Raw genomic sequence first — 144,179 nt, 5'->3', positions numbered from 1 at the left:
CCTATTAGGAACCTATTGACCCACTGTATGTGTGTTTACGTGTGTATGTGTGTATCTCTGTCCCAGTTTGGCTGGAACAGGCCTCATTTACACCTACTTGGCATTTGTTCAGAACTTTTTATTTTTCTTAAAGTATTAGTATTTATATTAAAATAATCAGGGATGAGTTTGTTAGATCTACTCTTTGTGTTTCCAGGTCTGTCATTGCCTGTCAGGAACACGGTTATACCTGTAAAATAACTTTTAATAACCACCTACCTTTTCCTGAGTCTGTTCAGATTCAGTATAACAAGCCCCTCCCTTTCAAGAAGAGCATACAGTATGCACACTGATAAAACCAAGTACGCTTGGGCATGAAAGGCTAGGGGTAGTTAACTTTTCAGTTTCAGGTCCTGACAGGAGATGGTTTTGAAGTTGCAGCCTCTGCCAGACATTTGGTAAACTAGTCAACTGTTTGGTGGCACGTGTCACAGTCTGGCAGATCCATGAAGCCACCAGTCAATAGGGTCAATGGGAAATATGGAATATTAAAGGTTAGATGCATACAGTACTTCTGCAGTATAGTGTACTTTAAAATCTCTTAAGGTAGTAGTTTGGTCATTTATTAAATGCTGTAAATTACAAATATTTATTTTATTGTTTGGTAAAGCTTTTTAAATTTTGCAATAGACTCTGGGCAACAATGAACTCAAAATATGAAGAGCATGTTTAATGAAAACTTTAGTACTAAACATCTACTTTTCAAACAAGTAGATACAATGTGACCTTGCACAGAAAGCTTATCAATGGATACCATTCATCCCAGGAACCAGAGTAAATCTAATACTCACTACAAAGCAAGAAAACACAATCTCTGAAGAAACATCATCTATTTGAAAAGTTAATACTTATTTTAAGAAGAATGTTCCCAAAGACAACAATTTAATATGTACAGCTAATGCATTTCATTCTTGAGAAGCATGAGTTTTCATTTGGATCAAATGAGTATCCTTCTAAATAGCTGAATTTATTTTCAATCCCAATTCTTCTTGGACACATGTGTAAAGTGAAGCAGTAGCTCTGATGTCAGTTTCATATGTGTCATTATATGCTTCAAATACGAATCCATTTAAGTTAATTCCAATAATGCTTCAGATTTTTTCCACCAGCTCATGCAAGCAAAGGAAAAATCTTGGAGGTAAAACATCTGACATTTACAACATTACATAAAAGTTGTAAATTCAATTAAAAAGTTCATCATTTAAGATACAATTATTTATTTGTACAATGATAAAATGAATACAAATTTTGGTGGAGCAAGCATTGTGATAGAAACAATGTTGTGGCTAATTTAAGAAACCTATTTTATCAATTGGCTATTGCCACATTAATGCTGCTTAATAAATCATCCCAAAATTCAGTGGCTTAAAACAAAAATTATTTATTTGCATGGATATATGATTAACTGACTGTAAGAAGACCAGCTAATAGATGAATTCAGTAATCAAGAGTGAGATGATGGTGGCTCAGGCTAGGATGATAGGAGTGAGGACTTCGGGAGTGATAAGAAGTGACTGAATTTAAATACATGGGTCAGCTTTGCGTCAACTGATCTGGGCTATACTCAGCTGCCACTTTATTCTATGCCTGTCTCATCCTTCCTGTGGACCCAATGGAATAGACAAGGACCTGTTCTTCCCATGGTTATGGCAAAGGCCCTGGAGAGCAAGCAGAAATGCTGCAGACTTCTTAAAGCCAGAGGTCAGAACTAGCACACTATCAAATCTATCCACATGCCGCTGGCCAAAATAAGCCAAGGGGTGGGAAGTAGATTCTGCTCAGGATGATAAGGGTGTGGATACAAAAAAAGGATGCAAAGATTTGGGCCAGTCATTCAATCTACAAACCCTTTTGGAAGCAATAACTCTTAAACAGATAAGCTTGGAATTGGCTGTGCTCATACATAATTGACTGCATCCCATAAAGTACTGTGCTCTATAGTCAAAACAGGATGTAGATGTCAGAATTTACACCTTTTAATATGTTCGCAGAGTAAACTACAAAATTTGGAGGAATAAAGCTGATGTTAAATAAACAAACACACTTCGGCTTTGAAGTATGTGCTTTCTCTCTTTGCTGCTCATCATCAATTTGATTTTTAAAAGTATCTGAGACTTGGAAGACACAGTTTTGTAAAACAACCTAAAAGGCTTACAGTGGAATTGAACTTCTTAAAAAAAATGAGGCTTCTAAATTGTGGTTGCATTTTGTTGAAACAAATTTTTTTTTTAAATTTATGTATTTTAGGCTGTGTTGGGTCTTTGTTGCTGCACGCTGGCTTTCTCTAGTTGCGGTGAGCGGGGGCTATTCTTCGTTGCAGTGCGTGGGCTTCTCATTGTGGTGGCTTCTCTCGTGGAGCACAGGCTCTAGGCGCGCGGGCTTCAGTAGTTGTGGCTCACGGGCTCTAGAACGCACGCTCAGTAGTTGTGGCACATGGGCTTAGTTGCTCCGCGGCATGTGGGATCTTCCCAGACCAGGGAGCGAACCCATGTCCCCAGCATTAGCAGGCAGATTCTTAACCACAGTGCCACCAGGGAAGCCCTTGTTCAAAATTAAAGTTGAAAATGTTTAACCAAAATTTTCTGCAAATGAAACAATAAAAAACTTACTTTTAGAAAAGAAAAATTATTTAAAACAATGCTAAAATCAGGAAGGCATTAAAATGTATCTGTTTAAAAGCAAAGGAGAAATTGAATAAATTAAAGGATGAGAGCTCCAACGGGGTACACAATCTAATTTTTGAATTCTAAAATTGCACTTTGGAATATCGCAAGTTGTGGGATGAATCTTTTGACAGAGGCCTTATTTTTAATGGATAAATTTATAATTTCCACAAAAATTGAATAAAAGACCTACAATTATAAATACGGTAAAACATCAAAAAATAATAGAAAGATAACTGACAGGTTTTTTTCTTATAAAATATACATCAAAGAAAGGTTTCCTGGGGCCTCCCTGGTGGCGCAGTGGTTGAGAGTCCGCCTGCCGATGCAGGGGATACGGGTTCGTGCCCCGATCTGGGAGGATCCCATATGCCGCGGAGCGGCTGGGCCCGTGAGCCATGGCCGCTGGGCCTGCGCATCCGGAGCCTGTGCTCCGCAACGGGAGAGGCCACAACGGTGAGAGGCCCACATACCGCAAAAAGAAAAAAAAAAAAAAAAAAAAGAAAGGTTTCCTGAATGGAGGCAAAAAGAAAGCATGTCAAAATATTTAGGTGAAATATTTGCACAGCTGAATGGCAAAAAGAAGAACTGACAATATCATCCTTTTAGCAAAATTTGCTCAGATCTTACCAGACATCTTAACATCTATAGAGAGATTGTTTATTTAATTAAAAATACAGTGGTCCACAGAGAAATATTTATATAAATTGTCAACAATTTCAAATGTAGTAAACATAAAATACAACCTCAAAGAATATTGCAGGTAATTGTATGAAAACAAAATAATTAAGACATTTTTAAGAAAAAATGTTGAAAAAATACATTCTTAAGAAAAGCACCAGTGACCTTATGTAAAAAACCGATTAAAGAACATGAATAAGTGCCAAAATCAATTATTCTGCTTATATTTTTTAAAGTTTATATAATCAATATAAATAATTGTTAAAATTTTTGTTTTGATGAACATGGATATATGCTACTTTTATTTTTAGAAATCTTTGCATAGTTTCAGCATTATAATAAAATAATTTGAGGAGTAAAGAGAGAAACATTTCAAAAAACAATGTAATTTTTTTGTGTCTCTAGTTAAATTCTTTTTTTAAAATTTTATTGATGTATAGTTGATTTACAGTGTTACATAAGTTTCAGGTTTTTATAGCAAAGTGATTCAGTTATACATCTACATATATTCATTCTCTTTCAGATTTTTTTTTTCTCATATAAGTTATTATGGAGTATTGAGTAGTGTTCCCTGTGCTATACAGTAGGTCCTTGTTGGTTATCTATTTTATATATTGTAGTGTGTGTGTGTTAATCCCAAACTCCTGATTTCTCCCTCCCTGCCATGTTTCCCCTTTGTTAACCATAAGTTTGTTTTTGATATCTGTGAGTCTGTTTCTGTTTTGTAAATAAGTTCATTTTTATCATTTTGAAAAATTAGATTCCACATATGAGTGATATTATATGATATTTGTCTTTGACTTACTTCACTTAGTATGATCATCTCCAGGTCCATCCATATTGCTACAAATGGCATTATTTCATTCTTTTTTATGGCTGAGTAATATTCCATTGTATATATGTACCACATCTTCTTTATCCATTCTGGGGTTGATAGACATTTAGGTTGCTTCCATGTCTTGGCTACTGTAAATAGTGCTGCAAGGAATATTGGGGTCCATGTATCTTTTCGAATTATGGTTTTCTCCAGATATACGCCTAGGAGTAGGATTGCTGGATCAATCATATGGTAGCTCTATTCTTAGTTTTTTAAGGAACTTCCCTACTCTTCTCCATAGTGGCTGTTACCAACTTACATTCCCACCAACAGTGCAAGGGGGTTCCCTTTTCTCCACAGCCACTCCAGCATTTATTGTTTGTAGACTCTTTGATGGTGGCCATTCTGACCCTTGTAAGGTGATACCTCACTGTAGTCTTGATTTGCATTTCTCTGATAATTAGTGATGTTGAGCATCTTTTCATATGCTTTTTGGCCATCTGTATGTCTTCTTTGGAGAAATGTCTATTTAGACCTTCTGCCTGCTTTTTGATTGAGTTGTTTGTTTTTTTGACATAGCTGCATGAGCTCTTTGTATATTTTGGAGATTAATCCCTTGTCGGTCACTTCATTTGCAAATATTTTCTCCCATTCTATGGGTTGTCTTCTCATTTTAAAACTATGTAATGTAATTTGACTCTTTCATTCTCAAAATTATCCCAGACTGAACTTTAAAGCAAATAGTCAAAACTATATGTCAGTAGTATAGGCATGACATGATAGTAGTCTGAACTACGTAGATGGTAGTTGTCAGAGAGAAATGTGGATAGAGTTTAATTATATTTAATTAAAATTAATAGGAGCTGAAGTAGACACCTCTAGATTGTATATTGTGATTAGTGGAACTAGTTAGTATAGTTAGTTGGTTAGTGGAAGTCATCTGTTAATAGATGGTATTGACCTTCATGGGATTAAAAGAAAAGAAAAGAAAAAGATACAGTTTGGTAGGAGACTGTTTTCAAGTGGGGAGGATCAAGAGACATTGGGTCTCTTGATGGTGGGCTGAAGCCTCGGACATGAGGTTTTGATACAAACTGAAGGGCAATATCTTTCCTAATGACCATATCAAAGGCATGTCTCCTACCAAAGGTACTGAGTTTTGTTCATTTGAAGCCTCTGAATGTAGTTATTTTAGGTGTTTTAAAACAGTATTAGGATAAAAAAATACATTTTCTGTATTTATGTTGGTATGACAGACTACTAACAAGTTAATAAACATGAAAGAAAAAAATACTGTTGTTACATATTAATTTTGTGTGAGACCTAGTCAAATCAATTGAGTCCAGTAAGCTAATATAGAGAAAGGTAATTTTATATTTTCATTTACCCAGTAAACACAATGCACAATTCAATAAAAAATAAATCTATTGGAGTTCAGTGCACTAAGGAAATTAAAAATTAAAATATTTACATTCTCTATTGATTTATTTTACTACTCGTGAAAAAAATAGTTTTGCTATGTACAAATGTACATGCACATACATATACTGAATCACAGCTCACATACTACCCCAGTTGAAAATGTACAGATACATAAAAAGATGGGGCAATTTGGTGTTTTAAAGTGTTAAGAAAGACTATTTTAAATTTTAATCTGGTTAATTTGTCTGATTATTAAGATACTAGATATTGCTTTAGTTTGTATTCGATTTTTTATTTATGTAATCTTATTATGGTTACTAAAATCCATGTTTTTGTGATTTCTGTCCTTTAGTATCTCAGATTATTTTATAGTTTATCTTATTCATTTATTTGAATATTTTTAAAGGAATTTTCATGTGTGTGCATATGTATATATTTTAGAAAATCCTTGTGGAATATAGGATATAGAATTCTTCAATAATATAAAATATGATGTAGAATCCTTCAATAATACTACACTAAATGGTAGTTCTAAGACTTGTCATTACATCTCAGGGACTCTATTTAAACATCACTCTATTGAAGACAGACGTTTAGTCTGGTCAGGTGTCAGTAAATACAGATAATCAAGTGCTTCCCAGATCACTAAAAATGGAACAGAAAATAAGTCACCTAAATGGAAACAGAATTAATTGATTCTAACAAATATTAGAAAGCTAATGCTAAAATTTACATGGGACCTTATTTTCCTGAACCTTTAAAAACATGTCAGTCATATTACTTGATGCACTCACCCTTCATGTCTTGAAAAGTAACCCATTCATTATGACATTAAAACGCAACAGGGGCCTCCCTGGTGGCGCAGTGGTTAAGAGTCCGCCTGCTGATGCAGGGGATACGGGTTCGTGCCCCGGTCTGGGAGGATCCCATATGCCGCGGAGCGGCTGGGCCCATGAGCCATGGCCGCTGGGCCTGCGCATCCGGAGCCTGTGCTCCGCAACGGGAGAGGCCACAACAGTGAGAGGCCCGCATACCGCAAAAAAAAAAAAAAAAAAAAAAAACGCAACAGAAACATCCCCTCCTTAATGAGAATGCTGCCTCCTCACCCCACCCCCAGTTCACTGTTCCTCACGTTGTCCATTTCCTTGGTACTTGCCTTCCCTCTCCCACAGTCTTTAACTCTCAGCTGATGCACACCCCACCCCATCATTCACTGAGAAAAGTTACTGCAGGGGAACTCCCTCACGTTCCCAGCAGCAAATCTATTCATTTTCTCTGCACTCCTACTTAGAGTAGGAACGAGTGTCCTATCAAGTCTATTCTTGCATGCACTGGCCTCCATGCCCTCTTGCCTTATCAAGAACTTCACTCCTCAGCCATGCCTCCTCTCCCCTACCTCCTCAATCTGTTCATCTCTCCATCATCAGTCTCTTCCTCTGTATTGGCATAATTCTATCAGCATACAGATATTCTCTACTAGTTCTATTTTAAAATCCCTAACGTAACCCCTCATTTCCTCCTGTTACTGTTCTATTTTTCTACTCCTCTTCCCAGAAAACATTCTTTATTTAGCGGCTTTACTGACTCTCCCCGACTTCATTTCTCCAACTCATACATCAAACTACACATATATGACTTCATTCTCTTTTCAACTGACTCTATTCTTTTCAAGGTCACCAACTACTTCCGAGTTGCCAATTCCAAGAGGAATTTCTCTGTGTTTAACCTACTTGGCCTCTTGACGGTATTCACCATGTTGGAAATGCTGTTCCTCTAGAAACCGTCCCTTCTGGATTCTTTGACCTAATAGTTTCAGGCTTTTCCTCCTACCTCACAGTCTTCTCAAAGTCTGTTTCTGATTTAGATCTTCCTAAATGCCTTCCTAGTATGCCTCTTTCTCTTTATTATCCACATCTTCTTCCTAGGTTGCCTTTTCTTTCTCATAGCTTTAGATACTATTCCTGTTCTCCCACATTCCATGTCTATTTCTCCATGTCAGACCTAGCCTCTAGGTCTGAATCCTGGCTCATGAAGTCGAGACTCATGTATTCACCTGCCTATCTGACATCATCTCTCAGATACCTAATTGGTAAGAAATGTTCAAACATAGCTCATGATTCTCTCCACTAACCTATTTCTTTCCCTATTTTCCCATGTTATGCAATGGCTCTGCCAGTTACTCAAGACAAAAACAAACAAACAAATCTAAAAATCATGCTTGATTCCTTTCTGTTCTACACCATCATCCCTAAATCCAATTGATCATCAAGTCCTCCTGGTCTAATTAATTCTAAAATATGTCTTGACTTTACCTAAAAGATGTCAATTGTGATTCTGAACTGCACCAGCCCTGTTCTAAGTTATCTTCCCTGTGTTGCCTAAAATATTACAAAAACTTCTTAATTACAATCCCTGCTCTCATGAACAATTCTTCCATTCTCCAAACTATATTAAGAGTGATGTTCTAAAATAAATAAGATCATATCACTTATCTGTTTATTCTCCTCTAATTGTTCCCCATGGAGTCTTTCCATGATCAAGCTCCTATTTACCTCTGCAAATACAGGTCCTCTGTGTCACCTCTGGCTTACATTCCATTCTTCAGCCACCTGGTCTTCATACTGCCCTTCCTGTATCCACGTTGCCTTTCTCTGCTTGAAATGATCTTCCTCCCACTCCTACCTTCATCTGGCTCATTCTCATCCTTTATATTTCAGCTCAAATGTCTCCTTTTTGCAGAGTCCTCCTCTCTACCCAAACCATTTAAAGTAGCTTCTGCCTACGACTCTTTATCTTCTCACTCTGTTTACTTTGCCCTACACCTATCTAACACCACCTGAAAACATCCGACTTTTTGGCCGCCCTGTACAGCATGCGGGATCTTAGTTCCCTGACTAGGGATCAGATCTGCGCCCCCTGCATTGGGAGTGCGGAGTCTTAACCCCTGGACCACCAGGGAAGTCCCCTGATTTGGTTTCTTGCTCACTCTTTATCCATTTGAATGTTCACTTGAATGGAAGCTTCTGGAGAACAGGGACATTATCTCTCTGGATCAGTTTTTGTTTTTTTTTAAAGCCCAGGCCAACGTCTGCCCTGTATAGCATTTGATAGGTAATTGTTGAATAAATATATGACTAAATGAATAGATTATTTATAAAGTATGTTTATTATATGAAAAAGGTCAAGGAGTGTGAAATTGAATGACATCACAATCTAACCCAAACTAAGTGGTCAATACCCTCAGTTGTCTAGAAAATTCAGAAAATGTAAATAATCCAAGAACATATGGAGCAACAGTACAGCTGAGAGAACAAAAAATAAACATACTAAGTTTAAAGGGACACATTTTTCCTTTTTGAAAAGTTACAAAGAAATGTATATATAATTGCATAAATCTTAGAAAATATTATAAGGAAAAATAATCTAGGAATACCTGCTATCCTATCAACTGGTCAAAACCTCAATTAATGTTTTATTACATAATTTCCAGATTTTTCCCATGGAGATCTACATATGGTCATTGAGCACTTGAAACATGGCTAGTGCAAATGAGGAGCTGAATTTTTAGTTTACTTATTTACTTATTTATTTTCAATAAAACTAAAATTAAAATTGAGGCAGTATAAAATATTTTTTTTCCAAACACCACTTTATTATTTGGCATGACTACATTTTGCTTTATTGAAAATACAATGTCTGAATTGAGATGTGCTGTAAATGTGGAATATACACTGCATTTAAAAGACAATATAAAAACTCCAAAAATCTTAGTAATAACTCTTTTATGGATTACATGTTGAAATGTTAATATTTTGGATATAGAGGGTTAAGCAGAATTTTTTTTCTTTTTTTCGGTACGCGGGCCTCTCACTGCTGTGGCCTCTCCCGTTGCGGAGCACAGGCTCCGGACGCGCAGGCTCAGCGGCCATGGCTCACGGGCCTAGCCGCTCCGCGGCATGTGAGATCTTCCCGGACCGGGGCACGAACCCATGTCCCCTGCATCGGCAGGCGGACTCTCAACCACTGCGCCACCAGGGAAGCCCTAGTGCTAAATTTTAAAGCAATTAAAGAAGGGAAGGAGAAATTTTTCAATAATCATTGAAGTAATGAAAGTAGTGGAAAACAAAAGTAGTGGATTCCTATGCATAATTGTGAAAGAATGGATGGAGCATCGGTCACAGTGGGTTCCAGGAGGAACACAAGTGGTGGCAAGAAGAGTTTTCAACGGCAGTGGGAGCAGTAACAAGCAGAAGACAGAAGTGGCTAAAATCAAGGGCATCAAGGGTATCTGAAGACATTTGGTCCAAATGACCTTACCCAACTCCTACACATATTGTTCTAATAGAATCATGTCCCTACGAATAAAAAATAAGAGATTTTATATGTTTCATACCTTCTGCTTATTAAGACAGAAAGTAAATAACATGAAGATTTCTATCAACAACAGTTAAATTCTTTTTTTTAATTCTATTTAAGACAGTTCTAATTTTCGGGAAAAATATGTTATATGATGATTTCATCTCTCTGAGAACACTTTAAAAAATAATTTTAGATAAATGATATACTGCTATTTTTAAAAACAGAATACAAGCTCATGGATATAAGAGGCTGAATGCTCTGGCCGATATCTGTGATTTTTGCCTGACTCTAGAAGATGCTGTGAGTACAACGTCGGAAGACAAAGAGCCTGCATGGACAGGTACTCTGGTCCAGCCCTCCTGAGAACACATCAGAATTTACCCATCTAGGCCAACCTCAGGGGTTTGCCAAGGGATGTGGAATGGAATGGTTCTCAGACCAATTCAGGGAGGCCTTTATCCTTTGGGCTCCAAAATGTCAGATCGGCTCCAGGTGTCCAGAATAGGTAACAATATTGTCTCCAGAGAACTTCTAATACATTCCACATTAGGGGAGATAAACAGAGTAGGACTGTCTTGATTTTCCAAGAGGTTTGAGTCCAGTATATGCTCAGTGTTTCAGTATTGTGTGAGTTACAAATTCCAGTGTTGTCAGGCCACTGGTAGGTTCCTAGACAGAAAAGATTGAAATTTAATATAGAGAAAATTACAGATACAGAAGAAAAAATATTTTATGGTATTATATGGAAATAAAATATAATACCATATTTAGCATTGCTAGAAAAAGTCTCTTAAAATTTGAATCTGTTATGCTACTTAGCCCATAAATAAGATCATAGGACTTTCTTGGTTAAGAGCAGTACAATTGAGTCTTTTTCATCCATTTATTTCAGCAGTAAGGGTTTTGCCTCCTATGTCCCACATTTCACTCAAGTTAAATAGATAATAAGTAGGACCTAGACTTTGTTAAATTTCTAACAGTTACACCTTTTATATAAACACATTGTAATTCAGTTAGGAGCCACTCCTCTCTGCATCATTCCTATAGTGTCATAGAAGCACCAGAAAGAAGGTCTGTCCTCTATTTCTGGCTCTGCCAGTTACTGATTTTTAGCAAGGGTAGGTCAGTTAATCTCTGAAAGTTAATTTCCTCATATATAATATGGGGACAGTACATCTTGTGCTACCTACTTCACAGGGTTGTCATGAGAATCAAATGAGGTAAAACATAAATACATTTTGTAAACAAAAAGAGACATTATTCTTGGAAGCTTAGAAAAATTTCATTAGTAATAACAATGACAAGTCCTCATTTTGTAAGTATTTCTTTTATTAGGAATCTTCTGATTGCAAGCAAAAGAAATCAACTCAAAGAAGCTTAAGGGGGGCAAAACATGGAGAGAGGTTTGTAATATAAGGATGCAAAATCACCTCTTGGTATATGAAACCAGGAGCACATCAAGATCTTAGGAAAAAAACTGAAACCAGCTACTTCTCTCTTCTCTTCTATTTGCCTGAAGCTTTTTTTTTTAATCTAAAGATAGATTTCTTCTGCTTTTCCATGAATGAAAATGTGGGTACCCACAGATCCAGAGCATATATTTTACAGATCCAGCCACCTAAAGACACTGATCTCTTTCATTTCCAACTACAAATTCATGGGGAATCTGGTTATGCTTGGATGACGTGCCCATCCATGCCCTATATTGTGAGCAATGATCAAGGACAAGACAAACGAAATGGCTGTTCAGTGAATACTGCTATTCTCCAATAGACTGGAAAGATAGACCCTTTTTCCTTCCCTAGAAAAGGGGCTGTCAGACATCAAATCCCTTAGGTATCCACTATTCCCCTTTACTTTTGAAAGCATTTTTGCATGTGAGTGAGGTGAAAAAATGTCTTAATACACAACAGATAGAATTCTCTGAGGGATGAAACTATTTTTGTTGAGGAGAAAAAAATACTTTGGCAAGCTATTCGAAAGAAATGTGAGATCTTGAGGGTGTGGTTACCACCTGAGTCCCAAGAACAAAAGAGTGGTTGAGGGTTCTCTGTTCCAGAAAATGAAAGGCATCGGATTCAGCTCTTAAGGCAACTGGGGAGGAAAAAGAAGAAAGGAGACAGCGAGGCCAAGAGTCCAAGCAATGCTGTGCATCAAAGCAGCATGGAGTAAAGAAGTTGTAAAAATCTCCCTGGTGGTAGAATAAGCCTCAGCCTCCATCTAACCCCAAAAAGCCCTTTAAGGAGGAAAATAACTCAGTGTGGTTTTTAATTGATTCTGTGTAATTTGGGTTATATGTCTGCTCTGTAGACATTATGTAAATGAGGTAAGTGTGTGTGTGTGTGTGTGTGTGTGTGTGTGTGTGTGTGTGTGTGTGTGTGTAGCTTAAGTTCGTCTGGACCAAATCAGTAAGGAAGAGAAGAAATGTATGCAGAAACGAAAAGCCCCTTGCTTATGAGAGGCATAGCATACACCACCCAGGATCTCAAGGGCAGCGAGGCAACAGCTGAGTAAGGGCTATACATGTATTATTCCCTATGATCTGCCCAACAACATGTCAAGTAGTTAAAACACATCATTAGTGTTTGACAGATGAGGAAACTAAAACTCATTTACCCAGAGTCTTATGGCCAATTCGTCTTAGAGCAGGACCGAAGCCTCTATGTTTCCTCACTCCTGGGCTCATGTTACTGCACTCAATTTTCTTTATTTCCTTCAAATGTTACGACACTGATAGAACAGGGGTAGCATACCTTAGTGGCAAGAATCAAGACGACATTGCTTTTCACACAATGCTTTTACTGTTTTCTAAAGGCTTTTAATGAAACCACTAAGATTACCTCTTATTCATTCATCTACTCATTTAATATATATTTGTTGAATTCCTATTCTGTGACCAGCACTGTAGTAGGTGACAGCCCCTTGCTTCTGAGCAAGAATAGTTTGACCAAAGTGAATCTTAAAATTGTAAAACAAAAAGACTAAATAGTAATGGAGGACCATGCAGTTCACGGTGTTCCTGATTTTTTTTAAGTACTCTTTGAAATTGCAGTGTCACACAAAGCCTGATCCGGTTTCAGCAGCGGAACTGAATAGTTAAGATTCTGAAACTAACCTCATCAACCCTCATACATTGCTGGTGGGAATGTAATGGTGCAGACACTTTGGAAAACAGCTTGGCACATCCTCAAAAAATTAAACATAGAGTTACCATATGACCCGGCAATTCCGCTCCTAGTATATGCCCAAGATAAATGAAAACATGTATTCAAACAAATACTTATGCACAAATGTTCATATCAGCACTATTCACAATAGCCCCAAAGTGGAAACAACCCAAATGTCTACCAACTGATGAATGGAAAAACAAAATGTGGCATATCCATACAATGGACTAATATTATCAGCAATAAAAAGAAAGGAAGACTCATACAGGCTACACCATGGATGAAACTTAAAAACAATATGCTAAATAAAAGAAGCCAGACACAAAGGGCCATATATAGTATGATTCCATTTACATGAAATGTCTAGAATAGGCAAATCCATAGAGTCAAAAAGTAGATTAGTAGTTGCCAAGGGCCGGGGTGGGTAGGGAGTTGGGAATGATTGCTAAAGTGTATGAGATCTCTTTTTTGGAGTGATAAAAGTGTCTTGGAATTAGTGGTAATGGTTGCACAATCTTATAGATTTATTAAAAATCATTGAATTGTACACTTTAAAATGGTGAATTTTATACATGGATTATATCCCAATTTAAAAAAAACTAACAACATCACATTTCTAATTGTGTATAAATTCAGGATAATAAAATCATTCTGAAAATGAACACTAACTCCACTGCAATCGCTACTTCCATTGCTACATTTTCCTTTTCATTGTTTTCCTATGCTCGCCAAAATTCTCTCAACCACTATATGTTAAAAAGGAGTCTGAATAATCTGATGAACTTCTGAAAAAGAGCCAGTGTCCTTTTTTACCTTACCTTCTTCAATATTCTGGCTCTGTTTTGTGATTTTTAGATACTGTTCTCAGCATAAACTTCTTGTTGTTGAAAAAGCAATTGCTAGTGACTCAACATAGGATAGATCAGTTGTCTCTCTGCTTTGAGAATTTTAGAAGCTAAGGGTAAAGCTTTGATAATTATTTAAAATTTTACTTTCTAGGACCAAGAAGGGCCTGGAAGGTGCTCCACCAACGTGGACACTCTTGCTCACCCAGGTCTTCGAAAGGAGCTGTTTAGGAAAGGAACAGGAGCACATTGTGGATCAGAGCACCACTCTGTCGGCAGCTGTGCAGCACCAGGTGTCTGAAGCAGAGCTTTGGTAAAAGGATGAGGGTGAACTTGTGGCTGAAGCCTGAGGGCTAAGCAGCACTTCCCAGTCAACACATATGAAACATTTGTGGGCCAACACACTCAGCATACTTGTGAAAAACAGTGTACCCCAGGCAGGCCTTGCGCCCATGCACCTACCCAGAGCGCATCAAAGGGCAGAGAGAAGCTCCTCCGAGGCCAGGCCTCTGTCTGCTCACCCCACGGGAGTTAGAAGCAGGATATGCAAGGAGAGCATGGATCCCAGGCGGAAACCAATGTATGTACCAGCACCCATGCCATGTTCCTGAGTTATTGAATTGCTCTAACTGGGTGTTAAGGGTAGAGTACGAGTCAGCTGGGAATAGAGGGAGCAAGGATAGGCCAGGCCCAGGGCGGGGTGACCAGAGATTTTCTGCCAATACATACATTTTACCCCAGTCGCTATTCTCATAGAAGATTTAAGGTCTGCTCTTCAGCATTTGACTGATTGACTGTCTATTTTCCTGTGGTTGAGTAAAATAGTCAATTAGTGGTTTAGGACTGTGGTTCTTTTTCAAGGAAAACCTTGAAAATTTCATGCCTTGAAGTTCCTCATACGGGTTTTTTTTTTCCCCATTCAGTGACCCTGAACTCTTACAAAGAACTCATTTCTTAATAACTGAATATAAAACATAATTCTGTCCCTTTTAGCCCCTAATCCATACATAGACTAATAAGGTGTTGATAGTCAACAAATGCTTGCTAAACTCCTTACTACCATGATCTGGAATAATATTGCCAATACTGGTAATTAGGACAGAAAAGCAGAAAGTGCCTCCCTGAATTCCCTTGGCCTGAATCCTAATTCCAGTCCTTATCAGCCCTTCTGTTGCAGTTCCTGCTGAGCTGAACAAGAGACACACACGCCAGTTTCCCAGTTTAAAGAGAGAGCTACAGAAGAACAGCTGAGCCAGCAGGAAGCATAAACGGCGGGGAAGGTGTCAATATACCTATTTTTTTAAATCCAGTGTAGTAAATAAACACATAGACTTTAATAAAGCCAGGTAGCTCTTTCCCTGAGAAGTTAGCTTACGCTTCAAGCTCGGCCCAAGGTTTGCTTGATCCTTTTTTGGAACAGCGTTTTGAAATTTTGTCAAGGTCAAACAAATAAATGGGAGAAAAAAAAAAAAAGACATGACCTTATTCTTAGGCTTATTCCCTCACAAAGAGAAGCAGGATGTTTAAGAACCAGGAAAAGAGAAGGCAAATAGGAATCCCAAAAACATTCAAAATTTTTAGCGTTCTCCATCACGATACAAATAGATAGTATATCATCAATTTGACTCTTACGTAATTTCTCCTCTCTGGATCTTATCCAAACCCTTCATCTTGGCCCTCAGTGCCCTTAGTCGTCCTCTTCACCTTAATCTCTTCTCTCTCCTATTTTGCGTAAAAGTAACATACTTAAACTCTTGGATCTGACAAAGCAGAAAGAAAAAGTGCTATAATTAGGAGCACATGATGTGCCAGGAACTGTGTTACACTTGATGTTATTTAATCATGCAAACGCATCTGCTGAGATATCCAGTTTTGTAGAAGAAACTGAGGCTTACACCTTCCAATTTAGCATAAAGTTAGAATAAATTCTGAGTACCTGAGGATGGCCTGCCCGGCTCTACAGGGTCTGCCCCGCCTCCCTGGCAGCCCTCTCCTTTCTCATTCCCACCACCCTCCTCTTCACTATTACGCTTCAGCCAGACCAACCTGCGGGTTCCCTGATTAGGCCAACCTCAGTTCTATCCTGGGGACTTGGCACCGGCACTTTGCAATGAGAGAGATTGGAATCCTCTGCCCCCACATCTGGTTCCTTCTTCTCCTCCAATTCTCAGTTCAAAAGTGTCCCCTCCTCAGCCTGATCTCCCTGAATCCTCAGTTGAAAGCAATTCTTCCCTCAGAGTAACTCCCTGTTGTAGCCATGAAAGCGTTTCACTACGATCCCACTTTAGGGGAGTGTAGTTGGCTGACCACCTCCAACTGCCCCGTCTTTAGATCCACGGCAGTGTTCACATCTGAGGCTGCCCAGAGTCCACCACTGAGCATCATGGGGGTACTAGACCCAGGCCGTTTCTGCCCAAGGCAGGACCCGTCTAATGAGCAGTATTTCCTCAGGAGTCAGAGAAGGGAGCCCGATTGGCCTGGCCAAGACTTTCTCAGAGTCGTACCAGAGTCTGAGACTCTTCCTTAGCCAATTCTTCTTTCCTCCTCTCCTCCCCCAGGTGTCAGGGCTTCGTCCCCTTGGAAGGTCCTCCCCATCTCTCCCTGCTCTCATCTATCCTTCACAGGCATTTCCCCCAATAAACCTCTTGCACGTCTAATTCTGTCTTGGGGTTTGCTTCTCAGAAGACGTGAACTGGTACACTCTTTTTGTAAAACTCTTTATCTTCATAGCACTTACAACTATTTTTAATTGTATCCTGTTTAATGGATCCACTTACCTGCTTATTTAACATCTCTCTTCTACCACTGCAGCATCCCAACAAAGTAAGTCTTATTCACCCCCTCATTTCCAGTGCTAAGAACATGGCCTGACTCATGTCAGGTCTTTAATTAATATTGTTGAATGAATGAATGAATGGTATGGAAGACTAGATTTATATTCTAAATCCAGCTCCTTCCCTTTATTTATTTAATATGGGTATTGACTGTGCTAGCGATTGGAGATAAAACAGTAAACAAAAGAGACAAATTCTCCGCTCGTTTGAATTTATGTTCAAGCGAGCGAAGACAGGCAGTAAACAAATCACAAAAATAAGTGTGTGATATGATAAGAGTTATAAAGAAATGGCAGCGCATAGTAAGGGAATGAAGGGTGACATGTGGGTGGTTAAGCAATATACGTCCCTGATAAGGTGGCATTTAACTGAGATGTTGTAACAGAGTCAGCCAAGCAGCTATCTGGAGGAAGAGTGTTCCAGGCAGGGAGAACATAAGTACAAAGGTCCCATGACAAGCATGTCGGGCAAGTTCAAAGAAGAGCGTGCAGGTCAGTGAGGCTGAACCACTGAGAGCAAGGAGAATGGTAGGAAGTAATATTTAGGGTGAAAGAAGTGAACTTGGTAAACCAGGTAAATCCTTGTGTGTCATCGTAAGAACTTTAGGTGGGGTTTTTCTCTAAGTAAGATGGAAAGTAAATGGATATGTAGTTCTTAGTCAAGGGGTGACAATTCTAAAAGGATGACTCTGGTTGCCAGATAGAAAATAGGAGGGGATAATGGTGGAGACAGAGGGACAAGACAGCAGGCTATTGTGATATTCCATCAATATCTCAAACTAGGATATATCAATGGATGGTGATATTTGGCCAAATTCTGAATATATCTGAAGGCAGAGTGAACAGGATTTCCTCAAGGGGTTGAGGGAAAGGGAGGAATCAAAGAGGATGCCAGCTTTCTGGCCTGAGCAAATGGAAGGATAGAATTGCTGAGTACTGTGTTTTCCTCCGGTCAAGCTCAGTTGTACAGGTTCAGACACAGATAGGCCAAGAGTTGATTTAACCAAATTTGAGGTTTTTCTGTTGAATACAATGGTGGGGATGTTTTGAGGGTATCTGCAAAAGAATGATTATCCTGGTACAAGATGCATAAGTTGCTTAAGGAGAGAGATTATCACATGACAGGGCATGAGGGACAGGGAAAAGGCATATGGTCAATGGATGGAAGGTCTCTGTGGATTGAAGAATTGATGGTGATGAGGTTTCAGAGGGTGTGAGACGGAAAAATCAGAGGTAGAGGTCAGAGAGTGGGGCAGCCATGTTCTTTCCTTAGCATAATAACAATTTCCTTTTCTACCCCTGCCTAATACTTGGGAAGAAGAGTCATGGCTTAAATGAAACAACAACAAATCCCAAACCCACTTCTCCGTCTACCATCCCATGTGTCTACCACTTTCCATGGTTAAAAATTCTAGAAAATTTCCTCATTAATCTCTGCATGCTCAGCACTTACTTACTCCTTAATTTTACATGGTATGGCTTCCATTCACAGCAGTACATCAAAGTTCTTTGGTATATTTGCCAACCATCTACTTTTTTTTTCAAAGTTCTTAATAAATACATAGAGCAAAGTGGTTTTTAAACATTTTTTTATTTTAAACATTTTATCAAGAAGGCACTTTTTTTTTATACAGCAGGTTCTTATTAGTCATCAATTTTATACACATCAGTGTACACATGTCAATCCCAATCGCCCAATTCTTCACACACACACCCCCACCGCCCACGGCTTTCCCCCCTTGCTGTCCATACATTTGTTCTCTACATCTGTGTCTCAATTTCTGCCCTGCAAACCAGTTCATCTGTACCAACCATCTACCGTTGAAATGACAGACTCAAAGGAATTCAGAATTATTGGGATCTTGCCGATGATCTAATTCAACACACTTTTATAGGTAGGGATATTGCAGTTTATATAAGTTAAGGGACTTTCAAAGACAGATATGCAGTTGAAAATAGAGCTTTGAATTGCTCCAAGGTTATTTGATTACCTGCTTAGAGCTTCTTCTACCATAATACTATTTCCAATTCTCTTTTGTTTATACTTGTCCCTGGGAGTGTTTTTGATGCATTTGAAATAATATATTACCTTTTTTTTTCTTAAACATCTTCCTCCTTTACTTATGTCCTGTTATATTCCTCAATGCTCCCTGGCCTCATGGACAATGACTTCAAGATTTACCTGCTTCAGCAGGAAATTGGCATCATATTCACATGAGCTCGCAAACCAGTCTGATGGTTGAAGTCACTGCCTAATACTTTACATGTTTTTCCTCTTCTTTTCCAGTTCTCTTCTGTCATGGCTGCTGTCTGTGAAGCTAAATGAGGGAGACTGAGCATTGCCAGGGGTGCAGTGTCCATCAGGAGCATGTAAGTGTCCATACTCAAGGGCTGTCTCTGTATGCTTTCAGTCCACCAGCATGCTGGTACCTGGGTGGTGGTATGCTCCATGCAGAGACGATGGCCTTTATGTTATCTCTGCCCCACAGTGTTGTAACTTGCAAACTGAAGGGTGCTGCTTGTCTTTTAAAGTCTTTCAGTAATAATTCAATGAGCTTTTGTATTTCAACCTTTGCGCAGAATCTCACAACATCTCTAATAAAAATGGTTTTGGTTTGGGGCCTTTCTAACTATAGACAGGTATGGATGCCATGCTAGCCCCGCAATTCTCCAATTATTTATAGCCTCTACTCAAACCAGACTCTCTCCTTCTTACTTAGAGAGCAAAACCCTCAATGTAGACAATGGAAAGGTGTCCGCATGTTACGTCTGCTCCCAACTTAGCCAAAGACACACACTGCCCTTCGGTTGTCTCTGTGTGTGTGTGTGTGTACACGTCTGGTTGTCCTGACTCCCTCTTCTCTGGTTCGTCCTTATCCCCACACTAATCCATCAATACACCAAGCCAACATGTCTCACGTAAACTCTCCTTTCCCACTTCTGCTTGTATATCTCATAGCAGGATGAGTAAGAAAAGGGTTGAAGACCAGAAGGAGTTTTTGGATTTTAATATCATTTCTCACACTAATCCCATTTGGCTTCTGAATGATATATAATCTCAAGGTTGTAAGGGATCCCAAAAGTTCATCGATCTCTAGATCTTTCCCAATATATGACCATCCAGTCTAGAGTTTTACATCTTAGTCAAGAATAAACGAGTTTCTGAGGTTCCCTATTTCCTTCGGGGGAAATTGTACACTTTTTTATTTTCACTTCAAGGTAAAATTTGTTGGCTATAGCTTTCTTCCAATAGGACTTAAATCCACCACCTTGAATCCAGGCAGAAGATGTCTATTCCCTCTGATTTATGGTATCTCTTCAACCATTTATAAATAGCTATCATGTCACTTTGTATCTTCTCATTCCTGGATTAAATATCCCCAGTTTCTTCAATTATTCCTTATGACACGGTTTGGAGTTACTTTAAGACCTAGATGCTCTCAGCTGAATGTGTCTCAATTTGTCTTTTAACATATGTCTCTAACTTTCTTAACATATGATGCTCAGTATTATTCAGCAACAAAAAGAAACGAAGTACTATACGTGCCACAACATGGAGGAACCTTGAAAATTCTACGCTAAGTGAAAGAAGGCATAGACAAAAGACCACATACATGGTTCCTTTTATATAAAATGTCCAGAATGCGTAAATCTATAGAGACAGAAAGTAGGTTATTGGTTGCCTAGGACTGGGCATAGCAGGGAAGGTGGAAAGATTGGGGGAATAATGGCTATAGGGTATGGGGTTTCTTTTGCAGGTAATGATAACGTTCGAGAATTGATTGTTGTGATGGTCACACAACTCTGTGAATATACTAGAAACCATTGAATTTTAGACTTTCAATGGATAAATAATATGGTATGTGAATTATATCTCAATATAGTTGCTTAAAACATATGATGTCCAGAAGGGAAAACAGTACTCTGAGGTAGATTGCTTCAACATCTGTATATCAATTTCACTCTCTATAAAATAGATGAGTTAATACTATTTTTTCCACCTGCTTAACAAGGTTGTTGAATCATATCTTTCAACATCATAATTATGTAAATTGTTAATTATTTGAATGATTCTCACCACCTCATATCTGGACTATCAACACAATCCACTTGCTGGTAACACCACTTGTTCTGTTGGGTAAAAGCTTTTTTTTTACACCTATTACCCAGCTCAGGAGAATGTAGGGAACACTTAGTGCCTGTTGTAAAAAAGTCCACCGCTTCACCTTAACATTTAAAGCTCTCTTTCAACTTTGTGCCATACTTCCTATCATTCTTTACAACCAAACTACATTTTGATTATAAAACAACTGTTATTTCCATCATGTACTTTGCTTTTAACCCTTTTAGCTGGTTATTCCTCTTAAAATATACCGTTATGAAGTGAATGTTTGTGCCCCCCTCCCAACCCCATTCATTTGTTGAAGCCCTCACTCCAGTATGATGGAATTTGGAGGTGGGGCCTTTGGCAGGTAATTAGGTTTGGATGAGGTTATGACGGTGGGGCCCCCATGATGGGATTAGTGTCCTTATAAGAAGAGCGAGAGAGATTAGAGCTCTTTCTCTCCACACAGTGAGAGCACAGCGAGAAGGTAGCCGTCTGAAAGCCAGGAGGAGAGTCCTCACCGGGAAACTAAATTGGCTCATACTTTGATCTTGTACTTCTCAGCATCCAGAACTGTGAGAAATAAATTCCTATTGTTTAAGTCACCCAGCCTATGGTATTTTGTTATGGCAGCCTGAGTTGACCAACACAAAGTCCTGGAAACTCCCCATCAATCCCCACTCATGGCTTCCTTCTAAAGTTTTTTCAAAACCTTCTCCTCTTGGAATTTCCCCTCATACTGCTCACTCCATTATTCTGCATCCTCTCAGAAGTTTAGCTTCATAATAAAGCTAATTTTCAGTTCTTATTCATCCATATATTGTATTTTAACTCCTCACCTACTTGACAGATGAGAGGGGTAATGTGTTATCATTCTGTTCAGCTTTCTTTTCTCCAAAACACAAGTTTTGTAGTCATCTCCACTAGTACTCAGTCATGATTGCTTCCTCTTTTCTTGCAATTGGTGGTCCCATACTCCATATGGCGTGAAAGCCTATAGGAAAGACTCACAGATAATCCAAAGTGGTAATATGTAAACACTATGTTGAAAGCTCACTCTGTCAAGTTTAATTCCAGAGTTTCTGATGAACATCAGCATTTAGACTGCCAAGAAATACAAAGAGGGTAGGAGGTGATTAAATACAATTTAAAGCTTGTTCCTTTTTGTTGGTATATTACAAAAGGCCATAGGAAAAGTTGAGGCAGTTCTTGAAATTGCAGCTCTTGAGCCCAGCAGGTTTGACTATTGCAGGAGAACAGGAAAGGGCATGTCCAGTAAGGAGGAAACTGGCAACCTCTGCTAGCCCACAGGCCTTGCTTAGGAGACCCACTCTAAGGCTGTTCTTCCTGCAGCATCAGCTCAGCCTTACCTTCTTGGAAAACTCAAGCCCAGTTTTTACGAATGTTTTTTTAGAAAATAAGACTTCCAGGTGGTTGCTCTTTGGTTTCCATCAGAGCAATTTCCTAATTTTTGAACACATCAAAGAAGATGTTTTTCTTTGCTACCAACCCCATCTTATAATCAGTCAACATTTCCTGCGATGTCTATAAGGGAAAAGTGTAGTCGTACAAGTGACAGGGAGAGACCAGACCTTAAACCTATGCTCATTCATACTGTGCTGGGTGAAATGCCAACAAGGGCCACAGAAGTTATTTCCCCCAGACCAGGTAGAGCTGGAAGGATGGAGGATGGTCTGGATCAACTCCATCTCATTTCATGGGTGAGGAAGCCAAGGCCTGCAATAAGGAATGACATGCCCAGTGGCTTATGATTTACTAACATGGTCATAAATATTGGTTCAGAACTTGGCCTGGAAGCTTCCATGTCGCCCCAGAGGAGGTCAGTTAAGGTGTGGAGATCTGTTTGTGTGGGTGTGTTGTTTGGTCTTACTTAAAAATATGCTCTTTTTTAAAGCTTATCCATTCGAAAATATAATTACCCTGGTACTGTAGAGAAAATAAAACGTTTCTATTGTTTCAGTCCTTTAAGGGTTGATTTTGTTTAATGCAAGTAAGAAATAGCCGAGGGCAATCTAGCAGTAGACTTCGATGCCTCTGCGTTTCTGAATTCTCAGCCAATGAAAACATGTAAGCCAGGAATATGTCTGAATCTGTGGCAGGAGGGAATAGGTAGCAGCTGTGAAATGTGCGTAGTACGGAGAGGTTGGGCTAAGTGACGATTATGGTCTCTTCTAATGTTAAGTGGCGTTCTTTCAAATACTTTATCAACATATATCTGTTATTTAAGAAAAAAATTATCGTACTTTTCACACTGCTTTAAAAATTCTATTTCATTTAAAATATAAATATCTCTCCTCTATCATTAAATATTATTCTATAATATAACTTTTAATGCTGTAGAGTATCTCATCATTTTGGCAATCCTTGGACATTTTGTGGATAATTTTGAAAGTGGCATGAATGGACACAGTATGGAAAAGACTTTCTGAATAAAACTTATGGCACATAAAATTGCATGGATAGGAGAAAAAAATATGCTCTTTGATCCTTTATCTTACATTTTCTCAGGTTTGAGGAAATCCTTCAAAATGTTCTTTGCTTGTGGAAAGGGACGTGAGAGTGGATGGAAGGAGGGAGGAGAGAAGGGAAAAAGAAAAAAGCGGAAGAAAGTTGACCTCCTATCCTCCCCAGACTTTTCTGTTCCCCACTTTACCCTCACTGCTTTCTCCACGGTTCCATTCCCTGCCCCAGCTCCCTCTATTTCCCTCACCCTTGAAGGCCAGCTGACACGCGTTTACATTTGGAAAACCCTTGCGCGCCTGCCCGAGCTGGGCATGCTCAAACGCCCAGGACTGGCTTTTTTCGGTTTCCAACTTCGGCAGCTCTCCCACCCGCACCCCTAAGGGGCAGGTCCGAACACATCCCTGGGTGTGAGTAAACAGGAAGAAATTATCACACTCTCGCGGAGGAAGCAAGGTAGGGGGGGTCGCCGCGACGTTTGGCCTTCCGGGGGCGCTCCCCAAGGGCGCGCGCGGTGGCCGGCCCGCTGGGGCTGTGGGGCGCCGGTGTCCGCGGCAGCGTGGGCGCGCGCACCCATCCGAGGGGGTGATGTCCGAGGGCTCGTGCTCGGGCGCGCGCTCTGGGAGTGGTCGCCGGGCGGCGGGAGGGGCGAGCAGGGGCGGGGCCGCGGCGGCGCGCGGACGCCGAGCAGCGCCGGGCTTCTAGAGGTTGCGGCGCGGCCACCAGCAGGAGGCCACCGGTAGCTGTACCCAGAGCCTGGAAACGCAAGACTTCGGGGCCGCGGAGGGAGGCGAGGCGCGGAGCCCGGCTGTAGGCAAGAGCCGCGCGGTGCTGCTAGCTCGTTTGCAGACAGCGCTTCCCTAGGTCCGTTTCGGAAGTGGGTGTGGGTGGGGGTGGCGTGGCGGCGTCGGGAGGAATTCGAACGCCCGCATCCAGGAAGAAAGAATTCACCTGTGTTTCGAGGCAGTGCGCCGGACTTGAAGGGAGCGGCGGCCAGCTCTCGCTCCTGGCACAATGGGCTGTACGCTGAGCGCCGAGGACAAGGCGGCGGTGGAGCGGAGTAAGATGATCGACCGGAACCTCCGCGAGGATGGCGAGAAGGCGGCGCGCGAGGTCAAGCTGTTGCTGCTCGGTAAGGGCGGCCGGGCCGGGTTGGCGGGCGGGGGCCCCCGGCGGGTCTGGGGCCAGGGAGTCTGGCGGGTGTGCTGGCCGCGGGCTCCTCGGCATTGGGAAGCCCGGAGGGGACGTGCCGAAGCGCGGAGGGCGCGTCTTGTAGCGCCCGAGGATGCTTTCGGAGCGCGAGCTTGTGCGGCGCGGCGCAGAGCCGAGGCGGGTGCCCCTCTCCCCGGTCCCCTTCCTCTCTGTTCCCTTGGCCGGGGGGAACTCGCCCGCGGCGGGGCAGGGGCTTCACTCGCGTGCCTCGGTGTGGACCCCGCCAGGAGCCGAGGAGCGGGTCGCGAGGATTTTCTCTGAAGTTAGCTCAGCTTTGTGAAGATGAAAGGGCACTGGCTACAAGGAAATAAAAGCACATCCCACCCTCCACCCCTCCCCCGCGAGAAAACCCTTCCTACAAGGTGTCGTATCGCGGTTGTGGTTTCTTAATGTCACGAGTGCCACGTTTTGTGAAATCAGTGCACCTTTTGTGGGGTCTCCGTAGGGTTGAATTGTGTCTTTCCGTTGAACTTCCTGTGGCGACTCAGTAAGTGTTAGGGGAGCACTGATTATATTTATCTTGCGTAAGGAAGTAGGCAATGCTGGACGCTGGATTTTTATTACGGTGGGGACATGGAGACCATCAAAGTTAGGTAACACTGAATTCAGAAAGATACTCGAGCGGTGAAAACCGATGTGAAAGGTGTGAGTGGGTCACATTGGACAACAGGATTCTCTTCTCTGCTGCTACGGCTTCAGATGAATGAGATTTGCCAGGTACACGCAAGGCTCTTATTTGTTCTTAGTATTGTTCTCCTGGTGAAACGCTCTGTGGAGGTCTTTTGCAGTTGTTTGAAGGGAGGGAACGTAAAAAGAGTAAGCCAGGATTTTGATTAAGGGATGCATTAGGAAAATACTCGCAGCTTAAGATTTGTTGATGTGTGAGTTAGGGTTTTCTTTTGTTTGCATCCCCATACCCCCCAAACACACACCCTGTAGGCAGTGAAGTAGGTGAAAGATTTCTCAGAATCTTTATTTGCACTCCCAGCGACTGCTTTTATTTTTGTAACGGTTACAATAAAATAGAAATACTATCACACAAACCTGTTTTCGGTAAGCTTCTGTTTCATTGGTTTAATGACTGCAGGAAAAATGGTGGGTTTTTTCTCCATTACTAGTAGGCTTAGAAGCAGCAAACTTGGCATGACTAAAAGTAATAATGATCTGAGTCATTCTGCAAGTAACTGTGAAATAACTTTGCATTTTAAAGACCTGGTGGTTTTCTGCACCCCCGCGCCCCAACGTAAATCTTTCTCAGTTAATACTGTTTACTTAGGTTTTTACATTAATGAGAAATATTGTCTTTTGAGGAAGTCAGTGTATTTTAGTGTACTGAGCACAGAAGAGACACACCTTTGTATGGAAACGTGTAGGTCCTCCTCTTTTGAATTCAATGTGCTTGCGACAAAAATGGAAAATGGGTTGAAAAGTTCTTTTCCTGCAGTTTCGGCACTCCTGCTCTGTTATATTATTTCAGTGTATTGTGTGACTCTGAGTTTGAGTCAGCCATCCACCATGTTTAAAGCATTGGGAAATGAGTCCTCTGGTGTTGTTTTATGCTTTAAATAGATGTCTGTTAGAGAGAGATGGACTAGGATCAAGGTCCGACAAGTTGGCTTTTGCTTATATTCATAAGAGATCAGTGTTTCTCAACTTGAGCACTGTTGACGTTTTGGGTGGAATAATTGTTTGTTGTGCGGGCTGTCTTGTGCATTGTAGGATGTTGAGCAGAATCTTTGGCACCCACCTTTTAGATGCCAGGAGCAGCCCCCCTCCACTCGTGACCCAGAAGAGTCTCCAGATATCCCCCAAACGTCCCCTGGGAGCAAAATTTAATCTTGGCTGAGAATCACTGTTCTAGACTAACAATTAAATGTACTTCAATGTGTAACAATAGAACCCAAAGTTGCATCTCTACCACGAACTATAGTGAGAGCCGTGAGAAAGGTGTAGCAGAGTTGCGATTTTCACAAGTTAGGGAATTTTTGTTTCTCCATACCAATAACATTAGAAAACTTTCACAGTGATTTCAAAATCTTCAGGTAACTGAATTTCTTCAGCTCTCTTTTCTAGCTTTAGTCTCTTGCTGTTCCCTACACCTTTTCTCTGTAGAAATCCCCGTCACAGCATCCCTGTCTTGTTGGCCCAGCACTCCTCCTCTTTGTCTGTCTTACTCCCATTCTGCTCTACCCTTTTGCCCAGAATTCCAGCATTCTAGTTCCTATAAACAGAATGTTGGCTTATTCTTGGAATGTTTGAAAACATTTTTCTTTTTCGTAGTTTGACTTTAGCAGTGGAGGGTTGACCTTGGGTTCCTTTTTGGAGGTTTAAAGTTATACGTGTAAGGAGCTAAGTGAAATCAGTCCTTGTAAAACATGGCAGCTGAATCAGTTAGAAATGTGAAATGGTCTCTAGGTAACCTATAACCAATGTCAATTCTGTTTACATCAGATTTTCCTCCTCTTCACTTATTTTGTTTTTCTAATCAAATGATTTTTTTTTTCATTTAAGGTATACAGCACATTTAAGATGGTATAGTAAATAGTTCATTGTATTTCATTTTTCTTAAGGCATGTGTTGTCATTTTAGACATTTGGGTTGAGAGATTCGGGTATAAGACACATACAAAGATTTGGGCACTGGATGTCTATTTTATATATATATGTGTATATATACTATATATGTATATATATATTGTGTGTGTGTATATATATATATATATATATATATATTTTTTTTTAAACTCAGAGGTATTTCACTATCCTTATTAGGAGCAGTGAATTAGGCCTTCAAAAAAAAGAGAGGACCTAGTCTAATCCTTGACCTAAAGGAAATCAGGTCAGGGTTTGAGTGGTTCTAAAGATTTAGCTTTCAGGCTTTAGTATTAGAACAATAATCCTAAATAATGAAACTTATTTTAATAATTAAGGTTTTCTTTCCATTGTATATGGCTGATTGTCTCAAGGGAAAGCATCATTTATCGTTATATCTTTGAGGATGTTACAACTTATCCTTTTAAGGGTATAGAATTAGGCCTAGGTTGTTGTTTCAGTGAGACTACGTTGTACTGTACATATGGGTACTTATTAAATATCTTACGATAATTTTCAAAGATATATGAGGGTAGAGTGCATACAAGTAAAATTTTTATGAATTAATTGTTCTTAAATTATTTCACTCTGGAGTTTCTTTTTTTAGTTTTTGAAATTTATTTAATTAATTAATTTATTTATGGTTGCATTGGGTCTTCGTTGCTATGCGTGGGCTTTCTCCAGTTGCGGCAAACGGGGACTACTCTTCGTCGTGGTGCGCAGGCTTCTCACTGCAGTGGCTTCTCATTGCCGAGCACGGGCTCTAGGTATGCAGGCTTCAGTAGTTGTGGCAAGTGGGCTCAGTAGTTATGGCTCGCGGGCTCTAGACCGCAGGCTCAGTAGTTGTGGCGCAGGGGCTTAGGTGCTCCGCGGCATGTGGGATCCTCTACGGCATGTGGGATGGGGCTTGAACCCATGTCCCCTGCATTGGCAGGCGGATTCTTAACCACTGCGCCACCAGGGAAGTCCCTTCACTTTGAAGCTTTGAGCTTGTATTCTCCTTCACTCCTCGCATTATCCTTCCCTCCACTGCACTCATCCCAACAAACAAACAAACAAATACAAATCCATACCCTTTATCTCTTTAACTTCTTAAAATGAGGTGAGGGACTGGATCTCTTCTGCTTGGTGAATATTTTTACATTGCTACCACCCACCAGCTATTTGAGAAACTAAACCGTTCATCTTTTTGGCTTTCTTTAAACTTGCCCTGTGACTTCCCTAGTTGAGAAATTCTGGCATTGCAGAACTTTTGATTTTGCATAGCTTTAGCCGTTAACTTAGAGTTGGCTCAGGATCTTAGATGTCAGAAGGCCCCTTTCCTTAAGTGAGTGAATGGATATGGTATTTCTACAGGGGTTTTGTGCTTCTCTCTCCCTCACCTACTTTGTATTAGCATTACTTTACTAGAAGCCACAGGTGGTGTTAACATGTTTTGCAAGTGCTGATTTTTCTGTATCTTTTGTTTTTCCTTCTCACTTTTATAGTTCGAGTTCTCCTCTGCCTCTGGCAGCCTAGTTCCAGTAGACTTTCCTGCTTCTGGTCTTTGCCTCTAGCCTGCAGTAGGTATCATGCTAATGCCTTGCTCGGAAAACCATTCTTGACTTCTCCATTGCCTGCAGAATAAAAACTTTCTTCTAGACCTGGCTTCCCTCTAGCCTCATACTCTTTTCCTCAGGGCACCGTTCTTCTCCAAACAGGAGTAGTTGGCATATGGCAGAGCACATTTGCACTCTGGTTTCTAGTGTGATTTAGCTTTATGCCCCGCCTGCTTCCCGCACTAGTGTGAGACTTCAGGGGCAGGATCTTTGTAGGTCATCGTAACAACCCTTTCCTTTTGTCATGAGCACATTTAGTTCTTAATTATGTTAATATCTTGTGTAGGATTAGGGTTTACCTAGAATATAAACCTTATACTTTGCCATTTTCAGTATTGATGGGAATGTAAACAAAAAGGGAACAGTAAAAGTAAATGACAACCAAAGTAAGCGCACAGTATCTAAAAGTAAGTTGTTTGGTTTAAGAATTTTTTTCATATTTATAAGAACTTTTCACAGTCGTTATATTTATTTGACAGGTTAGATAAATTCAAGAAAATGACAGTGGATATTCATTGTCCATTGAGTGGGAGGAAGGTCTTCTGTGTTGTTATAGTGTTATGGTGCAGTGTTAGTCCTTAAAATCATTTCTTTTGGTAAGGATAGATCTCAGGTTTTTTTTTTTACTCTTTATTTTCGACCTCTTAGCTATAAAGAGCATGAATCTTGTTAACTTATCAATGATAGGAAATACAGTACCTACATTATAGGATTTAGTCGAAGATGTTATTTAAACCTGAAAAAGATCACTGTAATTTTTAAGACAGAAATTGAGTATACAACCACGATCTTAATTTGTATTTTCTTCTGCATTTCTCTCTGCCTTGGAAAATTCAAGATACCACAGATTCACATGGGAGGACCTGATGTATCTGTCACATTTCTAGGACACATAAATCTCTTGGTCACACGTTCTGGCACGCAGTTACCCAATGTCGGACTTCCCGGAGCGTGACATTGGTGAAGCTCAGATCCCGGATGGCATTTGAGCTGAATGAGCTAAAGGTCAACTGCACCTAATCCTGTAGCGCTTAGGCTGCTCTCTGTCATGATTTGTTAAATACTAATTAAAAACTTTAACAGAGGGCTTCCCTGGTGGCGCAGTGGTTGAGAATCTGCCTGCCGATGCAGGGGACACGGGTTCGAGCCCTGGTCTGGGAAGATCCCACATGCCGCGGAGCAGCTGGACCCGTGAGCCACAACTACTGAGCCTGTGCATCTAGAGCCTGTGCTCCGCAACGAGAGGGCGCGATAGTGAGAGGACCGTGCACCGCGATGAAGAGTGGCCCCCACTCGCCGCAACTAGAGAAAGCCCTTGCACAGAAACGAAGACCCAACACAGCTAAAAATAAATAAATAAATGTATTTAAAAAAAAAAAAAAAACTTTAACAGAAATAGGGTTAAAAATCTTAACAGAAATTGGGCAAAAATAATTTTAAAACGAATGTTCATTACCATAACTCAGTGGCTTAAAACGATGCACAATTTATTAACTTTACATTTCTGTAGGTCAGAAGGTTACACCAAGCTAAAATCAAGGTGTCAGCCGGGCCGCTTTTCTTTTGCAGGTTGTAGAAGAGAATCCGTATATTTGCTTTTTCCAACCTCTGTCTAGAGCAGCGGTCCCCAACCTCTTTGGAACCAGGGACCGGTTTTGTGGAAGACAGTTTTTCCACGGGCATTGCGGGGCGGCGGGGAGGTGATTCAGGCGGTAATGTGAGCGTTGGGGAGCGGCAGGTGGAGCTTCCCTCGCTTGCCTGCTGCTCATCTCCTGCTGTGTGGCCGGGTTCCTGACAGGCCTCAGACCGTTCTCTTGGTCTGTGGCCTGGGGGTTGGGGACCCCTGGTCTGGAGGCTACCTGCTTTCATTGGCTCCTGGCCTCTTCTTCATCTTCAAAGCTAGCAATGGCTAGTGGCGTCTTTCTCACGTAGCATTACTCTCCTGTCTCCCTCCTTCACTTCTAAGGGCCTTTGTCATTACGTTGGGCACACCCAGATAATCCAGGATAACAGACTCATCTCAGGATCCTTATCTGAATCACATCCGCAAAGTTCCTTTGCCATGTAGGATAACGTGCTCACAGGGATGGGGGGCATGGGCATCTTTGGGGGCTATTCTTCTGTCTACTTTAGTCTGCCCTCATGGAAAGTGCACTTATCCTGTCCCAACATCTCCCAACGTCTCATCCCCTTACAGCATCAACTCAACATCCACAATCTCATCCAGATCTCAGAATCTAACTCTGGTATGGGTGAGATTCTCCATATAATCCATACTGGGACCAAATTTCTTTCTCTCTGTGAACCTGTGAAGCTAGAAAACACATTACCTGCTCCTAGAATACAGTAGGAGGGCACAGTGATAGAGCAGGCATAGGATACCCGTTATAGTCACTCCCGTTCAGAAAGGGAGAAAGTGGAAAGAAAAAGGAGTGAGTATTCAGTCCCACGCGCGTGCCAAACTACTTTAGGTTTCAAGGCCTACAGATAACCTTGGTGACTCTGCTTGACTTTCTGGCCTCTGGACTTTTCCTTTTCAATCAAAGGTAGCACATGTTTGCAGCGGAGTAATGTTAACAGCCTGTTTCGTGCCTGTGTGATGGTGACCTGACAGCATTCTTTCATTTTGTACCTTTTTTTTTGAGTTTTACTTTTTAGACAGCAGGTTCTTATTAGTTATCTATTTTATACATATTAGTGTATACATGTCTATCCCACTCTCCCAATTCATCACACCACCACCACCGCATTATGTACTCTTTTAATTTATCTTTTCCTCTCCCATTTTACTATAACGGGTAAGAAAAAATCAGGCCACAAGAGAAGAATTTGCTTGGAAATCTCCTTGTCTAAATATTCAAATTTATAGTTTACAAGTTCTGCTTTCCACATAACTGCAGGACATAATTCACTTATGCTTTGCCACAAAATAACAAGGATCCTCTTTCCTCTAGTTTCTAATAATATGTTCCTCCTTTCCATCCAAGTCCTCACCAGCAGCACATGTAAAGTCCACATATCTATCAACAGTCTGTTCATGACCGTATTTAGTTTTCTCTGCCATGTTCCTCACTTTCTTTTGAGCTCTCACCAGGGGAGCCGTTAACATCTGTGTTTTTAACAGCGTGTCAAGGCAATCTAGGCTTTTTCTATCATGGCCCTCAAAATTCTTTCAGCTTCTACCCATTGCGTAATTCTAAAGCCATTTCCACGTTTTTAGTGTTTGTTGTGGCAACACCCTACTTCCAGATACCCTCACTGATACCTCATCTGTAACTTCAGGGAATGCATAATGATGGAAATTTTATATTCTTTGGTCCCTTATACTTTATGTGACTGTTATGGTAATCGCAAAACCACCAGTTTCTGGTGTTTCTTATTGAACTCATGGTATTTCACTTGAGGATTAGTGTGAACGAAGAAGACTTTCCTTTGTTTGCCTCCTCTTCAGTGAAGTTTTTCCTGACCGTCCAGTCTAAATTAGTCTTCTTTGCGCTCCCTTCCAAATTAGACTGTTTTGAAATCATCTTGTGCGTTTACTTTTTTATTGTCTGTTGCATCTCTCCATGGGGATTGGCTCGTCAGACCACGAATCCTGTCCAACTTGTTTATCACCTAATGAGGTGGCACGTACTAGTCTTTTCATAAATGTTAATTAAATGAGTGACTAATCAAATGATTCATTTTGAGTAATAGTCTTTTCTTAATTTTGTTTTTTAAATTTATTTAATGTATTTTTATTTTTGGCTGCGTTGGGTCTTCGCTGCTGTGCGCAGGCTTTCTCTAGTTGCAGCGAGCTGGGGCTACTCTTCATTGCAGTGCGCGGGCTTCTCATGGCGGTGGCTTCTCTTGTTGCGGAGCACAGGCTCCAGGCACACGGGCCTCAGTAGCTGTGGCACGCAGGCTCAGTAGTTGTGGCTTGTGGGCTCTAGAGCGCAGGCTCAGTAGTTGTGGCGCACGGGCTTAGTTGCTCCGCGGCATGTGGCATCTTCCCGGACCAGGGCTCGAACCCGTGTCCCCTGCATTGGCAGGCGGATTCTTAACCACTGCCCGACCAGGGAGGTCCTTGCCTGTCCTTGTGTGGTGAGAATTGCCATTGGTGGCATTAGTAAAGTGCCTTTCATGTTTTTGTTATCCAGTTATGCCTTAAGTTTACTAAATCCTTAGGAGAATTTACAGTCTACTTAGGGAAAGAAAATGTTTACATAAAGATAACTCCTTATAAGGGAAAATGGGGAAGAAGTGGTATAAACAGATACACGGGGACATGAGCTGTAATATCGGAGCGTGCATTGTTGCTCTTGTGGGATGAGGGTGCAGGTAGCATGCCTCTCAGAAATCACAGCAGTTAAGGATCTGTCCATTGCCATCACGTATTTCTCTCTCTTTTTTTTTTTGGCTGTGCCTCGCGGCATGCGGGATCTTAGCTCCCCGACCAGGGGGCCAACCCGCACCTCCTGCAGTGGGAGCGCGGAGTCTTAACCACTGGACCGCCAGGGAAACCCCTTCATGTATTTCTGAGCAGACTTTTGGATCCTGATTGGCTGTAAGCTCTGTATTATACAGAAACCTGCAATCTAGAGGAGACTTTGCCATCTATAGTTTAGTTTTCTTACTTTTTTCCACGTATAAGGAACTTGGGCTGTAAAATGTTTTCCTTAAGACCTTGGGCAAGTTATCCAGTTCTCTAAGCCTCAGTTTTCTATAAATTCCAGATAATAAATGCACCCACCCTATAGGGCTGGGGACAAGGTAAGCTAATGTATCTACAGTACTTAGAGCAGTTGTACATGGCTCAAGTTTTTATTAAATATAAGCTGTTATTATGAATACTTTAGAGACTCTTTGCGATCAGCCCTCCCTCCCTGCCTCCTTGTGGGTAGATCCATTTATGGTCATAGACATTAAATCCTTTAGTTGGCTCTTCTTAGCAGAGGGTATGCACATAGCAAAGATTTCAAGAAGTATAAAGTCAATTGTAATTACTAGTTTCTGACCCCACCACAGTTTCCTTCTGGGGCTTGGATTTCTGTTAACAGACTCCCCACTGGGAATAGACCAGGTAAATATCTGTGCTAGGTTAAGAATTCTATAGAGCATGAATTTTGAGTAATTAGAAAACTTTACAAATGATTTAAAAGTAATTTCTCTCCATTTTATTACCCATTTTTAGAATAAATGCAGTAATTTCCTGCAAACTTTCCTTTTATCTTTCTTGAAAATAAAACACAGCTGTTGATATAAATTACGAAACTTTGAGTTGACTCAAATGAATGTGCCATTTATCAGGGGAGTTTATGATTATTTCCTACAAATTTTAAAACTTTTCTGAAACTCCCTGTACTGATAACTCAAAGAGATTACTAATAAAACTCCAGAATTACAATGAATTTACTTTTAAAAGAGAAGCAACATCTCTTGGAAAGTGGTCATAACCTTGAAATAGAAACAAGCATTGAATCTGTGACAGTATTTATGCCTTTTAATAATTTTTCAAAGGAGTCACTTAAGACTTAGCCTTGAATTACCTGGAATTCCTGTTTACCTTGCCTTTCTAAGGTACCCTCCAGATTCTTTTGTTTTGTTTTGTTTTGGTAATATATTTATCTAATGTACATTATATTTTTTCTTGCTTGGGCACATGCCTTTTATTTGATAGTGTTTCATGTATTTAAGAAGCATGCAACCTCTAAGGAAACCACATTTAAAATTAATATAATATAATAGGAGTTAGAAGAAAACTGCCTTCTGATCGGTAGTTCTGAAGCTAATCTTTTGAAGCATAACATATTTCTATGCGGTTTGAAAATTGATCTACTGAGTTTTCACAAACTGAGCACATCAATGTCATCAGCAACCAGGTCAAGACATGCCTGCAAGAGATGTGTTGTGACAGTACAAAGCGGTGATGCCGGTCAGTTGAGTTGCTGGAACTGATGAGAAGGTGCCCCCCCGACTCTAGGCCAGCTCTCCGTACTCACCCCCACTCCTTCATCCCTTCTTACCCTCAGGACCTTCCCATCCTCCGTGATTCTCTCTACCATCTTCACGCCTCTTTAAAGACTCCTGTGTCCTGCTCCGTAAGCATTCTCAAGACATGCCCAGCATTAAAAGTAATAAAATCCAGACAAAAATGTTCTTACCCTCCTTAAATAATTTTTCATCCCACATTTTGTCATCTAAACTTTTCAAAATATTAGGCTGCATTCCCATCCTTTTCACCTTCCATTCAGTCTTTAAACTGCTTTTTATTTTAAAATTGTGGACTTTTCCAGTGGTACAGAAGTATTGGGAAATATCACAGACACTCATGGAACACGCATCAATATATTTTTTTAAAGAGGTAGTATCTTGTGACTTTTCTCTCTCCACTGGAGTTTCTTTTATAATTAGTTTGGGCTTCTCATTCTAACTTCTCTCTCTCTCAACCTCTCTCCTCTCTCCTGCTTTATATCTCCCTATTTTTTGTGTGCTACTTAGATATCTCCTAATTTACTTTCTCTCTTCAGTAATCAACTAATGTGCCTTTTAACATAATTGAGTCTTTATTTTTAATGTGACATTTTTATTTCTAGAAACTATTTCTAATCTTTTAAAAATAGTTTATTGTATTTTCTATCTTCTTTAAAAAGTAACTTTGATTAATACTACACTTACTTCATAGTCTCTTTGCAAATTGATTTTTTGAAAAAAAAAATCTTGTTGTTCAGCTACTTGTAGGGTCTTGACTGTATCTCATGGTAAGTAGATTGTATCCTCTTGTAATTTTTTTTGTGAGCATATATTAACCAACACGTGGCCTGTGTGAATCCTGGGCACCCTGGACTGGCTGCAGTTTTCCTTTCAGTCTTGCAGGTGGAGGGTGGAGGGCAGGTTTATTTCTCATTTACCTAACATGGTGTTCCAAAATGAAGGCATCATCTCTCACCCACTTATTTACACTTTCTCCTTCTTCCTGTTTTCTTCTTCTTAGCTCCCGGCACCACCAGTCCTTGACTTCTTATTTGTCTTCACACCGCATTAGTCAAAATCTCCATTGACTTTATTTTCTAAATATTTTAGTTTTTTTAATTTTTGGTTTTTTTAATCTGTGGTTTTTTTGATCTTTTGCATGTACATGAATAAGGGGAAAGAGGCAGACAGGGTACCTCAGTGTCATCTAGATACAAATGGATGAATACGAGTGGTGTACTCTCCAGACGTCACATGGCAAGACGGTAACCCTGGCAGCCTTCAGGCAGGGAAATAACTAAAATATTTAGAAAATAAAGTCAGTGGAGATTTTGACTAATGCGGTGTGAAGACAAATAAGAAGTCAAGGACTGGTGGTGCCGGGAGCTAAGAAGAAGAAAACAGGAAGAACTTATCATCCAGCAGCACTGAACTTATTTATTCCTGTGCTGTTTTTTTGCCTCCCTCCACCCTTTGCTCACGTGGTCTCTGCTTAGGTTGAGAAGGGTGTGTGTGTGTGTGTGTGTGTGTCCGTCCGTCCCCGTCCATGTGCGAGCACGGTGGGGAGGGTCTTCTGGGGATCCTCGTCTACTCGCATCGTGCCCGTGACCCTGGCAGCCAGCTGCTTTCTTGTCTACTGGCACCCACTGCTTAAGTGTGGACATCCTTGTTGGTCCGTGATGTCTCGTTTTGATCATAGCCGGGAGCATCTGTCTCACTGTCGTGGCCCTCCTTGGTCCTCGCGGAGGCTGTGGGCCTCCTGATCTCGCTCCTCCCCAGGCGGCTCTTTGCTGCAGAGCCAGCACGTGGTAGCCAGGCTCTTAGCCCCCTGAGCGCGCTGCTTTCTCCAGCCACCTCAAGCACGTTGCGGGTTCTGAGTTGCATCGGTTCTGGGGTGGTGCCACGGTGCTGGGGGAGATGAGCTCAGGTGTTCTCTGGGCAGAACTGCACGTCTCCGCCGGGCTGCGTGGTTGTGTTGCTGCCTAGGCGACTTTCTTCTCCCGCATCCCAAATAGGCCCCTCTGCCTTTAGCCATCTCCTCATCCTCTCTCACGTACCATTCACCCCGGAAACTTTGGCCCAAAGAGGAGATCAGGATAGAGGTGACTCCCTGCCTCCTTTATCCTCCATCTGCCTTCTGCAGTTTGCTTCTAGGCCACTGGGTCCCTTGTGGCCGCCAGGGTTACAGTCTTGCCATGTGACGTCTGGAGAGTACACCACTTGTATTCATCCATTTGTATCTAGATGACACTGAGGTACCCTGTCCGCCTCTTTCCCCTTATTCATGTACATGCAAAAGATTAAAAAAAACCACAGTAATTTCCAAAGTATTTCTCGCATTACATTCTCTCTTATCCTTTACATTCCTGCTCCGAAGTTGGTTTTTTCCACAGTTGTATGTTTTTGCTGCTCCATATGTGCTCACCTCATTTTCCTAAAGCAGCTCTTCTTAAACTTAAACTTTAGTACACATAGAAATAAGTTGGCATCTTTTAAAACACGGGTTCTCATTCAGTAGGTCTGGGACGGGGCCTGAGTTTCTGCATTCCTCACAAGCTCAGAGGGGATGCCTTGGCTGCTACCCACAGTCCAGTCCATACTTCCAGAAGCAAAGTCCTAGAGGTGATCCTCCTGGATCTTTTCCATTTATCCATTTTGTAAGCATTTTTCAAGACTTATCCGGTCTTTGCCACATTCATGAAGCCTCCCATAACCTTATTAATAAAGTATTTAAAACAGTGCCTTGCACGAAGTAAGCACTCATTATGTTTTATACATTCACATGTATGTACACACATATATAATGCCTACCCACTTAGTATTATATAGTTAACTTCTGATGTTAATCTGGAACCTTGTTTTAGTAGTGCATTTTGAGAAAAAACTATTTGATGTTTTCTTGCACGGAAACATGCGCTTCCTGGAAAGTGATCAAAAACTGTAATTAGTGATAATGAATCTTCTGTGTATTTAGTAAGAATTTTTACAGTGGATTGCTTCTTGTGATGATATGATTATTCAGGTCAAGTTGAATGTGACCTTATAATAATGTTTTTATGGACATTTTCATCTGGTAAAGTTCATGATGAAATTCCTTTGTTAGAAGTAAGTAAAAGATGGTTGCAAATTCTGAGCAAGTTTATAGCCATTGCTATTTGTATATAATCTCAGCTCTCCTAATCTATATGCACATACAACACATTTTTCACTGCCCTTAGAAGGGAATTCTGATCTTAGAAAACTATCCGTCACATTAATATTTACTGACAGGTACCTACAAAATGTGATTAAATATAGCATAAATGTTCTATAACTTCTGCTTTCATCATAGTATCATTTGTTGGTTGGGCTTACTTAAGTTAGTTATGACATCTGGTTCTTCTGAAATGTGTAAATTCATTCAACAAGTATTTATGGAATGCCAACCCTATGGCCTGCATTTAGGTATCTGGGAATGGAAAAATCTTTGGGAAGCGGAAATTAATTAGAGAAAGTAGTCTTTAAGCATTTTACCATTAGATAAAAACAATATGGTTATTTTGGCTTGTTTAGTTATAAGTTTAAGTATAAAATAATGGGTTCTGGGTTTCTTCCACTCTGCCATTTGTCTTAGTAAGCCTTTGTGGTAGATCATTTTAACTTTGCTTTGGATGATTGCATTTTATATGTCAAGTTGAATTTTATTGCTTTTTGCCAAAAGCTATTAAAAACTTCCAGAGCAGAGAATAAGTAATGAGCTCCACAGTAACTTATACTGTGCACATAGTGATGCTTAGTATAATTTCAGAACAAACGTCCTGAAAAGTTATCAATCAACAAATGTAGCCCATTTTAGTTTTAGCAGTCACATCTGAAATAGCTTAAGCTCTAATCTAAGAAGTATACAAAGAGTGTTTATATGAAACTCTAAACAGAGGCTTCCTAGTGGCTACCTTTTGAGAGTCAGCTGAACTTATGCTTTATAATTCACAGACTTGTGTAGATTTTGAATTTGTTTGGGGGTGTGTGGATGTTTTTGTTCATTGTGGACAAATGTTATTTTGAAAAACAGAAACATTAGAAAATTCAAAGAGAATGAGTCTGTCAGATATGCAACTTATTTTTTCTGAATAAAGATAGCAAATGCCATGAGGAATTTCTAGAATGGATCCATGTACATGGGGGAATAAATTGAGAGTTGAACTTTAGTATTTTAAGAATCATATGGTGTTCTCAAAAATAATTTGGTATAATGGTTTCATCTGGATTCTGAAAGTTAAGATTAGGTATTTAGATTTTATGACAGTTTTAATCATTAACTATTATGTGGATAAGTTTGCAACCGAGAAAGTCACCTTATTTGATAGAACGTTTTGAGTACAAATATAGAGGTATAATTACTTGTCATGTGTTTCCCATATAAGTAGTCTGTGATTGAAGAAAAGTTGGTTTTTAGTAATGTATATATCATTTACATTTGTTGCATTTTCACAGTTTACTATAAAGTTTCTAAAACTTGATGTATGTGTCTTAAATTGAAGCAGTCAGCCAGAGCACTTGAGTTGTTAAAAGTACTCTTTGAATACATTTCTTCTGCTAATAATGGATTATATAATATAGATCCAAGATTATTTCATACTTTAATGCAGTCTACTTTTATAATTTCAGTATTGAGATTTTATAAAAGATACGTTCTTCAACTTTCTTGGGTGTAAAACATCCATAAAGTGTTTTTCTTCCTTCCTAGCTGTTTCTCTAATGTTATATTTAATGTTTATATATCATTCTCTTAAAAATAAATTGGCATCTGTGCTGATAGGTATAGTAAATATCTGACATGATAAGTGTGTGAAGAATACTTCTGTTTTTAGGTGGGTCTCTTTATGGGCTAGGAAGTGATACTCCCCAAACCAGCTCTTGCAAAGAAGGCATCATTATCACAGAAGACTCAGAGGAAGCCCAAGGCTCAAACTCTTTAAAGCTGGTGTGTCAGGAACCAAGACTGGTGACTTTGGTTCTGGATCTGCATGACATTGCCTCAGTGATTTCCATCCAGCCTTTGGTTTCCTTATTCCATGAGCTTTAAATTCAGCTCACACCACTCACTGCCTCAGACCCTTAATCAGTTTTCCAAAATCAGACAAATCACCTGCCCATCTCAACTTTTGCCCCAAGCTATGGATTCATAGGTCTTTGGTAGGTGAATATTGGGCTACCTTTCGGTCAAGTGCTCATTCTTCTCTGGTCTAGGCAGCTGTGGTGTGAGAGTAGTGCAGGGTCATTGAGCCTGCTTCTCAGTAAAGCCAAGGAAGGGGCTGTCAGACTCTGTTTAAAAAGAAAAAAAAAAAAAAAAGCATGGTGTGTGCTTCCAAATCCTTTATATGTGCACTTTGGACATTTGGGAAAATAAACCTTTGAGAAAGTTTCTTCTCTTGGTGCACCTTTTAATTTAATTAATTAATTAATTAATTGGCTGCATTGGGTCTTCGTTGCAGCGTGCGGGCTTCTCATTGCGGTGGCTTCTCGTGATGCAGAGCACAGGCTCTAGGGCGCATGGGCTTCAGTAGTTGTGGCTCACGGGCTCTAGAGCGCAGGCTCAGTAGTTGTGGTGCACGGGCTTAATTGCTCCACGGCATGTGGGATCTTCCCGGACCAGGGCTCGAACCTGTTTCCCCTGCAATGGCAGGCGGATTCTTAACTGCTGTGCCACCAGGGAAGTCCTCTTGATGCATTTTAAACAGCTGACATAATTGTGTGTGTGTGTGTGTGTGTGTGTGTGTGTGTGTGTGTGTGTGTGTGTATAAAAAACTGTTTTGTTTACCTGTCATTAAATGTTTTCTGTAAATTTCAAGTGCACTGGCTACATAATAATCCATTTTATAGATCTGCTATGATTTATTTAATCACACTAATCTTGAAAATTGAGATCTTTGAGTTTTATGATCAGATATTATGCTGAGATGATCATATTTTATGCATATATCATTGCCTGTATTCCTGATTATTTCCTTAAATTACTGGCTTAAAAGGTTTGAACTGCTTAAAGGCTTTATGTATACAGGTAAATTGCTTTCCCCAGTTGTTCAGGTTTGTACCCCTACAGGTGGTATGTGAGGCTGCTGTTTCACCTCACACTCATTAGCATTGAGTATTCTTATAAATACTAAAGTACTAAATTGAATAAAAATGGCTTCACATTGTTACTTTAATCTGCAATCTTGGATTTACTAAAGGGCAGTAGAAGGGCTTTCTGTTCTAAAGAAGTTAATCTGGTCCATTTTGAGATTCGTCAGAACCTGTCCTGTAACACTGCATACTTTTGCATAGATTTTTTCCCCACTTGTGTGCTTCTTTCTCGATTTTGCTTTTTGACATATATTTCTTGTCTTACTTCAAGTTAAATAAAAAGATTGAGAAGTGTTTAAATTGTTAGACCATATAATTATGCCTTGTTTTCTGTTTTTTTTTTCTGGTACGCGGGCCTCCCACCGTTGTGGCCTCTCCCGTTGCGGAGCACAGGCTCTGGACGCACAGTCTCAGCGGCCGTGGCTCATGGGCCCAGCCGCTCCGCAGCATGTGGGATTCTCCCGGACCGGGGCACGAACCCGTGTCCCCTGCATCGGCAGGCGGACTCCCAACCACTGCGCCACCAGGGAAGCCCTGCCTTGATATTTTTATATTCACTTAGTTATATATGCCTTCAGGATATACAACCTAAGAACTTTTTCTTATACTATACTTAGTATAAGTATACTTATACCAAGAAAAATATTCTCTGCAATATTGTTAGTAGTAAAAGCAAAATTTGGAAATACCAGAATTTACTCATCTTCAGGAGTGAATAAATAAATGAGCAGGAATGAATAAATATGAGTATATATTAAAAATGAAATATATACAACTATACAAATGAAATACTATCCAGAGAAAGTGAACGTATAATGCATCTCAGTGATAATGTTAAGTTACATATGCAGTGTGTAAAATGATATGCTGTATGGCACATCCATGTAAAGTTAAATAAAATCTTCAGAACGATACCATATGTTTATAGGTACACACGTATATAGCAAAGTATGAAGAAATGCATGGGGAGGATAAATATCACATTCAGAGTGCTGGTGATTTCTGAGAAGCGAGAGAGGAAAGTGGATGTAAGAGAGGTATGTAGTGCTTTATGTCTCTGGCAGCATGCTGGATACACTACACAGGTGTTGATTCTCTTATTTTCCAGGTATTTCTGTATGACTGAAATATTTCCCAAGTACACAGAAGTGTTGTTACTGTGGGCTAATTCATGTCACGTTTGGCGTCCTCTTGTTTTGTGCTTTCACATCTGTTATTTCCCAAGCCTTGTTTCTCTCATTTCCATTGCCTTGTCCATCATCTTCTTTTTTCCATTTTCATATAAATTAATCTGTTGTAACTCCTTCCTACCTGGACTTCCTACTCACACACTTTCTGCCTTTCATTCTAAATTAATCCTCGTGAATGACAGCTTTCATTTTAGCAGTAACTGCTCAGAAGTCTTCAGTAGTTGTGATTACTTACAGAATATCCCCCTGTTTATTAACTTTGGTAATCAAGAGCCGCTGTGGTTGGGCTTCCACCCTGCCTTTCCATATTTCCCGTGATGATCCCTTGCCAGTCTCTGAGCACTTCACATGCTTTCCCATGTTGATACGCTTCCTCATGCTGGTCTTCTTTCTAGGGATACCCTTCCATCCTTACCTATTTCCAGTCCTGCCCATGTATGTTCATGAGTAGAGTTTGGGACAACTTTTGTCAAAATTGAGTAATATCTGGATCCTTAACAAAGAGGAAACAGTTCTTATAGATTTCTAATATTCCTAGTTCTATATTCTTATAGATTCCTAACAATTCTTATAGATTCCTGATTTAAATGTATTGCAATATCACTTAAATATATACAGTTGTGCAAACATGTAATCAGGTGTAAAAAATCATGTTTCTTACTCTTAAGCAACCACAAAGCCAAAAAAATTACAAACAAAACTTCATATACAATTGTCATTAACATTATTTGTTCTGTGCTGGTTGTGGTATGAGTCAGGTGTATATTGCCTTTGCATTTGGCATGCCTGTGCTACCAGATGCCACAAAATGTCCCAGTTCTCTCCTCCCCTTTCTGTAATTGAATTATTGGAAAACTCTCATTTCGGTGGTGCTCTCACCTTCATTGGTATAAATGCTTCGTTGAGGCATCATCATCTGTGATATCATGAATCATAAGGGTCAGTAGTGTTCCCACCAAGTGGCCTAATTTTGTATGTGAAAAAAAGTATATCTAGACTTAAATCCAGGTATCACCAATAAATATTAAATTAGCTACTCTCTGCTATGGGCTGTGTCAAGTGTATGGATCCATACACACATCAGACATGGATCCTGCCCTCAAGGAGTTTAGTGTATAAAGCAAAAGGAAACATTATTTATAGGAGGAATAAATGCTGGGTATTTGAACATACATAGGGAGACACCTGGATTTCAAATTCAGAGCTGTTCATTTAATAGCCCTTATGCTATTAAAGGATACAAGCAAAAATATTAGGTCAATGTGTTTATTTTGAGTTGATTTCTCTACTTTCATATTTATGTTCTTCATTCTCCTTTCATTGCCTCTCTTCATTTCTTTTTCATGGACCTATTTCCTTCAGTTTTCTAGAACTAAGAAAGGTAATTTTAACCTCATGTTACAAAGTAGGAAATTGAGGCTTATACTCATATGTAATCTGCCCAAGGATATACAACAAGTAAGTAGCCAGGCTGGGTCTTGGATATCTCTTGATCACATTCCAGGTTCTTAACACTCTTCATATACTGCCTGTCAGTACTTTCTTAGCCTAGATCTAAAGTAAACTACTGTTCTGTTATTTCATGTGGGTTTTTGCGTTTGTGAAATTAAAGGGTATATTAGGGGGACAGGGCTTGGTAAAGAGCAGACCTTTAGTAAATGTTGGTTGAATAAATTAACAATTATGTCTTACGTTGAAAGAATTAATAACTATAATTTAAAACACCAATATTAACTGATATGCAGAATGAGATGTTTTAGCTAGATATTTGTTAAGGGGAGACTAAATCATACATGTTCATTAAAATAGTGTCAATGTTGAGTATGAGAAACCAACCTCTGGATCTAATCTCGGGTTAGTGTAGATTCAGTCTCATCTTTTCCGTCTCCAAATCTAGAGCTGAAGTATTTCAAATGAAAAATGAAATTTATTATTTTTAAAAAACTGATAGGGCTTCCCTGGTGGCGTAGTGGTTGAGAGTCCGCCTGCCGATGCAGGGGACACGGGTTCGTGCCCCGGTCCGGGAGGATCCCACATGCCGCGGAGCGGCTGGGCCCGTGAGCCATGGCCGCTGAGCCTGCACGTCCGGAGCCTGTGCTCCGCAACGGGAGAGGCCACAGCAGTGAGAGGCCCGCGTACTGCAAACAAACAAACAAACAAACAAAAACTGATAAAACCAAATATCCTGAATCTTTGAAGAAAGACTTAATTATACTTACTATACTATATTTACTAATTTTACTATACCATAGAAAAATTATGGGCTATTTTATTTTAGAACGACTTTTTTCTACATCAGTGACTTTCCCATTAACCAAGGTAACTAAAATTTAAGAATATGCCACAATGTAAAAATACCCATCTCATTGACACGTGGCCCCTGCTTGATAATGATGGAGACTCTAAGAGGGCCGATTGAGTTAACGAAGCCTGTCATGTCTAATGTCCACCTCAAGAAGAGTCAAAGTATTCATTTTAACTTTGAGTTCCTTTGTTCTTTGACATAGGCATAATACACAGTTTCACATTTTTGGTTTAAGGTTTTGGTTATAAAATGTATATCTTAAAAATTGGTAAGCGTAGTTCATGCTTGTATTTTTCTAACTTTGTAAGTATACTTTGAACACTGGTATGTTTAATTATCAAATGGGAATTAAAACCATTTCCATTTCTGCAGGTTAACCAGGAATACGTTGGGGGTATTTTTGCTCTGATTCTGTACAAGAAAAACAGTGAGATGATTAGTAAGTCAGAAGTTCTAGGGCTAGGGTGTTTATTCCCTGCAGGATGCTAAAATACTGTAAATATATAAAGGAGTGTTTCTGGTGAGCTTATTTTGAGGGGTCCTATTAGTTAATGGCCTTAGCATTCTGAAGTACGGCCCTAGATACTTTACTCCAGAAACCATCAAAAAAAGAGATACGTCCTTTGTTCCGTGGTCGAGGAGAGGAAAACATTTTTAATGAGCTGAAAGTAATACATTTTTTTCCCCTCGCATTTAGAAGATTGTCTAGTTTTCTTACTCTCAATCTTTCGTGACTTCTATTTTGTTTCCGTTAGTATAATTCCTAGAAATATTTCAAGGAGCCAACTTACAAAGTCTCTGTGGAAATCAGGTTTATATACTCAACTACTTTGATTTTTTAAGGAAAAATGGTGAGATGTACCTTTATTTTAATTGTTATTTTTATGGTTATAATGGCTTGTGTTTGAGTTCTGGGTTGTAAATGTTTTGTTAAGATTATACTTTAAAAAAAAAAAAGGAAAAAAAAAAAAAAGATTATACTTTAAAGCCTCTATGCAAATATGGTGAATTTTGTATTTGGTACAGTTATGGTAAACTAGGATTGCATTCTTTGCGCAGGGGTTTCAGAAATAAAGCCCTATTTCAGGGCAGGGTTGGGGTGACAGAACCTGATGCTGTGAACTCTTGTAGACATTACTTTCCAGACTAAGTCATCTGAGCCTTCATCTTTTATTTGGGTACTTCTTAGATAAATAATCTTGTACCATAATTTATATTCTTTACCAGAGTAACTTTATATAGGTTCATGGTGGACAAATAATACATTTCAGTTATATCATTAAGGTCGTTTTCTTTGTTATAATAAAGCAAATGATGGGTACATTTTACATTTAAGAGAAAACTATAAAGTATCTCTTGAAAATGGTGTTTTCTCCAAGTTGCAAGAACTTAGAAAGATTTCGATTATTGTAACTACAGCTTTGGCCTCAGCAATAGCTTTCTGGCCTGTGTTCCAGAATTATACGTGGAGTCTAACTGTGAAAGACTTGGACTTATTTATTAGGTTACAGATACAATATTTTTTGAAGTAGATTATTTTTTATAAAATATTGTTTCATCTTTAATGAGATGTACTGCTACAGAAGAAATACCTATTACATGTTATGGGGAAAATAAAATAATGTGCTGGTTATTCTTTATTCAGTTTTAGCCTGCTTTTGAATTCATTTTTAAGTGGATTGCCTCTGAATGTTGTATTTGTAACTAAAGTGCAGAGATTTTCCAAAATTATTGATTCAGTAAGTGGGATTATCCAACTTTTGAATTATTGAGCTTTTCTTGGTAAAAGGAAAAGTTTAATGTTTTTAATAGAATTTCCTTAACATGAATAAGGATAAAGCATTCCGAGAGTTGATATTAATCAAGCACATGAATTGTTTTGTTTTTGAATATCTTAATCATGATTGAATTGCTTTTTGCTGCATAAAAAAGGAAACAAAATTTTCTTTGCTAGTATTGTAAATTTCAAATAATTTCTAATTCTGTATTTCTATCAGACAATACATGTATAAAGCATAAAAATGATTTTTTTTTTTTTTTTGGTGTGTGCCAGGTCTATAATAGTTAAAGATTTTAGTGATTTCAGAATTTGGTTGTTGGGGTGTTGTTTTTGTTCTGAGTCATATGATTTCATCAAGGTTAAACAAAAAGTCGTATGTGCTTACCTTCCTTAAATATATTTTATGTAGTCTAGTTTTCAAGACTTTGCACTCTTAGTCATTAAGGTGTCAAAGACAGTGAGTAGGCTGGTGTCTTTATTATTAAATATCAGTGATTATAATTGAGGTTTTGAAATTTTAAGTAGCAATGGCATTGCAGAAAGAATGGTAACAGAGTTATTCAGCTCGATGTTTAATTGAACAGAATCCAGTGTGTCACTGAGCAGACTATTAGAAAGCAAATGTACATATGAGCAGGCACGTTTGCCTCTTTTCCCAGTGACATTAAAATCAGAGCTGTTGGAACAGTCTTTAGTTGTCGAGGATGCCATGCTCCTTTGCATAATTCTCCCAAACACTCTTCCTCTGTCTTAAATAAATATGCTGTATCAGTAAGCGCTTACTGTGGGCTTATCATGTGCCATGCATACTGTTGGCAGAAGTGAAAGAAAACAAGGGAAGAGAAGGCTCTTGTACCCTGGATCTAGTGGTAAGAGATTTAGATATCCTTTTAGGTGAAACAGACCCCCAGGTATAAGTATACTTATTCTAAAGAAGGGCTTTTGAATACTGAAATGAAATCATTTCCTTCAAATTCCAGGACTCTTAATGAGGTGTTTGCATGCTTAATCAGTATACTAATATTTAACAATGTTTCTAGATACGTAATTAAACTTTTCTTTTCCTAAGAGTGACATTTAAATAAAAAGTCACAGTGCAAATGGCAAAACACTGTATTCTCAGTTTGCACCAAGCTACTCTTGCCAGCCTCAGGAAATCCATCCCTTTTCAATTCCTCCAGGTCCGTCCTGAGATTTGTTAGGGAGAATCAAATCTGCTGTGTCTTTGCTCTTGGCTTCCACGTGAACTCTGTTGTTGCCCAGCTCTTTTGCTGTGGCTCACAGTGGTGATGTCATCTAAATATCTGTTGAGGTCAGAGGCAGCCTAGCTTTTGCCACTGCTTACTGCCCACCCAGACGTGCTGGTACTGTTGGTGCCCAGGCTTGAGTTTGCTTTGTCTGTCCCAAGGTCTCTCCAAGTCTCTTGTGATGTTTCCCTCGTCAAGTTGAGAGTACTGTCCTGGGCCACAGCTGCTGGCACAGGTTCTGGAGCCTTGTGCTCTCACATGCCCACAGAGACTTCTGTGAAGGAGTTCTGTTTAAGTTTTACTTGCTTGTTTACTGCAGAGCCCTTGTGCCCTATTCAGGCCCAAGTTCAGATTGTCTTGGCTGTGTGACATCATGCTAAGAACCATAGCTCTGAGGCTCCATAATTCTTTGTTTTTCAGCAAACTGTTTAACATTTTAAATTATGCTTTGCTTCCTGTTTGGGTGGCTGAGGATCTTCAGCTGTGATTGTCTCCAGGTCGATTTTCTCCATTTCACTTTTCTGTGCTAAAAGATCCTAGTTTTCAAGCAAGCAGAATTCAGTTTGAATCTCGACTTCAACACTTTCACTTGGGCTGACCATGACACATTTCTACATTTCTGGGGAACATAATCTCCTCATCTGTGAAATTGTAAGAAAATATCTGTCTCATAGGGTTTGTTGTGAGGATTAGATATGCGTCAAGTGCTATGCACATGCTGGATGCTTACGTGATAGCTAATGTTGACCTTCCTGAGTTGGTTGGATTGCTCATTAATCATCAGTAAATAAATGAATTCCTCCTGTTACTTTGCTTCATAGATCTGAGCTGAGAGGCAGCTCTATTGCAAATCAGTTCCCTGCAGCTTCTCTGGAAAATGACTGCTCCTTGTTTAAATGATCCCACCAACCACCCCAGAAGTGACTTTTATATATTATGTATTGGTCGCTCACTGCAGACAATTTTCCTTTCAAATGTGGCGGGAAACATTAGAACTGTTTGCACATGATGTGAGCATGTGACGGTCAGCGGAGTCTAGATTAAAACACAGCAGCTCACAGAGCCCAGCTTCTCTGTAGTTCTCTAGACCTCAGTCTGGTTATTTTAAAAAATAGGAGGAATGAACCAGGTGATCTTTGAAGAACTTTTCCGTGCTATAAAAAAAAAAAAAATTGTTATTCTGTAAGACAAGATCTGCTGTGCTCAACTTTGTATTTTAGGCAGGTGGTTTGCACATAAGTAAGATGTATTCTGGTGTTCCCATCCTGGAATAAGGAAGTATCCAGGAGAAACCTAATACCAGTCAGAGTTTGGAAATTGATCCAACAGCATCCGACCCCTTTTGGTTGTTGCCTTTGAAGGTTTTCATTAAATTTTAAAAATGGATAGTACTTATGATATCCATTTGCAAATCAGAGACTTTATTTCAAGTTATTTGCCAATATATTATCTGGAGTGATTTTACCAGTTAAAGAAGAATATTACCTTGAATTGTTAGAGCATATTCTTGAGAGCAGTGTGAAAATCTATTAAAGGAGATATTTTGATAAAATAATGCGAGTATTTTCTAAGGAAGACAGGAAATATATATTTTTTATATTCCTTACATTTACTAATATGGTTTTTCAGAAAAAAAATGTTTTGATAGCTAACATCATAGTTGATATCATATAGTATATCTTGGAACAGTTTTCTGAATTTCCATAAATCAAATAAAATGGTTTCTCAGTTAATTACCTCTAAGAAGTGCAGAGTTAGAGTTAACAGACTTTAAAATGTAGGGCTTCGGGTTTCCCTGGTGGTGCAGTGGTTGAGAGTCCGCCTGCCGATGCAAGGGACACGGGTTCGTGCCCCAGTCCGGGAGGATCCCACATGCCGCGGAGCGGCTGGGCCCGTGAGCCGTGGCCGCTGAGCCTGCGCGTCTGGAGCCTGTGCTCCGCAGCGGGAGGGGCCACACCAGTGAGAGGCCCGCGTACCGCAAAAAAAAAAAAAAAAAAAACAGATAAAATGTAGGACACTTCTGAGGCTTTAATATGCTAATGTGCATTGTGTATATCCTCAAAAAGTAGGTATAGTACGCACCTTATACTATACAGCCTGGTTATCACAGAACACCTACGGGCATTCTTCATAGTATTAGTGTTCCAAGGATATAGTTTGTGAGAAGCTCAGTCATGTAGTTCTTAGCAGTTTATAAAAGTACTGTTGTGTTATTACCTCCTTTGATTTTCACAACCCTGTTAGGTATTGTTTTACTAGTCAGGTACATGAATGTTGGAGAAACTGTGGCTGTGTTATAAAGGCACGTATTTACTTAGCTGGAGATTTATGTTGAGAAGGAAATTTGATCTTAAATCAGCAATAGCGTGTTGTTTTGAGAAGTATTTTAGCAGTTAATTGAGTACAGCTTTCGTGATTAAAAGGAAATCTGTTAGAAGCCATTGATTTAGAGAATGCGGGTTTAAGAATGTCAGCTATTTACCACTGGGCACACAAGTGAAAATTTCCACTCCTTAATTACGTTTGTGTCAACAAGAAGGAATTTCTTTAAATGTTGTATGTTTTTAAAAGGACATTATGGCTCTGCAATATGAACTCTTCGGATTCTTATTAAATTTAAAAATACATGTTAATGTATAATGTTACTGTTTGCTAAGGGAGACTGTATTTGTTTCTAAAGTGTGAACCCCACAATCCAAAACAGTGAATCGTAGACCGATAGGAAGTTGAGTTCAAAGAGATTTTCGATGTCCCTTAGTCCATCTCCCTTTTCTAAAAACTGAAATTATCCCTGCAACATTCCTACTGGATCATGGAATTGTATAGCATGATTGAAAGTCACTGGAAAGGTGCTCAGTTTTATTTATTAGCAGATGCTTATACATTGCTTAGCATTTTCCAGACAGTGTCCCAGGGGATCTGTAAATATCAGCTTATTTCATTAATAGTTATCGAGTGTCTGCTAATATGCCAGGTAGTTTGCCTGGATCTTTAAGGTATTTTATTAAATCCTACAGCAACTGGCTGAGGAAGTTTGTATTATTATACTCGTTCTATAGATGAGGAAACAGATACTCTTCTCATGCATCTCAGACTGAGACTACACACCTGAATACCAAGGTTAATACCAAAGGCAGGAAAGGACTCTGCTACGTCTTCTGGACTTGGCTTTGTTGATACACAAGCAAAATCAGCAGAATTGTCTTCAGTTTCATGTTTTCAAAGAGATCTTGCTCTTGGAGCTATTATTTCAGTAGCAGTGGTAAATCTCTCCACCTAGAAAAGAAACCCTTCTTTGGTTGAAGGAGTACTTTGAACAGCTCCTCGAGTTTGGGGGAGAGATGTTAAGATAACTGGGAGAAATAATAAATGGTCCTTGTTCAGCCACAGACTTCGGATTTGCGGTGGCTGAGCATGGTGGCTGGATTTTGAGAAAGCATATGAGAAGGGAGTGGGAGAGGGTTGCGGTGACTTTCAGTGAAGAGAAACGGGAAGGAAGAATGGATGGTTTCAGGTATGCGTTGTGTGATGCAAATCTTATTCCTTGTCTCCCCACAGAATCTTTATTAAACTTTTAAAAAATAGTGTGTGAACCTGGATTTGTTTTTTAGGCCAAGTACTGACCAGTTTCATGGGAGACTCAGAGCTGACTGGCTGAGATGACCCAAGGGAGGCTGACACATCTAGGTTCCATGTGTGTCTGTGGTCCTTGTATTCATTTCCCTCTGGCAGTATATGTATCACTTCTCTTTTATATAGCATCTGAAGGGGTTTTAGATGTTTAAAGGACAGAATGGTCCCTACCCTAAAACCTCTCAATATTTTGTTTAAGTTAAATAATTTTCGTCTGTAATCATCATTATCACATCACCCCCAGACACACTGGCATCCTAATAGCCCTTCTGTAGGCGGGCGCACACCTATTTGCAAACCCCAGATATATTTGTACAGTAGGAAGTACTTAGACCCTGCTCGGTCTCTACAGATCCTCTAGTAATATGGTCTGTTTAGGGTAGATTGTCCATCACTGTATTTTGTGCTTAGCAAACTCTTCGCTGTTAACACGTTAATTGTATTCCACTCAAATTCATTACGTAACTACTTAGCTCAAACCTGTAACACATGTTTGAAAAATCGGACATTTTGAGGCTAAGTTCTGTATTTTACATCCATTTTAACATATGTGAAGACAATTTGTTCTAGTGCTTTATTACTGAATTTTGAGATACTAAGAGATACTGGTTTTCCTTCTATTTTTTTCCCTACCTCATGATTAAAGTATAAATTTTATAACACATTATTCACAAATAATAATTCATTAATCAACGTTCTTTAAGTAGATACCAGATACAAACCCACCTAAATGAACTAGAGTCAAGCACTGTATTCTTGTATTGAGCACAAGAATATTATGGGACATTTGTTAAAGCCTTTCTGAAACTAAAGCTACTCTTGGGCTCAAATGTAGTCATGCCTTTTTCTCTGTCTAATAATCTCATCAATACAGGACCGACTTTTTTTTTAGTGAACCTGTACTGCTTCCTTATGTCAGGGATTTCTGTTCTGAGTGCTCACAATTTACCTTTCAGTGAATTGTCTTCAAAATCGTCAGAAATGGATTCCAGGCTTATTTAATTTCTCCACTCCTCCTTGCCCATTTCTCCTCTTCTCTAGCATTCTCCATGATTTCTCAGCTTTCATTTGATGACTTTACAAAGATACCAGCAATTGGAGGAGCAAGAATCATGGCTTAATAACAGCGGGTTGACATTTTAGAGCATGAGAAGCCACCTGCCTCCTCACTTGGCCTTTTAAGAGGCATGGAGAGGGATAAGAGAAAAGGATTTATAACAGGTTAGAAAATAAAGCCTATGAGACGAAGCTAAAGGTGGCATATCTGTCCCCCCAAAAGAGAAAGCTGACAACTTTACTTGTAGTGTGATGGCCAGCTGTTTTGCACATTCCACGAAGACCGAACAAAAGGAAATGGATTTAAGCTGGATTATTCAAAGATTTATATTGAGTATAAATATTTTATGATTCTAAATAAGTTGTTCATCTCTAAAGTGACTTTTTAGAGGAAGTAGGATTTTTTTCCCTCCCCAAGTCTCTAAAAATAACAGATTTTCATCTCTCAGTAATGGTGCAGCCTTATAGTGCTTCCCAAGGCTAACAGAGATACTGGCTGACGTTTACAAGTCCTTTCTGGTCCAGTGATTCTGTCTTTTGACAAATCTCACCTCACATCTAGAGAGCTGATGCCTTAGAGCCACTCCTATTCTTTCTCTTTCTGTCAATTAAAGTGCTGTTAACATTCCATCATGAATCTGCTAATGGAAAAGTGACTATGCAGTTTAGTGTACTATTCTGTATAAAAATAAAACTCAATATGTTTATGTAAAATATAAATGCTTCATATAATATTTCAATAATTTAAATGGCAGGAGATACTTGAAAATTGTTTTTAATGACAATCTTTATTTTTCAATTCACCTTAAGAGTTTTGGCTGAACATTTTCCTGTCTGTTGTGAAATTGAATATGCCATACATTTATTTTTAGTTCATCTTTCAAATATTTCATTAGTAGGTAGTTTTTTTTAGCTAAATTATTCTACAACTGGAGGTATTTTTCACTATAGTACTTTTTAGAAACTAGATTACTCTTAAGCTGGTCATATTATCTATCTTAAAAGAACAAATGCTATTTGAGAATATCCCAATTTTTTTCTGGTTTGGAAATAAAATAAATAATAAATATAGTCAAAATATCAAAGTAAATCCATAAAATATTTCCATAACAGTTACTGCACCATTTAGACAGGAAGTGTCATCCCACTTGACTTTCATTACTTTGTACTTCATTGAGAATTAAAGACAGAGAATTAATATAAAACCTTTGACTTCTGGATCTCTACTTACGAGCGGTGTGACCTTGGGCAATTGGTTTAATCTTTGTTAAGCTTCAGTTTTACCACTTATAATATAACATGGTAATGGCTCAGTGCTTATTAAGATTGATGAAAAAATGAATGCAAAATGCTTAGCATAGTGCTTGTCACAGACAATTCCATTGTGAATATTTGCATATTGATGTTAATTTAGTATTCTAGGTTGACTTTATGATTACTCAGATTGAGTCTCTATTCTAATTTTGTTGCTTTAACTCTATTATAATTTAATTTTAGTCTTTTCAAACTATGTGGGAGTTTGACAGTAATATATATATTCATAAATTTATTTTTAGTTTCATCCCCCCTGCCCCCATTCTTTTTTTTTTAAATAAATTTATTTATTTATTTATTTTTCGCTGGGTTGGGGTCTTTGTTGCTGCGTGCGGGCTTTCTCTAGTTGCGGCGAGCGGGGGGCTACTCTTCATTGCAGTGTGCGGGCTTCTCATTGCTGTGGCTTCTCTTGATGCACAGCATGGGCTCTAGGCATGCAGGCTTAGTAGTTGTGGTTTGTGGGCTCTAGAGTGCAGGCACAGTAGTTGTGGCGCACGGGCTTAGCTGCTCCGCGGCATGTGGGATCTTGCCGGACCAGGGCTCGAACCTGTGTCCCCTGCATTGACAGGCAGATTCTTAACCACTGTGCCACCAGGGAAGCCCCCCCCCCATTCTTAATGTCATTGGTTGGGGATAAAAATGGATCTTCTTCTACACATTATCCTCTATAAAATATATACCTGTGGTTTTTAAAAATGATGTGCTACAGTTCCCAAAGCAGGTTCCAAATGGTCTTTCCTTTTCAGTCTTCCGGTTTATAGGTTGACAAGATCTATAAAGGTTGTCATGACAGGTTGATTTGCAGTCGTTGGGATGTATCACCTGGGGCAGTATGTTGCCTGTGAGAGAGCCTTCGTAGGACATTTGGTCCTATTTAAAATATCCATGAGTGTATTCGGTCCATGCCACATGGTTTTGGACAGGACCAAATATCAAGGACCTTTTGGCATGGACCAAATAAATGTCTGATGCACTTTTTGGACTAGGACTAAATGTTCCTACAAATATCAAGGACGTTTTGGCATGGATCAAACGTCTTATGAACCAAATGTCTTACGGATGTTTTGGACAGGACCAGATGTCTGCTAACCATGGGAGTTGATGAAGTGGTTGACATCTTATAAACAAAAACCATTGAGAGTGGGTAGGTTAATGGCTTGCTGTGTCCTGGGGTTCAGTGACCTAAAATCACCTTAGAATCATTGGGAGTTTCACAGACTTCTTGGAGTTAGAAAGAAACTTGGAGTTAACCCTTGTCCTGCCTTCAGCTATTGTAGGAATGACCTTCATCATTCTGCATCTGTGATTGGTGGGCATTCTGCCTCTGAGCACTGTACATGGATGGATGGAAGGAAGAAAAGAAAGTTCTTCCTTGCAGTGCTTGGCGTTCTGTGGAAAACAGACACTTACAATGTCCTTAATGTGCAGCTAGAGTCACGTGGAGTCTAGCTTCTCTTTTCTGTACTTGAGACAGGGGTCAGTGTTCTGAAGTGAAGAGGGAGTCCGGTGTCTGACAAAGGAAAAGAGGTCTATATTTTACTTGCTCTAGAGCAGTGGTTCCCATCCTTATCAGACTCAATGCCCCCTTTCGTGGCAAATAATTTTAATGTGCCTCATAATATTCTGAAACAAAATTTGTAGACAATAATAACCTATATTTATATACTTACTAAAAAACAATCCATATAACACTTAACTATAAATGTATTAAGAGAAACAAAGTAATTTATACTATGTTTTTCAGTATGTGACTCAGCCACACTGCAAGTGATTATAAAAGTCAGATACTTGTTTCTGCCTGTAGAATCATTTGTAGTTTGCTACGCTTGCAAAGTGCAGTATGTGTGCCGCTGATACATGAGATTGTCAGAAATGGAGCTCAACTTCCCTGAAATTTCTAAATGATAAGGACTTGTTCTCTCCATTTATGCAGTAGTTGCTTTCCTGGAAACATGCAGTATGTATTAAAACCATGCGAAAAGGCCTTTGTGTTAATATGAGCGATGGGATTAGGTTCTAGACTCAGATTATGAACCTTTTTTTTTAAGTTCAAGATATCTTTGTGTTTCTTTTTTTCTTAGTACCTGTTTTATTAAGGTTATACACTTAATATGATCCAGTTACTTGTGTTAATTTTTTCTGTGTGGATATGTTGTCAGTCAATATACAGATAAGCTCACTTGCTTCTCTTTTGTGTTGAATTTTGAAAATATATCAGTGGAGACACATGTACAGTTATTTGCCTCAGAACTATCAACATAATAATTTATATTAATAGATTTCTTAACACTGGGTCATTCGTTGATCCCCAGAATAAATATTGTTTGGCCATGATGACTTATTTTCTTAACATTTTATTGGAGGTTTCCAGTCTTCTGCCTTGTATATTGTGTTGTTTGCCTTCTCTTTTTTTCTTTTCTTTTTAAATTTTTATTGGAGTATAGTTGATTGACAATGGTATGTTAGTTTCAGGTGTACAGCAAAGTGAATCAGTTATACATATACATATATCCACTCTCTTTTTAGATTCTTTTCCCATGTAGGCCATTACACAGTATTGAGTAGAGTTTTTTTTTTTTGAGCAACAGGGATGTCCAGAAGTTCATTAGAAAATTGTGTAGAACACAGGACAATGCGTCATTGATAGGATTGTTTTGTATATTGCAGTAATACACCCAGCTACTCCAATAACCAAAAATGCTCTCATAAATTTCCTTTACAATGCCCATGAGGCCGCACCATCCTTTTGAGAATCTCTGCCCTGTGCTGATTCCAGTATAACTTTACCAGCACCTTGAAGCCCTGGGAACTTCCTTAGGTCAAACAATTTACATGAACCTGTGCATGTAAAATGTGCTGTAGAAATCTTTAGTCTTTATTTAACCCCTTTTCACTAATTTACTAGATTTTATTTTTAAATTACTTAGAAATATATTAGAAACAAGCCCCCATGCATAGGAAAACACACTTAGAACACCAGGTACTACTTTTTAAATTTCTTTTTTTAATTATGGTAAAATACACAGAGCATAAAATTCATTATTTAACCATGTTTAAGTGTGCAATTCGGTAGCATTAAGTGTAGTCACATTGTTCAGCCATCACCACTGTCCATCTTTGGAACCTTTACATATCCCAAACTGAAACTCCGTACTTATTAAACAATAACTCCACATTCCAGCCCTTGGCAACCATTATCCTACTTTCTGTCTCTATGAATTTGTCTATTCTGTATACCTTATATAATTGGAATCATGCAATAATTGTCTTTTCTGTCCGGCTTATTTCACTTAGCAAAATGTCTTCAAGGTCTATCCATTTTGTTGTACGTATCAGAATCTTCTTCTTATTTAAGGCTGAATAAGATTCCATTGTTTTTATATACTACAGTTTATTCATCTGTTGATACACATTTCAGCTGTTGAGTCTTTTGTCTATTGTGCATAATGCTGCTGTGAACATGGGTGTATAAATACCTCTTTGAGATGCTACATTTAATTCTTTTTGGATATATACCCAGAAGTGGAATTGCTGGATCATATGGTAATTCTATTTTTTATTTTCATGTTTTAGAATCAAAAAATTATATTTTTTAAGTTTAAACTGCCATAACATTTTCCATAGTGGCTGCACCATTTCATATTCCCATGACATCCTTCCCAACACTTGGTAATTATGGGTTTTTGATAAGTACCTGTCCTAATGGGTGTGAGATGGTATCCCATGGCTGTTTTGATTTGCATTTCCCTAAAGATTAGTGACGTGGAGCATCTCTTCATGTGTGTATTGGCTATTTGTATATCTTCTTTGGAGAAAAGTCTATTCAAGTCCTTTGTCCATTTTTTAATTGGGTTATTTGTCTTTTTGTTGTTGAGTTGTAGGAGTTCTCTCTATATATTCTGGATATATATTAATCCTTTATCAGATACTTAATCTGAAAATATTTTCTCCCATTCTGTGGGCTGTCTTTTCTTTTTACTGTCTATTAATGCACGTTTTAAAGTATGATGAAGTCCCATTTAGCTATTTTTTCTTCTGCTACTTGTACTTTTGGTGTCTTATCCAAGAAATCGTTATCAAAGCCAGTGCCATGAAGCTTTCCCCCGTGTTTTCTTCTAAGAGTTTTATGGTTTTATCCCTTATGTTTAGACCTTTTATGCATTTTGAGTTAACTTTTTTATATGGTACAAGGTAAGGATCCAACTTCATTCTTTTTTTTTTTTTTTTTTTTTTTTTTAGCTGCACCCTGCAGCTTGTGGGATCTTAGTTCCCTGACCAGGGATCAAACCCTGGCCCTTGGCAGTAAGAGTGCAGAGTCGTAACCACTGGACTGCCAGGGAACTCCCCCAACTTCATTCTTTTACATGTTTTTTGGGGGTTTTTGTGTGTGCTTTGTTTTGTTTTGGCCGCACCGCAAGGCTTGCGGGATCTCAGTTCCTCTACCAGGGATTGAACCCAGGCCACAGCAGTGAAAGCCTGGAATCCTAACCACTAGGCCACCAGGGAACTCCTTAATTTACCAGATTTTAAACTTTTCACTTTCAGAATTGTTAGCTATCTCACTGCTATAATATCAATCTCCTTTCACATATAACATTTTTCTACTTAATTTTTTAAATATTTTACTTATTTTCTAATTTGTGTTATGCAGTCATTTTTATTCTTAAATATAAGCACATTCTTTTTAAATTTTGAAATTATTTTAGCTCTGTCTTCTTTTTCAGTCTTTCTTATTTTTAACCATGATATGTCTTATCTCTTTTTGCACTCGCCCACTTGACATATTATTTACTTGGTTTGAATGCTATTTTTCGAATATTATTTTTATTATAAAGTGATATGTGATTATTATAAAAAGAATTACCAAAGAAGATATGTAAATTAGAAAGTGAAAAGCATTCATAATCCTAGTCTCAAGAGATAATAACAATTTTGTGTATATCCTTCTAGATACTGATTGTGTATGTGTGTATTCATACACGCATATTTAATCTATCCATACACTCTTACATCCTGCTTTTTTTCACATAATGTATCCTGAACATTTTTCTAGGTTGACTCATATAGAGCCATCATGTTTTTAATGCTTTTATAAAAATAAATTTATATGGCTATAGCATGATTTGTTTAATCAGCTTCCTGTTACTGGACGCTTGAGTATATTCTTTTCATATTGTTAAAATGTATAAATATGTTTAGGACAGATCTCTAAAGAGGATCATAGTGTTTGGATTAGGGTATTTATTGAGGCTTTTGAAATATATAGTCTGTTGCCCTCCAAAAGGTTTCAACAGTTCTACTCTCAGGAATAGTATGTGAGTGTACTTACACTCCCACACCATTTCTTACAATTTAGCATACTGATTTGGCTAAAAATATTTTATTACTTTTCTTTTTGGTGATTAGTGAGATTGATTATCTTTTTAAGTTTACAGGGCTTCTATATTTCCTCTGTTGCCATTCTTTTTTTTTTTTTTTTTTTTCTTTTTGCGGTATGCGGGCCTCTCACTGTTGTGGCCTCTCCCGTTGCGGAGCACAGGCTCCGAATGCGCAGGCTCAGCGGCCATGGCTCACGGGCCCAGCCGCTCCGCGGCATGTGGGATCCTCCCAGACCGGGGCACGAACCCGTATCCCCTGCATCAGCAGGCGGACTCTCAACCACTGCGCCACCAGGGAGGCCCCCTACTCTGTTGCCATTCTTGTGCTTTATTTTTTGTTTCTTTATTGTTGCTTACTCTGTATTAGTTTGTGGTTTCATCTTGTTTCAGTATTTTAAATAATAGTTTTCTCATTACCCTCTTTCTGTAGTTCTTTTCCTGATTCTTGTAGTTTTAACTATTTTGTCTGTCAGAATTGAAAAAATAATTATTTCTATCTTTTTAAATATTCCTGGATTTAAAAGAGGGAGCAAGAATCATGACTTAAAGATGACAGTTTTAGGAAGATCCCATATCCTGTCCTACATCTGGTACTTGGGGTGGCTTTTTCCATCCACTTGCCCCTGTAGGAGCCCTCTGGCTCTCCTTAATGAAGCTCTAAAATGACTGTTTAATGGTCTAAAAGCATTTAACTTTTTCAAGTCTAGAGACTTTACAGACTAAGATTTCCTCCTCAGGGAGTATTTTGCTAGTACTAGATTAAGACTAAAGTAGTAGAAATACATCATTCTCTCATAACAGACACCACTAATCTGCTAGGTATAAAATCTTTGGATTTCTGCTTTAGATAAAATCACTAGTCTTTTAGCAAACTGTGGTCAGAAATGCTACACGATAGAAGGAAAGGTACAACAAAGTTTCAGTTTAGAAAAGATTTGGTCTCCTGTGACCAGCGAACCAAGTGTTAGTCAATATTCAAGACAGTTTCATAGGAAGGAGGTAAATGGAACGTCTGTAATCTGGTTTTTAAAATATTCTTTTTTTAAAAAATTTTATTGGAGTATAGTTGATTTACAATGTTGTGTTAATTTTTGCTGTACAGCAAAGTGAATCAGTTAGGCATATATCCACTCTTTTTTAGATTCTTTTCCCTTATAGGTCATTACAGAGTATGGAGAAGACTTCCCTGTCCTATATACAGTAGGTTCTCATTAGTTATCTATTTTATATATAGTTGTCTGTATATGTCAATCCCAATCTCCCAGTTAATACCCCCCTCCCGCCCCCCAGCTTTCCCCCCTGGTAGTCATAAGTTTGTTTTCTACTAAAGTATTCTTAAAATTATCTTTTTAATTATAATTATTGACTATCAAATTTTTACTAACTTTTAAAATATCTTTATTGAGATATAATTCCCCAACCATACAATTTGCCCTTTTTAAGTGTAGAATTCAGTGTTTTTTAGTATATTCACATTGTAGTGCAGCCATTACTGTAATCAATTTTAGAACATTTTCATAACCTCCAAAAGAAACCTGTATCCTTGGGCAGTCACCTCCAATTTCCTCCCCACCCCCACCCCCCATCCCCAGGCTTAAGCAGCCACTAATCTACTTCTGTTTCTGTTTGACATTTCTGGGCATTTCATATAAATAGAGTCATACACTCTGTGGTCCTTTTGTTTGACCTCTGTCACTTAGTGTGATAATGTTTGTAGCCTCTATCAGTACTTCATTCCTTATATGCCCAATAATATTCCACGGTATGGATATGCTGCATTTTGTTTATCCATTAATCAATTGATGGATATTTGGGTTGTTTCCATCTTTTGGCTGTTACAAATAATGCTGCTTTGACCATTGATTTACAGCTTTTTGCATGGACTTATGTTTCATTTCTCTTGGGTACATACTTAGGAGTGGAAATATTAAATCAAATGGTAACTGTTTAACTTTTTGAATTGTCAGCGTGTTTTCAGAAGTTGGTGTGCCATTTTATATTCCCACCACCAGTGTATGGGGGTTCTGATTTCTTCACATACTCACCAACACTTGTTATTATCTGACCTTTAGATTCTAGCCATCCTGGTACCCACTATGTCAGGGGTCCCCAACCCCCGAGTCATGGACTGGTTCCAGTCCGCAGCCTGTTAGAAACTGGGCGGCACAGCAGGAGGTGAGCGGTGGGCAAGCAGAGCTTCCTTCATCTGCCGCTCCCCATCGATCACATTACCGCCTGAGCCCCCTACGCCCATCCGTGGAAAAATTGTCTTCCACGAAACCCATCCCTGGTGCCATAAAGGTTGGGGACCTCTGTGCTATATGGCAGGCATCCTGGTGTGAAGTAGTATCCTGTTGTGGTTTTTTTGTTTGTTTGTTTGTTTTTTGCGGTACGCGGGCCTCTCACTGTTGTGGCTTCTCCCGTTGCGGAGCACAGGCTCCGGATGCGCAGGCTCAGCGGCCATGGCTCACGGGCCCAGCCGCTCCGCGGCATGTGGGATCCTCCCGGACCGGGGCACGAACCCGTGTCCCCTGCATCGGCAGGCGGACTGTCAACCACTGCGCCACCAGGGAAGCCCCTCCTGCTGTGGTTTTGATTTGCATTTCCCTGATGACAACAACTGATGTATCAGTAGTATCTTTTCATGTTTATTAACTCTTACTTAACTCTTAATATTTAAGTATACTAAATCCCTAATGGAAGCCCTAATCTGGCATTTACATCCATTAGAGAGGATGAATCAAGACATGTATTTCATTAATTATACACGTGTTTCACATTTAACATACAGAAGTTAACACATCTTATAGTAACTGTAATATGGCTATAATAAAGACAATTTGAAAAGAAAACCCAGTCGGCATTTAAGAACTTTACTGTTTCTGGTTCCATAGTCCGGTTCAACTAGAAACCAAAGGGTTCTCAAATTAGCATCAAGTAATTCCTTCTCTTACGGATAACCAGACTAAATTTTTAAGTGATGTGAAGCCTCTTTGCTTAAATAAATCTTTTCTGATTAGTGTGACAATACTTGCCAACCTATTTTATGTCCTAGCCGGTCATGAGGGATTTGATGCATTGTTTATTCTCATTTTTACTTAAAAATATTTCCTTATTTCCTTGCAAAACTTAATTTATTGGATATTTACTGAAGACTTTTTCTGTTACTTATAAACTTTAGGTTTCTGTGTGTCAGTTTGCATGGAGTGGGGTATTTAGTTAAAGCTGCCCCGTCATTTGATAGTTATTAGACTCACTCTTGTTTGGTGGAGAGAGCTGATGAGAAAAAGCAGTGAAGGCTTTTCTTTTCATCTCCATGGGACTTTGACCTCACACAGAAACTGGCTATGGCCAGAATGTATGAATTCAACATAATCCTTTATTATTGTTGTTTGTATGAAACCTACAGTTTAAACACAACTGCATAAATCAAGATGGTACAAGTAATTTTAAAGATTTCCAGTAGTGTAATCCAGAGTTCTGTATTGCCCATTCCTTCCACACACACACACCCTTTTATTGTGGTAAGAATACCTTAAATGAGATCTACCCTCTTAACAAACTGTGAAGTGTATAATATTTTTAACTGTGGGAAATGGGGAGTTGCACCATTTCTTTTTAACTTATATCTTAATGATGTAAAATGGCATCTAACAAAATTTTATATATATATATATATATATATATATATATATATATATATATATGCCTCCTGCTATAAAGAACTGGGGGGAATAATAATCCTATTGACAGATGATGTGTTTTTATAGATTCTGGCATCACTTTATTAATAGATTATTCCTTTTACTGAGACAGGTTTGCTTCTGTGTAATTTGTTATTGATCTTAATTCAGCCTTCTTGAGTGTGTCACACAGTATAACTTCTCTTCCCATGAGAGGGCTCTTCAGCTGTGTGTCAGACATCCTGTTGTCTCCTGGTCTTTTTCTAAACATTCCTCTCTCCATCAGCCTTTGCTCAAATGAAGGAGTTTATGGTCCTCTATGCCTCCTCTCTGGACATAATCCTATTAGTGTCCTTCCTAGGAGAGTGGTTAAAGAGGGTATTTTAGACATTATTGGACCAGTAAAAAGTATATGAGGGCTGTGGTTCTTATACTTTGGAATTACTCACTTGTACACATTTTGTTTGTACTAACTTTTCTGTAACATTTTACAGTCATTTTCTTCCGTTCATTAATTGAGCTCTTCCACTGACTTACTGGATACATCAATTTGTTGAGATATATTAGTAGCAGGTGTTGATATTTTAAGTAAATGATCTGCATGTATCAGTCACCCCCTCTAAGTAGCCTTTCCTGGCCACAAGATCTGAAGTGTTTCCTGCCACCTTTTCCTCCTCCCATGAGATGGGGGCCACCGCTCTTACTCCCACTCATGCTGCCCTCGATGCCCTGAGTTGTGCCTGCCGTCACGTGGGTACTTCATATGTGGTTTTTTTTTTTCTTTTTTTGGTGGTACGCAGGCCTCTCACTGCTGTGGCCTCTCCCGTTGCGGAGCACAGGCTCCGGACGCGCAGGCTCAGCGGCCATGGCTCACGGGCCCAGCCTCTCCGTGGCATGTGGGATCTTCCCGGACCCGGGCACGAACCCGTGTCCCCTGCATCGGCAGGCGGACTCTCAACCACTGTGCCACCAGGGAAGCCCCTTCATATGTTTTGAATGAAAGAAAGTATATTGAAATTGTTCATTTTCTTGACTATCTCTTTTGATGCTGGATACAACTTTCTAGAGTCAGGACCCATGATTTATCCAACTTTGACTTGATTGCCTAACATAATCCTTGACACATAGATGCTAGAATTCTGGCTGTATAGGTTAGATTATTTTGAAGACTTACATGGCTAGAGAATGATTGGAGGTGTATAGTATAGAAGACATGAGGCTAAAAGGCATGTGGGTCCAAATCCTAGCATCCTTGCAATGCCATGCTCAGAAGTTTTTGGTTAAACAGTTGATACAAATTTAAACATTTTAGAAAAACAGTTATGGGGGGAGTACAGAAATTGGGAGTAAAGGTAATTAAGTTCTGAATATGTTGGTATGCAGGGGGAAGTTTCCTTCGTAGAAATTTTCTGTGCTGATGGGATCAGAATTTACCTGTCTTAAGGGGAAACCCTAAAAAAAACTTTTGCAAATATAACTTGAATATTTTGTTTTAGTTGAAAACATAGGTATAATGCTATTCAGCAATCTTTTGATGTACGATCATGGCCTTTTGGGGGGGAGTATGAATCACTGACTATAATTCACAGCTGTCTTTTTTGCTTATCCAAAATGAACCCCTTATGTCCAGTTTGTTTTTTTCAATTAAACATACTTGCCAAGGAATATGAATGAAGAATCCTTTTAGATTTAATTTTTTTGCTTGTCTCTGTTGGACAATTGCTCACACTTATCTAATTCAGTGGCCTTTTTAAATAGCTTGCTTTATTACATTTTTCCAAGGCATCCAACTTAGTTTTCAGGAGGAAACCAAAACAAATAAAAAACAAAACACAAACCCAACTCTTTCATTTTGTATATATTGACTGGCATAATGTTTCATTTTTAAAGTTTTTGCTTTTTTTTTAACTTAAAGGTGGAACAGATGGCACAAGACAGAAAAGAATACGCTTATGGGCTAAGCAGAGATTGCTGGTTATTCCCCAGTATGCACGGTCCCTCCACATCTATTTTCTAGACACATAGTTACACAGCTAGTGACTGTATTTCCCAGCTATGCTGGTGGCCAAGTGAAGCCAGGAAGCTAGGTTCTGGTCACAGGGATATGAGGAGAAATGAGTGACAACTTCTGGGTTGTCCCCTTAAAGAGAAAGCACATTCCCTCACTCCCTCTGCTTGTTGTCCCTCCCACTGACTGCAAGTTCATGTGCCAGTGGGATCCTGAACAGATATACCTAGCCTGAGTCGGAAGCCATGTCATGAAGGTGGCAGTGCAATAAGAGAGAAGGTGCTTGGGTCTCTCACAGTATCGAGCTGACCGCAAGCCCTGGACTGCTTCGTGAAAGAGCGATGAGATTCTTTCTCTCGTGTTTAGACCACTTCCACTGCCTGAAGCCGAATCCTAATGAAAACTTCAAGGTACGAGTATACTTGCCAAAAGCTTGACACCACACGGAATTGACTTATTCTGAGTTGGTGAAAGTAGAAAAGGGAATGTGCATCGGATTACGTACTGAAGGGAAGTGTTCCAAGTGGTGAAAGGATGATGTCAGCTCACATCAGATAGGAAACATGTGGTCATCCAAGTCTGGTTTAATAATTCCTCTGAACAGGCTATGGAGATAGTGTGTAAAATTTGGGATGTTTGATAGGGGAAAGTATAATATCCTTGTCTTTTAAAAAATATGCTTAAAAATCATGGCCTGTATATTAATAGTGAGGGTTACAAGAGTTGATTCACACTATTTCAATTTTAATTTAGCCTAAAATCAATTTACTTCCTGCTGATTAGCAGGGAAAATTACAAAATGTTCAGTGTTGCTTAAGCCCTGGTCCAATCTGATGATTTAAACAGTCTACTTCTGTGGTGTTCGGATAAAAGTGTTTCATCCCTTGTCATCCTTGCTTCCTGCTGTTCTCCCTAATTGGTGTGGGGCACTGTGAGTGGGCAGGGAGGAACGAGGGACTTTCTTGAGCTCATTGCAGCGGGAACAGGGTCTAGTCCCTTAGATGTAATGCCCTCTTCCTCCTCTGATCGTGGAGGTAATGGCTCTCACCTAGGTGCTCCTGGTATCACCGTTGAAGTCTCTGGTGCCGTAACTCATGGCCTGCTTAGAGCCTGCCTGCTTGAGCTGCCTCGAAGTGCAGGCCTTGGAATCTCTCACCTGAGTCTCTGTATGGCTGCGGGCTGGGTGGTTTTCTCACCTGCCATACTGGGCCATGTAGCAGGCCTGGCGTGTGTCTGCTCAGTTTTCACTGTCCCTGAGAACTGGACGTGCCTTGGTTGGGAAAATTCAATCCCAGATGCTCCCTGCCTGAACATGGTGTGGTCCTTTGTAGTGCCGATGTTGATAAGGGCTCCACTTGGGAGAAAGTATGGGGGAGGAATGGAGGCGGGGATGATCGTGAAACTTTGAAAGTAAAAGTAATTTGCTGTGATCAGAATGTGAGATTTATGTGCATGAGTGATAAGATGGGAACGTGGGTTGAAACAAATGAGATTAAAGAAGATGATCTTATTCAACTTTAATCATTGGAGAGATAGGACCAAATTTTTATAAATAAATTGCATAATTTTGATTCAGTCTTACAGTTTAAAAATTTGGAATTACACAAATGTTTGAGGCATAAAATTGCATTAGTCAGATACAAACACTTTTCAGTGTATTTCTTTCAAGGTACTTTTTTTAGTATGAAGATATATATATATCTGTATACAGTTTAAAACTACTGTATCTGTTTTTCCTCTATGAATTGTGTTTATGTCTTTTGTTATTTAGAGTATTGGTGTTTTTCTTGTCAGTTAATGTTAATTCATTATGAGTTTTAAAAATATACATTTTTTTGTGGTATCTTTGTGTGGTTTTGGTATCAGGATGATGGTGGCCTCATAGAATGAGTTTGGGAGTTTTCTTTCCTCTGAAATTTTTTGGAACAGTTTCAGAAAGATGGGTGTTAACTCTTCTTTAAATGTTTGATAGAATTTGCCTGTGAAGCCATCTGGTCCTGGAGTTTTGTTTGTGTGGAGTTTTTTAAATCACAGTTTCAATTTCAGTACTTGTGATTGGTTTGGCCTGTTAATATTTTCTGTTTCTTCCTGGTTCAGTCTTAGGAGATTGTACCTTTCTAAGAATTTGTCTATTTCTTCCAGGTTGTCCATTTTATTGCTCTAGTAGTCTCTTATGATGCTTTGTATTTCTGCGATGTCCGTTTTAACTTCTCCTTTTTCATTTCTAACTTTATTGGTTTCGGCCCTCTCTGTTTTTCGTGAGTCTGGCTACAGGTTTATCAATTTTATCGTTTCAGAGAACAAGCTTTAAGGTTCATTGATCTTTTCTATTTTTTTCTTCATCTCTATTTCATTTATTTCTGCTCTGATCTTCATGATTTCTGTTAATTTCACAGTTTGTTTGTTCTTCTTTTTCTAGTTGCTTTATGTGTAAGGTTAGGTCGTTTATTTGACATTCTTGTTTTCTGAGGTAAGCTTGTATCCCTGTAAACACCCCTTTTAGAACGGCTTTTGCTGCATCCCCTAGGTTTTGGATTGTCATGTTTTGTTTTCATTTGTTTCTAGGTATTTTTAAATTTCCTCTTTGATTTCTTCAGTGATCCATTGGTTGTTAAGTAGCATATTGTTTAGCTTCCATGTATTTGTGTTTTTTACAGTTTTTTCCTTGTAGTTGATTTCTAATATCTTAGAACTGTGGTTGGAAAACATGCTTGATATGATTTCAGTTTTCTTAAATTTACTGATGTTCACTTTGTGGTGCTCACTTTGTGGCCCAGCATATGATCTGTCTTGGAGAATGCTCCATGTGCACTTGAGAAGAATGTATATTCTGTTGCTTTTGGATGGAATGCCGTATAAATATCAATTAAGTCCATCTGATCTAATGTGTCATTTAAGGTCTGTGTTTCCTTATCCATTTTCTATCTAGATGATCTATCGATTGATGTAAGTGGGGTGTAAAAGTCTCCCACTATTGTGTTACTGTCGATTTCTCCTTTTATGGCTGTTAGCATTTGCCTTATATATTGAGGTGCACCTATGTTGGGTGCATATATATTTACAATTGTTATATCATCTTCTTGAATTGATCCCTTGATCATTATGGAGTGTCCTTTTTTTTCTCTTGTGACAGGCTTTATTTTAAAGTTTATTTTATATGATATAAATATTGCTACTCCAGATTTCTTTTGATTTCCATGTGTGTGAAAAACCTTTTTCCATCCCCTCCCTTTCAGTCTGCATATGTCTCTAGAACTGAAATGGTTCTCTTGTAGGCAGCATATATATGGGTTCTGTTTTTGTATCAGACTATACTATAAAGCTACAGTAATCAAAACAGTATGGTTCTGGCATAAAAACAGACATATAGATCAGTGGAATAGGATAGAAAGCCCAGAGATAAACCCATGCACTTATGGTCAATTAATCTATGATAAAGGAGGCAAGTATCCAATGGAGAAAAGGCAGTCTCTTCAATAAGTTGTGCTGGGAAAACTGGACAGCTATACACCAGTCAGAATAGTCATCATTAAAAAGTCTACAAACAGGGGCTTCCCTGGTGGCGCAGTGGTTGAGAGTCCGCCTGCCGATGCAGGGGACACGGGTTCGTGCCCCGGTTTGGGAAGATCCCACATGCCGCGGAGCGGCTGGGTCCGTGCGCCATGGCCGCTGAGCCTGCGCATCCGGAGCCTGTGCTCCGCAACGGGAGAGGCCACAGCAGTGAGAAGCCCGCGTACCACCAAAAAAAAAAAAAAAAAAAAAAAAGTCTACAAACAGTAAATGCTGGAGAGAGTTGGAGAAAAAGGAACCCTTCTGCACTGTTGGTGGAAATGTAAATCGGTGCTGCCACTATGGAAACAGTATGGAGGCTCCTTAAAAAACTAAGAATAGAGCTTCTGTATGATCCAACAATCCCGCTCTTGGGCATATATCTGGAGGAAACTCTAATTCTAAAAGATGCATGCACCCCCAATGTTCACAGCAGCACTGTTTACAATGGCCAAGGCATGGAAGCAACCTAAGTGTCCATTGACGGATGAATGGATAAAGAAGATGTAGTGTGTGTGTGTGTATATATATATACATATATATATATATATATATGTATATATATATAGCAACATGGATGGATCTAGAGATTATCATGTTAAGTGAAATCAGATAAAGACAGGTATCATATGTTATCACATACATAATCTAAAAAGCGATATAAATGAACTTATTTACAAAACAGAAATAGACCCACGGACATAGAAAACACACGATGGTTACCAAAGGGGATAGTGGGGGAGGGGAGAAGATAAATTAGGAGTTTGGGGTTAAGATATGCACACGACTATATATAAAATAAACAAGGACCTATTGTATAGCACAGGGAACTATATTCAATATCTTGTAATAACCTATGATGGAAAAGAATCTGAGAAAGCATACACACAGACATAAGTGAATCACTTTGCTGTGCACTGGAAAAAAAAAAGAAATCTACATTTTGATACTCATTAATTACTGATAGTTTTCCCTATTCTGTAGTTTGCCTTTCTACTTTACTTATGGTAATTTTTTAAAACATTTGTAGGTTTGGGGACTTTTTAGTTTGTTTTATATTTGCTTGTATATTTAAATCTAGACCACTTTTAAAAAAATTGTCAGCATGAAGGCCTAGCTCTGTATCAGAGACACCTAACCTGATCGTGGCCTCAAGAAGACAGGTGTTTATTTCTCTTGTGTAACGGATCTAAAGTGAACTAGAGCTGGCGTGCTCTGCCGCACATGACCATTCAGGGACCTGAGTTCCTGCCTTCTCATTGCCCTACCGTCCCTGGACATTGTCTTAATTCACATGGTTGGAACAAGACCACAGGGACACCTATTTTCTGGCTCATACATAGGAACAGGAGAGAGAGAGTCCAAGGCTGCATTTTCCTTTTACACACATCATGATTTGGTGAGAAATGGGGTGAAGTGGCTACACCTAGCAGCAAGGCAAGGTAAGCAATGTAGTCTCTAGCTGCCGTGTTCCAAGCCACTACTCTTATTACAATAGAAGAAGGAGAGAACCTGTTTTTTGTTGTTGTTGTTGTTGTTGTTGTTGGGTTTGTTTGTTTTGTGTGTGTGTGTGTGTGTGTGTGAGAACCTGTTTTTAAGGGGCAGTCACAAGCTTCCACCCACTTCTTTGTTTCTTCTGGTCTTCTAACAGAATTCTCCCTTTCCACAATTCATGTAAATATTCAGTTACATTTTCTTACACTTTCTTCATCTTGTATATTCCCCTCCCCTCCCGCTCTCCTCCCTCTCTTCCTGTCATCCAGCTGGTGAATAAGTGTCTTGTGCTCCTGCCATAGGAGTTAGATTTGGGGATATCATGGTGACAGAAACCAGGGGCTCTCTTCCCTCATAGCTCATAGTCCAGTGGGTGAGAAAGACATTAAATCTGGTTTTAGGAGGGATCTGTGGACTCTGGGGGCCCTGAGACCATTTTCATAGTAATACTAAGATGTTGTTTGCCTTTTCTATTGTGTTGTTTGCTCTAATGGTACCAAAGTAATAATGGTCAAACTCCTGAATCATGTCAGTAGCATGAGATTGTACCAGTAGTCATTGTATTCTTCACTACTAAGCACTTGTGATTTAAAAAATGCTGAAGTCATAAGCATGATTATTTTTATTAAATCTTGACCATTAAGTACATATGTCTTTAATATTCTGTGTGACCAAATGCGAAGTACTCCCAAACTACTTCTGCATGTGCCAGAGCACGTTGGTTGTTTTGAGGAAGAGCAGCTGTGTGATTGATTGAGTTGTGAATTGAACTAGTTGCTCTTTTCCTGGAAAACCATTCCATTTTCACTTGAAAGAAAGACTGATAGAAAAATATGGTTAATCTGACTTGGGGATTTGGCAGTTAGTCAGTTGTCACTTCAAGGAAAACAGCAAACAGTATTTGTTGCCAATAATAAAATTTGAGCTTTCAAGCCAAAAAAAAGAAAAAAGAAATTTGAAAACCATGTCCCTACCACTGGGAGCTTGATATCATTTTATGACCTAAAGCTTTTTCTGGTGAAATTATGTATAATATTAAAATGGCAATTTAAAAATAAATGCTCTTTTTTTTTACATTGAAATTATGTCAACATTCAGTTCTCCATAAGTCAGTGAAGTAATTTCCAAATCAGCCATGGGTAAGAGATCCATTCCAAGTACAAGATAGACCAATGGATTTTAAGCTACCAAAGTATGAAAAGTTCACAGAAATGCATTATAACCAAACTTTAAGCTACCCTTTTCAAAGTTCAGTATAGAATCAAAGAAGACTATCCACAATTATCTGCAAATGCTATTAAAATGCTCTTTCATTTTCTAACTACATTATTATGTGGAAGTAGATTTTCTTCATTCAACCAAAGTAATATATTGTATCATATTAAATGCAGACATAGATAGGAGAATTAAGCTGTCTTTTAATAAGCTATTTGCAGAAATTTAAAACAATACTACTTGTCTCACTTTCAGGGGGAGGAGGGAAATATAAATATTTCATAAAAATAATGGTTTGTTACAGCTTGTCAGCAACTTAATCACTATAATAATTCTGATCGCAATCAAGAAAAAAGGAGGAGACCTTTCCTCTACCTCCCTTTTCTCAGAATCCCTTGGAGGGATTGTTGTAACACAGACTGCTGGGCCCCACTCCCCGAGTTTGAGTGAGTAAGTTCTGGGTGGGACCTGAGAATGTACATTTCTTAAGTGCTGCTGATACTACTGGTCCTTAGATCATGCTTTGAGAACCACTGTTCTAGCTGTTTCTTTGGGTTTATTGGACAAACCTGATTAAGCTGCCATTTGAGGAAAGATAAGTAGTACAGGTGTAGAGATCATGGCTGGAAGCGTCCTTAGTTGTCAGAAATTTGGGAATTAATTAAAAATTAAACAGAAGAGCATGTCAAGAATTATTCAGTACCTGAGACTTTACCCTGCTTACAAGCTAACAAGTTAGCTTACCCCAGTTTCTTTTTTCTTTTTTTGGGGGGTGGGGTGGGGAAGGGGCGTACACCACGCGGCTCGCAGGATCTTAGTTCCCCAACCAGGGATTGAACCCGGGCCCATGGCAGTGAGAGCATGGGGTCCTAACCACTGGACTGCTGGAGAGCTCCCACCCCAGTTTCATGGTTGCTGGCGGAAGACATGAGAGTCCTGGTTCAGAGACAAAAATGACTTTATTACAGCAATTGCAGTTGTCAGAGTATCAGCCTTTATGGCGACTTAACCCAGCCCCAGTTCCCTAAGGGCAACACGAAGAGAGCCATGGCTGCACAAGCAATGAGTTGTGTTGCAGTAGAGGAGCCCTTAAGTTAGGGATCCCCAGTCTTTTTTTCATAACGTGCAGGAAGCCCACCTGATCTTTGTCCCAGAGCGTGTTATCTTTATTATGCTCGACAACAAACAGACCTGCTTGTCTGTTCCAGAGGGAAGCATTATCTCTTGTCTTCTAAGACTATTCTCTATATAAACATCCTTGAAAAGATGGTTGAGAATAAAGGCAGTCGGTGCCTCTGCTCACATATGTTCAGAAATGTGACAGAGACGCATGGAGAATTGTAGGGCAACATAGGAAAAGTTGAGAGTTTGTATATGTTAATTATTTACTGGTCCTTAATAGTAAACAGCTGAGCAAAAACACGAGAGCAGTTAGACTTGAGTTTTAGACGGTGCAGTGTATGGCCCCCTGATAAAGGAAAACCTTTCCCCCCTGTATAGCTCTAAATTATTTTCACAAATGTGTGTAACTGTCATTGGGAACAAAGTTCCTTATGCTTTATAGGTCTTCTATGAACTATAAAAACAAACAGTTTTATAACATAATGTATATGAACATTTAAAAAGTAAAGTCAATATGAATTTAGTAAGACAAATAATGATGGTTGGGTTGGCCCAAAAGTTCGTTCGGGTTTTTCTGTTACGTTGCAGAAAAACCCGAACGAAGTTTTTGGCCAACCCAATATAAGTCACAGTAAATTGTACTTACAGTATGACTCTTGGATTAAGGAAGGCATCCCTCTTCTACAGTGGGCTATATAATGACTGATCTTCCCACATCTTTTCTCTGTCTGAACTTCTGTAACTTTCTTTTGTAAAGCATGCAGTAATTATCATTTGACCTTTACTTGCTGCAAATGCATCATTGACCTCCTTTGTTTTTCGTTCATTAGCTAAGGATAATTAAAGTAATACTGTTTGGCACAGGGTTAGTCCAAAACTCTTTTCGGGTTCATGTGACAGAAAGCAAACTCATAACTGACTCATAGCTTGGACATCAACTTGAAATTGTCTTCAGTTCTGACTAGAGTGATATATTTTCTCCTTTTCCCAGGTCAGTCCTAGTTTATGCTTGTGCCCCCTTTAACTCTCAACAGTGTTTCACTCTGGATGGTCAATTGTAATATGACTCCCTAAATATGACTGTATCTAAAGGCTCAAGGGTTGCTGTCTGGCTTCTCTTATTCTAGTTTTCTCTCAGTGCTAACTCCCTCTGTCTTGGCCCCATCCTTTAATGGTGTTTTCCATGATGTGGTCATGGAAAATGACTTCTGTGGGCCAGATTTCACATTATGCTTTGAGTGCTGTGATTTTTTTTCTTGATAATTTTCACATAAAAGGCCAGGGAAAATAAATCTCTGGCACCTAGATCTCATTCCTTTCTTGGAGAAAGAAAAAAAAAAAAAGATCAGTGTATTCAAAGTGATTATTTTGTTAAGTTTTTAGTATATTTTGTGTATATTATATATAAATATGTTTACATATATTAATTTGTAAAATGTTCTGTTTGATGGCTTGTATAAGATGTATAAGCATAGGGAATTTTACTCTCCAACACAACTCAGATTGGCCTGCTGGAAACACATGGCCCTTTCTTTGGATAGGGGGTCTAGTGATTGACAGCCAAACCAGATAGAGTGATGGATGGATAGATTCTCAAGCAAGGTACAATGTTTGGCACTTGCTTGAGTATCTCAGGACCTATAAACACAAACTCCAGTATAGATCCTGAAATTCAGTTAGATAGAGTCATTCAGATGACTCAGCATTTCTTAAATTATTCTTGTTATACAAATAAAAACACTGAATTAAAATTTCTTGCAGCAAACTTGTAGACCCCGAGGAGTATACTTGTGCCCCCCAGCCCTCTATTCTTCCTTACCCTCACCGTGTGAGCCTTGAGACTCGACTCGTAGAAACATTGATCTCTCAGTTCAGTTAGTTACTTCTGTGGTCTCTTTGACTAGGCTGCCAGGGAAAAGCTTCCTGTGTTGCCCACAGTTCTCCTTTCTTTTGTCCTACCTGGATGCTAGAGTAGTCTTGTGTGTGTAATCATCCTTGTGCAGTGTAATAGTGAGCCCTATCTCAGACATGAATGGCTCGGGGAGTAATTTTATGGGGAGTTAATATTTGGAGAAAGGGGATCATTTGGGGGAATCTAGATTCTGCTGTTTACAGTCATTATTTTTATTTCCCAGAATGTCAGATATAGCCTATAAATACGTATATATTTATATAAATGTAAGTCCAGAGCTTCTCACGGCTAAATAATAAAGATTTCTAGACTGTTACCCATGTTGGGGAATTATAATTAAAAACAAAGTCTTCTCCCAACCCAGAAATCATCTTCACAAAGGTAGTGGAGAAAGAAAATATTTTTTTATTGAATGGATTGCATCACAAGCAGTCCATTAAGAGACTGCAAGACAGAAAGGTATGTCACCCACTTAACATAGCCAAGCTGATTCAACCAGTTACGTACATGTTTTCGAGATAAATGACAACTAGTCCCTAAGTGAGAGGCTTTACAACACCTTATGTCACACACAGTTCATCCTAACTTTACCTGGTAATTGAGGTAACCATCTTTTAGCTAATTGACCTTATCCAGAAGAGAAACAAACTTATCCTATGACAAGAGGTAGTTTTGCAACTTGGAGCAAGACACCCACCCAAGTTAGACTCCTACCTACCTGCAGAAACTGGAAGATAGGGGTGCTATCTCCTGTGATGTTTACCTTTCAAAAAGATGGTTCTCAGGTCCTTGAGAAAGACATTCTTGATCATAAAGCTGACAAAAAAGGCCTGTTTAGTTTTCAAAAGGGTATACAGTTGTCCCTTGGTATCTGCAGGGAATTGGTTCCAGGACCTGCCACAGATGCAGCTAACCTCAGACTGCGTAGTGCTGTATGAATTTATTGGAAAAAAAAAAAGTCCACCTATATGTGGACCCATGCAGTTCAAACCGAGGTTGTTCGAGGGTCAACTGTATATACATTTCAAAGAGAGGAGAAAGCACTTACGTTTAAAAATTTTCTAAAGTAAATGTCCTAAGACAAAGGGAGGGAAATTTTCCTTTACTTTCAAGGGGGATAATTAAGCCTCTTATTTTTAATTAGTATTTGCCCTTGCATCCTCTTTATTTGCTTCTATCTTAAAAACAAGGACCTTGATCTTACTAATCTTACAGTAGCATTATGATAAACAGAAGCGACTTTAAATGCACTTGTAAATTTGGTTTTATTCCAGTTTAAACTGAACTGTAATTTAGTCTTATCGAACGTAAAAATGGTTTAATTGTACGTAAAAGTTGGGAGTTTTTAAAAGTGGAGTAGTGGTGTCAGGAATTCAGCGTAAGATGACTTTGACTAAATCACCGTTTTAATGCTGAACAGCCTTGATGTTAGGCAGCTGAAACCAGGAAATAAATGATATAAATGTGAACCCAAGCAAAGTTGGATAAAGAGTATTCTTCGGGAGGGTGGAGTATGTGTTTTCTGAGGTCAGAGGTGTTTTCTTTTTTCTTTTAAACCTCGCCACCGTTGAAATTCCAAATTTCTCTAGACTGCCGCTCACCAAAGATCAGGGGTGAGCACTATTTGATGATCATTTTTATAATGGTAACTTACATAACTCTGTTCAAGGGCTTATAATCTAGGCAAGGGGTTACTTTACTTAGACCTTGATTTGTTTTTAGTCTTTCCCCTCCCTCGTCCTTCTCCTTGTCCTCACTTGATATGTTTTGCTTTTCCGAGCCCTGTGAATAAGCGGCCCTGTGCGTGTAGCCCGGAGCCGCAGGTGAGTCCCTGTCCAGTTTACTGTGGTGATGCTCCTTTGCCCTCCCATTATCTGTGTGGTGCATTATCAGGTGCCCAGCTCCACCTCACACACCTGCTGGGCTCAGTATTTACTCTCAGATATGCAGTTTTCCATCCGCCACTTCCTCCTTAAAGAGAGGTCTGGGGGATCCCGCTCAGTGGCTTTATGGTTCCTGGCCCGCTGTGGCGACCCTGCACACATTCTTGCCCTGGGGAGCTACATCGTCCCTTCCCACTACCCTAAGGTCTCGTTCATTTCACAGCGACCAGCTTGTCAACAGTTACTTTACAGGCCACCTAGTCACCTTGACCATCTCAGCTTTGTGACCGCAGCGGTCCCACGCTTTGATCTTTCCTGACTGATACGTGTTACATGTTCCTTGTTTCTTCTTGAAAGAAGGGTACTCTCGCTCTTTTAGTCTTGCCTATGGATTGAACTGAAAAGCAATAGCTGCCTAGCCGAATACTGCTAGGAAACTTTACCCTTTTCTCCTTTCTCCTGCCTCCACTACCTCTGAGGGGTTTTTTGTTTGTTTGTTTTGGTTTGGTTTTTTTTTTACACTATTGCTTCCTGTCAGTCTCTCAGACAGAACTGTGCTGACTGAGATTTCTGGAGGACAACCTTTAACTCCTTCCTGTACGCTGTGTGGAAAGAATACCAGTGTTTAGAAGGCTGGAACCATAACCGTGCAGCATTTCTAATTTTCCTATTAGGAGTCTCTGCATGGAAGTAAGAATTGAAAAGTAATTATATAAACTGCTAAATTATGAAAGTTTTTTCCCCAGTATTTCTGTCTTTAGGAAATCTGGTCCACAGAGAGTACCTTGTCTAACTAGCAAAGAAATTAGGTAGAAATCCAGCCAAGAACACTGCCATCTCCACTCTTTAATAGTAAACATATTTCAGGATTTTTGGGGACCGCAAGCCATTGACTAGATGCTCACTGTGGCGTAAGCTCACTGTCTCATGTCACCAGCTATTGTATGAGATAGGAAGTGAGTTAGAATTTAAAGATAATGTCTAACATTAGGAAAACTTGCCTTTTTCTCATTAAGATTTAAAAATTCTCATCTGCATACACAGAGTTCAGCTGGTAACCATCTTATTCTTTACTATTTCCGATTTTCCCCTTGTATGGCTCTCAGACCTCACGAGCTTGTATCATGTGAGCCTTTCTCTGAACCTCTGAGCTGTTTCACTAACAGAATGGGCCATGGGTGGCTGTTCATGCTCACTGTGCATGTGGAATCACCACCCCGTGAACGGATGTTGGGATCTAAAATGTCCTATCAGCAAAACACGGCTGCTGCTGAGTCAACCTGCCGTGCCCCAGAAGCACAGAGGGCCCCCTTGAAGATAGCCCTGCTGGAAACTGCCGAGGGTGTGTTACTTGGGTGGGCTTCTCTTGAATTACAGAAATGTGTGAGCCATAATGCCCACAGTTGTGCTTTTCATAGAGCCAAGTATATGGCTTGTTGATTAATATATAATGGGTTGTTTATCTTGGAGTTGTTTGTATTGGCAGATGCCCTGCCAAGATTCAAAGGCTGTCTGTAGATGAATAATGCCCTCGTTGTTTATTCAGCGCCTGCTTTTCTACTTAATATGCAGCTATCTTGGGAAACTTTCTTGAATATCAAATCACAAGTAAAATTTAAGCAGTTTCCCCCCCAGGTTTTCAAATAGGCCATTTAACTATGACTTATTCTCAGATGCCTCTGATGATTTGGATGTGTGTAGCTGGAGGGGGCAGGGGAGAAGGCAGTGAGGCCCAGAAGTTTGCCATCTAACTGATCCGTCACAGATAGCTTGAATACATCCAGGTACATTTCTGGTTGATTGTGTGTCTAGCACAAGTTAGCTGCTGAGCATTCAAGTAGAACATGTTCAAAGGGATAGGCAACAGGGATCACAGCGGGAGTGGGTCAGGAAAGGCTGAGGAAGGGGGTAGGTTTGGTGGTTCATACAGCGTCACCAGTGTAGCTCTAGGAAGCAGAGCGAATTACACTTTGGCAGGAGGAACAGTATGTTTGAAGTTGGGTGGCGTCATCAGCAGTAGGTGTTGTCGGTACTGTAAGTTCAGCGACACTGGAGCATAGAGCACGTAGCAGTGGCTCTGGAAAAATGGGAATATGAGGCCTAGATAATGAAAATCCTGAGCCCTGTCTCTCAGACAGTAATAACAGCTCCATGATCCGTAGCGCTGGTCAAAGATGGTATGAAGCCAAACAATAGACTTGTCATATCTTCCTTGTTTTGTGTCCTGTGCTCAGATGTTCACAGTATCTAGAGGGCTCTAATTTTATAAAGGGCCATTTTGTTAGTGATATTTTCGTGTTGTGATGGCGTAATTCTAGAGACTCAAATTGTGAGGAGGTCATGAATATGTAGAGAGTGAAGGAGAGTTTTGAGAATGGGTGTATGACAGGGAATAAAGAAAAACACAGGGGGAGACATTTCTGCCACACCACTGCATCCCCAGTGTTAGCAAAGCACGCCGGCTGTGTGTCACTTGTTCAGTAATGGTGGTTGACTATATAATGTGTGAGATAGCTATTTTACTATAACGTATTATTTAAAAATAATTTTCGTGGTTTCTTGGCACCACTGGGCTGTCCACTTCACATGAGGCAAAGGTTGAAACTATGATAATTGGCCAGACAGATAAACATCTTCCAGTGGGGAGCAAAATCTTGAGTAAGATGTATTTATACTGCTTCAGTGTAAGCTATGGAAGAAAGAATTTTTTTAATACTTCAGGGAATACATAAAAACATCGATGAAAGCATTTTTTTTAGCTGAGTTTAAGAATTATGATGTAATAAACAGATGGGACTTATTTTTAAGACATTTTCTGTATGTTTGGAAACCAATAAAGATCATTTTGATATAAAAAATTCAATCACAGATGTAAAAAACAAACTTGGGGGAAGTGGGGGGTAGATTGGGAGATTGGGATTGATATATATACACTACTATATATAAAATAAATAAGGGCCTACTGTATAGCACAGGGAACTCTACTCAGTACTCTGTAATGACCTATATGGGAAAAGAATCTAAAAAAGAGTGGATGTATGTATATGTATAACTGATTCACTTTGCTGTACAGCAGAAACTAACACAACAGTGTAAATCAAGTATACTCCAATAAAAATTTTTTTTAATTAACTGTAAGAGGGCTTCCCTGGTGGCGCAGTGGTTGGGAGTCCGCCTGCCGATGCAGGGGACGCAGGTTCGTGCCCCGGTCCGGGAGGATCCCACATGCCGCGGAGCGGCTGGGCCCGTGGGCCATGGCCGCTGAGCCTGTGTGTCCAGAGCCTGTGCTCTGCAACGGGAGAGGCCCACGTGGCCCCCCCCCAAAAAAAAAATTAACTGTAAGAGACAGAGAGAGTGTGTGTTGGGAGTTGGATATACATAAGTGATAAAATTAGAAATCCCTCATTTATTTCCCTTTTTTTAGGTGCTGGTGAATCTGGGAAAAGTACAATTGTGAAGCAAATGAAGTAAGTAGATTTAAAACATTAAATTTTTTTATGTTTAAGTGTACTGTTCCATCAAAGGAAGTAAGAGTTACCTTTTCTCTTTTTGTCTTGTTAGAATTATCCACGAAGCTGGTTATTCAGAAGAGGAATGTAAACAGTACAAAGCAGTGGTCTACAGTAACACCATCCAGTCAATTATCGCTATCATTAGGGCCATGGGAAGGTTGAAGATAGACTTCGGTGACGCGGCCCGGGCTGTAAGTTACTAAAGTCCTTGGAGCAGACCCGATGAGTAAAAAAACAACTTGCGTGATTAACACCATATTGTATAACATAGATTTATCAACTGTCTCAGGACCAGAAGGATGGTAGTGAGTGAAGTGGGTCAGAAGCTTTAGAAGTGAGTGAAGTAAGAATACACAGGTTTGCATAATCTTCCCTTTAGAGCTAGAATACTTTCCTTATCCATAAGATGATTGGGACCACTCAATATCCATTGCAGTGTTTTCTATATAACATGGCATATTGGGCACCTCTGTATCTCCATGGCAGTTTTTAGTAGTTACTACTGAGTTTAGTATACTGCCTACACTGGCATTCTTCAGAATTTGTTTTTATGATTTGGAGTGCTGAAATGATCTAATTATTTGCGTTCATGCCCAGGCGAAAAAGCAGTCTAGTCTCAGATAATGAAAACAGTGTACAAGTTTGCTAATCTTTGGAATCAGAAAATACTGGCTATTAGAAAACATCTTTCAGAATTTCACAGCTAGGACCTTAGGAGACAAGCTAGTTTCACCTCTTTATTAGTAAAGAAACTGGAACCCAGGACATTACATGAAGGAAAGATTGCCACACGGTGGTAACCAATGCAGTGTGCCTGTGCTTCCTTGTTTGGCCCAATGTGTAACTTATTTTCGTTTGATTGGAAGTAGCCCCAGCCAGTCCATAGGGTATTTTCTTTTTCTCCTTTTCCCCCAGTCCCAGTTTGCTTGCTTAATCTGTTTGTTTCAAGTTTTATTATTATTTTATTATGGTATATTCTTCACTGATTCTTTTTTTAATAACTGATGTGAAACTTGACCTTCCCAGAAACCTTTAACTGAATCTCTAGATTAATTTTTAATATTTTTGTACAAAGTAGATTTACTATTACTCCTACTACTGTTACCCCTTTTTATAGTTCCCTTTTATTTTTATGTGTTCAATATGTGTGTGCTATCCCCCTGATAATACTGTGAAGATTTTTTGCATAGAGACCGTAACTTTTTGTCTTCTTAATCTCTGCTAGGTTTTTATTTTTACACAGAGCCTCAATTTGTGCTTAACAGGAAAAAAAAAATGAATGAAAGCAACATTAGAGAACATACATTGGAGAAATCTGTAAAGCAAATCTGGTTTATTTTTTATAAGAAGTTAATCTAATATTTCTTTATAAGTTGCTAGGCCATATTAATTTACTAAGCTTTTCCTTTTAAACAAAGATTAAAAAGCTTAGTGTAATGAATTAAAATTTTCAAATAGATTTCAAGATCATTTTTAATAATAATTCATAACATTCTTCTAAATTATCTTATCTGAAATAAGATTTGATCATATCCAGACAATTTTTGCCTTATCAATACTATGCATTCAACTTATTCATTTATCTTTTATTCATTCAGCAATTTTTTTTTGAGCTCTTAGTCTTACACAAAAGAGAGCTACCCTATGATAAAGAATTGAATAAATTGTACTCTAATTCCAATTCATGTGTACAGTATTCTGTGTTCAGATCTTACATGTGATTATTAGAGAGAGAGGTTTTTGTAGCCTCCATTGTACAAGGTAATGATGGGTCGATGCAAGCTGCTTTTTATGAGGTCTTTTTATTTTCATATTTTTCTCTCAAGAAATATTGTCATTTTCTGTCCTTTTTGGGGCAGATTTGGGCTGTTTCAGGACTGACTGGAAATAACTGCTCTCTCACCACAAGCTTTTTTTTAAAACTGGTTTTCTGATGCTTTGGAATCTACATGGGGGCCTGCGCTGCTCATTTCTGTTTCACTGGTGCTAGTTTCACCCACTCTTTTTAGGCTCTCTCTAGCTGTCCCCTGGTCCCTTGTTTTCTTCCTACCTTCCGACTGTTACTTCTGTTACCTTTGCCATTGTTACTCTTTCACATAAACATCTTCAGTGTCTCTCATTGGTTCTGATTGGTCTACTCTGTGTCTTTGTTGCCTTGCCTCTACGCAAATCTTATTTTTCTATTTATTTTTTAATAAGTTTATTTATTTATTTATTGGTGGCTGTGTTGGGTCTTTGTTGCTGCTTGCGGGCTTTCTCTAGTTGCGGCAAGTGGGGGCTACTCTTTGTTGTGGTAAGCAGGCTTCTCATTGTGGTGGCTTCTCTTGTGGAGCACGGGCTCTAGGTGTGCAGGCTTCAGTAGTTGTGGCGCATGGGCTCAGTAGTTGTGGCACACGGGCTTAGTTGCTCCTCAGCATGTGGGATCTTCCCAGACCAGGGATTGAACCCGTGTCCTCTGCATCGGCAGGCAGGTTCTTTAACCACTGTGCCACCAGGGAAGTCTGCAAATTTTAAAATACTATGAGGCTATTGAAATTGTGCTAAGGAATACAAAGATGAATTAAACATGACTTAGACAAGAGGAGGGGACTTTGAGCTTGGTATTGGAACATGTGTTAAGAGTTTTCTAGACAAAAGCAAGGAAAAAGCATTCTAGAAAGAAGAAACAGTATAGATAAAGGCTGAATATATTTCTTTTTCTACAGTATCGATGCCTGGAAGTATTAGCCTTTTAAGTTGAAGGATAACCACATATTTAAGTTTGATAGGTGCCATAGTTTTTTCTGTTTTCAGAAAAAACACGAAGTGAATAACCTTTTCTAGCAACCGTGCATCAGTGTCAACTTTCCCAGTGTCATTAACTTAGATACATTAACATTTTAATTTTTTAATATCTTAGTGAAAAAATCTTTCTTTTTTAGTTTTTATTTTCCTGATTTGTAGTGAGGTTGAGAATCTTGTCTTTTTGTATCTCTTCTGTGGACTCCTCTTAGTATTCTTTACTCAGTTCTGTTAAATTCCTTACCCTTTTCACACTGAATCTCTTTGAATATTAGGGATATTACTTCTTTATGTTTTACAAATGTTTTTATTCAGCATATTTCTTTTACTTTTTTGAAACAGTATTTTTCTTGTTACAGAACTTTAAATTTTCTTCAATCGGTTGTGACTTCTGTGTTTTGTGCCTTGTCAGACATTCTTTAGCTTACAATTATTTTTTAAAAATCATCTTCCTTTTTCTAGGTGGAATCTAAGTATATTTTATAATCTGATCAGCTCTTGCCTACAACCATGTATTAATACTCCATTCCTGAGTGACTTGAAAATGCTACCCTTAGCATTAAATTGAGTGTTTTTCTGAGCTCCATTTTTTTTTAAATTGATATATTCTTTTCTTCCCTAGCTTAGTCACTTATTTTCATAATAAGATGGAAATAATAATAACACCTACCTTACAGGGTTCTGAGAAATAATGACAAGCCTTTACTACATGCCTTGGTCATAATCGATGCTCAGTAAATGTTTGTTATTGCTGTTGTTATTTATAATGATTATACTACTATTATTATTTTTGTCAGAGTCACATTATTTTAGTTTCTCTTGCTTCATAGGATATTGGTATCTGGTAGGGTAAGTGCACCCATCCCATTGTTCTTTTTTAACCAAAATATAAAGGCTATAATGCATTTCTCTTCCCAATAAACTTGGGAATCAACTGAAGTCCTCACATCCCTTTTGAAACAAACAAAAAAAGCCTGTCGGTATCTTGATTGGAATTACATTTTAATATGTAGGTTAACTGGGTGAGAATTGACTAAAAGATGTAAAATTTTAAGAGACAGTGACAATTTGCTGTGGTTTGCTTCGTATTTGGCAGCTACCAGATATGCAAAGCAGATTACACATTAGTTATTTAAAATGAGAGGAAACAAAATGGTTTTCAAGGCTGGCATAGAGCAATCAAAATTTGTGCCTAATATCCTTTCAAAACTCTCATAATGTGTGTAGTCAATCTGTAGATGACAGTTGATAAATTATTTTGTTTTTAATAATGTACAGTTAGGGAAGTGTTGAACAGGGGCCTATCAACATGTCACTGCATCACTTAGAGTTGTGCTGCTTAGAGTGTGGTCCATGGACAGTGCCTGCACACAGCCTTGTGCACAGGTGAGTACAGAAGTAAAGGAAGCGATTAGACCAACTTTTACATCAATTGACAGAGTAACTTATATGTTAACTCTGATAGTTTACAAAAATGTATTTATATTTTACGTCATTTAAATGTTATTTTTCCAATAGTATTAGTTTTGAAAGATTGGAAACAAAAGAAAATGAAACAAATAAAACACAAGACTGATCTTTCATCCCAGAAAGCTTGAGAAGCACTTCCTTGGAATAAGCTGGGCTCTAAGGAACAGAAAACCTTGCCTAGAATTGACTTAAGCTCCCTTTCTCCCCCAAACCTCAGCATGCTCCTGCATAATGGCCACTTTTCTCTTCCTCTAATTTTAAAATTAATTTCATTATTTAGTTATATTATGTCTCTGCCAGACTTGCCAGATTGCTTTTGAGAAAGGCTGTGTCAATTTACTTTCCTAGCAGCAGTGCCTTTTCTTAGCACTCTGGGTAGCCAACATTTGGAGTCTGACGTGTTTAAAATATTGGCTAATTTATTAGTAAGTCTTATTTACATTTAACTTGCATTTTCAGTTTTTTAATATAACTATGCAGTTTTCCATTTCTTTATTGACTTTTTATTTCTCTATGTTAGTGGCTTATTTTATCCTTTATTCATCTACGGATTGGAGTCTTGGTGTTTTGATTATGTATTTGTTTGTTTGTATGTACTTGTATATTAACCCTTTGTCCACTAATGCAAATGTTCTCTCACATTTGGCTTATTGCCTTTAATCTTAGGTTGTCATTTTTAAAAACTTCCCCTATTATTTCTTCCATTGTGTTTAAATTTAGAAAATCTTCTCTCAACCAAAGATTTACTGAATATTTGTGCTATTTTAAAAGTTTTTTAGGGGAGTGAATTTCAACATCGTTTCTATGTTCTTTAATCCCTCTGAAACTTTGTTGTATGCATGGAATAAGGATCTGCATTATTTTTTTTTCCTCTTCGTATGACTATCTAATTATTCACAAGTGTTTTTTTTTAATAATTGTATTCTTTCCTACTGACTTATCTTGCCACCTTTGTCATGTAAGTTCACATTTGGGATTTTCTCCCCCTGTTGATGTGCATTAATACTAGATGTTCTACATATTGTAGACTTTTAATATCTGATCATTTCAGCCCTCTGTCCCCAGTATTCTTTTTCAAAATGTTTCTAGTTATTTCTACTTATCATTTTTCCAGATGAATGTTTGAATTATTTATAGTAGTAGTCTGGTTTATCGTTGAGAACTAAGATGAAGAAGTTATAATATTATGTTGTTTTTGATTCTGAGAAATACTGATTTGTGACAAATCAGTGATGTGACAAAGTGATATTAACCTTCATTTGAAATGTATTATATGCCTCCAACACAGTATTTTTCTACTTTGCTCAGTTCATGTATTATTTATTACATGTTTGTCTATCTTTTCACAATAGGTTCTATTGTGCATACAAAGAAGAGTTTAATGTTTATTTTATTAATTTGAAAATTAAAGCTATATAGTTGTAAGATTCATAAAAATATACATTAAAGTTATATTTGTGTAACATACTTATTATAATTTCTCTTCTTAACATAATGAAGCTCATGCTCACTGCAATTTAGTCAAAAATTTTGCCGTCTGCAATTTAGTTAAAATTAATTTAGGTGATTTTACTTTTATCCCCCACCCCTTCCCCCTTAAGCAGTGTTACGGGGGAAAAAAAGAAAAACAACTTCCTCTTGCCTTGCCTCAGTCATTTTTACTTTGGTTACAGTTGTATTTTTAGAGGAAAAAAGTTTTAAATTTGTTTCTTACATTCTTACATTTCTTAAAGCAATTCTTTAACATCTGGGATTAGCACCAGATGCCATGGAGAGGTGACTTCACTAAAGTTCTCAAGATTTCCTTACCAATACACTAACTTTGGTGAAAGCAGTATAACTGTCTTAAATTTATAGGAGTGATTGTATGCTCTAGAAATGTGGTAGATTAAATATGTCAGTAATTCTCATTGTATGTGGTGTTCGGTATTGTTGCCTAATGTAATTAATGAAATAATTATCCTAAACCATTGAAACAAAGGATTTCTATACCTGTATCAATCATGAGATCAATACATTATCCCTGTGGTCAAAAATTCAAAGGTGCACTATTTTTTTTTGACACTCCTTTATCATATTACTTGGCCTCTATTGTAGAAGGGCTTTCTGATGTTTCTATTGAAACACTCATCTAGCCTTTGCTTAACAATTTCGGTCTCTCACTCTCCCTCCTTTTTTTGTTTTTGGATAGCTTTGGTTGTGAAAAAGTGTTCTTATTGAACTGAAATCTGATATCTTTTGCCCTCAGAATTCTTTTTCTGCTCTGTGCCTAAGCACAAAGTCAGTTCTTTCTTACCTTTGATGATTCCTGATATATCAGAAGACAGCCATCATGGTCCCTCAAAGTCCTCTCTTCCCCATAATTCTCACAAAATAGGTGACAGCTTCAAATAAAATGTGTTGTCACTAACAGGTGCTCCCTGATCATCACTGTGTGAGAAGAGGCTATTATGTGTCTCTTGACAGGATGGCATTTCTTATCTCCTTTCTGAGTTCCCCAAACATGCAGTTATATGAACTAGAATTTACATTCTTTAAACCATCTTATCTTCATTTAGTTCTTAGTCATTTGAAAACATACTAACTCGGCTACATCCAAGGATTTTTTTCCTTGCTACTTGCAAATAATTGCCTAGCAAATTTCTTTTTTTGTTTGTTTGGTTTTTTTTTTGTTTTGCGGTACACGGGCCTCTCACTGTTGTGGCCTGTCCCATTGCGGAGCACAGGCTCCAGACGCGCAGGCCCAGCGGCCATGGCTCACGGGCCCAGCCGCTCCGCGGCATGTGGGATCTTCCCAGACTGGGTCACGAACCCGTGTCCCCTGCATCAGCAGGCCTATTCTCAACCACTGTGCCACCAGGGAAGCCCAATAAATTTCTTTTTAACACTACAAAAAGAGTTCCTATAAACTGCTTTACTTACCTATAGCCCTTTAGTAATCCCTACCCTCTTTCAACACTATGTCATACTGTTTTAGTACACTCAAGTTTGTCTTCCTTTCTTAAATGTTCTTACGTAACATTTTACATGAATCTTGAAAAGACTTCAGTCCATGACAAGATAGGATTATTGTCATCATTCTGCAGTTGTCAAATTTATCTTGACTTAGGCAGTGGCTGCTTAGTAATTGTTGACTAATATGTGGGATTGGGTGACTAATTACCTGTGGAACTTTAAATAAATTGCACAATCTCCCTGTCTCAGGTTCTTTTTAAACAAAACAAAAAATTAGGTAGAATAATTTCTAAAGTACCTTCCTGCTTAAATTTATTACTTCAAGCTCATCTGCAGACATCTGAATGTCCTGCTAATGACATGGAGATGAGTATTCCAGTTCGTTTTTTAAGGAAAAGAGACTTCTTTACATTTTGTGAAGAGGAGACATTTTTGAATGCCGCATTTTATAAATAGAGCTTCCACAGTTTCCCAGGTCTTTTCTTCAGGCTTCTTTCCTGGAAAGTTTGAAGAGAACGTGATCTTATGACCCATACCAGAGGGCATTAATCTTTTCTGTCAACAAATTTTATGGAAATTGAATAAATATATCATAATGAAAGCTCATTTGAAAGCTCACTTAAGTGAAAAGCGCTTTTCTAAAATGGTTGGAGAAAAGTATGTTTGATGTCACTTAAAAATAAAAATAACCAAATTTAGAAATTTCTCATATAAGTCATTATTTGGAAAATTGAATAACTGTTTACTGGAATTAGGTAAATGGTGCTAAAAACGACTTGAAATTGTGTTTTGTTGGGGTTTATTAAGGACATGGTACAAGTGTTACTTGCTTGCATACATTTCTCTTGTGATTTACTAAAAAGGGAAATATATGCTTGAATAATACGTTCCCATGCTGAGTGACTTAATTATTTCTCACCATGGGTTCCATCTGAAAAGAAAATGTTTCACAAACTGGCGGTAGAATGAACTTATATTGTCAGCTAGTACCCTCTGCTAGCCCGTGTCACCAAATGCGTCCCTTCTGTATGCCTTATCGTAATATGTGCCATCACTTTATAAAGAGCTACTACACCACATTGGAAAAAATGTCCCTAGAGAAAAATTATGGACTGTCTATCCAGTTAACATAAAGCTGCATATCTCAGGCCAGAAAGAATCTTTGCGAAGATGGTAACTTCACATATCCCTTATTTTTGTATTAACTGTGTTATTACCTGAAGACTAGAGTTGTGTTATAGAGCACTGTAGCTACTACCTATATGTGGCTACTGAGTATTTGAAATGTGTCGAATTGAGATGCATTGTCTGTATAAAAGAAACACCACATTTCAAACACTAAATATCTATAATAATATGAAATATCTCAATAAGTTTATATTGATTACATGTTGAAATGATATTTTATATACAGGTCAAATAAAATATATTGTTACAGTTAATTTTACTTTTTTTTTTTTACACTTTTTAAAATGTGCTATTAGAAAATTTAGAATTGCGTCAGTGGCTCATATCTCTTTTGGACAACACTGACCTAGTGGAATAACTGTAAATATTGTAACCTCAAAACTTAAGCAAAATTTAATTAAATTTATATGTAGTATTCCTTCATTTAAAAACTTTGCATGCTCTCTTCTATATGTGTCATGAGTATTTCTACTCCAAAGCTGTGCTTATTTTGTTTCCTTGCCTGGATTAGCAAACAGCTATCCCCATCTCCTGGCCCATTGATTTTAAGGTATACCTACTTTAAGGTCTTCTGAAAAATCTCACACCATTCTGTGGAACTATTCTTGCTTTATTCCACATTGATTTCTCCCTTCTCTGAACTTACTTTGCATCTGTGAAGTATATCACAAAGCTAACATTTAATTAGATTCTAAAAATAACTGCTAATGGTGTTAATGTGTTTTTTAGATTAGGAACATTTTGGTAAGGGAGAGGCAAAGCATACATTCCTCTGTCTTCTCAAAAGGGTACAACAGACCGTCAGTGGGTAGTTGGTTAATATATTCTCTCATGAGCTGCAGTGTCATCATTCTTTCAGCTCCTTAGTGCCTTGATAGCTGTTACTAATACCACAAAACATGGACTCATGATTTAAGATTATGCTTTTTTGATTAAGCCAATTTTTTAAGTGGTGCTTTTAGAGAAATCCAAGTTATGACACCAATAAAAGGCATAAAGGAAATTCACTATTGCACTTTTTGTAATCTATAATATACTTTATCTGTAGTATCTGCCTTTTTACTTTTTAAATAAAAATGGACTTTGAATGTTCAGGATGATGCCCGCCAACTCTTCGTGCTTGCTGGCGCTGCTGAGGAAGGTTTTATGACTGCAGAACTTGCTGGAGTTATAAAGAGATTGTGGAAAGACAGCGGTGTACAAGCCTGCTTCAACAGATCCCGAGAGTACCAGCTTAATGATTCTGCAGCATAGTAAGTAATCATAACTTCAGAGCTACATTATCGTGAATAATTACTTGGAAGTCAGGTATACCTCCAAGTCACTTTTAATGCAGAATTGTCTGACACATTCTTATACAACTCAGGATACTTAGGATGACAGTATTTCAAAACTTCTGTCTTTTGTGTGTGTGTTTGTAGGTAGCCAGGCTCGTATTTCCCTTGTGTTCAAAAGTTGTCTCAAGTGACCCATGTAACTAATTGAAACATGCAGAATGGAGCTGTTTCCAGTATATTTCCAAGAAAGTAATTGGAACTTTGCCAAAATTCACTCTGAATTTGGGTGTATCTCTAGTTTACCTGGGGCTAGCCAAAGGGGAGGGTAACTGATTTGTGTGCTTTTTGTTTACTAAGTGCCTGAGAAGTTACTTGTCCAGTGACAGACACCTTGAGTGACAGGCACCCCGTTTAAAGGGGTGCATGGTGATGCCAAGATATTTTCTCACTTATGAAAATAAAATAGCTATACAGTTGAAAGTTGTCAACTGTATGTGCCCTGTTGCATTGGACATTGTTTACAGATATCTAAGTCTAGTTTTTTAGAAGAAAAATCTGCCCTGATTTTCCAGATGGTGGCCCCAGAAAAGTCTATAAAGGAAGTTTTGATAAAACCTAATCAGGGAGCTTTCTGTTTGATGATCTGCGTAGAATTAAAAAAAAAAAAATCAAGGATTTGTTTCCGTTACTTGGCACACATACTCCGAAATGTCAAAGATGATATGACTAGAGAAACATGTGCCTTGCACTCACGTTACTTTCCAAAATTACTCAGTTTTCTTGACAGAGCTATTGGCTCTTAGGAACACAAGTGAGGATTAAATAGAAGATGACAGGTATTAGAAGGTCCAGGTAAATACACATACTTTGCCACAGTGGAAAACCAACGGGTGTGGCTCCTGAGGACCTTATTATCGTATAGCATGTCATGTATTGCACGTCAGAGTACTCAGTGTTAGGTAAATGATTTAGTGTGAATGAATAAGTAATACAAATTACTGTGTAACCATCACAGTTTTTATAATGCTATATTTCTCAATATGTATTTTTAGTGTTTTACAAGTGTATAAACATATAAATTATTACATACATAGTTTATATATGTATATGTAACATCTTCTTATTGCTATGTAGCCCATCTCTCCAACTGGTGTCCTCACTGCTACAAGGAAATACTCTTTGACTCAGTGAGTAGGCCTTTGACTCCCTGTTAGGTATTCATGATGTGGTGTATTTTTTTCCATACTACTCACAGATTTACATTTATTTTGAGGTGGTTTGACTTATATTGAGACTTTGATTCTTTTTTATCTCTGCCACTGCACTGTAAATTCAGTAAGGTCTGTTTTTCCCCAGTGTTATATCTCCGTTGCCTGATACATGGTCATCACGCAATATGCCCTTAAATTAGTAAACCAAACTTTCCAGAAGCTAGAAGAGAAAATTAGAAAAAAAATTCTTAGGGCAAGGACACAGCTCTTAGGCCACCATACTTGCTTTGGCACCACCAGAACCTGCAGAAAGATCTAAGTGGAAGTCACTCATGGTGAGAAGGTTCCTCTGAGCTGAGCCCAGCAAGGGGAACTATTTGAATAATTAAGGGGTATTTCTTAGGGACAATAGATTGAAGTTCCTTTCCCCCTATCTTTCTGGACCCCCCTCAGTATATTTACCAAGACCCTTTGTCCTGTGCACAGTGCTTGGACACGCTCTGAAAGAAACGTGTCACTTTGACTCCCCGTTATTTCATTACTGCTCGTTCTGATCTTAAGATGGCAATAGTGGAGCCATTTTTCAAGAATGAAGGAAATCATAAAAATCTTTTTTCCCCATGGTAGTTACAAGCTCTCTTGATTTCTGAATTCTTGACCGGAGATAGGGGATGCTGCCAAGCTGCCCATTAAGACCATCTGACCACCAATTTACATTTTAAATTTGTGATCTTTTAAAACAATTGGAGTTTTTCACCATGCCTGTTTTCTCTTTTTTGTCTTGTTGAAATATAAATGTGCATTATTTTTAGAGGCTAATAGAACTATAGCAGTTTTAAGCAAAGAAATGTATATAGGAGTAATCAGAGAAAAGCTTAAATAAGAATAGCTCACTATTTCAAAGGGACAATTAGTAAAACTTAGCCATGGCCTGTCTGTTTGTTTTTTAAGTCAGGTTTTCTTACAATAAGGTGAATGTTATATATATGGAACTAAAAACACAGATGAAGTACTAGGGGATTAAATTCAGTAAGTATAATACAGATAACTCAAGCTATCATCTCCATGTATTCTGATATCAGCATCACATACATAGACTTAACTGTCTAAAACATTTTGATTACTAATTCACAGGATAGCTTTCCAACCCCATCTCCAGAAGTAAAATATTTATTGAGCTCCTTTTGTTTGTAAGACCCCATTCTAAATGGCTAAGGAACAGTTTCAGAGGATAACATCAATTAAAGTTGCAAAAGTTGGTGCCTCTCTATAATAAACCTAGATGTATCCTCTAAATTATCTTGGACTCTTCCACTCTAGTATTAGAAAACACTTCAGTGATGCTCCCCACATTCAACTGACCTTAGGATTAATTCCACGCGTAGCCTACTAGTGGACTTACCTTCCGAGATACAAGATGTGACTCTTCCAACATCCATACTGTTCTACTGCTTTTCCTGATGTGAATGACATTCCCTTTTATCCGTTGCACCTGTCAGATTTCTATTTACGCCCTTCACTATCCATGAAGCCCTCTTGAACCACTCAGGTTCACCTTAATCTCTCCATACCTGGACTGTAACTATTGATTCTACTACATAAGTGGACACAAAATAAAAGAATTGCATGGTATGACACCACTACATTTTTATAGCACAACGTATTTTGCATCATTGGCAGAAAGTGTTGAATGAGTGACTGAAATCAATGAGAAGTAAAATATGAATATTGATTCATAGAGGCAGTAAAATGTAGAGTACAGGAGCATGTGCCCTGTTTTCCTGTATGTTACTTAAGGTTGGTTGAAAAGGAACAATATTGAATTCAGCCTTTGGCCAGAGGTTTCCTCACTACTTAGGAAGGCTTTCTAATTTCTCAACAAACGAATAATGTCTGGAACATAAACACAGTGCTACATCAAAGAAGTGTAATAAAGAGTTTTAAGGGACAAATTCATGGTGTGCCGTGAGTTTGGATGTTTATGAAGTTATTACTTTGTTTTCTTTTCCAACAAGGAGAATTACTGAAATATTTAAGGAACTTTGTGGCTGGAGAAGTATAAACATTTTCATTTCTGCGAGAGTTGTGTAAGATATACACTTAAAATTACATCATTCCACAGAAATAAAAACTTCAGTAATCTGGAGTATCACATGCATCAGAACGTTTTTACTCTTTGGTTTAGATGATCTTTGTTGACAGTGTTAACTATTAGCATATTGTTGTTTATTTTTTCAGCTATTTGAATGACTTGGACAGAATTGCACAACCAAATTATATCCCAACTCAACAAGATGTTCTCAGAACCCGAGTGAAAACTACAGGAATTGTTGAAACCCATTTTACTTTCAAAGATCTTCATTTTAAGTGAGTATCTTCAAAACATATGATTTATGAATTTAGATACAGAACACATTGTTTAAGGAAAAAAAGGTATACTAATAAAAGTTTTTAAATGTTTAGAGTTTGAAATTACAAAAAATGTTTCACACCTGATTGGACAAAAGAATTTTGGGCTGAAAGAGGTCAAGAAACATTCAGGAGGAATATTTTTATTTTTATTTAAGAAAAAATAGCCATGCAAATTCCTTTTGCCTATATTTTTCACAGTGACTTAAATAAAAATAGTTTTTGGCTTTTATTTTTAAAAGAAATTACTGCTCTAATATTTTGTATTTTGCGAATGTGTTGCCATCCAGTTTTAGGTTTTACTGATAGAATATATGCTTATTTATGGAAATATTTTTAAAAGTTACCTTTTTAAAAATTTTCACGAAGATTTTTATTTATGCAAACTCATGTTTGGACTATTTCATGATGAAAAATGTTCATTTAATTTACAGTGTACTGTAACTTAACTGAAGTCTGAACAGAGAAGCACCAAGTGAGCCTTTAGAATGAAAGGGAATCTGGAGTTCATTTTGTCTAGTCCGCTCATTGTGTAATGAACTGGGCTCAGGGAAGTTCATTTAAACATTGCATTCAGATTTACAGAACTATGTTTTTCTTTTTCCAATAAGTAACAGTTTTCAAAGTATGAGAAAAACTGCTGAATTTTGCTTCAGTTAACTCCAGTGCTCTGAAACAGTATGATAATAAAGCAGAATTTCTGAAACCATCTTAAAGAAAGGCTACTAGTGAAAGATTAAAAACAAATATTCATCAGCTCACCTCATAAAGAAGCTCAATATTACAAGTTGTGGGGAGCACAGCTAAATATATGCAACTATACCTCTGATTCTCTCCATAAGTATTTTAAATATAATACATTTGTTACTATCATTTATCACTACATTATCCCACATTCAGTGATTAATGTAATTAAGTTTTCCAGAAAACTAAAATTTAATTTCAATTTTCCCTGGCAGCTTCCCTCCAAAAAAAGCAAACATTGCCCTGCTTTCTTAAACAGAGATATAGATCATAATTAGTTTATCTGGCCATGTAACTTTTGGTACTGTAACATGGTACTGTTTTGCATTTGCTTTTAATTTTTTTCTGTTTTCACTTTTTTTTTTTTTTTTTCGCTGTCAGTGGGCTTTTTTTTTCCTTTCCCTGCTGGTATGATCTCTTATTGAAATCTTATAGTTTGCTTACTATTTGGAGAATATTAAATAACCAAACCAAGGAACATTAAAATAGTATTATTTTAAATAATCTGATTTGTCTTATTTGATAACTGTTGCCAGATGTATTTAAGAATTATAAAGTGATTTTAATTATAAGGAAATTCACTATTAGATTTTAAAAGCTTTATTGGGTCTTTTTTTAATCCTAGTATACCTTAAATTCTGATTTTTTTGTTTTCTGTTTACCTTGCTTTAAGACCATATTCTATAGCAAACTTAAATTGTTATGTTCAGATGATGACTTTATTCTAACCATGAAGTTTCAGGAGAAAATGCATAGGGTTAGGGTTAGCAAGTAAGGATTCTGGACATAGGCCCCTGGTTAGGTAAGGGCAAGCTTGTTTAAGATTCTTAACAGACTGTTCCATCCAATCTTGCTCATTGTCAGAGGTTTATACATAAAATGTTTACTGTCTGTAAAAGGAAACGTAGAGGTGTGAGCTCTGTAAATGATGGGAAACGGCAAAGGTAAATGTCACATCAATTATTTGGTGCTTTGGGCAATCTAACTGCAAAATTCAGTTTCGTTCTTCGGTAGATGCGCCCTAAACATTCGCTTCCAGACCATACACTTCACTTCCAGCCTAGGTTTCCCAAAGTTGCCATTTCAACATCAGGAGTTGTCTGTCATCCTGATCCTTCCAGGAAGCCCACTTATCTTGCTCTATTTAGTCTCCTTGGGTGAGGTAAAATTTCACAGGATGTTTTTAGTTACCATTTTCACTTGCTGACTTACAGATAAACATAGGTCTGTCAGGAACTTCAAATAAACTTTGTCTTATTTTGGATTTGAATTCTGTTAAGTTGCTATCATTGCTAACATGTGGTTCCAACTTTTTATATATTAAGTGAGCCTCAGAAGAATGAGGGCAAAAATATACTTAGAACAATTCTACTGGAAACTTGAGTGTGCTTATCATTTTGTGTGTTTTGTGGTATAAATTCATTGTCTGATTTTTAACTGCTGATATAAAATTTCAGTTTCACTTATTTTGTGGTATGGGAATTAACAAATTCAAAATGAGGCAATAAGGCATTATAACTTAACAGTATATATTATCACCTCTGTGACTAGGCATTTATGGAAAGTATCTATGAGGATTATTTTGCTTTAAAGAATTAACAGTTTTATCTTGTTATATTTTCGCTGAATATAGAATTAAAGCATCCCTTCTATTAGAAAATCATCATAACATGTTTCTGTTCCTTTTCTTTAGTAATGTAATGTGCAGTTGGTTTTGGGATGGAATGTCATTTATGGGGTTGGTATTTATATATGGTCAACTAGCATTTGTCTCAGTCTTGGTCACAGTGGAATTAGATGACAGCCTGAGAGTAATACAGCATAGCTCAGGATAGCCAATATATCCCCTTCCATCTTCCCTCCCTCCCCCTGCTCCCTCTAAAAAGAGAAATCTAAGAAAACTCAGTTTCACTCCTTATTTGATACTAGTCAAAAGTCTCAACTTTTCATATGAAGGAGAACATAGTATAATCTTGCTTTGTTTGGGGTTAAAGAAATAGAAGTTCAGAATTTGAAGATAATTCTCCTGTGTTTGTGAAATAATGAAAATGCTCTGTGCACAGTCTGATCCTTTGTCATATTAGTTCTTAGTCATTTTTGCTCCTTGACTTATGAATTAGGCCAGTGATTCTCAAAGTGTGGTCCCCAGATCAGCAGCATCAACTCACCCACCTGGTGATTCTAATGCACACTAAAGTTTGAGAAGCAGTGGCTTAGATTAAAGGTTCTTTATGACCAGTACATGAATGACCCTCATTCATTTCTAAATTAAATAAATTGAAGATTTCTTCTGTATTCATATTACTTGATTATCAAGTGAAAGCACTTTTATTTTTAACATTCCCACAGCATAACTGGAAGGTCTAGATCTTCAACATGGTAAAACTAACCTATTATTGATCCATTTAGAGTTTATTTTTGTGTATGGTGTTAGACAATGTTGTAATTTCATTCTTTTACATGTAGCTGTCCAGTTTTCCCAGCCTCACTTATTGAAGAGACTCTTTTCTCCATTGTATATTCTTACCTTCTGTGTCATAGATTAATTGACCATAGGTGCGTGGGTTTATCTCTGGGCTTTCTATCCTAGTCCATTGATCTATAGTTCTGTTTTTGTGCCAGTACCATACTGTTTTGATTACTGTAGCTTTGTGGCATAGTCTGAAGTCAGGGAGTCTGATTCCTCCAGCTCTGTTTTTCTTTCTCAAGATTGCTTTGACAATTCAGGGTCTTTCATGTTTCCAGATAAATTTTAAAGTTTTTTGGTCTAGTTCTGTGAAAAATGCCATTGGTAAAAAATAGTCTATTATTGCTTGAAAGTGTTTTAAAATATTCTGTAGACACAGTTCATTCTTTCATTCAACAAATGTTTATGAAGTGCATGTGTTTGTCCAGTTTGTGTTTTAAAATATTCTGTAGACACAGTTCATTCTTTCATTCAACAAATGTTTATGAAGTGTGTGTGTTTGTCCAGTGGAGGGGATATAACATGGCCAAGACAAAGTCTTTGCCTTTATGTTGTTTTAGGGATGGGGGAGGAGAGGAGAAGAAATAACTATTTAGTATTCAGGGGGTGATAATTGCTACAAAGAGAAATAAAGCAAGATGGGTGGGGGGATGTACTAGTTTCCTAAAGCTGCTGTAACAAATTACCACAAACTAGTGGCATATAACAATGGAAATTTATTCTTTGATAGTTGAAGCTAGAAGTTTAAAATCAGTTTGTCAGCAGGACTATGCTCCTTCTGAAGGCTCAAGAAAAGAATCCTCCCTTGCCTCTTCTTAGCTTCTGCTGGTTGTCAGCAGTCCTTGGTGTTCCCTGCCTTATGGCCATATCACTCCAGCCCTTGGCCTTCTTCCCTGTGTGGGTCTGGTTCCTCTTTGCTTATTAGTTCACTCCTCAGTTTCTCTCCTTCATCTTGCATTTTACTTTAGCAGCAAGGAGAACCAAGGTTGTACCTTGCATTCTTTGCTTGAAAATTTTCTCAGCTAAATCTAAATACCCAGGTTCATCTCTTACAAGTCCTACCTTACACCCAGCACTAGAATAGTTAAGCCAAGTTTTTGCCACTTTAAAACAAGGATTACCTTTTCTGCAGTGTCCAATAATATACTTCTCATTTCCTTCTGAGACCTCAACAAAAACATCTTTAACATTCATATGTCTTTCACCATTGTGTTCATGATGATATATATTCATTCTCTGAGACAGAAGCTGTTCTACCATGCTCTTCACTTCCATCTAAGTCTCATCAAAATCACCTTTAATATCCGTATTTCTAACCAACCATCTTTCAAGGCATTCTGGGCTTTTTCTGTCAAGTAACTCCAAATTCTTCCACCCTTTCCCTATTACCCACTTCCAAAGCCACTTCCACAGTTTTGGGAATTTGTTTTACAGCATTACCCCACTCTGGGTACTAAAATTTGTGTCAGTCAGGGTTCTCGCAAGCAGCAGAACCAGTAGGTTCTGTGTATTTCAAGGAACTGGCTTCACGTGACTGTAGGTGCCAGCGAATTGGAAGTTTGTAGTGCAGGACAGCAGGCTCAGATAGAAACCGATGTTACAGTATTGAGGCAGAATTTTTTTTCCTTCTGGGAAACTTCAGTTTTTGCTCTGAAGGCCTTTCAACTCATTGCATGAGGTCTGCCCACATTATCAAGGATAATCTCCTTTACTGAAAATCATCTGACTATAGATGTTAATCATAACCAGAAAATACCTTCACAGCGGCACCCAGATTAGTGTTTGATGAAATAGCTGCGTATGATAGCCTAGCCAAATTGACACATAAAACCAGCCATCAACAGAGGGATAATATGGGACAGGGTGGGTTTTGTTGTTATTTTACATGGAGTGGTCAGGAAATATGTGACATTTGATCAGAGAAGTTAGCTAAAATATATTATCTTTTTGGTAAAGTTGTCTTCAAATTGTGTTCCTTGGCAATTTAACAAATGGGTAATCATTTTAATTTCTTTTGTTCTTGTTTGATCTTTATTACCAGCTGTCCTTTTTATATCTTACCCATTTTAGTGTGTAGTAGAATCATTTTGTTATATAGCATACTTAAACTTAATGAACAGTTTACTAGCTACACTAATAGAAAGAATGGCACTTAAATGATGATAAAAGTAACAATACTAGTTACTTTTGTTATGAGTACAGATCTTATGTAGTCGGATTTGGTTTATAGGCCAAAACTATTCTACAGGGAAAATTCTTTTTGCCTGAGAATTAAATAGGGACTATTTTAATTAGTGCAGTATCTAGATAAATGGAGCCTTTAAAAATGTACCAGTTTGCATAGTGTTTCCATTATGTAAGTGGTTATTTCTAGGTTGCATAACGTAATCTATGTGAATTTCAACTTGTGCTTAACTTAAACTCTTACAAGGAAAGGAGGAAAAGATTATTGTTTTTATACTGTTTGTGTTACTACCCTGTACAGTAACCTACAATGGTCTACTGTTGTGTATCATGTAAAAATTGAGTTTTTTCAGTCCTGATTTTCAGACTATTCAGTAGGCCATCCATTTATCTCATTTTTTTTTTTTTTCTATACCATGGTTTTACTTTTTAAGTTAGGCAGCCTGTTTGCCCCTGTTTAAATATGACTTGCTTGCTCAGCTTTTCTTACCTGGGATGGTTTCTCCCTTACATCGAAGTTCTGCTGTATTGCTTCTGAGAGAAAACATTTTGTCGTTGGATGAGGGGACCATGTTCTCTGCCTCTAATGTTCTGTGACTTGAGCAAATTGAATATATTCTATTATCTCCGCATTCTTATAGTGCTGCCTCTTCTTTTGTATTTGTTTTCATGTTCTGTTCTAAAGTGTTCTCATATGTTAATGAATGTGTTAATTTTTTTTTAGGGTATTTTGGGTGTTTTTTTTGTTTGTTTTACTGTGAGCTAAAACAAAATGGTTTAAAAACCAGCAGACTTTTTTTCCTTTGTGAAAATCAATTTGTGACATTATTTTCCTCCCATAAAATCCTTTTCTCCTTTCTTCCCATCCCACATTCCCTATGCGATTTGGAGCTTTTTTTGTTGATTTTTATAGAACTCCTCAGAGCCTCTGAACATTCCGCGTGTTGTCAAACTCATTATTTTTCCTCTTACAGAATGTTTGATGTGGGAGGACAGAGATCTGAGAGGAAGAAATGGATTCATTGCTTTGAAGGAGTGACCGCCATCATCTTCTGTGTGGCACTGAGTGACTATGACCTGGTTCTAGCTGAAGATGAAGAAATGGCAAGTAGAACCCCTTTGAAAGATTGAGCATGGCCTATGAAGAGCTGGAGATGTTGCCAAGAATTTTTCTGTGAAAAATTCTTGAAGAATTCTTACTAATGCCTAAATTAATAGAAAGTTCAGGCTCTTTTCTCTAACTTTTCTGTTCAGTATATTGCCCTTTTAGAATGCAAAGAACAGATGGATCCTGAATAAAAGGAAATGACAAAAAGTTAATCTCACCTCAACCCTAGTTGCTTAACTAGGCATTTCTGAGATCTGGTATCTACATACTAAATGCAAATAAAGTTAGTTCCATTATAGTCCAAGGCTTATTTTTCTTAACTTATTACTTCTGCCGGCTCAGTAATCCTTGATCTCTGTTATACCTTGCTACTGTCATGTAATTTTCAGATGTGTTTCAGTGTACCATTAATCTGGGGGAAATATTTTTAATTAGAAAAAAGCTATAAGTGTCAGTTTCTTTTATTAAAATAAGTTATATACAATTATCAGGCAGTAGGTGTAGTGCACATGTTCATTTCTGTCATCCTGGCACTATAAAATATATTAGTGCCCTTTTTGAAACCACAAATACTGGAAGGGCAGGAAACAGGAATTGGAGGTTTCCTTCCCTAATATACCATTATATTTAGGGTATTGGGCTAATTGTGTTTCAGCTTTTTCAGTTTAATTTATTAATCTTTAAAAACCTCTACCTATCTTTTAATGGAAACTTCAATTCACTCTGTAATAATGAGGTCTCCTTTGAAACGTTTGCACTTCGCATTTCTAGATCGCAGGGTCCTGCGGCACAGTGACACGCTGCCGGCACTCAGCAAGTACTGGTTGAATGCAAAAAAGTGATGAGTGATGTAGACACTCATCTTGCCTAAAATCAAAGTGTGTGCTTGTTCTTAAATGGCAAACATATGTTTTTGTGGGACGCTACCTATTTTTCAGCTAAGTTCTATCGTATTACCATACTTTTTTTTTCCATGCTCATTTTTTAAAAGTAATATTTCTCAAAATCCTTGCCATTATGACAAACTGGCTGTATTCTATTACAGAACCGAATGCATGAAAGCATGAAGTTGTTCGACAGCATATGTAACAACAAATGGTTTACAGATACATCTATTATACTTTTTCTAAACAAGAAGGATCTCTTCGAAGAAAAAATCAAAAAGAGCCCTCTCACTATATGCTATCCAGAATATGCAGGTATTTTACTGTCTGTAGATAACTTGTCAGCTCGTATATTTCTAAGTGAACGTTCCCCTAAGGCAAGGTTTCAGTTGTTGATTTGAATCTTTTGGCTTAGTAATTCTTAACCTTTAAGAGAAATTATTTATCAAACTGCATTCAAGCACAAGTAGTTCCTTGAGTTGTGGGTGAGGTGATTGAAAATAACATTCATTTTAGGGAAAAGCTGTTAGATAATTTTCTATGATGACTCCAAGTCTTCGTAAACTTACTATATTGATTGGTTCATCCAGTTAACAGATCTTATGTCAGGTATTGTGTGATGCACAATAAATAAAATGTGTGTCTGGTCACTGACTTAATGTCAAAGACAGAGGTACTCCTAAACAACAGTGCAGCACGCGAGTACAAAGGAATATGGATAGTAATTGGAAGGGGGAAAAAATTAGAAAGGAGTCCGTGAGTTAGCTAACTCCTCAGGGGAGTCAGGGAAGGTTTCACAAGAAATCCAGGCTTTGGTAATGAGACTGTTAGTGGTACTTTAATTTTACTACTGTGTAAAATGGTCTGCAGCGAGAAAAGGAGACCTGAGATGCAGTCCTGGCTTTTCCATAATTATCTCTTTGATCTTCAACAAAGCAGTTAATGGGGTCTCACTACCCCATCTGTGAAATCAGAAGTTGGGCTAAAACATTGGTTAAGTTTAGTTCCTTGGAACACTTCCCTGGCTGCTATTGAAAGTGGGTGCAAGGAACAGTGATACTCACCCCCCACCCCCTGACCCCATCCACACTCAACTTCTCCCTCCCTAAGGCAGAGTAATTTAGCTTTCATCTGTTTTGCATATTGGGTTTCTGAATAAGGCTTTATTTTATTTTAATGAAGAAAGTTCGATGCCTAAAAAAAAAGTTTGACTACCAATAGTTTATCTGATCTCTAAATCTAAACATTATGAAGCTTGGTTAATTTAGCTAATTGATACAAGTTACCCTCACTCCATCCTCACTGTTAAAAAAAAAAGGTCTCAAGAATTTTTTTTGGTTGAAAAATGTGAAAGTGAAATATTACATTTATTGCATTATTTTTTTAACATCCTTATTGGAGTATAATTGCTTTACAATGTTGTGTTAGTTGCTGCTGTATAACAAAGTGAATCAGTTATATGTATACATATATCCCCATATCCCCTCCCTCTTGCGTCTCCCTCCCACCCTCCCTATCCCACCCCACTAGGTGGACACAAAGCACCAAGCTGATCTCCCTATGCTATGCAGCTGCTTCCCACTAGCTATCTGTTTTACATTTGGTAGTGTGTATATGTCCATGCCACTCTCTCACTTCGTCCCAGCTTACCCCTCCCCCTCCCTGTGTCCTCTAGTCCATTCTCTACATCTGCATCTTTATTCCTGTCCTGTCCCCAGGTTCTTCAAAACCACTTTTGTTTTGTTTTGTTTTTTAGATTCCATATATATGTGTTAGCATACAATATTTGTATTTCACTTTCTGACTTACTTCACTCTGTATGACAGACTCTAGGTCCATCCACCTCATTACAGATAACTCACTTCCATTTCTTTTTATGGCTGAGTAATATTCCATTGTATATATGTACCACATCTTCTTTATCCATTCATCTGTCGATGGACACTTAGGTTGCTTCCATGTGTTGGTTATTGTAAGTAGAGCCACAGTGAACATTGTGGTACATGATTCTTTTTGAATTATGGTTTTCTTAGGGTATGTGCCCAGTAGTGGGATTGCTGGGTCGTATGGTAGTCCTATTTTTAGTTTTTTAAGGAACCTCCATACTGTTCTCCATAGTGGCTGCACCAACTTACATTCCCACCAACAGTGCAAAAGGGTTCCCTTTTCTTCACACCCTCTCCAGCATTTATTGTTTGTAGATTTTTTGATGATGGCCATTCTGACTGGGGTGAGGTGATACCTCACTGTAGTTTTGATTTGCGTTTCTCTAATGATTAGTGATGTTGAGCATCCTTTCATGTGTTTGTTGGCAATCTGTATATCTTCTTTGGAGAAATGTCTATTTAGGTCTTCTGCCCATTTTTGGATTGGATTGTTTGTTTTTTTGATATTGAGCTGCTTGTATATTTTGGAGATTAATCCTTTGCCAGTTGCTTCGTTTGCAAATATTTTCTCCCATTCTGAGGGTTGTCTTTTCATCTTGTTTATGGTTTCCTTTGCTGTGCAAAAGCTTTGAAGTTTCATTAGGTCCCATTTGTTTATTTTTGTTTTTATTTCCATTCCTCTAGGAGGTGGGTCAAAAAGGATCTTGCTGTGATTTATGTCATAGAGGGTTCTGTCTGTGCTTTCCTCTAAGAGTTTTATAGTGTCTAGCCTTACATTTAGGTAAGGGTTTTTTTGGGATCTTTTGTGTTTCCATACAAATTGTGCAATTTTTTGTTCTACTTCTGTGAATAATGCGATTGGTAGTTTGATAGGGATTGCACTGAATCTGTAGATTGCTTTGGGTAGTGTAGTCATTTTCACAGTGTTGATTCTTCCAATCCAAGAACATGGTATATCTCTCATATCTCTCTGTCTGTTTGTATCATCTTTAATTTCTTTCATCAGTGTCTTATAATTTTCTGCATACAGGTCTTTTTTCTCCTTAGGTAGATTTATTCCTAGGTATTTTATTCTTTTTGTTGCAGTGGTAAATGGGAGTGTTTCCTTAATTTCACTTTCAGATTTTTCATCATTAGTGTATAGGCATGCAAGAGATTTCTGTGCATTAATTTTGTATCCTGCTACTTTACCAAATTCATTGATTAGCTCTAGTAGTTTTCTGGTAGCATCTTTAGGATTCTCTGTGTATAGTATCATGTCATCTGCAAACAGTGACAGCTTTACTTCTTCTTTCCCGATTTGGATTCCTTTTATTTCCTTTTCTTCTCTGATTGCTGTGGCAAAAACTTCCAAAACTATGTTGAATAAGAGTGGTGAGAGTGGGCAGCCTTGTCTTGTTCCTGATCTTAGTGGAAATGGTTTCAGTTTTTCACCATTGAGGACGATGCTGGCTGTGGGTTTGTCATATATGGCCTTTATTATGTTGAGGAAAGTTCCCTCTATGCCTACTTTCTGCAGGGTTTTTATCATAAATGGGTGTTGAATTTTGTCGAAAGCTTTCTCTGCATCTATTGAGATTATCATATGGTTTTTCTCCTTCAATTTGTTAATATGGTGTATCACATTGATTGACTTGTGTATATTGAAGAATCCTTGCATCCCTGGGATAAATCCCACTTGATCATGGTGTATGATCCTTTTAATATGCTTCTGGATTCTGTTTGCTAGTATTTTGTTGAGGACTTTTGCATCTATGTTCATCAGTGATATTGGCCTGTAGTTTTCTTTTTCATAACATCTTTGCCTGGTTTTGTTATCAGGGTGATGGTGGCCTCGTAGAATGAGTTTGGGAGTGTTCCTCCCTCTGCTATATTTTGGAAGAGTTTGAGAAGGATAGGTGTTAGCTCTTCTCTAAATGTTTGATAGAATTTGCCTGTGAAGCCATCTGGTCCTGGGCTTTTGTTTGTTGGAAGATTTTTTATCACAATTTCAATTTCAGTGCTTGTGATTGGTCTGTTCATATTTTCTATTTCTTCCTGATTCAGTCTTGGCAGGTTGTGCATTTCTAAGAATTTGTCCATTTCTTCCAGGTTGTCCATTTTATTGGCATAGAGTTGCTTGTAGTAATCTCTCATGATCTTTTGTATTTCTGCAGTGTCAGTTGTTACTTCGCCTTTTTCATTTCTAATTCTATTGATTTGAGTCTTCTCCCTTTTTTTCTTGATGAGTCTGGCTAATGGTTTATCAATTTTGTTTATCTTCTCAAAGAACCAGCTTTTAGTTTTATTGATCTTTCTGTTTCATTTCTTTTTCATTTAAATCTGATCTTTATGATTTCTTTCCTTCTGCTAACTTTGGGGTTTTTTGGTTCTTCTTTCTCTAGTTGCTTTAGGTATAAGGTTAGGTTGTTTATTTGAGATGTTTATTGTTTCTTGCGGTAGGGTTGTATTGCTATAAACTTGTCTCTTAGAACTGCTTTTGCTACATCCCATAGGTTTTGGGTCGTCATGTTCTCATTGCCATTTGTTTCTAGGTGTTTGTTTGTTTTGCGGTACTCGGGCTTCTCACTGCTGTGGCCTCTCCTGTTGCGGAGCACAGGCTCCGGACGCGCAGGCTCAGCGGCCACAGCTCACGGCCCCAGCCGCTCCACGGCATGTGGGATTCTGCCGGACGGGGGCACGAACCCGTATCCCCTACACCAGCAGGCGGACTCTCAACCACTGCGCCACCAGGGAAGCCCTCTAGGTGTTTTTTGATTTCAGTGATCTCTTGGTTATTTAGTAGTGTACTGTTTAGCCTCCACGTATTTGTATTTTTTACCTATTTTTTCCTGTAATTGATATCTAGTCTCATAGCATTGTGGTTGGAAAAGATACTTGATACGATTTCAATTTTCTTAAATTTACCAAGGCTTGATTTGTGACCCAGGGTATGATCTATCCTGGAGAATGTTCTATGAGCACTTGAGAAGAAAATGTATTCTGTTTTTGGATGGAATGTCCTAGAAATATCAATTAAGTCCATCTTGTTTAATGTGTCATTTAAAGCTTGTTTCCTTATTTATTTTCATTTTGGATGATCTGGCCATTGGTGAAAGTGGGGTGTTGAAGTCCCCTACTATGATTGTGTTACTGTCGAGTTCCCCTTTTATAGCTGTTAGCATTTGCCTTATGTATTGAGGTGCTCCTGTGTTGGGTGCATAAATATTTACCATTGTTGTATCTTCTTGGATTGATCCCTTGACCATTATGTAGTGTCCTTCTTTGTCTCTTGTAATAGTCTTTGTTTTATAGTCTTTTTTGTCTGATATGAGAATTGCTACTCCAGCTTTCTTTTGATTTCCATTTGTGTGGAATATCTTTTTCCATCCCCTCACTTTCAGTCTGTATGTATCCCTAGGTCTGAAGTGGTCTCTTGTAGACAACATATATACGGGTCTTGTTTTTGTATCCAGCCAGTCTATGCCTTTTGGTTGGAGCATTTAATCTGCTTACATTTAAGGTAATTATCGATATGTATGTTCCTATTAGCATTTTCTTATTTGTTTTGGGTTTGTTATTGTACATGTTTTCCTTCTCTTCTGTTTCCTGCCTAGAGAAGTTACTTTAGCATTTGTTTTAAAGCTGATTTGGTTGTGCTGAATTCTCTTAGCTTTTGCTTGTCTTTAAAGGTTTTAATTTCTCTATTGAATCTGAATGAGATCCTTGCTGGCTAGAGTAATCTTGGTTGTAGGCTTTTCCCTTTCATCACTTTAAATATGTCTTGACACTCCCTTCTGGCTTGCAGAGTTTCTGCTGAAAGATCAGCTGTTAACCTTATGGGGATTCCTTTGTATGTTATTTGTTGCTTTTCCCTTGCTGCTTTCAATATTCTTACTTTGTATTTAATTTTTTATAGTTTGATTAGTATGTGTCTTGGCATGTTTCTACTTGGATTTATCCTGTATGGACTCTCTGTGCTTCCTGGACTTGATTGACTATTTCCTTTCCCATGTTAGGGAAGTTTTCGAATACCATCTCTTCAAATATTTTCTCAGACCCTTTCTTTTTCTCTTCTTCTGGGACCCCTGTAATTCGAATGTTGGTGCATTTAATGTTGTCCCAGAGGTCTCTGAGACTGTCCTCAATTCTCTTCATTCTTATTTATTCTGCTCTGCAGTAGTTACTTCCACTATGTTATCTTCCAGGTCACTTATCTGTTCTTCTGCCTCAATTATTCTGCTATTGATTCCTTCTGGAGTATTTTTAATTTCAGTAATTGTGTTGTTCATCACTGTTCATTTGCTCTTTAGTTCCTCTAGATCCTTGTTAAATGTTTCTTGTATTTTCTCCATTCTACTTCCAAGATTTTGGATCATCTTTACTATCATTACTCTGAATTCATTTGTTTGGTCTGGTGGGTTTTTACCTTGCTGCTTCATCTGCTGTTTCTCTGTCTTCTCATTTTGCTTATCTTACTGTGTTTGGGGTCTCCTTTTCGCAGGCTGCAGGTTCATAGTTCCCATTGTTTTTGGTGTTTGCCCCCCACTGGGTAAGGTTGGTTCAGTGGGTTGTGTAGGCTTCCTGGTGGAGGGGACTAGTGCCTGTGTTCTGGTGGGAGGGGCAGTGTACGGTGGTGTGTTTTGGGGTATCTGTGAACTTAGTAGATTTCAGGCAGCCTGTCTGCTAACAGGTGGGGTTGTGTTCCTGTCTTGCTAGTTGATTGGCATAGGTCATCCAGTGCTGGAACTTGCTGGCCGTTGGGTGGAGTTGAGATGGAGATCTCTGGCTTGCTGGCTGTTGGGTGGAGGTGGGTCTTAGCGTTGAGATGGAGATCTCTGAGAGACCTCTCGCTGATTGATGTATTACATTGGGCCAGGATGTCTCTGTGGTCCAATGTCCTGAACTCGGCTCTCCCACCTCAGCAGCTCAGGCCTGACTCCAGGCCCAGGCACCAAGTTCCTGTCAGCCACACGGAGACATATGGCATCTTGCTGCTGCGATGCTGAGTGTAGTGCTTGCTGGTGCTACTCTTGCTGCTCTGGGTGACCGCTGCCTCTGTTAACAGCTCCACTAAGCCTGAGGGCCTACAAGCTGCAGGAAAATGAGACCACCCGGGGCAGCCTTCAAGCCGTGATTCTTGCCATGATCCCTGCTGTTGCTGTCATGGAATCCGGCTTCCCCCACTGCTGCCCAAGTCTCAAGAATTTGTTTCATTCTAAACGAAATTTGTCAATTTTGTATTCAGTCAGTTGTACAGTGAGTATTCACTGCCTTTTTGCAGCCAGTGTTAAAACAACCATATGATATCAGTGCTTTTACATCCCACTTATGTAGGTGAGAGCACTGTGATTTAATGAAGCAATAGAGTCCAAATCCAGACCCAAGTCTGTTGCACTCCTGCATCCAGGACATTAACAACCAGAATACATTTAATTATATATTTTCAATGGAGGCAAAGCAGGAGGGTCTCCAATCAGTATGATCCTCATTACTACAGCCCTTTTTATGCATCACAAAGTTATACTTTGAAATAATTGCACAGAATTAACTTATTTTAAAAGTTTTGTTTTCTTTTTGAAAGTCAGTGTCCTAAGTCACCTTATTCAGAAACATTCTTAGTGCTTCGTTAGGAATAAAATTATTTATAGTTCTAATTCCAAGATTGAAGTTACCCAGAATCAAGGTGGCTCTGTTTGGCCTTTACTTTCCTCTGTCTTTCAGTTCATCTTTGTCATTTTCTATTGTGAAGTACCCCTTTTGTGCTAACATTACCAGAGGACCCAAATGAATCCTCAAATATTACATACTTACAGGGATTTTTAGAGCAGCCAAGAAGATGGTTGTTAGCTCTTTTTTTCCCAGGTATGCATTGTGTTCAAAATGTTTCTCGTATGTTATCAAGTTAATAAGAATCACTGATCTCAGGCTTTTTGAGCAAGGAGAGTATTACATAATTCTTTCATAGTCCCAGTGTTCAGACTATAATTAAAAACTTCATTGCACACGCTAAGTATTGTTGCTGTCACCTCTTGTCACACCCTCAACTCTTAATCCCTGTGGCTATGTTTGCTATAGGAGAACCCATTGTAGCCTCCAAACTACTCACTTGGTTTATCCCCTACATCTCTCTGCTCCTGTCTTCTCCTCTTCTTATCTATTTACATTTTGGCATTTCACCAGATTCCATCTGCAGTCTTATAATCCTCTAGCACTCCATTCTTTCAGAGTCATTTTTATTCTCAGCATGATAAATTCAGTTGTCAACTCTAATTTCTCTGCTGAGATTCAGGCTTGCATTTCCAATTGCTTGTTGAATCTATCCATGTTTTTTAGCACTTGAGACTCCAACTGAATTCACGTTATTTTTTTTTTATTCAAATCTCCTTTATCTCCCTTTGAATTATATCACTAGGCACCCAGTTCTCCAGTATTGAACCAGATTATCGTCTGTACTTAACCTTTATTCAAGACAGTTCTATCACGTTAGAAAATATCTGTCACCTTCCCCCTAACCAAGTTGAGGAATGTGTCTTGTAGTTCTAGGGATTCAATAATCTAACTAGCTACCCAGAATAGATACAGCAGATTGAGCCATGCACTCAGGGCAAGCTGTTTGCTCAAAACATGTTTTTAATTTAGAGGTTGTATTAGCTTCTGTGAGTCAAGAAGACGTTTATTGCTTTAGAATTTCAGAGTACCAACCTTATTATGATTTAATAACTTAAAATTTGATTTGTAGAGTATATGGTTGTCTGCTAGCAACTTAAGAGATAAAATTTAAACTTATTTTGACAACTTAGAGAAAATGGAAAAATTCATAGAAACATACAAGCTACCAAGTTTGAATCATGAAGAAATAGAAAATCTGAACAGCCTATGTTAGTAAGGAGATTGAATCAGTAATCAAAAACCTCCCAATAAACAAAGTTCATAACCAGATGGCTTTACTGGTGAATTCTACCAAACACAGAGGAATTAATTGTTAGCGGTCCTCCTTAAACTCTTCCAAAATTGGAAGCATTCTCTCCTTTTCCATAACTCATTTTACCAGGCCACCATTACCCTGTTACCAAAACCAGGCAAGTATGCCACAAGAAAAGAAAATTACAGGCCAATATCCCTGATAAACATAAATGCAAAAATCTTCAACAAAATATTAGCAAACTGAATTCAGCAATACATTAAAAGGATCATTACACCACAACTATGTGAGATTTATTCCGAGGATGCAAGCATATAGTTCACTGTCTGCAAAACAAAATGAAGGATAAAAATCAGATGATCATCTCAACAAATGCCAAAAAAAAAAAGCATTTGACAAAATTCAACATCCATGTAGGATAAAAACTCAACAAAATGGGTACAGAGGGAATGTACCTCAATATATTAAAGGCCTATAGCTGATATCATACTCAACAGTAAAAAGTTGAAAGCTTTTCCTCTAAGATAGATAGGGAATAAGACAAGGTTTCCCAGTCTCACCACTTTCATTCAACATAGTATTTACAAGTCCTGCCACTGCAGTTTAAGCAAGAAAAAGAAAATGCATCCAAATCAGAAAGCAAGAAGTAAAACTGTCACTATTTGCACAAGACATGGTATTATACATAGAAAATCTCAGATTCACAAAATACGCATAATCAGTGAATTTAGTAAAGTTGCAGGATACAAAATCAGTATACAAAAATCTGTAACACTAGTAATGAACTATAAGAAAAACTGAAACAGTCAGATTTACAGTTGCATTAAAAGAACAAAATTTCTAGGAATAAATTTAACCAAGGAGAGGAAAGGCCTGTACACTGAAAACTAAAACATAGATTGAAAGAAATTGAAGATACACATAAATGGAAAGATATTCCATGCCCATGGATTGGAGGAATATAAGTATTGTTAAAAAGGTCCGTACTACCTAAAGTTGTCTAACAGAGTCAGTGCAATCCCTTTCAAAGTTCTAATGGCATTTTTCACAGAAAGAGAGTAGTCCTAAAATTCTGAATCACAAAAGACTCCAAAAGCTAAAGCGATCTTGAGAAAGAAGAACAAAGCTGGAGGCACTATGCACCCTGATTTCCAACTATATTACACAGCTACAGTAATGAAAACAGTGGTATTGGCATAAAAAACAGACACATAGATCTGAGAAGCAGAATAGAGAGCCCAGAAGTAAACCCATGTATACATGGTCAAGTAATTTATGACAGATGACCCAAGAATATACAACGGGGAAAGAAGTCTCTTCAGTAAACGGTGTTAGGAACACTGGACAGCCACATGCTAAAGAATGAAACTGGACTGCTTTCTCCACCATACACAAAAATAAACCCAAACAGATTAAAGACTCGAACGTGAGACCTCAAACCCTTGAACGTAAGACCTGAAACCATAAAACTCCTAGAAGACGACACAGGCAGTAAGCTTGATAGTTGTGATTTTTTTTTTTAAGTTTGACACCAAAAGCGAAGGCAACAAAAGCAAAAAGAAGCAAGTTGGGTGATATCATCAAACTAAAAAGCTTCTGCACAGCAAAGGAAACCATCAACAAAATAAAAATGCAGCCTAAGGAATGGGAGAAAATATTTGCAAAACATTTAGCTGATAAGGGGTTAATATCCAAAATGTACAGTCATTCCTCAGTATCCTGGGGAGATTGGTTTCAGGACCTGCCATAGATACCAAAATCTATGGCTGCTCAAGTCCCTTACATAAAATGGCATAATACAGTTGGTCCTCCATATTTGCAGGTTATAAACCCACAGATACAGAGGGCCAGCTGTATAAAGAACTCATACAAGTCAGTAACAAAAACACAATTTCACTATTAAAATGGGCAGAGGATCTGAATAGATATGTTTCCAAAGAAGACATACCAGTGGCCAACATGTCCGTGAAAAGGTACTCAACATCACTACCAATCAGGGAAATGCAAATCAAAACCACAATGAGCTATCACCTCACACCCATTAGAGTGGCCAGTATCCTAAAGAAAAGAAATGCCAAACGTTGGTAAAGACGTAGAAAAACGGGAACCCTTGTACCCTATTGCTGGGAATGTAAATTGGTGCAGCCATTATGGAAAACAATATGGAGATTCCTCAATAAATTAAAAAATAGAACTACCATATGATTCAGCAATTCCACTTCTGGGTATTTATTTGAAGAAAATGAAAACACTTTCTGGAAAAGATACATGCACCTCTCTGTTCATTGCAGCATTACTTAGAGTAGCCAAGCTATGAACACAGCTGGCGAAGCACAGGGGAGGGGAAGCACTGCAGTAACACAGGTGGTCCTTTGAATGAATACAGGTTTCCTCCTGACATGGAGTGAGCCTCACATGTGGAACAGAGGGTCTTAGAATGGCTTTACCAAGCAGGCGGGGTAACAGAGGACCTTGAAGTCCAGGCATATAATTTTGTGTTATTACTGCAAGAGACAGAATCAACAGTTCTTTTTCAAAGGAACATTTTAGGTATCATATGTATCATATGTATACATATATAAACTATGTATCATATGTATATGTATCATATGTATACATATATAAACTATATAGATACATACTTAGCACAAATGTGAAACACTGAATTTTAAAACGTGAAAACACTGATATATGCACCATTCAGGTCAAGAAATAGAACATTTCCAGGTCCCCAGAAACCTTGTCATGCCCCTCCCAGTCTTAACTGATCAACTTCCATGCACCCACCTACTCACACAAAGTAACCACTATTATGACTTCTGTCTTCATCGATGAATTTTGATTGTTTCCAAACTTGTTTTCTAAACATCAGTTGTTTACAGCATATACTGTTTTGTGTCTGCCTTCATTTGTTCAACAGTATGTTTGTGAAGCTCATCTATAGTATTGTGTGTAGCAGTAGTCCTTTTATTCTCATTTCTCTATGGCAGCTCATTGTATGAATATATACCAAGATTTATTAGCCAGTCTACAGTTAATGAACTTTTGGGTTGTTTCCTAAAGTAGAAGTTCTGCTGTTAACAGTCTTTATATGTCTTCTGGTGAACGTATGTATATAGTTCTGTCAAGGACACACCCGGAAAACTGAACTCTTGGGTCACAGAGTATGTGTGGTTATCTTTAGATCCCGCCAAGTATCAAAGTGTTGTACTCAGGAGTCTTCAGTCAATCACCTGAAAGCAGAAGTGTGTCATTCACTTTTTTTCATAGGCATAAACCACAGTGTAGACCCCTGTACAGTTTTTGAATACAAAAACTGAGAAATGCTAATTAATGTATATATAGGAAGGGGAATAAAAAATACCGATCAGCATCGGCCAACATTTCTTGATCCAGCCACTAGGCTAGAAGTGAAATAGTGTGCTGCCATCATCAGGAAACTGAGTGTTTCCGTGTTCGGATGTAGAGTATAAGGGGTTAGAAGAAAAGGGACTCTGACAATTGGGGATTGAGGCAGGAACAAAGATCATGGGGAACGTGGAATACCGTGCTTTTTTTTTTTTCCCAAGGGTAACTTATAGTCATTACAGGGTGATTAACATTGGGTATTTTTCACTTAGAAGAAATCGTTTATCTTATTCTTGAGGGCAAAGACGATTACAGAGTCCACATATTTTACACATAAGAAACTGATTTCAGTATTTTAAGGTCCGTGTTGCTTAGTGGTGTACTCATCTTAACTTCGCCTTACGTTGCTTCCCTTTTCCCATATCAGGCTCGAACACATATGAAGAGGCAGCTGCATATATTCAGTGTCAGTTTGAAGACCTCAATAAAAGGAAGGACACGAAGGAAATATACACCCACTTCACATGCGCCACAGATACCAAGAATGTGCAGTTTGTCTTTGATGCTGTGACAGATGTCATCATAAAAAATAATCTAAAAGATTGTGGTCTCTTCTGAGTTTTGCAGTAAATGGTAAAATGCATTTTCAAACCAAATGAGTACTTATATTTGGATCTCTCTACACTAGAGTCTTGCAGCAACACAGAATGTAGTATATGGGAAGTGCATCTGGGACCTGACCAAAATTGTTTGTTTGTTTTTTTGGTTTTTTTTTTTTCACCTGGAAGTAATGGAAGGTCCTTTCTTAAATGGGAGAGGTGGTCCTGCAGTGTGAAACTAAGGGCAGTGTTAAAGCTGGACTCTAGTGTATTGATGACTTCTGTGTAAGTGTAAATATGCAAATGTATGTATACATGTATTTATGACTTTAGTTTTCCACATTACTTTTAGGTATTAAGAGTGGCAACTTATGATTTTAGCGTGATGGCTTGGGAAATAACAGAAATATTAAGTACTTTGTACTGAGTGACAGACTATTATGTTTGCCAGTTTTAAACAGCTTTATTTATGTTCATGTCCTGTAAATTTTTAAGTACAGTAATTAATATTAGGACACATTGCAGCCCTTGTCTTGATTATATGTATACTTGTAATCATAAAAATGTTATTTGTACAAACGTTGCACAGACTGTTTTAATAACATGATTTGTTCTTTAAATTTAATGTGTTTTATTGAAACGTTCTTGAAGTGGATGAGTATACCTGCCTTTGGATCAGTTAAACATTGTATGCATTTCACTTTTTCTTTTAAGAATGCATGCTAATCTGATTCTACATTAGATTTGGTTTGAAAACAAATTTCAGATTTTTGAGGATATACTTACAGACTTATTATAAATTCTTAATTTTTATTCGGTTGGTTTGTTTTCACTTTGAATTTTAATATTTGGATGGTATTCATGCATTGCCTTAAAGGTGATGCCAGATTTTTATACACTTTAAATAACTACATTTTTATTTATAACTAAGTTTAGGTGGGTGTGAGAGCATTTTTGTGGGTAAAAAATAAGTTAGCATAATGAATTTTGAGACATTCATTTGCGTATTTCCTTTGGGAAATCCCTTGTACCTACTATACATGATAGCTCCTTGTTTAGAAGATAACAAGAAAGATCTTTGAATATTCTGCTGATGATAAAATGCAAACTTTAAATTCATATATGTAAGTAACTAGTTTCAAATTTAATTATTACGCTATGTTAAAATTAATTTTTTCCCTTAGATTATTCAGATTTCCTCCACTTGCTTGAGTTTGTATTATTTCTTTTTAAACTGTGCTATTATTTCTGAGAATGAAATGGGCAATTACACTTAGAAAATGAGTAACAGTATTTAATTAAGTCAGTGATTGTGTGTATCCTCAAGTAAGTGTTACATTTCTGCTAGATACTGAATTTTGATAGTCATTTTTAATTATTCATGGTGTGTCTCTATGACCTCGTTTCAGCAAAGTGAACAGCATTCCATACCCTACTTCTCTTTTTTACTCATCTTGAAAAAGTTAGTCTTTCAGTAAACTTCATGGGTAAGTAGTTTCTAAATTTAGTTGTGTGCTGTCATTTTGTTGAAGTCTCTTTGTGGTTGTGTGTGTGTGTGTGTGTGTGTGTGTGTGTGTGTGTGTGTGTGTGTGTGTGTATAACCGTTTCATTTTGGGGATTTGTTTTTCTTCTTTGTAATGTAGAGAAATTCAAAAATTTCTTAACAAAATTCTTCAGATGTGTTAGTTTAGATTCTTTATGTGCCTTTCATGAAAGATATGTTTTCATTAATTTTATGGATGGAAGACCTGTTGTATTCATATTATGAAGCTATGTATGAAGTCCAACTATCCTGTAAATCAATCCGAATCATGAGAAATAAGTTTAAAATGCCACAAGAAGCACATATTGGTGACCATAATTGATGAATTCCTGAACTTTAGTCTGTGTAATTGTGTTACTAATAAAACCTAATAAATTTGAATTTTTAAAATTTTACAAACCTGTTGGCTAATACATGTTTTGCTTTAGCATTTAAGTATCAGTCTATTGTGTGTTCATTTCTTCTTTCTCTGTGTTGTCCTTCTGCAATTTCATCTACTCCAGAAGCTTGAGTTTTCCCTGCCCCAAGTTTCCTCATGAGATGTGGTGCCACATTTGGAATTGCCTGCTTGATATCCCCTTCTGAGGAGTGACTGCCTGCTCCAGTTCAGTATGTGCAAACCAAATTCATCATTTTCCCTGTCAGCCAGTTCTCACCCTCTGACTTTGCCATTGCACCATCGTCATTCATTTAATCCCTCAGTGGGGAATTTTTCAGCCATGTAAGTCACCATTTGCTCACAAGTCTACTTTCCCAGTGCCTCACATGTGTTTTTTGTTTGTTTTCTCTTTTCCATTCCCACTACCACCTACTGAATTCAGGTCTTTGCTTAACTTCCACTTAAAATGGCTTATTACATTCCCCACTTCCAGTTTCTCCCTTCTTTAATCCAGGTTACTTATCCTAATCTAGAACTCTGGCTGTGTTATTTTCTGTGCATTGGCTCTGACTTGTCAATAAAGTGACATCTAACTTAGCCTTCCATTCCAGGCTCTTCATCATCTGAGTCCACTTCACTACGTCCCCTTTCTCTCCCTCACATTCTAATAATACTTTGTGCGTAGCCTGGGCTTTCCTTCAAGTATTGTACTACATACCACCTGAAATATGCTTAAAACAATGCCTGGAACATGGGAAATGTTCATTCACGTCTGTTAATGTTATTTTTATTTCTTAGCACTTTTGTTTGTGGTCTCTTTTTTAGATCAACTGGCATCTGTTCTTCAATCTGCCCTCCTGGGAACTGCATGGTTCTGATAGGGCTGCCAATCACAGTTCTCACCTCCCTGGACCACTCCTCGTCCCCATCACTGGGCAAGCATCCCAGCTGAACCAATCACATAGTCCTGGTTCCCATTCCTAAAGTTCCTACAGCTCTTCGGGTTTCTAAAATCCCCTTCCATCTATTTCAGTACCCTTCTAAAAAATACTTTCATGCTTATCTCATTCATTCAGTTTCAATCTTTTCCAAAAAAAAAATCCATACTATAAAATGTGTATGTTCTTACTGAATGCCAGCAGTAACTGTGAGATACATCAAAAAAGGCTCAGAGAGGTTTATGAACGAGCAAGATCAAGGTTTCAAACCTATGACTTCTGACTTCATGCCTATCAGAGAACTCCAAATAATGCTACCTTATTTCCAGAAAATGGCTAAGTAGTCTTTTAACCATTCCCATTCTCACCTTCTGAGTTTATCTGAATCATAATATTTTTAGAATAAATACACATAAGATAGAACAAAGCTGTACACATCATTCTCCATAATTTGAAACTATATTAGAAAACTAGAGTAAAGCAGTGTTGTATTGGCATAAAAACATATACATAGATCTGAGAAACAGAATAGAGAGCCCAAAGATAAACCCAGGCATATGTGGTCAATTAATTTATGGCAAAGGAACCAAGAATACACAATGGGGAAAGGACAGTCTCTTCAACAAATGGTGTTGGGAGAACTGGACGGCACATGCAAAAGAATGAAACTGGATCATTATCTTACACCACACACAAAAATAAAACCCAAAATGGATTAGGGGCTTGAATGTAAGACCTGAAACCATAAAACTCCTAGAAGAAAACATAGGCAGTAAGCTCCTTCACATTGGTCTTGGTGATCATTTTTTAGATTTGACACCAAAACCAAAGGCAATAAAAGCAAAAATAAGTGGGACCTCATCAAACTGAGAAGCTGCTTCTGCACAGCAAAGGAATCCATCAACAAACTGAAGAAGCAGCCTGTGGAATGGGAGAAAGATACTGCAAATCATATATCTTATGTGGGGTTAGTTAATATCCAAAATATACAACTCAATAGCAAAAAAACAACCTGATTACAAAATGGCCTGAGAATATGAAGATATTTTTTCCAAAAAAGACATAAAGTTGGCCAACAGGTTCATAATAAGTTGCCCAACATCACTAAGTATCAGGGAACTGCAAACTAAAACCACAATGAGCTATCACCTCACACCTGTTAGAATGGCTATTCTCAACAGACAAGAAGTAACAAGTGTTGGTAAGGATGTGGTGAAACAGGAACCCTTGTGCCCTATTGGTGAGAATGTAAATTGGGGCAGTCACTATGGAAAACAGGATGAAGGTTCCCCAAAATATTAAAAATAGAAGTACCATATGATTCAGAAATTGTACTTCTGGGTACTTAAACAAAGAAAGTAAAAACACTGACTTAAAAAGACATGAACCCTCATGTTCATGGCAGCGTTACTTACAATAACCAAGACAGGGAGACAACCTAAATGTCTATCCATGAATGAATGGATAAAGAAAACGTGATACATATGCAGAGGAATATCAGCCATAAAACAAAATGAAATCTTGCCATTTTCGGCCACATGGATGGACCTTGAAGAGGACATTATGCTAGGTGAAATAAATCAGAGAAAAAAATATCGTGTGATACCACCTGTATATGAATCAAAAAAAAAAAAATTCAGCTCATAGGTGCAGAGAACAGATTGGTAGTTGCCAGAGGTGGTGTGTGGGTGGGCAAAATGGGTGAAGAAAGTCAAAACTACAAAATTCCAGCTATGAAATAAGTCATGGGCATATAACATACAGCATGGTGACTATAGTTAATAACTGGGTAGCATATTTGGGAGTTGCTAAGAGTAAATTTTAAAAGTTCTCATCCATCACAAGAAAAAAAATTGTAACTATATGGTGATGGATGTTAACTAGACTTATTGTGACCATTCTGCCATATATACAAATAGCAAATCATTATGTTGTACACATGAACTAATATAATGTTATATGTCAAATATATCTCAATAAAAATACATAAAAACTTCAAACAATATGTATGATACTTATTATATCTTGTATCAAAGCTATTTATGTTATCAACACCCATTAGATTTGAAGGCACTTAAGGGGACAAACAGTGATGGGCCTTTTTACATCACTTATTATCTACAGAACCACCCATGGTGCCTTGTGTAAAGGAGTTTAATAATGTAATCTATATTACAGATGTTAGCCTTGTCATTGCTTAATGTGTTATTTTAGAGAGAAGTTGAAAGTAGTGGGGGTGGCCTAGGCCCTGGCATTCAGTCTGAGTTCAAACCCTGGCTCTATCTCTTATTAATTGGGTAAACCTGGGCAAGTTATTTAATTTTTCTTGGCCTCCTTTTTATCATCTGAAAAAATAGAGATTAAATAATCAGACCATTAATTTTAAGTTCACATGCATGTTAAGTACTTGGAAGTGAGCCTGGCACGTGGTAAACATTCAGTAAGTATTATTGCTACTTGACTATAAAAACTATTTAATTTGGGGGTGCCTTTAAAGTCATAATCAGTGCTTAACCAGCAGCTGTTGATATGAGCTTTGAATGATATGTCTCCAAACAAGATAACTATCATAATTCATCTTTATAGTTAAAACTTCAGAGTGTCTCACATTGATAATGATATTGGAAAAACGTGAGAAGAAAAAAAATGCATCTCCTTCAGGACACTTCTGTTATCTTTATTTTTTTTATTATTTACGTTATTATGACGTTATTTAATGTAACCAAAAATATGGGAGATTTATGTTATTTTAAAGTTAGTTTGGGAAATTTTCTCTTGCTTCTGAAAACCCCCATCTTAATAATTAAAATGGCTTTATATCAAAACTTTTGTATTTTACAACTCCATTGGCCTGTTTCCTAGGCATTTTTCCCTTAACCAATAACTGCTTGCTTTGGTGTCTGTTGTGATGTGTTCTATTATTTACTTGGATTTTTTAGTTACTTTAAAAGTTATGAAACACATTTCATCAAGTCCAGAAACACCCAAATATGCACAGGCAGGAATCTGCTGCAATCTAGCAGGCCAGGGCTGAGGAGGCCTGAACTGGGACAGGCCTGCCATGTTATAAATCTCGAGCACCGTATATAATGTCAAATATTTTCAACTCCTTTGATTTACTGGCCATCTTCCTGGGTCTCCGTACCAACAAACTGAATGGAAACATTGCCAAGGGATAGTTGTTCAAATTAAGAATGCATTGTAACTGATTAAAAATGAGATGCTAGTATTTAGCAAACCATGCATAGAAGATAAGTCAAAGCAGATTTTAACTACTATTTCAGCAGGTGGTAGTGCCACTTTTAGCAAAAGAAGGTACCATATCCTTCTGAATTGCATAGTGCCTCACCTGAAAGAAAGTACATGGAGTAGGACTCTTGAGAACCTAAGAATCCAAACCAAAGAAATTCCTTTTCCAACACAGGTGTACAATTTTGCAGTTAATTTTTACTAAATTGACATATTTGTACAATTTCATTGTAAAGCTAGTCTTACAAATAAGCCACTATGAAGACTGGATATTACCTGGAATTTTCTGTCATGCCCTCTTGAATTTTATTTTCTGTGAAAATATCACAGTAATTTCGACTTTGATCCTTTTCCTTACTTTTGAAAATCAAAAATGAGTGAAGTCAATGCTACTTCTAAACAATTCTGTCTTTAATTTTCATTGAATGAAATAATCCTGGGCTCTGTTTCAAGAGGGTAATATAGGAAGATCCTGAACTTGCCACCTCGCATGGACCCACTGAATTACAGCTCCATGTGGAAAAATTTCTTCTGGAAAAAAAACGAAAAACTAGCTGAGCAACTCCTACACACTGGGCAAATGAGAAAAAAAAAACACGTCGAACCAGGTAAGGGAAACTGAGACACAATCTTGTCATAAAACCCAGCCACGGCATGGCAACCCACAATCAGAACAGAACTCAAAACCCCAGGCTTCTCCCTGACGAGCAAAGGCTTTGAACCCCACATTGGGCACCCCAACTTTTAAGACCTGCACCTCAGAGAGGAGCACCCAAAACATCTAGCTTTGAAGCTAGCAGGCTCACGTCCATGAGACCCACAAGACTATAGCAAACAGAAACACTTCTCAGAGGGGTGGAGCACAGACGCACCCATGCCAGGGCCCATCCACAGGGACAGCCGACTGAAAAGCACCCAAACTTTCTGTGAAAGAGGCTTTTATGCTTATCTTAAAGCATGGACCTGAGAGGCATCTAACGTAACACACATCTAGGGACCTATTGAAACACTCTCCAGGAACAGAGGACAGTGGGCTCCCTCTGCCTTGTTCCAGGTCACATGTTATCTCCTGGAAAGGAAATTTCACCCTCATCTGGTACCTCAATTTTTGTAGCTGCTGCCCAGGGGACACCTCTAGAATGCCTGGCTCTGGTGGCCAGTGGGGCTTACACTCACCATTCCCAAGAGACTGTCACAAACAGAGAAAGAGTCCTTAACGGGCTACCATCCCCAGGGCCCAGCAAGAGACCAGAGACTGCTGTGCCCCGTCTTTCTGTGAAAGTGCTACATTAGCTTGTCTTCATAGCTGCAGCCTGAGGGGCAGGCTGCTTATTAAACACACATCTAAGGGCCAACTCTAATCCTCTCCAGAGACTTCAGAAGGCTGGCACTCTCTTTTCACTCTCCCTCTGCTGAGCTCCTGAGTGACGGTACCTGCCAGAGGGGAGCTTGCACACGTGTCTGGTGGCCCAGTTTTTCTGTCTGTCAACCAGGGCATGCCCCTTGACTGCCTGTCTCTGGTAGCAAATGGGGCTTTCATTCATGGGTTTCATGGGACTATAACAAATGGAGAGACAGTTCTTAGCTGGTTACCACCACCAGGGAACAGTGCAGACAGCAGACTGAAACACACCCCCAGTCTTTATGGGAAAGAGGCCTATTTGCTTGTCCTGGAGCTGCAACCTAAGGGGCAGGCTTCTGACTTCGCATATATCTACAGGTCTACTGAAGTGTAGGGGAGGGAGGCCAAGCAGACACCATCTGTGTGCTTCCCTCTGCCTCACTCCAGGTTGCCAGTATCTCCTGGAAAGGGGCTTGCACACTCATCTCATGCCCCAATTTTTGCAACCGCTTTCCAGAAGATGGCTCCAGATCACCTGGCTCTGATGGCCAGTAGGATTTATGCTTGTGGTCCCACAGGACTATATATATTTTCATATTTTTAAAGCTGCTGCCTATTAGAATAAGCAAATTTAGTAAAGTTGCAGGATATAAAGTCAATATAAATGTCAACAAAAATCTGTTGCCTTTCTATCACTAATAACAATCAGAAAGAGAAATTAACAAAAAAGAATAAAATACCTAGGAATAAATTTAACCAAAAAAGTGTACACTTAAAACTATAAGACACTGATAAAACAAATTGAAGAAGACACAAATAAATGGAAAGATATTCCATGCTCATGGATTGGAAGACTTAATATTGTTAAAGTAACCATACAACACAAAGCAATCTAAAGATTCAATACAATCCCTATCAAAATTCCAATGGCGTCTTTCACAGAAATAGAACAAACAACCCTAAATTTTGTATGGAACCACAAAAGACCTCAGGCAGCTAAAGCTATCTTGAGCGAGAACAAACCTGGAGGCACACTCCCTGATTTCAAACTATAACACAAAGCTATAGTAATCAAAAAGTGTAATATTGGCATTAAAAACAGACACATAGATCTGAGGAACAATAGAGAGTCCAGAAATAAATCTACATATCAATTCATTTATGACAGAGGATCCCAGAATATACAGTGACAAAAGGACAGACTCTTCAATTAATGGTGTTGGGAAAACTGAACAGCCACATGCAAAAGAATGAAACTAGACCACTATCTTACACCACACAAAAGAATTAACTACAAATAGACTAAAGACTTGAACAGAAGACTGAAACCACAAAACTCTTAGAAAAAAACATATGCAGTAAGCTACGTGACAGCTGTCTTGGTGGTGATATTTTAGAATTGACACCAAAAGCAAAGGCAACAAAACAAAAATAGACAAGTGGGACTACATCAAACTAAAAAAGATTCTGCATGGCAAAGGAAACCATAAACAAACTGGAAAGGCAACCTACAGAATGGGAGAAAATTTTGTAAGCCATGTACCTGATAAGGGGATAATATCCAAATATATAAAGACCAAATATATAAAGAACTCATTACAACTCATTAGCAAAAAATACAATCTGATTTAAAAATGGGCAGAGGATCTGAGTCGACATTTTTCAAAAGAAAACATATAGATAGACAACAGGTCCATGAAAAGGTGCTCAAAGTCATTAATCATCAGGGAAATTCAAGTCAAAACCAGAATGAGCTATCACCTTATACCTGTTGAATAGGTATTATAAAAAAGACAAGAAATAACAAGCATTGGTAAGGACGTGGAGAACAGGGAATCCTTGTGAACTGTTGGTAGAAATGTAAATAAGTGCAGCCACTGTGGAAAACAATGTCAATTATATCTAAATAAAAATAAGTAGAATAAGGAATAAATGCCACCTTTAAAATTCTATTTGTCTGTGAATAAAAATGTACTCATTCAAGGAAAAAAAATATTGGGTTGGCCAAAAAGGTTCATTTGTTTTTTTCCGTAAGATGGCTCTAGTAGCACTTAGTTGTCTTTAGCGTCATTCGAAACAATTTTGTTAGACTGTATGCAACAGCTGTCATATCAGCGTGCATGTAAAAAAACATCAAAATTGGTGAATTTTTATGTAGCCATTTTAATACTGAAGATGGAAGAAAAAAAGCAACACTTTTGGCATATTATGCTCTATTATTTCAAGAAAGGTAAAAGAATGCAACCAAAATGCAAAAAAAAGATTTGTGCAGTGTATGGAGAAGGTGCTGTGACTGATCGAACATGTCAAAAGTGGTTTGTGAAGTTACGTGCTGGAGATTTCTTGCTGGAAGATGCTCCACGGTTGGGTAGACCAGTTGAAGTTGATAGCGATCAAACTGAGACATTAATTGAGAACAATCAGCGTGATACCACACGGGAGATAGCCGACATACTCAAAATACCCAAATCAAGTGTTGAAAATCATTTGCACCAGCTTGGTTATGTTCATTGCTTTGATATTTGGGTTCCACATAAGTTAAACAAAAAAACCTTCTTGACCATATTTCCATATGCGATTCTCTACTTAAATGTAATGAAAACATTCCATTTTTAAAACAAATTGTGACAGGAAATGAAAAGGGGATACTGTACAATAATGTGGAACAGAAGAGATCGTGGGGCAAGTGAAATGAACCACCACCAACACCACCAAAGGCCGGTCTCCATCCAAAGAAGGTAATGTTGTGTATATGGTGGGATTAGAAGGGAGTCCTCTATTATGAGCTCCTCCCTAAGTTCTGATTCATCCGCCATATTCACTAGACACTGCACCTTTGGATTTCCATTTATTTCGGTCTTTACAAAATTCTCTTAATGGAAAAAATTTCCATTCTCTGCAAGACTGTAAAAGACTATAAAAGGCAACTGGAACAGTTCTTTGCTCAAAAAGATAAAAAGTTTTGAGAAGATGGAATTATGAAGTTGCCTGTAAAATGGCAGAAGGTAGTGGAACAAAAGGGTTAATACGTTGTTCAATAAAGTTCTTGATGAAAATGAAAACTGTCTTTTATTTTTACTTAAAAACCGAAGGCACTTTTTGGCCAACCCGATAGTACTGAACTGTTGATTCTGTAGCTTGTGGGATGTGGACCATCCCAGCAGCAAATTCTTTTATCTAGTTTGTGATGTTCATTGTGCAGCATTCCACTAGAATATAATGCGTTTCCCTTTTTCACAAACATAAGTAACCTGTTAATATAAGTGACCATTTCTCATAGCAATCTACTTCACAAGGCAATTAACCTCTAATTAATGGAACTTTTTTGCAGGCTTGGGAATATATTTTACTCCATTCTTAAATTCCCTATTATTTTAGATTACCAATTAGTTTTAACTATGTATATTTTTTGTCAAAAGGAAACTCATCTAACATCTAATGATTAAAGAGTTCTTCTGCACAAAGGTAGAGGGGAAAGCATGGAGCCAATATAAAGTGCCCTTTCTTCTCTCTGAGACCCCACCTCTGATCTCTGACACCTAAGGCTTCTAAGTACAGATTTGAAACAACAAAGTTCTTTGTCTATTTTATGTATAGTAGAGAGGGAACTATATTCAATATCTTGTAATAACCTGTAATGGAAAAGAATCTGAAAAAGAATACAGATAGTTGGATGGATGAATAGATATACATATATACGTGTGTGTGTGTGTGTGTGTGTGTGTAACTGAATAACTCTGTTGTACACCTGAAACTAACACAACACTGTAAATCAATTGTACTTCATCTTAAATATATATATATATATATATATATATATATATATATTTATATAGGAAAAAAACCCAACATAGTTCTAAATTGAGTCCCTTGAAAAGTTTTACTAATATAATGATTCCTTCAACACGATAAGCTTATACATAAGTTTCTAATATATTACACACAACCTGTCCCTTCTAATATCATAACTACACATAGAAAATGCATACATAATACATTTCCTTGGTATCTGCTGTGCCCCAGGACTTCTCACGGTGCTTTATGAATGCTCCCATTTAGTCATCAGAGAAGTCCTGCAATGTCATTGGTCAAAGTTCCATTTTTCAGATAAGGAGACAAATTAAGAAAGGTTAAGTATCTGGTGTAATGCTGAATCCCTGGCAAATGGCAGAGTGGGAGTAAAATCCAGGGCTGAAAGTCATTTGTTAGCCATGGCTTCAGAATCCAGTCGCATCAAGAAGTTTTATTCCCTAAGAGTGCCGCAGGGTGTTGTGCAGTGTGTCCCAAATGGTGTTGCCTAAGCAGATGTGAAGTGTGCCTGGTGTACATTAGCATGTCAATGGCCATGAAAAGTCCTTCAGTAAAGAAGCCCCTGTGTGTATTAACCCGCTGTTTTACAAACCTAGAGCTGTACTAACCCAGCAGTCACCACCCATATGTGACTCCAGGGCATTTGAAATGTAGCTGGTCCAAACTGAGGAGTGGCATGAGGGCAAAGGCACACAGGAATTCCAAGACTTATGCGAACAAAGAATGTACATGTTAAATTAATATTTTGGATCTACTGAGTTAAATTAAATATATCTTTAAAATTCCACCTGTTCCTCCTTACTTGGTTAATGTGCCTCATGGAATATATAAAATACTCAAGCATCTTGCATTATCTTTCTACTTGGAAGCGAAACACTGATTTTTTTTCTTCCACAACAACTCTATTTGCATTCCATGGAACAGTTCCCAAGTTTAAGAGAAGCAAATACCATGGATAAAAAGCTAAGACTTGAAGACTACTCCAGTTATAAAATGCTATGGTTTGGTTTGGTGTAATATGGCCTTTACCGTCAGGGGGAGGGGGTTGGCTATCTCATTCTCACTTCAAATATGTCAGCTGTAATAAAAGAGAGCAATACACATTTTAAATCCATACTCTAAAACTAAAACTGAGTTTTTCAAATAGCTGTGTCTTTATTTTTAGTTCCAATACATGGAATAGGAGGAGATGCATCAGGGCACTGGAAAATTACTAAATCCTGGTTTACAAACCCATCTCTTTAGCATTCTTAAGCCAAATCACAATATTAGTGTTTTTTTTTAATGTTGTTACTGTGTTGTGTTTTGTTTTTTAATATTTTTCAACTCCCCCAGCCAAATTCCTTTCTTCCTCCACACCTCCCACAGGACTGGGCTGAGCACAGTCATGCATTAAAAAAGCTTCTGAACTTTTTTTCAGAAAGAGTGGCTCCCTGGAGGTGTGGAGGAGGACAGGAATCTGATATTCTGCAGGGCTTAAATCAAGATAGGGCACCAAATATTCCAAGGTCTTAGATGCATGTTTTGTATTTCTCATCAAGACAGAAGAAAGCAATAAAATCACATCTCTTCTAAGTTTCAATAAAATCACATCTGTTTCTCTGTAGAATTGAAGCTTTCTAGATTCTCAAATTTCCCTCAGGATTTGAGTTCATTAATTGAATAGTATCAATCTGAGAAAGATTATTTTACATATATGCATATTTTAGCCATACTTTTGAGAGTATACATACATAAATCATTCCATGAGAAATATAATGTTTTCTACTCAGTACAACGTGTACCAAATAAAACTATATTGGGATATGTGAATAATTTCATTGGTAAATAGTTGAAATTATCAAGACACATTTTAGAAATATGTTTAGTTGGGGTTTTTTAAAGTTTGGAATAGCCTAAATGATTAAAGCTGATTTAAGTTGCTCTAACAATTATAAGAACAAAAAGAATAGGTTTTATAGCCACTTAATTATCATTTAAATAATGATTATGTATCCATTAAAGGCATTAATATTCAAGTAAATTTATATTCATTTTTTATATCAAACAATCTAATGTTTGAAAGAATCCATCTTTAGGAAATCAAATCATGCTCATACACAAGTCCTATCTTCATTCTGGTAAGTCTGTTTCTACCCTTCATATCACTAAATCAGTAGACTGCATTTACCTTTACTTAAATACATCATTGTTCACATTGGAACCATTATTTTCCATAGGAAAAAAGCAGCATCAATCCTCTACCTAATTTCTTAGAGTCCAACTTTATTTTTTAGGCCTGTGATTTTTCTTGGCATTAGTGTGTGGATAATCAAAATCAATGGTTATTCTGTTTACTAAGCAGTAGAAGACGTCACACATTTGGCTGGCAGTTCCAGGCCAGAGCTCTTTCTCAACATGACTTGCCTCAAATTTGTCAAGAGTTCATCTTATAAGCCATATAAAAGTACCATATTTTCTAATCAAATGTTTCCTTGAACCTTTGGCAAAAATGTCCTTTCTGTTTAGTTATTGTCAAGGACAGCTGGAAAACATTTGACCTGTTAAACCAGCTCCACTTATAGACACTATGGTTAATTGCTAATCAAAAAGCAACTTAAAAATGCAGGAATGGGGCCTCCCTGGTGGCGCAGTGGTTAAGAGTCCGCCTGCCGATGCAGGGGATACGGGTTCGTGCCCCGGTCTGGGAGGATCCCATATGCCGCGGAGCGGCTGGGCCCGTGAGCCATGGCCGCTGGGCCTGCGCATCCGGAGCCTGTGCTCCGCAACGGGAGAGGCCACAACAGTGAGAGGCCCGCATACCGCAAAAAGAAAAAAAAAAAAAAATGCAGGAATGATGTCACCAGGATGGCAACATATATCCTTCCTGATTTTGCTCCCTCTCATGAGAAAAACAACTGACAAATATTCATGGACAAGACACCACTGAGAAAACCCTAGAACACAGGGGTGAGATTGAAGCACACCTTTGCAACACAGAGACCAGGACAGAATGCATTCGAAGGGTAATAGGAGTCGCTACATGCTGACCGCATTGCCCCTCCCCTAGGCCGCCCAGCACCCCTGAGCCTACAGTTCCTCCAGAGGGAAAAGAGAGCCCAGGGTGGACATCCACCAGCATTGTGGGTTATTCCTTGGGAGCCCCAACTCCAGTCTCGCCCCCTGGAAATTAATTGGTGGATCTTCTGGGCTTGACCACTTAGAATCTGACTGTGATGGAGAAGGGAGGAGGGGTTTGCAACAAACCAGCACTCGGATCTTGACAGACTGACTCCTCACTTGCAGCACTCAAGTAGAAGACCCAACCAGCAGCTTTGCTCATCTGCAGAACCAAGATGGTGGTGCAGTCAGACCAGGGAACTTGGTGGGATGCAGGTCTGCCTGATTCAGGTGCTCAAATAAAGACCTTGCTGGCTCTGGAGCCTGGTCTGCCCCTACCCAGGTTGGGGGTGGGGAAGTCAGGGTCTGAGTCATAGCCCAGTGCACTGCTAAGTATAGCTCCCAACTCTGCCTGACCAGAAAGCCTGGTTGTAGCACCTGGAAATTTGCACAGCCCAGCAACACTTGTGCAGAGAGTCTGGCAGGAAGAGCTGATTGTTTGCAAAGCCAAGCCAGTGGCCTGTTTCAGGCAGAAAACTTGGTACATGGGTCAGCTTGAGTCAAGACCACAAACAGAAAGCCTTTCCAATCTTGGAGCCGATTTTCCAACTCTACCTGGGAAGGGAAACTAATTCATGGCTCCACCCCTTGCTGAAGATAGCTTTCAGCTCACCTGATCAGGCTTAACTAGAGCACATGGGAAGCTGAACAGCCCATCCAACATCCCTGCTTACAGTGGCACCTGAACAGAGTGTCCAGCCCAGGGCTTTCTCCCTTTGCAGAGCAAAACTGGTGTTCTCGTCTAGCCAGGGAACTCAGTGCATAGTCTTGCTTGATTCAGGTCCCCAAACACTGAGCCATGCAGGCCCTGGGGCCCCTTCTGCTCTCCCACCAGGGCAGGAAAGCTAATTCATAGACCCACCTACTACTGAGTATAGGACTCTGTCCCAACCATCTAGTAAGCCTGACTAGAGAACCCACGCAACTGCAGAACCCATCCTTCAGACTTGCTTGGGCAGGGAACCAAGACAGCAGTCACAGTCATGGAACCAACACTACTCAGCCAATAACACACCCACCCCAACCTCATAGCTTGGGCAATGGCCTCACCCAAAAACAGACCCTGATAGCAAGCTCCATCTGCCCAAGGGTGTTACAAGTGGACACATTTAGAAGCTCAAACTGAGCTGACTGGTGAAGAGCTATCTGCCAAAGTGAAGCTGTAAAGTCTGAAAGAAGAAACCACTTACTCAAATGTGCTGATACCAATGAAAGAAATCAAGAATCACAAAAAATCAGGTAAACATGACACCACCAAAGGAAACTAATAAATCTCCAATAAGTGATGCTAAAGAAATGGAGATCTAGGAACTGTCACACGAAAAATTCAGAATAATTCTCTTAAAGAAGTTTAGTGAACTATAAGAACACACAGACAACTAAACAAATTTAAAAAAACAATACATGAACAAAAGAAGTTAAACAAATGAATAGAAACTATCCAAAAAATGAAACAGAGATCCTAGAGCTGAAAAATAAAATGACTGACCTGAAGAACTCAATAGAGAGCTTCAAAAGCAGACTTGACCACTCAGAAGAAATATGTAATATGGTAGTGGTGGTGATAATTCACTTACAATTCTAAAAGTTAAGAAACAAATGTAGGAGAGCGAGAGCGAGAGCGCCGGATACACCAGAAATTCATCTACACGTGAAACAACTCCTACAGAACACCTACTGAACGCTGACAGAAGACCTCAGACCCCCCAAAAGGCAAGAAACTCCCCACATACCTGGGTAGGACAAAAGAAAAAAGAAAAAACAGAGACAAAGAATAGGGACGGGACCTGCACCAGTGGGAGGGAGCCGTGAAGGAGGAAAGGTTTCCACACACTAGAAGCCCCTTCGCGGGCGGAGACGGGGGTGGCGGAGGGGGGAAGCTTCGGAGTAGCGGAGGAGAGCACAGCAACAGGGGTGCGGAGGGCAAAGCGGAGAGATGCCCGCACAAGAGGATCGGTGCCCTCAGGCACACACCAGCCCGAGAGGCTTGTCTGCTCGGCCGCCGGGGCTGAGAGCTGAGACTTGGGTATCGGGTTTCAGTCGGAGCGCAGGGAGAGGACTGGGGCTGGCGGCGGGAAGAGAGCCTGAAGGGGTTAGTGCACCACGGCTAGCCCGGAGGGAGTCCTGGGAAAAGTCTGGACCTGCCGAAGAGGCAAGAGACTTTTTCTTCCCTCTTTGTTTCCTGGTGCGCGAGGAGAGGGGATTAACAGCGCTCCTTAAAGGAGCTCCAGAGACGGGCGCGAACCACGGCTAAAGGCGCGGACCCCGGAGACGGGCGTGGGATGCTGGGGCTGCTGCTGCTGCCGCCACGAGGCCTGTGTGCAAGTGCAGGTCACTGTCCACGCCCCCTTCCGGGAAGCCTGTGCAGCCCGTCACGGCCGGGGTCCCGGGATCCAGGGATTGCTTCCCCGGGAAAGCGCACGGAGCACCTCGGGCTGGTGCAACGTCACGCTGACCTCTGCCACCGCAGGCCCGCCCCGCACTGCGTGCCCCTCCCTCCCCTCGGCCTGAGTGAGCCAGAGCCCCCGAATCAGCGGCTCCTTTAAGCCCGTCCTGTCTGAGCGAAGAACGGACGCCCTCCGGCAACCTATGCGCAGAGGCGGGGCCGGGTCCAAGGCTGAGACCCGGGAGCTGTGAGAGCAGAGAAGAGAGACAGGGAAATCTCTCTGTGCAGCCTCGGAGGCAGCGGATTAAAGCTCCAAGGTCCACTTGATGCGCCCTGCGTCTGTGGAGTGCATGAATGGACAGCGAATCATCCCAAATTGAGGAGGTGGACTTTGAGGACAAGATTTAAGTTTTCCCCTTTTCCTCTTTTTACAACGAATTATCCCAAATTGAGGAGGTGGACTTTGAGAACAAGATTTACGATTTTTTCACCGTTCTCTTTTTGTGAATGTGTATGTGTATGCTTCTGTGTGAGATTTTCTCTGTATAGCTTTGCTTCCACCATTTGTCCCAGGGTTCTATCCGTCCGTTTTTGTTTTTGTTTTTTTAAATTTTTTTTAATAATTACTGTTTTATTTTAATAACGCTACTATATTTTATCATACTTTATTCTATTTTACTTTATCTTCGCTCTTTTTTTTTTCCTACCTTCCCTTCCTCCCTCCCTCCCTCCGCTCCTCCTTTCTTTCTTTCCTTCCTCCCTCCCTCCCTCTCTGCTGTCTTTCTTTCTCTCTTTCTTTCTTTCTCTTTCTTTTTCTTTCCTCCCTCCCTCCTTTCTTTCTTTCTTTCTTTCCTTCCTTCCTCCCTCACTCCTTTCTTTCTCTCTTCCTTCCTTCCTTTCCTTCCTTCTTTCTTTCTTTCTTTCTCTCTTTCTTTCTTCTACTAATTCTTTCTTTCTACTTTTTCTCCCTTTTATTCTGAGCCGGGTAGATGAAAGGCTCTTGGTGCTGCAGCCAGGAGTCAGTGCTGTGCCTCTGTAGTGGGAGAGCCAACTTCAGGACACGGGTCCACAAGAGACCTCCCAGCTCCACATAATATCAAGCAGCGAAAATCTCCCAGAGATCTCCATCCCAACACCAGCACCCAGCTCCAGTCAACGACCAGCAAGCTACAGTGCTGATCACCCTATACCAAGCAACTAGCAAGACAGGAACACAAACCCACCCATTAGCAGAGAGGGTGCCTAAAAATATAATTAGGCCACAGGCACCCCAAAACACACCACCAGACGTGGACCTGTCCACCAGAAAGACAAGATCCAGCCTTATCCACCAGAACACAGGCACTAGTCCCCCCCACCAGGAAGCCTACACAACCCACTGAAACAACCTTAGCCACTGGGGACAGACACCAAAAACAGAGAACTACGAATCTGCAGCCTGCAAAAAGGAGACCGCAAACACAGTAAGATAAGCAAAATGAGAAGACAGAAAAACACACAGCAGGTGAAGGAGCAAGATAAAAACCCACCAGACCTAACAAATGAAGAGGTAATAGGCAGTCTACCTGAAAAAGAATGCAGAATAATGATAGTAAAGATGATCCAAAATCTTGGAACTAGAATGGAGAAGATACAAGAAACAGTTAACAAGGACCTAGAAGAACTAAAGATGAATCAAGTATCGATTAAAAACACAATAAATGAAATTAAAAATACTCTAGATGGGATCAATAGCAGAATAACTGAGGCAGAAGAACGGATAAGTGAGGTGGAAGATAAAATAGTGGAAATAACTGCTGCAGAGCAGAATAAAGAAAAAAGAATGAAAAGAACAGAGGACAGACTCAGAGACCTCTGGGACAACATTAAACACACCAACATTCGAATTATAGGGGTTCCAGAAGAAGAAGAGAAAAAGAAAGGGACTGAGAAAATATTTGAAGAGATTATAGTTGAAAACTTCCCTAATATGGGAAAGGAAATAGTTAATCAAATCCAGGAGGCACAGAGAGTCCCATACAGAATAAATCCAAGGAGAAATACGCCAAGACACATGTTAATCAAACTGTCAAAAATTAAACACAAAGAAATCATATTAAAAGCAGCAAGGCAAAAACAACAAATAACACACAAGGGAATCCCCATCAGGATAACAGCTGATCTCTCAGCAGAAACTCTACAAGCCAGAAGGGAGTGGCAGGACATATTTAAAGTGATGAAGGAGAAAAACCTGCAACCAAGATTACTCTACCCAGCAAGGATCTCATTCAGGTTTGATAGAGAAATTAAAACGTTTACAGACAAGCAAAAGCTGAGAGAGTTCAGCACCACCAAACCAGCTTTACAACAAATGCTAAAGGAACTTCTCTAGGCAAGAAACACAAGAGAAGGGAAAGACCTACAATAACGAACCCAAAACAATTTAGGAAATGGGAACAGGAACATACATATCAATAATTACCTTAAATGTAAATGGACTAAATGCTCCCACCAAAAGACACAGATTGGCTGAATGGATACAAAAACAAGACCCATATATATGCTGAGACCCACTTCAGACCTAGAGACACATACAGACTGAAAGTAAGGGGATGCAAAAAGATATTCCATTCAAATGGAAATCAAAAGAAAGCGGGAGTAGCAATTCTCATATCAGACAAAATAGACTTTAAAATAAAGACAACTAGAAGAGACAAAGAAGGACAATACATAAGGATCAAGGGATCGATCCAAGAAGAAGATATAGCAATTGTAAATATTTATGCACCAAACATAGGAGCACCTCAATACATAAGGCAAATACTAACAGCCATAAAAGGGGAAATCGACAGTAACACACTCATAGTAGGGGACTTTAACACCCCACTTTCACCAATGGACAGATCATCCAAAATGAAAATAAATAAGGAAACACAAGCTTTAAATGATACATTAAACAAGATGGACTTAATTGATATTTATAGGACATTCCATCCAAAAACAACAGAATACACATTTTTCTCAAGTGCTCATGGAACATTCTCCAGGATAGGTCATATCTTGGGCCACAAATCAAGCCTTGGTAAATTTAAGAAAATTGAAATTGTATTAAGTATCTTTTCCGACCACAATGCTATGAGACTACATATCAATTACAGGAAAAGAGCTGTAAAAAATACAAACACATGGAGGCTAAACAATACACTACTTAATAACGAAGTGATCACTGAAGAAATCAAAACAGAAATTAAAAAATACCTAGAAACAAATGACAATGGAGACACGATGACCCAAAACCTATGGGATGCAGCAAAAGCAGTTCTAAGAGGGAAGTTTATAGCAATACAATCCTACCTTAAGAAACAGGAAACATGTTGAATAAACAACCTAACCTTGCACCTAAAGCAATTAGAGAAAGAAGAACAAAAACATCCCAAAGTTAGCAGAAGGAAAGAAATCATAAATATCAGATCAGAAATAAATGAAAAAGAAATGAAGGAAACAATAACAAAGATCAATAAAACTAAAAGCTGGTTCTTTGAGAAGATAAACAAAATTGATAAACCATTAGCCAGACTCATCAAGAAAAAAAGGGAGAAGACTCAAATCAATAGAATTAGAAATAAAAAAGAAGTAACAACTGACACTGCAGAAATACAAAAGATCATGAGAGATTACTACAAGCAACTCTATGCCAATAAAATGGACAACCTGGAAGAAATGGACAAATTCTTAGAAATGCACAACCTGCCAAGACTGAATCAGGAAGAAATAGAAAATATGAATAGACCAATCACAAGCACTGAAAGTGAAACTGTGATTAAAAATCTTCCAACAAACAAAAGCCCAGGACCAGATGGCTTCACAGGCAAATGCTATCAAACATTTAGAGAAGACCTAACACCTATTCTTCTCAAACTCTTCCAAAATATAGCAGAGGGAGGAGCACTCCCAACTCATTCTATGAGGCCACCATCACCTTGATACCAAAACCAGGCAAGGATGGCACAAAGAAAGAAAACTACAGGCCAATATCACTGATGAACATAGATGCAAAAACCCTCAACAAAATACTAGCAAACAGAATCCAACAGCACATTAAAAGGATCATACACCATGATCAAGTGGGGTTTATTCCAGGAATGCAAGGATTCTTCAATATATGCAAATCAATCAATGTGATACACCATATTAACAAACTGAAGGAGGAAAACCATATGATCATCTCAATAGATGCAGAGAAAGCTTTCGACAAAATTCAACACCCATTTATGATAAAAAACCCTCCAGAAAGTAGGCATAGAGGGAACTTTCCTCAACATAATAAAGGCCATATATGTCAAACCCACAGCCAACATCATCCTCAATGGTGAAAAACTGAAACCATTTCCTGTAAGATCAGGAACAAGACAAGGCTGCCCACTCTCACCACTCTTATTCAACTTAGTTTTGGAAGTTTTAGCCACAGCAATCAGAGACAAAAAGGAAATAAAAGGAATCCAAATCAGAAAACAAGAAGTAAAGCTGTCACTGTTTGCAGATGATACTATACATAGAGAATCCTAAAGATGCTACCAGAAAACTACTAGAGCTAAACAATGAATTTGGTAAACTAGCAGGATACAAAATTAATACACAGAAATCTCTGGCATTCCTGTACACTAATGATGAAAAATCTGAAAGTGAAATCAAGAAAACACTCCCATCTACCATTGCAACAAAAAGAATAAAATATCTAGGAATGAACCTACCTAAGGAGACAAAAGACCTGTATGCAGAAAATTATAAGATACTGATGAAAGAAATTAAAGATGATACAAATAGATGGAGAGATATACCATGTTCCTGGATTGGAAGAATCAATATTGTGAAAATGACTCTACTACCCAAAGCAATCTACAGATTCAATGCAATCCCTATCAAACTACCACTGGCATTTTTCACAGAACTAGAACAAAAAATTTCAAAATTTGTTTGGAAAAACAAAAGACCCCGAATAGCCAAAGCAATCTTGAGAACGAAAAATGGAGCTGGAGGAATCAGACTCCCTGACTTCAGACTATACTACAAAGCTACAGTAATCAAGACATTGTGGTACTGGCACAAAAACAGAAATATAGATCAATGGAACAGGATAGAAATCCCAGAGATAAACCCACACACATATGGTCACCTTATCTTTGATAAAGGAGGCAGGAATGTACAGTGGAGAAAGGATAGCCTCTTTAATAAGTGGTGCTGGGAAAACTGGACAGGGACATGTAAAAGTATGAGATTAGATCATTCCCTAACACCATACACAAAAATAAGCTCAAAATGGATTAAAGACCTAGATGTAAGGCCAGAAACTATCAAACTCTTAGAGGAAAACATAGGCAGAACACTCTATGACATAAATCACAGCAAGATCCTTTTGGACCCACCTCCTAGAGGAATGGAAATAAAAACAAAGATAAACAAATGGGATCTAATGAAACTTCAAAGCTTTTGCACAGCAAAGGAAACCATAAAGAAGATCAAAAGACAACCCTCAGGGCCTCCCTGGTGGCGCAGTGGTTGAGAGTCCGCCTGCCGATGCAGGGGACACGGGTTCGTGCCCCGATCCCGGAGGATCCCACATGCCGCGGAGCGGCTGGGCCCGCGAGCCATGGCCGCGGAGCCTGTGTGTCCGGAGCCTGTGCTCCGCAACGGGAGAGGCCACAGCAGTGAGAGGCCCGCGTACAGCAAAAAAAAAAAAAAAAAAAAAGACAACCCTCAGAATGGTAGAAAATATTTGCAAATGAAGCAACTGACAAAGGATTAATCTCCAAAATATACAAGCAGCTCATGCAGCTCAATAGCAAAAAAACAAACAACCCAATCCAAAAATGGGCAGAAGACTTAAATAGGCATTTCTCCAAAGAAGATATACAGACTGCCAACAAACACATGAAAGAATGCTCAACATCATTAATCATTAGAGAAATGCAAATCAAAACTACAATGAGATATCATCTCACACCAGTCAGAATGGCCATCCTCAAAAAATCTAGAAACAATAAATGCTGGAGAGGGTGTGGAGAAAAGGGAACACTCTTGCACTGCTGGTGGGAATGTGAATTGGTACAGCCACTATGGAGAACAGTATGGAGGTTCCTTAAAAAACTAAAAATAGAACTACCATATGACCCAGCTCTCCCACTACTAGGCATATACCCTGAGAAAACCATAATTCAGAAGAGACATGTACCAAAATGTTCATTGCAGCTCTATTCACAATAGCTCAGAGATGGAAACAACCTAAGTGTCCATCATTGGCTGAATGGATAAAGAAGATGTGGCACATATATACAATGGAATATTACTCAGCCATAAAAAGAAATGAAATTGAGCTATTTGTAATGAGGTGGATGGACCTAGAGTCTGTCATACAGAGTGAAGTAAGTCAGAAAGAGAAAGACAAATACCGTATGCTAACACATATATATGGAATTTAAGAAAAAAAAATGTCATGAAGTACCTAGGGGTAAAACAGGAATAATGACACAGACCTACTTGACAATGGACTTGAGGATATGGGGAGGGGGAAGGGTAAGCTGTGACAAAGCGAAAGAGAGGCATGGACATATACACAGTACCAAACGTAAGGTCGATAGATAGTGGGAAGCAGCCGCATAGCACAGGGAGATCAGCTCGGTGCTTTGTGAGTGCCTGGAGGGGTGGGATAAGGAGGGTGGGAGGGAGGGAGACGCAAGAGATAAGGGATATGGGAACAGATGTATATGTATGACTGATTCACTTTGTTATAAAGCATAAACTAATAAAAAAAAGAAATATACATATATTATTATAATCCCCAAAGTTCTGATGAGGAAACTGGTGCTTTCTCTGGCTAGCCCCATGTCTTACTATAGACAAGGGGCAGAGCTGAAGTTGAATTCTGGCCATTTAACTCTGGAGACATTGCAAATCTCTGAGTCAGGCAGATTTCTTTGTCATTAGATAGATGTTCGTTGACAAAAACAATATTTCTTTTTCAAAAATGTTACTGTGATTGGGCGATTGGGATTGACATGTATACATTGATGTGTATAAAATTGATGACTAATAAGAAACTGCTGTAAAAAAATAAATTAAATAAAATTAAAAAAAGAAACAAATGTAGCAAAGTAACCATAACTATAATAATCTGTTATTGGATATACAATATTAAAATATGTAAACTATAACATCAATAACCTAAAATGTGAGCGTGAGGAGAAGTAAAAGTGTAAACTTTAGGAATGCTATCAAAGTTAGGTTGTTATTGTTTAAAATAGGGTGTTATAATTTTGAAATATTTATGTAAGCTCCATGGTAACCACAGGGAAAAAACCTGTAGTAATTACACAACAGAACATGATAAAGTAGTCAAAGCATACTGATACTAAAAGACATGAAATACAAAAAAAAGAGAGCAGGATAAGAAAAAAGAAAAATGGATCTCTATACAGTCAGAAAAAAATTAACAAAATGGCAATAGTAAGTCCTTACCTATTAATAATTATTTTAAATGTAAATGGATTAAATTCTCCAAAGACTTAGAATGTTTGAATGGATAAAAAGCAAGATCCAATGATATGCTGCCTACAAAAGAGTCACTTTAGCCTTAAAGACACACATAGACTGAGAGTGAAGTGATAAAGAAAGATATTTCAAGGGATGAAGAAAGATATTTCAAGCAAATGGTAACCCCCACCCCCAAAGCAGGCATTGCTACACTTACATCAGACAAAATAGACTTTAAACTGAAAATGGTAAAAAGAAACAAAGAAGATCATTACATAATGATAAAGGGGACAATCCTTCAAGAAGATTTAACAATTATAAATATTTACGTACCCAACATTAGAGTACCTAATTATAAAAAGCAAAAACTAACAGAGCTGAAAGGAGAAATAAACACCAATACAGTAATAGTTGGGGACTTTGATACCCAACTCTCAGCAATGAATAGATTATCCAGACAGAAAATCAACAAGGAAATAGATTTGAATAGCACTATATACAAAATGGATCTGGCAGACATACAAAACATTCTATTCAACAATGGCAGAACACACATTCTTCATAAGAACACTTGAGACATTCTATATGACAGACCATAATGTTATGCCACAAAACAATTCTTAGTAAATTCAAGAAGACTGAAATCATACAAAGTAACTTCTCTAACTACCATGGTATGAAACTAGAGGTCATTAACAGGAGGAAAACTAGAAAACTCACAAATACATGGAAATTAAATAACACTCTCCTGAACAACCAATGAATCAAAGAAGAAATTAAAGAGGAAACTGAAAAGTATCTTGAGACAAATGAAATTGAAAACACACATCCAAAACTTATGGGATGAAGAAAAAGCAGTTCTAAGATGGAAGCTCATAACAATAAACACTTACCCTAAAAAAAAAAAGAAAGATCTCAAATAACCTAACTCTATGTCTAGGGGAAAAAAACAACAACAACTGAGCCAAAGTTAGCAGAAGGAAGAAAATGATAAATTTGGGCAGAAATAAGTGAAATCAAGAACAGGAAAACAATGTAAAAGATTAACATAACTAAGAGTTGGTTCTCTGAAAAGATGAATGAAATCAACAAACCTTTAGCTAGACTAACCAAGAAAAAATGGACCCAAATCAACAAAATTATAAAGAAAAAGGAGACATTACAACTGATATCACAGAAATATAAAGCATCATAAGAAGCTACTATGAACAACTAAATGCCAACAAACTGGACAACCTAGAAGAAATGGACACTTTTTCAAAATATAAAATGCAAGATTGAATCACGAAGACACAGAAAATACAAACAGGCCAATTACTATTGAGGAGATTGAATCAGTAATCAAAAATCCCTCAGTGGGGCCTCCCTGGTGGCGCAAGTGGTTGAGAGTCCGCCTGCCGATGCAGGGGATACGGGTTCGTGCCCCGGTCTGGGAGGATCCCATATGCCGCGGAGCGGCTGGGCCCGTGAGCCATGGCCGCTGAGCCTGCGCGTCCGGAGCCTGCGCGTCCGGAGCCTGTGCTCCGCAACGGGGGAGGCCACAACAGTGAGAGGCACGCATACCGCAAAAAAAAAAAAAAAAATCCCTCAGTGAAGAAAAGCCCAGGACTAGATGACTTCATTGTTGAATTTCACCAAACATTTAAAGAAGAATTAATGCCAATTCTTCTCAAACTCTTCCAAAAAATCAGAGTGGAGGGAATACTCCCAAACTCATTTTAGGAGGCCAGCATTACCATGTTACCAAAGCCAGAAAAGGACTCTCAAGAGAAGAAAATTACAAGCTAGTACCACTGATGAATACATATGCAAAAATCCTCAATAAAATACTAGCAAACTGAATGCAGCAGCACGTTTAAAGGATCATTTACCATGATCAAGTGGGATTTATCCCTGAGATGCAAGGACAGTTCAATATACACAAATCAATAAATGTGATACATCACCTTAATAGAATCAAAGAAAAAAAATATATGATCATCTTAATAGATAAAGAAAAAGCTTTGAAAAAAAATCAATATCCATTCATGACAAAAACTCTTGACAAATTAGGTATAGAAGGAATATATGACACGCCCACAGCTAACATCATACTCAATGGTGAAAGTCTGAGAAGTTTTCCTCTAAGATCAGGAACAAGACAAAGGTGTGTGCTTCCACCACTCCTATTCAGTATAGTAGTGAAAGACCTGGCCAGAGCAATTAAGCAAGAGAAAGAAAAAGAGAGGGCAGGGGGAAGGGAAGGAAGAGAGGTAGAGAGAGAGGGAGGGAGGAAGGAAGAAAAAGAGGAAGGAAGGAAGAGAGGAAGGAAGGAAGAAAAAGCATCAGAATTGCAAAGTAGGAAGTAAAATTGTCTCTATTTGCAGATGACATGATTTGATATATGGAAAATCCTAAAGTCAGTACCAAAAAACCCCGTTAGATCTAACCAAAAAATTCAGTGAAGTTGCAGAATACAAAATAGACATACAAAAACTAGTAGTATTTATACACAGTAACAATGAATTATCTGAGAAAGAAATCAAGAAAATGATCACATTTACAGTAGCATAAATTAATAAAATATCAATACTTAGGAATAAATTTAACCAAGAAGGTAAAAGATCTCTACACTGAAAACTACAAGATACTGATGAAAGAAATTGAAGACACAAATAAATAGAAAGTTATTCTGTTTTCATTGAAGAGAAGAATATTGGTAAAATGTTCATACTACTCAAAGCCATCTATAGATTCAATGTAATTCCTATCAAGACTCCAGTAGCATTTTTTTAAACAGAAGTATACAAAAAATCCTAAAATTTATATGGAACCACAAAACCCAAATAGCCAAAGCAATCTTGAGAAAGAAGAACAGAGTGGGGGACATCACACTTCCTGGTTTCAAGCTATATTATAATGCTATAGTAATCAAAATACAGTACTGGCATAAAAACAGACACACCCATCAATGGAATAGAATAAACCCATACATATACAGTCAACTAATATTTGACAAGGGAGCCAAGAAAACTCCACAGAGAAAAGACAGTCTCTTCAATAAACAGAGCTGGGAAAATTGGATATTCGTATGTAAAAGAATGAAACGATCACCTATCTTACACCACTAACAAAAATCAACTCAAAATGAATTAAAGACTTAAATGTAAGACCGGAAAGCATAAAACCCCTAGAAGAAAACATAGGTAATAGGGCATCAGTCTTAGCAATGATTATTTTTGGATACGACACCTAAGCACAGCAACAAAATCAAAAGTAAACAAGTAGGACTATAACAAACTAAAAAGCTTCTGCACAGCAAAAGAAACAATGAACAAAATGAAAAGACAATGTACAGAATGGGAAAAATATTCGTAAACCATATAACAGATAAGAGACTAACAACAAAAATATATAAAGAACTCATATAACTGAATAGCAAAAAACAATGCAATACAAAAATGGACAAAGAACTGAATAGACATTTTTCCAAAGAAGATGTACGAATGACCAACAGGTCATGAAAATGTGCTCAACATCACTAACCATCAGGGAAATGAAAATCAAAAACCAAAATGAGATACCACCTAAGGCCTGTTAGAATGGCTATCATCCAAAAGACAAGAGAGAAATACTGGAGGGGATGTGGAGAAAAAGTAGTCCTTGTGCACTGTTGGTGGGAATGTAAATTGGTACAGCCACTATGGAAAACAGTATGGAGTTTCCTCAAAAAATTAAAAATTTAGCTACCATATGATCCAGCAATTCTACTTCTAGGAATATATTTGAAGGAAATGAAAACACTATGTGGAAGAGATATCTGCACTTCCAAGTTCATAGCAAGCATTATTTACAATAGCATGGAAGAAAGCAACCTAAGTGTCCATTGATGGATAAAGAAAATGTGATATGTAAACACACAAAATAGGATATTATTCAGCCATAAAAAGAAGGCAATCCTGCCATTTGAGACCTTTGACGTTAATTGTGATAAATGAAATAAGTTAAGCAGAGAAAGACAAAATCGGTATTATCTCACTTATTTGGAGAATCTAAAAACAAACCAACACTACCCCCACCCCCTGCCACCAAACCCTAACCAAACTCATAGAAAAAGAGATGAGATTTGTGGTAACCAGAAGTGGGGGGAGCAGGGTGGGGGAATTGGATAGAGGTGATCAAAAGGTATAAATTATCAGTTATAAGATGAGTGAATAATTTCTCTCTAAAATGAGGATAACATAGTTCCATCCTCCTATAGTCGTTGCAAGGATTAACTGAGTTATTACATATAATGTGACTATGTACCAGAGATATAGTAAGTATGATGGAAGATTCAACTACTATAATGACTATGATAGTGATGGTGATGATGGCAATGATGATGCAGGCAATGATGATGATGGATATGTTATGGAGAATACAGGTGAAGAGTAAAGCTTCTCTTACCTCTGGTAGAAGGAGGAAGGAGATGTGAAGAAAGACAAGAATTTACTGGTAATTTAAATACGAGACAAAATGAGTACTGCAGTGGAAATATATGTAGGGTGACCATATGTCCCAGCACTGTTCCAGTTTGTCCCTGTTGTAGCATAATTATTAATTTCATCCCATTGAACCTTCAGAATTGACCTATGGTCACTGTAAATAAAAGCAACCTGATAGGAGAGGCCAGGGGATAGATTTAAGGCCTCAAGGAGGAAAAGACTTTTGAACTGACCCATAAAAGGAATGGTTAGGATAGGAAAGCCATTTCTCTGTTCCTTGCCAAGCTTCCCTTAAAAGGGAAACGGGCAGGGGAAGGTGAAGTTTTCAGCAAAGGAGAAAGCATGAAAATTTCAGATGAGACTGTATGGGTTTCCTCTTGCTGCTGTAGCAAATGACCACCAAATTAGTGCCTTAAAGCAATGCAGATAGTCTCTCCTACAGTTCAGGAGGTCAGAAGTCTAAAATGGGTCCACAGGCCTGCATGTCATCAGGAGGCTCCCGGCTCTGTTTCCTTGCCTTTTCCAGCTTCTAGAGGTTGCCTGCATCCCTTGCCCCATGGCCCCTTCCTCCACCTTCAAGACCTGAAGCCTAATCTCTTCTCTCTGAACTCAGCTTCCACCCTTACATTTTCTATAAATGTTCTGACCCTCCTGCCTCCCTCTTCTAAGGACCTTTGTGATTACATGGGGCCCCACCTGGATAATATAGGATCCTCTCCTGCATTTTAAGATCCTTAATGTAATCCTACCTGCAAGTTCTTTTTATCATGTAAAATAACATATCCACAGGTTCCAAGGATTAGAACATAGACATCTTTGGGGAGCCAATATTCAGCCTACAGAGAGACTTGCTGTTTTCATTGCTCTGGTGTCAAGAGCATAGCACTTGGAACAAAATATCATCCTATTAAAGATGAAAGATTCAATATTTTAACAATCTCAGGCACATGGCTAAGTCAGCTAACTACAATTTCCAACACCAGAATAAGGACCTCATTTACTGAGAAAACTGGGTTCCAAACTTCAATGTGACTTTTAAAGTGAATACCTTTAAGATAGGGGGGAAATCCACAATAAATAGTGATAAACAAGGTTGACTGGATGTTTTCTTGACAGATGAAATGGAAAATTCTAAAAATACACATGTTTAACAAAATTTAGATTACATTTCAATTGTGCTCTAATTTGTTGGACAAAGAGTAAAGCAAAAGAGTTGACTCTTTTGGTATAGAATTTTACCAAAAAATGTGTTAGAGTATAACTGTCTTTATATTTGGTTTTTGTGGAATGATCTTAAAGAATCCTTTCTAAAAACATATTTGAGAGCATACCAAATTTCTCAAGCATCTGTCTTAATAATTCACCCCTGAATAATCTATTTTGTTATTCTTATAAATATTTCCCTTTATTTGCTAAAAATTCTTATTCTGACAGATTTTCATTTCTTTATGGGATTTGTTTATAGTATTTTTCCAACATTATTTTCATCAATTGCATTAAATCTTAGAGTCTCAATGACATTGGTAATTTTATTTCATAGTTTGAATGGTATTTGCATAGAACATCAGGTCATAAAACAGAAATACAAAATTAAAATCTTGGATGGGTAAAGACATTGCTGTCATGGGTGATCAATGTAGTGCTATTAACAGAAGAGGGGTGTTTGAGCAGAGAGTGAATCAAAAGCTCTAAATGAAATTTTCATCATATGATGACTTATCCTTCCCTATGCAATATTTTTTACTATGGGGAATTCAAATATGTAATGAATACCCAGGTAACCAATTCAGGCTTTTACCTGCATACAGTTGTAATAATTTGGAAAAAATACACTTGGGACTAAAAATTACACTCAAGTTGTCTTTAAAAATTTTGTTCCTTATTTTACTATTATATTAAGTGCATTTAATAGAGGTGTGATTAATTTCTAACAATTTTTTTCTTACTTGTAAATTCCATGAGATCAGTAATCATGTCTATAGTTTACTATTATGTCCCTAGCACTAAGATTCTAATATAGAGTAGGGACTCATTCAGTAGTGGGGGAGAAAGCATGATATAAAATTTTTTAAAAGGTGATTATGTTGAGAGAATACTCACTAAACTGTAATATTTACCACCAAGAATTTGTATTATCCATATCAACAAAGAATCCATTGTAGGAAGTAGGAGAATCCAATTAAAGTATTTTGTGACCAATATGTAATGGTGAAAACTATGTTTAACTCCTCCTTTTCTGTGAGAATATTCTTTGTCATAATTCAAACTCCATATTTCCCATAATTTTCCCACTGAACATAGTATTATCCAAGATAGGCATTTGAAAAACAGGGAAATTTTCTGTCAAACAAATTTGGAAATAAACAACATACTATAATCTTCCTCTTAGATTTTCCAAGACTCTGATATGTCCTGCTAGAAAACAAAACAACACATTTTTTATAATGTCTGCTCTACTTAATAAGGGAGGCTCCACCCCCCTCAAATACCTACAGGGACACAATGAGTATATTTAGAACTTGTTTTGGAAGTACGGCTTTCTCTTTTTCTCTTCTTTATACCTAATCTTTCTTTATTACTTTGAGCTTTAAGATTTCACAAGTAGAGAATAAAGTTAAAAAAAATCAGGGAAGTAGGTGAAGAAAGGAAGAGAGAAGGAAAAAAGAAGTTGGAAGAGGTAAACAAGAGGCATGGTTGCCTGGAGAGGAGAGACTTGGAGATAAAACCGCTGGAAGATGTGGGGGTCCCATCATCCACAGGAAGCCTTTCACGTGAGGAAGCTCTCCGAGCATCTGATGACATCGTCACAAATATCTGTGGTTCTTTGTAGAGAAC

The 144,179-nt window shown here is 38.4% G+C and overlaps 1 protein-coding gene across 2 annotated transcripts; it reads left to right on the top strand.

The window, feature by feature from the left end:
* Window positions 1-23,745: 23,745 nt before the first annotated feature.
* GNAI1 (G protein subunit alpha i1) lies at window positions 23,746-114,473 on the top strand. Of its 2 annotated transcripts, none has more exons than XM_060107819.1 (9): window positions 23,746-23,868; window positions 24,380-24,544; window positions 79,064-79,106; window positions 79,201-79,342; window positions 88,641-88,798; window positions 92,272-92,400; window positions 98,812-98,941; window positions 99,991-100,144; window positions 112,395-114,473. In XM_060107819.1, the coding sequence occupies exons 2-9, from the start codon at window positions 24,427-24,429 to the stop codon at window positions 112,583-112,585; spliced, it is 1,065 nt and encodes a 354-aa protein (XP_059963802.1). In that variant the 5' UTR covers window positions 23,746-23,868; window positions 24,380-24,426; the 3' UTR covers window positions 112,586-114,473. The 2 variants fall into 2 exon arrangements, with proteins under 2 accessions (XP_059963802.1, XP_059963803.1); XM_060107820.1 differs by lacking the exon at window positions 23,746-23,868 and adding an exon at window positions 24,072-24,276.
* The last annotated feature ends 29,706 nt before the right edge of the window (window positions 114,474-144,179 follow it).

This window comes from Mesoplodon densirostris, chromosome 9, assembly GCF_025265405.1.
Source record: "Mesoplodon densirostris isolate mMesDen1 chromosome 9, mMesDen1 primary haplotype, whole genome shotgun sequence".
Classification (NCBI taxonomy): Eukaryota; Metazoa; Chordata; class Mammalia; order Artiodactyla; family Ziphiidae; genus Mesoplodon; species Mesoplodon densirostris.
This window is presented reverse-complemented; position numbering and strand designations above follow the sequence as displayed.

Excerpts from the sequence above, each read along its gene's own strand:
- GNAI1 (XM_060107819.1), top strand. The coding sequence starts at position 24,427 with ATGGGCTGTACGCTGAGCGCCGAGGACAAGGCGGCGGTGGAGCGGAGT. Across the intron at positions 79,107-79,200 it reads ACAATTGTGAAGCAAATGAA|AATTATCCACGAAGCTGGTT; the intron begins GTAAGTAGATTT and ends TTGTCTTGTTAG. Across the intron at positions 92,401-98,811 it reads TTCAAAGATCTTCATTTTAA|AATGTTTGATGTGGGAGGAC; the intron begins GTGAGTATCTTC and ends TTCCTCTTACAG.